Source organism: Bos mutus, chromosome 18 (genome assembly GCF_027580195.1).
Source record: "Bos mutus isolate GX-2022 chromosome 18, NWIPB_WYAK_1.1, whole genome shotgun sequence".
NCBI classification, from domain to species: Eukaryota; Metazoa; Chordata; class Mammalia; order Artiodactyla; family Bovidae; genus Bos; species Bos mutus.
The window spans coordinates 17,664,440-17,773,470 of record NC_091634.1 but is presented as its reverse complement, the minus strand read 5'-3'; the positions used below and the strand labels follow the sequence as shown (position 1 = coordinate 17,773,470).

The 109,031-nt window shown below is 43.3% G+C and overlaps 2 protein-coding genes, 1 long non-coding RNA gene and 1 pseudogene across 5 annotated transcripts in view; 3 read left to right on the top strand and 1 right to left on the bottom strand.

The window, feature by feature from the left end:
• Positions 1-2,578: 2,578 nt before the first annotated feature.
• On the top strand, positions 2,579-36,154 carry UBA2 (ubiquitin like modifier activating enzyme 2). The gene is made up of 17 exons (XM_070387980.1): positions 2,579-3,585; positions 5,455-5,538; positions 6,541-6,611; positions 7,855-7,919; positions 9,180-9,280; positions 12,095-12,216; positions 16,151-16,218; positions 16,686-16,807; positions 19,455-19,554; positions 20,463-20,629; positions 22,557-22,650; positions 22,745-22,861; positions 25,194-25,348; positions 26,928-27,024; positions 29,731-29,836; positions 31,322-31,458; positions 33,142-36,154. The coding sequence occupies exons 1-17, from the start codon at positions 3,448-3,450 to the stop codon at positions 33,321-33,323; spliced, it is 1,926 nt and encodes a 641-aa protein (XP_070244081.1). The 5' UTR covers positions 2,579-3,447; the 3' UTR covers positions 33,324-36,154.
• A 4,230-nt stretch (positions 36,155-40,384) lies between these two features.
• LOC102279697 (large ribosomal subunit protein eL30 pseudogene) lies at positions 40,385-40,710 on the bottom strand (annotated as a pseudogene).
• Positions 40,711-42,778: 2,068 nt separating this feature from the next.
• On the top strand, positions 42,779-75,707 carry WTIP (WT1 interacting protein). Of its 2 annotated transcripts, XM_070387975.1 has the most exons (9): positions 43,789-44,868; positions 48,631-48,703; positions 49,423-49,524; positions 61,779-61,846; positions 62,004-62,066; positions 62,234-62,364; positions 63,146-63,197; positions 63,884-63,952; positions 67,376-75,707. In XM_070387975.1, exons 1-9 carry the CDS (start codon positions 44,521-44,523, stop codon positions 67,514-67,516), a joined length of 1,047 nt encoding a protein of 348 aa, XP_070244076.1. In that variant the 5' UTR covers positions 43,789-44,520; the 3' UTR covers positions 67,517-75,707. The 2 variants fall into 2 exon arrangements, with proteins under 2 accessions (XP_070244075.1, XP_070244076.1); XM_070387974.1 differs by lacking the exons at positions 43,789-44,868; positions 48,631-48,703 and adding an exon at positions 42,779-43,579.
• Positions 75,708-106,955: 31,248 nt separating this feature from the next.
• Positions 106,956-109,031, top strand: part of LOC102279413 (uncharacterized) — a 15,418-nt gene continuing 13,342 nt past the window's right edge. Inside the window, exon 1 of one of the 2 annotated variants that reach the window (XR_011467690.1) lies at positions 106,956-109,031. This exon is cut by the window's right edge and continues 376 nt beyond it. This is a non-coding gene — a long non-coding RNA (uncharacterized lncRNA). The other variant, XR_011467689.1, reaches the window with a different exon arrangement.

Genomic DNA, 109,031 nt, shown 5'->3' with positions numbered 1-109,031 from the left:
TGGCAGATGTTTTGAATGCCTTCATTAGGACAGTGAGTGGTCAGAAGGTCAGACTTCACTGCCATGCTGTGCTTAGTCACTCAGTGGTGTCTGATTGTCTGTGACCCCATGGACTACAGCCTGCCAGGCTCCTCTGTCCATGGGGATTCTCTAGGCAAGAACACTGGAGTGGGTTGCCATTTCCTTCTCCAGGGGATCTTCCCAACCCAGGGATTGAGCCCCGGTCTCCCACATTGCAGAAGGAGTCTTTACTGTCCGAGCCACTAGGGAAGCCCTTGGAGTCCAGAAGATATAGACACTACAGACAGATAAGGGGATCTTATGGAAGCCTTGCATAAGTTACACTTTATCAGTGGCCTTCCAGCTCCATTTTAGAGAGCTCTCTTAGCAATAATGACTGTATTTGGATTTTCCTTTTATACCATCTTTTCCTTTTTTCTTTTAATAATTTTTTCTGATTTTAAAGTTCACATTTTCTTTGAGGAGCATGAGCATCTGGGAAATACAGGAAAGTTTAGAGAAGAAATAAAAATTGTCCACAATTCCAGCATACATAAATACACAAAAATACTAACCATGGTTATTTTCTTGCCATTTGAGAAAATTTTTTAACAAAATTGAATCACTTACATGGCTTTATATCTCTTTCATTTAACATTATGTTGTGTTTCCCCCATCAGTATTCTCCCAGGACATACCTTGTAATTGAAACCGAGTCTCCCCGCCTCCTGAAACCAAGTTCCCTTACTGAGTTTATGATAAATCTCTCCACAACTTTACTCCCTTTCTTAACCTCCTCTGATCTCAGTCCTATGCTAACGGAACACTAATCAACCAGAGTCAGATGACTAAAATTGCTGTTGTTGATAACCTCATTAATGTAGTAAACTTGCTATTATAGGTGTCATTGTGAAAGGTTGTTGTTGAATCACGTGAAGACTCCGGGATTCTTGGCCCCTGGAGGAGAAGAATTCAATCTGGGGCCAGAGACGACGCTTGATTGCTCAGAGCTTTTGTGTAATAAAGTTTTATTAAAGTATAAAGGAGATAGAGAAAGCTTCTGACATAGGCATCAGAAGGGGGCAGAAAGAGTACCCCCTAGTGTTAGCAATGAAGTTATATACTCCAGTGAATCCAAAGAATGTCTGGAGGTTGTAAAGACCTCACCAGACCTACTGCCATAATTTACATTTTAAGATAACAGAATTAGCCAGAAGGTTTAATCCAGAGACTGTCCTCAGGCAGGATGCATTATTATTATATAATCCTAAGGAATGTAGAGAAGGAAAAAAAAGTTTGTCCTTCCTTCCTCCTTGAGAATTCCAGACCCCTCTCTCCTTGGGGACCCCTAGACTTCTTATCAACCTGCCTAGGAAATAACTCTCTCAATTGTTAAGGTACAAACTCAGGTTGTTTCTCCAGAGGAAGGTGAGCTAACAGATCCCTGAGGCATGGACCACGTGGCCAGAGAATTGTAAACCAGAGACATATCCTACAGAGAAGGCAATGGCACCCCACTCCAATACTCTTGCCTGGAAAATCCCATGGACAGAGGAGCCTGGTGGGCTGCAGTCCATGGGGTCGCTAAGAATCGGACACGACTGAGCGACTTCACGTTCAATTTTCACTTTCATACATTGGAGAAGGAAATGGCAACCCACTCCAGTGTTCTTGCCTGGAGAATCCCAGGGACGGGGGAGGCTGGTGGGCTGCCATCTATGGGGTCACACAGAGTCGGAAACGACTGAAGTGACTTAGCAGACATATCCTAACTCCCCAAACTACTATTTAAAAATGTCACAAGGTGATGATTAATCCCTCTTTGTTCTTCCCCTTAAAAAAATCCCCTAACTCAAAAACCAAGTTGAAGGGACCTGAGGCTTGCCTCCCACTTCCTTGCTTGACACCCTGCAATAAGTCTTTCAGTTCAGTTCAGTTCAGTCGCTCAGTCGTGTCCGATTCTGCGACCCCATGAATCACAGCACACCAGGCCTCCCTGTCCATCACCAACTCCTGGAGTTTACCCACTCATGTCCATCAAGTCAGTGATACCATCCAGCCATCTCATCCTCTGTCGTCCCCTCTTTTGGCTCCATCCCTTCATTCTTTCTGGAGTTATTTCTCCACTGATCTCCAGTAGCATATTGGGCACCTACCGACCTGGGGAATTCCTCTTTCAGTATCCTATCATTTTGCCTTTTCATACTGTGCATGGCTTAGTCTCATTGAGTTAGACAAGGCTGTGGTCAGTGTGATCAGATTGACTAGCTTTCTGTGATTATGGTTTCAGTGTATCTGCCCTCTGATGCCCTCTTGCAACACCTACCGTCTTACTTGGGTTTCTCTTACCTTAGACGTGGGGTATCTCTTCACAGCTGCTCCAGAAAAGCACAGCCGCTGCTCCTTACCTTGGACGAGGGGTATCTCCTCATGGCGGCCCCTCCTGACCTTGAACGTGGAGTAGCTCCTCTCGGCCCAGCCTCCGCTCCTCGGGCGTGGGGTGGCTAGTCTACAAATTTACACTGTTAGAGTTTGGCTTTTTTTGCTTGGGGCACAAGAGGCCTTTACTTCATTACACATATGCTGCAAAGTATTTTTCAAAAAAAGAAAAGTATGCATCCAGCTCTTTGTGTTATACAGCCGCTTTCCACTATTTCACACATGGTGGTGTGTATATGTCAATACTATGTTCTCAATTCATCCCACCCTCCCCTTCACCTGCTGAGTCCACAAGTCCATTCTTTTCATCTGCCTCTCTATTCCAATTTAATTATTTTTTTTAACCAGTGATAATTGCCATTGGATAAATTCCTCGAATTGGAAAGAATGAATCAAAAGCTATGCACAATTTTAGGGTTTTTTTGTATCAATTGCCACAATACTCTCTAGAAAGCTTTGCCTTAGTATACCTGCAGTGTGTGGGAGTGCCTAACAAAAGTGTTACACTGTTTTTGCCGTTCAATGGGTGAAAAGCGTTTGAAAACTATTTTGCCTGTCTTTGATGAAATTTCAATATTGATCATATTGCCCACTCACTTCGTGAGTGTCCTTCACATCTATTGCCTGTATTTTTTGTGTGACATTCATTTTCTTGTTAATTTGTAAGAGCTCTTTACATAGAGGGACATCAGTTTTCTAATCTGTTAGAAGTTTTGGTCGGGAGTTCCAAATCCCAGGCCAAACACCATCCTTAGGCTACTTAGGCCGAAGACCCGGCGGTGCGCGTCGCTGAGAAACACTACTAACGGAGGTGTGAAGCCCTTCGCTCACAGCCCAGCCCTGTCCGGGGCCGGCGGACTGGCCACACCCTCGGGCTCCGCCCACTCGGCGCCGATAGGCGGCCGAAGTGCGCAGGAACGGAAGCTGGGCCGCCCCTCCCCCACCTGCTTCCGGCCGCGGCTCACTTCTCCCGCCTCCGCCTCCGCCGCGGCTCGTGGTCGTCCCGCCATGGCACTGTCGAGGGGGCTGCCCCGGGAACTGGCTGAGGCCGTGGCCGGGGGCCGGGTCCTGGTGGTGGGGGCGGGAGGCATCGGCTGCGAGCTCCTCAAAAACCTCGTGCTCACCGGCTTCTCCCACATCGACCTGGTGAGGGCCAGGCGTGCGCGCGGGCTGAATGGCGGGCCGTGGAGCCGGGGTCGGGGGGCTTGGGGCCCGGAAGTCGGGACTGGAGCTGCGAGCACGGGGCCAGACCCAGAGGCCCCAGGGTCGTGGCTGTCCACGGGGAGGGAGGTCTTCCACAGCGACGGGGCGGGCCTTGCCGCACGCCGGGCCCGCTCCGCACGCTGAGGCCGAGGGCCCGGGTCTTCCGGGCGTCTTGCGGCGGGCCTCCCCCCATCCCACCCCCACACGCCCCGCCAATTTGTGGCGGCTCTGGGGAGTGGAGGAGCCCTCGTGCTTTCGCTTCAGAGCGGTATCCCAGTTTGAACGGGAGGCAAGAGATGGTTGTTTCCAGTCCCTTGAGGATGTTGCGAGTGTTCAATTCAAAGTCCCTCTTAACTCAATATCCAGAGCAGAGTACGGCGCGGTAATAACAATCAGGACCTACTGAGTGCTTGTCTCGATCCCGACTCTCTCCTGAGGTTTTTACTCGCCTTAACGTATTTAATCTTCAGTGCTACCATAGGCTTTGTAAACGCTGTTTTCATCCCATTTTATTTTTAACAAGAGGAAAAGTGAGATGCAGTTTGGTAACTTACTTTGGGTCGCCAGGCAACTGGTAGGACTCCTTTGGGGCTTACGCTCCTCTCTCCTGGGTACAGACAATTTGCGTGACAATCATTTTTATTACCATAGATTATTTCGTTAAAGGTATTGGTTAGGATTTTAACTTTTGCATTGGTGTGCAGTGGCGAGAATCTACTGCAATTTTGAGTCAGGTTATTTCTGTTATGTAAACTTATGAGGTTTGGAGTTGTAACCTACAATTTGGTTGTGAGTTTATAACTTTTTAAGGTGTAGTGGAAACATGGAATTAGAGATGACCGACTGAACTAATAAATAAGTGACGAGGGAAAAGCATTTATGCATTTTCCTTTGGTTTTTATAGGGTTTGTCTTTGCATTCAGTTCTGTATCACAAATCCCAAATATAAATGTGGCATAGCTGATACTCCTTTAAAAGGTTCATTTTGTTACAGACATTGAGTTGGGATACCTGAGAAATAAATGTTGATCTTTTTTTATTTGGTTTGATTTTTGTAGTAATTTAGAAAGCACGAATAAAAAAATGTTATGTGATTATATGTACTGGTAATTTTCACAAATTATAGCCAAAACCATGGATGTTATACAGAACATTTGAATACCTTTCATATAAATTTATTGAAATGGAATGAAAGTGGTTTTAGTTATAATTATTTATTCTTCCCTTGTATTTAACGTCTAAACAGCAATTAGGTAAGACTTAAAACATGAGACACTTAACCTTGTGTAGAAGGTTCCCTCCACAGGCCTAAGGTAATAATTGTAAATAAAATTGTGGATGGGTAAGGACTTCTGAATTAAAGAACGTGGTAAAAATTCAATAAATCTGTTTGTCAAATATCATTAAAAAAAAAGAATAAGGCACAGTTTATTATATTGGATTTGAAAGAGTAATTGATGAGATTTATAGAGAAGTGATGGAAATTGAAAGGAAAAAAAGAAAAAAATTTAATGCATTTTCAACATAATTCTGTGCCATCTGAGTAATTTCCTAACATATTTGCCAGGATGATTAAACAAGCAAATGAAGAATCAGTTTTTTGAGGGGAGGGAGGATGTTATCTTTGAAATTAAACCTTTTTTTTAATATGTATTAAATTATTTAATCAATTTAACACTTTGGTATTAAGAGCCTTTTCTCCACTAATGTAGCAAATACCAAAAGTTTTGGGTTATGGATGCAGAGAATAGTGATATTTATTGCTCAAACATACCAGGAAACTGGTGATTTTTCTGGTCTTTGTATTTGTAGATTGATCTGGATACTATTGATGTCAGCAACCTCAACAGGCAGTTTTTGTTTCAAAAGAAACATGTTGGAAGATCAAAGGCCCAGGTAATTGTTTTTCTCATATTGTTTCTATTTATCTGTTCATTATTATTTCTGCCCTTGGGGGATCTTCTATTTATGGCATTAGATTAACTTGGGGTTTCTAGTAGGAGGGAGAATATGGGGGAAGCCGTCTCTTTTTCAGCTGAGGGATTATGAAGAATAGAAAGATCTGTCTAGTAAAGGACTGAAGGCTGTGCTCTCCTTTTTTTGTCTGCAGAGAAGATAAGTGCTTTTCCTGACCCTGTAAATGGTATCCCCTTCTTGCTTAAATTTCGGAGTGTTTACTTAGAGTGAGCCTTGTGTCCTACGTTCCCCAGAGGTTGGCTTCTGTATTTTGGGCAGGTGAAGCTACAACTTAGGCCATTGTTCACTTTAAAAGAAGACAGCGTCCCCTGAGTTCTTGCCATTCTGACCTTTCTTTAGTTCCTTGAATGTTCCATCTTGATTCAAGGTTTTGAAATACCTTTTGCCTTTGCTTTTTTCTCAGCCTTTTGCGTGAACTTTCACTCTTTTCCTGTTTTCATTTTTCACATTTTCTCTAGTTCTTTCCTAAATCTCTAAATCAGATCTTCCTTTCATTACAATCTCTGCTTTTTCTGTGTATCATTATCATAGTTTGTAGTTACGTTTATCTAGATGGTTATTTGATATATGTCACTTTTATTCACCAAGTGCCATATACAAATTCTGATATATGGAGGATATTTAGTAAATAGTCGTTGAATGGGTGAATGATACTTGGTTAAAGCATTTAATACTTTTGCTGAAGCTGGCCATTCATGTACAAGTGTGTGTGAGAGGAGGCATCTGTCCTGTTAGTTTATAAGTAGGTGTATATAGCTTAATCTTGTTGAAGTTTTCCTGTTACATTTTTGTATTTTATTTTTAATATAAATATTATATAAGGTGAAGTAGCAGTTGTCTGCCATAAATAGATTTTGTATATAATTAGAATTGTTATAGTAATTTAGTACATTAGTAATTTAGTGTTTTTTGTTTTTCCAGGTTGCCAAAGAGAGTGTCCTGCAGTTTTACCCGAAAGCTAATATCGTAGCCTACCATGACAGCATTATGAAGTATGCTCTGATTATTATGTCACAAAATTGCATTTGCTGTGAATTTTTAATTAAACCTTCAAAGTATATTTTTATTAGCTAAATATATGAACTCAAAGTCATTCTCCTTTCTAAAAAAATGTTTTTCTGGAATAATGAAAATGCAGTAGGTTATGCCCACATAAGATAAGTGGCATTGTTTTAGCAGTATATTTGTATATACATATGTATATATTCATACACAGACACATATGGTTTGAATGATTTAGATAAGAAGTGAGATACTTTAATAAGAAGTGAGATACTTTAATACTTTCAATAAATCATAAATAACTTATGAAAACTTAAAAGGAACTTACACTCCTGTTTTAAAGATAATTCTATGAAAAATCATTATATATGATGATTCAGACCTTTCTAAATATATTACTCATTCCGGTCGACTTCAGCTACAGCCTTTCTAAGTTTAAAAGGTTCCCCCCACAAATAATTTGTTTATTAGGGCTGAGTTCTATAATATAACATTGGGGATTGTGATGGGGCAGTAAATCTGATGGTACAGAAGTATTCTCTGATCTCTACTTAGAATAAATACATAATTTTGGAGGTGTTGGGGCAAAGGAACTCTGTGTCTAAAATATCCTTTATCTGTAGTTGTTGTCTGGCTAACAAGTATAAATGGTATTAAAAACAATGAGTTCTTGTTTGAGGCCTGGAATTAAAGACAGCCTTACGCTTTCTCAGGGAATTTATGTCTCCAGGTTCCTTTTAATTCTCTGGATGTTTGCTCTACAAGCTTGCTGATAGCCCTGCAACCTTCTTACCCTGTGTTGCTTTCCCAGTGCTGCTAAAAGCAGGGACCCTAGGGGCCTGAACCCTGCTGATCTTGACCATGTGAGGTGAAGCCACAGGCTAGGCAGATCCTGGGAATGTATTCTTTGTATGTTCCCAGGCACTTGCTGCCCCAAGAAGGCCTGGTGGGACTTGTAAGTCGTGCCAGTTTGGGTTTTCTGCTCAGTGCCCAAGGTAACTGGCCAAAAAGGATGTGTAGTTATTCACAGGGATTAAGGGGAAATAATTTCTTTTAAATCTGTTGATGGTATTTGGGAATAGTCAGACTTATGTATATATGGTAGAGACCCCTAATACCAGTTATTTTTGCACTGTTATTAGTTTAATATGCTTTTTAGTACCCTGTTTTATTCTGTAAAGCTCATGTATAAGGCCAGTTGTTTTGGTGACTTTTTTTTGTTTTACTTTGTAGCCCTGACTATAATGTGGAATTTTTTCGACAATTTATATTGGTTATGAATGCTTTAGATAACAGAGGTGAGATTATTTTAATAATTTTAAGTATTTCCTCTCTTCCGTAACAAGGTTGTTTATTCAATTAGTGTTAATTAAAATATTTCCTTACAAGTTAGATCTTAAAAGAGCTAAAGGAAAGTAAGATCAGGTTTAAAGATTGCCATTTGATTGTAATTTTAACTGGAACTGCTGTGAAATAGGGGAAGCTGAAATCACGAAAGAGGATGGCTGCGAATGTTGTGTGCATGTTTGTTTGTTCCGCATTACCCCAGCACTTAAGCACAGTGACTCCCTTTCTTTATGTGGAGATCTAAGAAATATCAGGGTCCAGATTTCACCCAAGGCCAATTAAATCAGACTCTGTAAGTGCGACCTAATGATCATATTTTTTTCATAGTTCCCCAGATGATCTAAAGGTCAATTAGGGCTAAAAACCACTGATTTGAGAGTAAGGCAGCAGGATGCCAAAGTTATGGAAGTCATGGCTCTTGAATTAGTTTTGGTATATCTGGTGCTGTGAGATACCAGACTGGCTCCTGTTGCGTGTACACATTTTACACCATTTAAGCTTGTACAAGTTGGTGATATTTCATATATCAAATACTGTATAGCCAGTTATTGTTAACAGATCTGTGTGTCTGAAATGTGGAATGAAAATACTTAGTCCTTTTCTGTAATTACTTCCACATGTAAAAGTACATCTGTCAAGTGAGTTTGTAACAATTTCAGGTCAGAAATATCAAAAGAAAAGACATACAAAGTAGCATAAGAAAGAGGCAGGATAACTCTTTTAACCAGACTCATCTTTGTTCCCTTAATCTTGTTTCCCGCCCCCCCCCCCCAATCTTAAACTGCCTTAATAGTTCCAAGTTGATATTCCGTATTCTCTGTTCACTTCCATGTATTGTCTGATAATTTTAGTAGAATAAGAGCAAGTTAAGGGCTTGTAAAAAAAAACATTAAAACAATGTTTTAGCCAAGTTTAATAGAAGGTAGCCACAGCAGTAGAAGAGGAAGATGGCACTTTGGTATTAAAAAGTAGTATATAGGGGTGCTTCTCATATAGTAAATTTATAATACGAATTTCTTATGTTAGAAATTTTACTGTTGCCTGTCTCTTAAATGTCTATAATAGTTGTATTATTCTGGTTATAGTTGTAAGAGGATTGTACATGAAATAAAAACAATAGAAAATGGTTTGGGTAAATTTGATTCTGATTACAGGTAACTATGTAATCTTTTTTTTTTATGAACTCCTGTTAACTAGTATTTTTCTTCCAGCTGCCCGCAACCATGTTAATAGAATGTGTCTAGCAGCTGATGTCCCTCTTATTGAGAGTGGAACTGCTGGTTATCTTGGGCAAGTAACCACTATCAAAAAGGTAAAGAACATCTTTTTGTTTATTTTTGCTCCCCAAATATTTATTTGGGACCTTAAGGAGGGAATGCTTATTTATATTTATTTGGGACCTTAAGGAGCCAAAGAATGCTCAAACTACCGCACAATTGCACTCATCTCACACGCTAGTAAAGTAATGCTCAAAATTCTCCAAGCCAGGCTTCAGCAATATGTGAATCGTGAACTTCCTGATGTTCAAGCTGGTTTTAGAAAAGGCAGAGGAACCAGAGATCAAATTGCCAATATCCGCTGGATCATGGAAAAAGCAAGAGTTCCAGAAAAGCATCTATTTCTGCTTTATTGACTATGCCAAAGCCTTTGACTGTGTGGATCACAATAAACTGTGGAAAATTCTGAAAGAGATGGAAATACCCAGACCACCTGATCTGCCTCTTGAGAAATCTGTATGCAGGTCAGGAAGCAACAGTTAGAACTGGACATGGAACAACAGACTGATTGCAAATAGGAAAAGGAGTTCGTCAAGGCTGTATACTGTCATCCTGTTTATTTAACTTCTATGCAGAGTACATCATGAGAAACGCTGGACTGGAAGAAACACAAGCTGGAATCAAGATTGCCGGGAGAAATATCAATAACCTCAGATATGCAGATGACACCACCCTTATGGCAGAAAGTGAAGAGGAACTAAAAAGCCTCTTGATGAAAGTGAAAGTGGAGAGTGAAAAAGTTGGCTTAAAGCTCAGCATTCAGAAAACGAAGATCATGGCATCCGGTCCCATCCCTTCATGGGAAGTAGATGGGGAAGCAATGGAAACAGTGTCAGACTTTATTTTTCTGGGCTCCAAAATCACTGCAGATGGTGGCTGCAGCTATGAAATTAAAAGACACTTACTCCTTGGAAGGAAAGTTATGACCAACCTAGATAGCATATTGAAAAGCAGAGACATTACTTTGCCAACAAAGGTCCGTCTAGTCAAGGCTATGGTTTTTCTTGTGGTCATGTATGGTTGTGAGAGTTGGACTGTGAAGAAAGCTGAGCGCCGAAGAATTGATGCTTTTGAAGTGTGGTGTTGGAGAAGACTCGAGAGTCCCTTGGACTGCAAGGAGATCCAACCAGTCCATTCTGAAGGAGATCAGCCCTGGGATTTCTTTGGAAGGAATGATGCTAAAGCTGAAACTCCAGTACTTTGGCCACCTCATGGGAAGAGTTGACTCACTGGTAAAGACTGATGCTGGGAGGGATTGGGGGCGAGAGACGGGGACGACAGAGGATGAGATGGCTGGATGGCATCACTGACTCGATGGACGTGAGTCTGAGTGAACTCCGGGAGTTGGTGATGGACAGGGAGGCCTGGTGTGCTGTGATTCATGGGGTCGCAAAGAGTCGGACACAACTGAGCGACTGATCTGATCTAAGGAGGGAAGAAGTAAACTTTGGCTATGTATTACATGGGTTTGTCAGCCTCCAGAATGTAAGGATTTTTTTTTGTGCTCCTCTAAAACTTAGGATGCTATAAAGGTACGAAAGAGTACAGGCAAAGATCTTATGTAGTAAAATCCTTGCATGTATTAAAATGTAGCTTGTGTCTTAAAATCCTTAGGTTGGCAAGCATAAGAGACTACATGACATGTTGATGTATGCTAAACCAGCTTCTAAAAAGTTAGTTTTGGCTAGAGTCCAGATTTATAGTCTAGAGTACTTTGAAAAAATTTTTTGGTCTATTTGTGAAGTATTTCAGGTATTTAGATAAAACTAAAGAGTAAGAACAAGTACCTGTATGTTCATAACTCAGTTTTCTATAATCTTAGTATTGTTATTCATTTTCTGCTCAAATTTTTTTTCTCTTAACTTTTAAGAAATTAAACAGATACATTGGAAGAATCATTTGCAGGTTTTAAAACTAAAAGAAATTATATACTCTACTTGAAATTTGATACTTTTGTCTGTTCGGCAATTTATCCAAACCGAAAATTGTGGCTCTGCTTCAGTTGTTTTTAGTGTTTAGTATTACTCTTTGGGAGTTTAATTCATATCATTCTACAAAGACTTGTAAATATTAATTTATGAGGGATGCACTGCTTGCTATATGGCTGGCCTCAAGAAAGCATGTTGGAAGAACACCAGAAATGGCATTATGGAGAAAACCCTGGATCTGCTGCAATTTTTATTAAAACAGTATTTGCAGGTTTGGGGTCTTTAACAATTATTAGGAAGACATTGCTTATTACCGTGATCCATTACTGAGACACTAGTATGTATTAAGACTGAGATAGAGAACTGCCAGAATGAAGAATATTCATTTGAAGTTTTGAAAAATTATCACAGGTGTTGTAGACTTCATTCCGACAGTATAGATTTAAACATAACCCTTTAGCAATGAAATGAAGAGTATTTGGTTTAGCAATACCTAAGATTTTTTCCATGCATCTGGTTAGCTCTAGAAATTAAATGCTTTAAATTCACTTAATCTTTAGGACCTTATAAGGTAAAGCTATAAATAATATTTAAATAATAGAGTTTTACAACTTTGGAAGATAATTGGTTGGAAAGCTGTTATTTGTCTTTCCAGTAGTTTCTCTATTCACTATGATCAAGGTAAACTTGTGTTTTCTCCTCACTGGGCCAGGAATCAAGAGTCCTGGCTTAGTCTTAGCTGTGACTGGTAGATTCAATTAGGTTTTATGTTAGAGTTTCTTATCTGTAAAGTAAGGATTTTGGGAGTCACTAATATTTTAAAATTTTCTTGATAGTTGGAATGTAAATGAAAGAATGAATTACAGTATTGAGAAGCCACTGTCATTGGTTAAATGTTTTTCTCACATCTTTACTTTGCAGGGTGTGACCGAGTGTTACGAATGCCATCCCAAACCAACCCAGAGAACTTTTCCTGGCTGTACAATTCGTAACACACCTTCAGAACCTATTCATTGCATTGTCTGGGCGAAATATTTGTTCAAGTAAGAGTATATATATTTCTGGGCATATTTTTAGTACTGGTGATGGACAGTGGAATTATTTATTTAAATACCATGGAGAAATTGTACTTAACAATGATGGAGCTTACTCTGACTGGAATAGGCATGTAATTAAATGAGTACAAATCTTTGTATTTGAAAACACTAAAACATACGTAGAAGTAACTCATTGGTTAAACAAGAAATAATGGAGGTTGAAAATAGTTTGTAATAATACTGAAAATACTACACGTGGAACTTGTAGGATATGTTGAATGTGGTAGTTGAAAGAAGTTACAGGCTTACATAGATGAAGAGTGGTGAACATTAATCAGCAAAGGATCCAACTTATGTTGGAAAAAGAACAACATAAAGTCAAAAAAATTAGAAGAAGGATGTAATTGAGGTAAGAGTGAAAAATAAATTGGCAAGTTTGATCATAAAAAGGAAAGAGGGGGACTTCTCTGGTGGTCCAGTGATTGAGAGTCCACCTACCGATGCAGGGGACATGCGTTCGATCCCTGGTCCAGGAATACTCCACATGCCGTGGAGCGGCTAAGCCTGGGCACCACAAGTGCTGAGGCCCGAGCAGCCTAGTGCCTGTGCCCCACAGCAAGAGAAGCCACCGCATCGCAACTGGAGGACCCAGCGCAGCCAAAAATAAATTTTAAAAAATCTAAATTATATAAAACAAAAAGGATGCCCAGTTGTATTTATTCCAGGAATGCAAGCATGATGTAACACTGGAAAGATTTATAAATGCCGTTTACTTCATTGAGAAAGAGAAACTATATAATCTTTATAGATACAGGAAAAATGTTTGGTAAAATTTAGCGAACACCTTTTCATCTTCTTAGTAAACTAAGAAGAGAATTTTATCAAGTTGATATCTTCTAGAAATCTGCAGCAAACAGTTTTATGTTTTGATTAAGGTATTACATACTCACTCAGAAAAGTACACATATAATGACAAAATTTCATGAGAAATACACTTGCTGGTTTTATTTATTTGGGAAACTTTTTTTTTTCTTTTTAATAGACTTTAGTTTTTAGAACAGTTTCAAATTTAGAAAAGGATTGAGAAGGTAGCAAGTTCCCACACTAGGTTTCCTCTGTTGTCAACATCTTATGGTACTAATGTATGATGTGTAGGTAACAGTGGATCAGTATTGATGCATTGTTTATTAACCGAAGTCCAAAGATTATTTAAATCTCCTTAGTTTTTACCCAGTGTTTCTTATCTATTCCAGGATACCACATAATTACTTATCATATCTTTAGATCCCCCTTAAGGAGGCTGTGACAGTTTTTCAGACTTTCCTTGTTTTTGAGGACCTTGTTAATTTTGAAGAGTGAAGAGTACTAGTCAGGAGGAGCCTGGAAGGCTGCAGTCCATGGGGTCTCGAAGAGTCGGACACGACTGAGCGACTTCACTTTCACTTTTCACTTTCATGCATTGGAGAAGGAAATGGCAACCCACTCCAGTGTTCTTGCCTGGAGAATCCCAGGGACAGGGGAGGCTGGCGGGCTGCCATCTATGGGGTTGCACAGAGTTGGACACGGCTGAAGTGACTTAGCAGCAGCAGCAGTCAGGTATTTAGTAGGATGCCCCACTACTGGAATTTGTCTGATGTTTTTCTTAGTGTGGTTATAGGTTATTGGAATGAAGACCTCAGAGAGACAGTGTTGTTTTCCTCCTCATATGAGGGGTACATGTTATCAACATAATTTATGACTATTAATGTGGGCCTTGATCACTTAAGGTAGTGTTTGTTATCCATGTAGATGCATTGATACTGAATGTATTTTATAGTTATAATCTAATGGGTTTTTCCTCCCTGATAGCTCAATTGGTAAAGAATCCACCTGCAATGTAGGAGACTCCGAATCGATTTCCTGGGTTGGGAAGATCCACTGGAGAAGGGAAATGCTACCCACTCCAGTATTGTGGACTGGAGAATTCCATGGACAGTATAGTACGTGGCGTGGCAAAGAGTCAGATGTGACTGAGCGACTTTCACTATAATCTAATATACTGTTTAATTTTGTTGCTCAGATTGTTCCATCTTTGGCCATTGGGAGCTCTTCAATTGGCCTTGTGCTCTTTGATATGTAGCCATCAAAGTGTAGTGGGGTTTTTTTTTGGAGTAATTCCTTACTTTCTGGTACTATAAGATGCTCCAGGTTCATCTGGTGTATTTCCTGCTTCAGCCCTAGAATTAGACATTTCTTCAAGGAACCCTGGTTTCTTTTATTGAAGAATGATATTAGAAGCCCGGATACAACTGCTTAGGCATAGATGTGGATGCCATTTGTTTTAGGCCTTCTTAGCTGACAGAGCAAAATATACATTTATTCTAGTTTGTCTATATAAAGTATTAATGATTCAGTACAGTTCTGATTAAAATTTTATCAGGGATTTTATTGGAACTTGTTCATCTGATTATAAAATTTATATGGAAGACTAAAGCCTGCTGCTGCTGCTAAGTCGCTTCAGTCGTGTCTGACTCTGTGCGACCCCAGAGACAGCAGCCCACGAGGCTCCCCAGTCCCTGGGATTCTCCAGGCAAGAACACTGAGTGGGGTGCCGTTTCCCTCTCCAATGCATGAAAGTGAAAAGTGAAAGTGAAGTTGCCCAGTTGTGTCCGACTCTTAGTGACCCCATGGACTGCAGCCCACCAGGCTCCTCCATCCATGGGATTTTCCAGGCAGAAGTGCTGGAGTGGGGTGCCATTGCGTGGAAAAAATTATATTCTCTACTTAAAACAATATGTAAGTTAATAATGTATAGAAATTAAGTCGAAGTGGGTTAATTATTCAGATGTGAAAGGCAAAATTTTAAATTGTTCTGATACAGGAGAAAATCTTTATCTTTTGGATTAAAGAACAATTTCTCAAGATATAAAAGTAATTATAAAAAAGGATTGATACATTCAAATTCATTTAGTATTTCATCATCAAGAGAGGTTCAATGATGTATACACAATTAAGCTATTATATGGGATGAACTAACTGCAACATAAGGAACTAAAATTGTGGTCTGGAATATATTCCTGTAATAAGAGAGGGACAACCTGACAATACTAGTAGACACTTTTTTTACTTAAAGGGAAATCTAGGCAATAAGCAAATAAAGATAATGTTCAACTGTATGATTAACTTGCAAAATCAAGAATAAAGCCACAGTAACATACTATTGATATTTTATACTTGCTAGTTTGGCAGAATGTTTTCTGGAGAGGAAATTAATCCGTAGGAACTCATGTATGCTATTTTGGGAGTGTATTTTGGGGGTACAACCAGTGTTGGAAACAGATTGCCATTTTCTTGTAAAATGTATCAGGATCTTTGGGATTTTAATGTAAGTCCTATACTTAATGAAAGGTTGAAAAGTTATTAAACAGTTTTTAGGATAGCTTGATTAATAAGAGGGAGTTTCAGCTTAATACTTTCCCGTTATTTCATACGACTCTTAAGTGGTAAAGATAGGTAAATATGCATACTACTATGATAGAATGTCTTCCTGCTGAGTTTCCTGCAGCTTCAGCAGTGCCTCACACACAATAGGTGTGTCACTGTTTGTTTAATATAGTTGCAGGTATACTTCACAGCTGTTATTCTAGAAGTGAAATACTGTCTGTGTTGGAATGTAAAGCCACTCACCTGTCTATTGATCAACAATTTTAACAGGAATTTGCAGAAGCTAGCTGACAGAAATGAATCTGGGTCTACTAAAATTTTGCCTTCTCTGTGTTGTGGTTCAAATGAGAATGCAAGCTGTTTTAAACAGATGGCTTAAATACTTTGAGGTTTCTGGAATATAATTTATCAATTACTTAATTTTCATCGCTTCTGAAGATTTGAGGAAGCTTGGAAAAGGTATCATTTGTTCAGAATATTTTGGTGTACATAAATATTTACTATTCTTAAATTATAGCCAGTTGTTTGGAGAAGAAGATGCTGATCAAGAAGTATCTCCTGACAGAGCTGACCCTGAAGCTTCCTGTGAGTAAACTAGTTGGGATATATTTTTTTTTATTGACGACTACTGTCTTTATTTTGCTAATTTAATATTGGTAGCTTAAGGCAGGGGGAGGGGGAAATAATTGCTGTTATATGCTAGATAATGTGTTATGTTCTTGTTTCATCTTTAAATGATGTTTTAAAAAATGAGTCGTGCCATTTTACTTGTGAAGAAACATGCTGCAGAGAAATCTCACAAATCTAGTAAATAGAGCTGGGCAGGAGTTGTTCCCAGGTCTGTACTTGAACTACTCTGCATGTGGCCTTCAGAAACTGAAGTAGAAAAAAATGGTGATGAGCATGTTCTAATTCTTTCTCCTTGAATTCAGAATGTTTCACATGCTAGTGGCTTCCATGAGTGACCCCATGCCACCACACCCCTCAAAGGTGGATGAGAGATTCATTCTACACGAACTACAGTTGAAAATAAACTAGTGTTTGTTTTGTAGGGGAACCAATGGAAGCCGAAGCCAGAGCCAGAGCATCTAATGAAGATGGTGACATTAAACGTGTTTCCACCAAGGAATGGGCTAAATCAACTGGATATGATCCAGTTAAACTTTTTACCAAGGTTAGGATTACCGTTTTTATAACTGTGGATCCATTTTTATTACCCTGTTTTAAGCTAGTGTGTGATTTAATTGGGCTTCCCAGGTGGCACGGTGGTAAAGAATCTGCCTGCCAATGCAGTAGACATGAGTTTGATCCCCGGACTGGGAAGATCCCCGGGAGAAGGAAATGGTAACCCACTCCAGTATTATTGACTGAGAAATCCCATGGACAGAGGAGCCTGGTGGGCTACAGTCCATGGGGTTGCAAAGAGTCGAACACCACTGGGTACACACAGAGAACACAGCATTGTCTTAGTGAATTCATTGTGATGTAGTTGGGATAAACCGATTTGAAATTTTAACATGAATACTAAATCAGTATAGCATCTTTATAGAAGATAAAAACAGCGGCTTATTTATGCACTCTTATCTTTCCTTCCCTCACTTTCACTGGTTTTCTTTATATAACTCACCTTTGGTTTCTCCTGTTCTCTTCTTTACATTCCTTTGCTGATTTTGATTATGCTTAAAATCAAATGTGCTTAACTCTGTTATGGATAGTGACAGTATTTTCTAAACTAGTGTCTATATACCTATTTCCATCCCAATTTGAGCATTTGAACGCCAGAATAATCTGAAGTATGTCTCTAATCTGTTGTGCAACAGGTAACTTTAAGTATCTGCTGTGTGCCACACACTTAAAGTACAGAAGCTTTAACAGTGACGGAGACAGAAAATAGGGTCCCAGCTTTTTGTAGGGGAGAGAACTCAGAGTCTAGAAGGGAAGTCAAACATTGAACAAGCAGTTTTGAGTTCAGGGTGTAATGAGATTAAGTTCAAATGTATTGGAACCTGTAATAATAAGTAGACTTAACCCTCCTTGTTATTAAACATTATTACTGACTGGAATGAGGGTCCAGAAGAGGCTGTCCAGAGGAAATGACATTTCAACTCCAGATTTCAACGAGTAAGGGTGGGGATGAGAATGCAGCATGTAGAAAGTCAGTCTCAGGTTGAAGAACTGAAATAATTCCCATTAAAAGGGAGAGTGGAAGGAGGACTGTAAAGGTAAGCTGAGACTCTATCTGGCAGGATTTTCTAGGTCATGATAAGGATATTACACCAAGACAGTGGGAATCCATTGAAGGGTAGTCTGTAGGGTCAGTATAAGGTATAGGAAATATGCAGTGCACTCTTGTAGGACCTGGTGTTCCTCTTGTAACCAGTATGGGACAGTGCCTTCTGCAGTAATTGGAAGTAGAACCCATCTGCAATCCCATTGGAGTGTGGATTATCCATTTTATACAAACTGAACTTTGTATAACATGAGAAACCAAGAATACTTCCCGGTTTCCTGCTGGGCAGCAGGTGAATAGTGGTGCCATCTCTGAGGTAGGTGGGGAAACAGATGTGTGCATAGGGATCGGGGGAGTGTGGAAGGTGATAGACTTTGAGACTTCCTCTATGGAACGTGAGCGAGATGACACATGGTTCTGTGGGTAGTTAACCAGTTTAGAGATTTGGTTGAGTTAGGTTTATAGAAAGAGACAGAGTGTGAAGATCTTAGTATTTAATAATTGAACAGAAAAGGCTGTGGAGCTGGTGTTTGGAAATCCATGCTAATTCCCCATTGCCTGGCAGGCTTTACAGCCAAGCACTAAGGTTCCTCTATAAAATGTCTCTAGCCAAATTTGTTACCCGAATCATACAGGACCCCTCATTTCCTTCCCTTTGTACGCATTTCAGATGTTACCAACTCTGTCCCTGTTCCTCAGGTAGAACAGAATAACTTAACAGTACTCAGAGGTCTGTGATTTTCACACTAAATTGTACTATTATTTGTATATTTGGCTGGTTTTCCAAAGATTAAGGATGTTTGATAGATACTCAGTTGAGTATATTTTGATAGAAATAGTTCTAACTTTTAGCCATATCTAAATTCATATCTGGTTTATACAAAAAATGTGTGGAATAAATCAATAAGAAATACAGCTAAGGAAAATGTAAAACTATTAAAATCATCTGAAATTCTACCACATAGAAAGTGTGATTCGTGTGATAGTCTCAATCTATATGTGGTAATCTTTGGTTTTAGTTTTGAAATAGGAATTGTTTTGTGTGTTTGAGGTTCTTTGTGGGGGACTGGGGAGGCACATTTCAGAGGTGTTGCAGGTGGTTCTTAATTTCTGTTTGAGCACTTGTAAAATGTGTATGCTTTATTGGAAGTACCCACAAACTTGAAGATGTTGCTAACTGGTACCTGTAGGCTCACTTCTTGTGGAGTTGGTGTGTAGTTACTTAGTCCCTTGAATGGTATGATTGCGATTGCAGCTGATCTGAGGAGCCAGTATGGGGAAGTGATTTGGGAGGACGGGGTCAATCAGCACAGTTCAGAGCTCCCTTGCTCTGCTTTTCTCAGCATCTCTGATTTTAACCGTTTCAAGTGTAAGCGTTGTGTGTAAAATTTCTTTTTACACAAAGATTTTAGGTGTGCACCTCCCCCCTACCCCCCGCCTTGAGAATTGTTAATCTACTGTTATATAGCATGTCCTCAGATCTTTAAATCAGATTTTATAATGTGAAGTCAGCAGGGTAATTTTGTTATATTTTTATCAGGATAGGGACAGTAGGGTTCGTGGAATTTATCTTTCTTCCTTTCTGTCTTAGCTTTTTAAAGATGATATCAGATATCTGTTGACGATGGACAAACTATGGCGGAAAAGGAAACCTCCAGTTCCATTGGATTGGGCTGAAGTGCAAAGTCAAGGTGAAGGGTACATTTTTCTCTTTGGGATTCCTAAGTTGGAAATTCTCTCACCTGAAGTCTTTAAATAGCCTTGTTATTTCTTGGTATACAGTGGTGTACACCCATGCTAAGAAATTGAAATAGTTCAGAAAAGTATGAAGAAGGAAAATCACTGGATACCTCATCACCTGGAGAAATAATTACTACGAACGTTTTAAGGCTGTCTTGGTGATAACTACACAGAGACACAGGCAGTTGTGTGGTTACTTTACGTAAATGGAATCATACTATTTACATACTCTGACTTGCTGTTCTCAGTCTTTTTTAACCTAGTCCCTTATCAGTTAACATTTAATTATTTCATATTCTCCCGGATGTAAAGTGTTGTTCCTTAAACTTTGGGACATATTTGTAGCTTTGAGTGAGGAAAAACTAATGTAGTAGTGGTTGCTTCCTTACCCCTCTCTTCAACACATTGTGTCTCAACTTGCTTTGCACAGCAGTGTTTAGCATATTGAAATTTAAAAGGCCCCAGGAGATTTAGGGTGTCAGTTTGAAGCAGTTTCCTGTAGTTATCTACAGTAACAAATACTTCTTTTATGGCTCAGTTCTAGTATTGCTGTGGTAGCTTCCACTTATTGATACTGTATTCTGGGCATAATGCTTATTACCTTGTCTATATTGTATTCTTGAATCCTCCAGTAATCTGTGAAATTCTGAGAGTCTCACACCTTTCCCATGTCAATATTGACCATTTTCTTGCTTAATTTTGCATAATATTGACCAATTTCTTACAAATGTATGCATAATTGTATCATAGTGATAATTAATGAAATTTGTTTCATATAATTTTTTTATTGTCAGGCATTGAATGTTAAACTGAGTAAAGGAAAGATGTTAGGAGTAAATTTCTAATACTTCTTTTCCAGGAGAAGAAACCAGTGCATCAGATCAACAAAACGAACCCCAGTTAGGTCTGAAAGACCAGCAGGTTCTAGATGTCAAGAGCTATGCATGTCTTTTTTCAAAGAGCATTGAGACTTTGAGAGTTCATTTAGCAGAAAAGGGGGATGGAGCTGAGCTCATATGGGACAAGGTTTGTGTCGAAAATGTGTGGCAGTTACTTGTATATCAAATGTGTGTTTTAGTTCTTGAGCTATATCAGAACCTAGTAATGTTGGGATATTGTTTTTATTCTACCAGATTTTGAGGACATTGATTTTGTTTTGATGTTTTCACCTCTAATTACTACATTGAACTATGAATTTTCTGTATGTGAATTTAAGCAATATCATAAAACCTCATTTTAGATTCTAATATGTTCATAGTTTGTAACTGTTGACTAGAAAAATAATGTGACTTTACTGTGGTAAAATATTTCTCTGATTTAAGAAAATAGCTTTAAGAGAGCTTCTTACGTAATAGAGATTTATTAATAGAAGTCATAATACCCTTTTGGAGACAACAGCTCATGGGCCTTATTTGGCCTTGAAAGTAATAAAATTGCCTTACTATTGAAATAGTTAATAATGCTTTGAGTTCTGAGAGACTTATCAGTACAATAAGGATATGTACTTATTTTTACAAGTTAAAACAATATTTAATAGATCTTGCAGTTAAATGTTACATTTTGGGATTTAGTGAATTAATTTTACTTGTTTTTAATTGTACTCAATACTTTCTGTGACTATAAGTGATTAATCTGCTAAAGTTTGTATGTTCAGATTTTGGTAAAGATTTGCCATTAATTTCAAAGTAAGGAGAAAAGTTTGATCAGTTTTAGAGAACTAAGATAACTTTTAGAGAAGGAAATGGCAACCCACTCCAGTATTCTTGCCTGGAGAATCCCTTGGACAGAAGAGTCTGGTGGGCTGCAGTCCATGGTGTTGCAAAGAGTTGGACACAACTGAGCACAAGATAGCTTTATATGTGCAAATTTTGAAATGGGGGTTGAATCAGACATCTGAAATAAAGCTGGTAAATTTAGATTTTGGAGAGTTGCAAACATTAGTCTTTAAGTTTTGTGTGCTGTAAGGGATCAGTATTAAAACTTTTTTTCATTGTATTTTTATAACTGGTGTAGTAGGTTTTCATCTGTATACAGGGACTCAATAACAAAACTTGGAACTGCAAATTGTTACTCTCTGTGAGTAAGATCTGTAACTAATGGATGTGATAAGCCAGCTGCCTGGGGAAGTACCTGATGGACCCTGTTTTGGGTACTCTTAAGTAATCATTCTTATCCTCGCCACAGCCTTACAAGATGTTTATATAATTTTCCCCATTTAACACATTAAGCAATTTGGGGTCGGGGATTTATTTGCCTGTGGTTACTCAGCCAGCCAGATAAGTATGTGAAGAACCCACATCCTATCAGTGCTTTTTCTTTCATACTTGGGCGTTTCTGCATTATGGGCTAGGATAGTTTTTCTCAGTTCAAAGCACGAAACTTTGGTGAAATCGAATTAGAGTAGGATATATGCTTAGAAATAATGGCAATTGTAAAGGGAAAACTCTGTCCTGCCACATCTGAAAAGAATCAGCCAATATAGGAGTGCAGTGTTTGTGAAGGGAGTTTGGAGAAAGCAAGCAAAAAGAGGTATTCTAGGTATTTCTGAGGCTTTAATGAAGTAGCTTTCTTAAACCGGTCTGTATCTTCATCCCTGAGTTCTGTACTCATCAGACAAGCTTATTGACGATATGGACCCAGGGAAGGTTTGCCACCATCAGTAAATAGAATTGGTGTTCTGATCTGTGTACTCTTTGTCTCCAGTGCATTTGTGGACGCAGGAGTGAATTCTTAAAACCTGTTGGCTCTTGGCAGGCCACATTCCTGTATCCCTGGAGCTGATGATCCCAAGCAAGCCCTTGTTCACTTCTCATCCAGACCAGCCTTTCCCTGGAGGCCATCTCTTGTTCTAGATGACGTGTTAGAAACTTGTGAAAGTGCTGTTCTGAAAGCAGTACTAGCCAAATTAGTAAATTTGTGGGGAGATTTGTTAAATTGTTTAAATTATTGACAGGATGACCCATCTGCAATGGATTTTGTCACCTCTGCTGCAAATCTCAGGATGCATATTTTCAGTATGAATATGAAAAGCAGATTCGATATCAAATGTAAGTTGTTTGTACTTCAGTTGTGTCCTCTAAATTCTAAGTTTCTTTTTTTTTTTTTTTTTTTAACAGCTAAAATTTTTTTTTTTTCTTCCAGCAATGGCAGGGAACATTATTCCTGCTATCGCTACTACTAATGCAGTGATTGCTGGGTTGATAGTATTGGAAGGATTGAAGATTTTATCAGGAAAAATAGACCAGTGTAGAACAGTGAGTGTTTCTATTTGCAATTTTAAAATTAAAACAATAACATTTGGTTTAAAACAATGGAAAAGTAATTGTTCAAGTTACCTTGTGAGTTGCATGTTTAAGTAAGGTTCCTGGAAGTTACAAAAAGGAACACACATTTGCTTCTCTTATTTTTGTCTAAAATGGAAGCAGAAGCTAGTTTGCTCTAACATTTCTAGTTTTACTGAATTCTTACAACTCATTCTGTGGGTCCTTTGTATTAACTTTTCTTCACTTTCCAATTCTAAGAGTATTTTGGTTTTAAAATTCTGTTTGGTCACTTTATAGTACTCTGTTCTTCAGGCATTTTTGTCAGTCTCCCTTTTTATTTTAAAGTTTATGTTATTATAACTTTGTTATTTTTGGTTGTTTTAATGCCTGAAATCTTTATGGATGAGCTTATGTCATTTCTGTTAGATCTCTCTCATAGTGTTTGTTTGCTTATGTGATATGTGTATATATATATATATTTTTTTAAAACAATTATATTTGTTAACACTGTATCTGTGGTAATTCTTTAAGGACCCACTGAAGGTGTATTTCTTCAAAGAGGATTTGTGTTTGTTTATATCTGGGTGCCTGGGATTCTACCAACCTGAGACCACTTTCACATTCTCAGTTTTAGTTTCTTAGCCCACATATATATTCAGACAGCAAATCTGCATGAACCCTATCTTACTGTAATGAATTATAAAGGAAGATATTCTTCCCTCACGAAGCACCAAGGTTGAGATTTCTTGCTATTTCTGCAAGGAAGAAATTTTTCTCCTCTTTTTTTATCCTCCCCTTTATGTGAACATCTCCTATCATGAGTTTCCTGCATTAGTAGTGGTTGGACTGGGTTTATCTTTTAAGAATAAAGCCACTTGAATATTCCCTTTGGATTCCTGTTTTCTTTCTGAATTGAATTTGCATGTCTGAAGATACTTTGCCTTCATACCACTGAGGATTTAAAAAACTTCCTAAAAATATTGGAGCCAATATTTTGCTATTGTTTTAGGTTCTCCTTTTTGCAGTAATGTTAAAATAAAAGGACCAGTTTACTTCCAGAAATGTCTTTTAAAAACAAAAGCAAAAAACCTAGTCTAGTCTATGATGGTACTCTTAACTTTTCAGTGTCATTATTAATGCATTCTTAAAATACTTTTTATTGTTTCCATGAAATTTCAGGGTAAGGGAATGTGGAATCATAATGCCAGTCTGACATCTTGGTTCAGCTGTTTAAATTATTTTGGCTATCATGTTTTTAATTTCTGAGAACTATATTTTTTTATGTCTTATCTTTTTATAGCAGCCTGAACAAGTGTCTTACTTTGTCCTGTAACATTTTTCTTATTTCTTTACTTGCTCATCTCTGTTCCTGTCTTGAGCTAATGATACCCATATGTCTGGGCTTCCTTTGTTCCCATTTATAAATGAATCTCAGGATAGGTTAAAAGAAGTGTTAGCCTGAGTATTAGTAGTGTTAGCAGTTGTTTTTATTACTGTCGATTTCTCTTAGCGGAGTTACCCTCCCAGTGAAGATCAACCATTGTCCCCTATTCCAGCCCTGGCAGTACAAGTGTATATTCATTGTGGGGAGAGGCTATAGGAGGCCTCTGCCTAGCACTTAATGCCTGTCAAGGGATTTACTTCTTTAAGTTGGGGGGAATTGATAGGGTTCTTCTTCAGAGATTATTCATCTTAACAGATACCATACTACATGGTAGTTCCACAGTAAGAATTTGTGTATTAGCGTCCGGTGTTCTCTTGACAGTTGTAACTTCAGTGCAGTTTGTTTTTTATTTCCCTTGGTTCATGTAATTTTTTTTTTTTGGTTTGGGTATTAGGAAAATGGTAATAGTGCCAGACATACATTATTTTTCCTTTAGTTATGTGAATGTTAATATCACAGTCATCAGAAAATTAGAAAAGAAATGCAGCTCAATTTGGTCCTTGTATCTGTGCAAACATTAGAGAAATTAGTGCACTGGTCTTGTTAGAAATTGACTTAAAGTTGATAAGAATAACCACTAGGAAGGCACTCCAAACTGATTCAATGATGATACCACAGACAAGTATGGTTTGGCCCTTATTCATGCTAAGTTAGTTTGCAGAATAGTCTAGTTTTCAGTACAACAAGATTTCAGTAAGCTCAGCCTTATTTACAAGGTGGCTAATTTGAAAAGGTTGGGGAAAAAGTCAGCCTTTTAAGGTCTTGATTTTCCTTATCCTTTGCCATCTGGAAGGGAATATTTAAGTGAATGTTCTATGGTATATAAAATTATAACTCAGATTCCTGATTTCTACTTGTGGTTTTTTTTTTTTTTTTGCCAAAGATTTTTTGAATAAACAACCAAACCCAAGAAAGAAGCTTCTTGTGCCTTGTGCACTGGATGCTCCCAATCCTAACTGTTACGTATGTGCCAGCAAGCCAGAGGTGACTGTGCGGCTGAATGTTCATAAAGTGACGGTTCTCACCTTACAAGATAAGGTAAGTACAGAGCCTGGTTCTCTTCCACAGGGTTACTCTTTGTAAGAAAAAAACAAGTCCCCTTTTGCCTTTTACAGTGTACTGTGATAAACTAAAAGCCAGATAATTACCCTGAATACTGAGGTGTGTTCCTTTGCCATCTGTGTCCTGTTGACTTTTCTCTCTGTGGTTCCAGAATGTGTGTTTCACATCCCAGAGAGGAATAGGTACATTTGGCTAGAATGTGGACCACAGGTGGCACACAGATAGGTAGCATAGTATCTTCACAAGCAAATTCTGTGTTCCTTAGGTTTCTAGTAATGGTGTATTAAGCTAGTCCCTGAGGCGATGCATTGTTAGCACACCTGGATTCACCTGTAGAGCTTTGGTGTGAGAGATGGACGGTTAAGGTATGGTTTGGTCCTATAGCCTGGTCCTTCAGTTCCTCCTAGTATTTTTTTTTTTTAAATTAGGAAAGAGCAAGTGACCTGAATGGGTGTCACTTCTCACTTTGGAAATCACTTCACATAGTTCCTCTGATTGTGTACATTGTGATGTTTCATGTTTATATGCCTCCCGACATGAAGGACTACACTTTGTGGCCCTCAAGGCTGCTTGAGAATGAATGGCCTTTCTCCCAGAACTGGTTACATTGGACAGGTTGATTTGAACTTATGTTTTGGATGGAGAAGGAGCTGAACTTGATATGTTGGCCAGCAGAGGGTGGTTGCCCCTTGTTCTTTCTTAGGAAAGAAATGATTATAATTGGTATCTACTCATTCTTGAGCTAAAGGTAATTCCACATATTTGGAGTGTAATTGGACCTTTAGAGAGTTATCTGTTGTTTGGTTTTTTGGCTGGTTTGTTTGTTTAGGATCAGGTAAGATTTAATAGTATTAATCACTCCTGATCCATCTTGGAATTTGCGAAGGGGATATGGAACTTGGGAAGAGATGGAGCTTGGGAAGGGGAAAACTATTTATCAGAGAATCAGATTGATGAGAAGTTTTTCATCTATAAAACATCTTCCAGTATGGAGTTGTAATAGAGACTAAGATAAAATATGTCAAGTGTCTAACTTAGTACCTAATCTGCTGGGAAGGACAAAATACCAAGAGCCAGCCAAGAGTTCTTAGTCCCCATCTGGAGGAAGTGTTACCTGATCTTCATCAGTGGTCAAACATGGGATAGAACGTGCTGCTGCAGTTAAGTTGCTTCGATCGTGACCAACTCTATGTGACCCCATAGATGACAGCCCACCCGGCTCCCCCGTCCCTGGGATTCTCCAGGCAAGAACACTGGAGTGGGTTGCCATTTCCTTCTCCAATGCATGAAAGTAAAAAGTAAAAGTGAAGTCGCTCAGTTGTGTCCGACTCTTAGCGACCCCATGGACTGCAGCCTACCAGGCTCCTCCATCCATGGGATTTTCCAGGCAAGAGTACTGGAGTTGGGTGCCATTGCCTTCTCCAGATAGAACGTGGGCATGAGGTAATTGGGTGAATTCCAGTGGAAGGAGAGAGTTAAGAGCCTTTATAAGAAGTCTAGGCTATTTGTGGTCTTTAATTCCATATGTTAACATTTTGAATTTTTTTCCTTATAGATTGTGAAAGAAAAATTTGCTATGGTAGCACCAGATGTCCAAATTGAAGATGGAAAAGGAACAATCCTAATATCTTCAGAAGAGGGAGAGACAGAAGGTATTATACATTGCCTTGTTCCCTCACCCTCACCCTGAGTGAAGGGGTGCACATTAGTTTTTCCATTTACTGTTTACAGTACTGAGGATCACAGTGGTCAATCTGAATGGACTTTGAAGTTCCCATACCTCATCTGTCTTGTTGGAGAGTGTCAGGATTCTTTTTGGCTATAGTTTCTTGCCCAGAAATTTGGGGATATTGGGTCGTAAGTAATTGGAGGTCGTGCTTTGGCTGGCTAGTAGTCTGTTTTTTTATTAAAATTCTAGTTAAATATGGTTTCACCAAAAAGAAAAAATGACTAAATGTCCTCCCATTAGTTCTAGCCAGCTCTTTTAAAGGCTAGGACCTTAAAAATGGAAACTGGTCTAGAATCTAAGTGGCTTAAATGTGACCCTTTACCACAGAATACATGCGCTGTTGAGGGTGAGAGAGCATTTATTCCGAGCCTTTGAAATGCTGTATTATAGGAATAGTCATAGATACTTGTAATTCAAGGATAAATAAGATAATAGTCCCTGGCTATTTCACAGCCTAGAAGGAGATGAGAGATTAGCAACAAGTAGATTTAGTGTCATCTAAGAAATACTGTAGAGGGAAGGTGTACAAAGTTTGAATGAAGTTTTGTAAAGGGAAGGTTAACAGGGCAAGGGGGCATATCACAGGAGAGAGGACTCCTGGGCCAATTCTTGATGAAGAACTGAGAGGGGAGAGTCTGCAATTGGGCAGAATGAACAGCATCTGCAAAGGCGTGCACTTATAAAGCACTATAAAGGGCTTTAGGAATGACCAGCTGTTGTGTTTCCTGGAAGGTAGGGTGCTGTGGGGTTGGCAGCAGTGGTGCAGCTTGAGGATTTTGTGTGTCATGTGTGTAGTATATGGGTGTGTGTATCTTTCCCCCCGCCGATTCCCTGCTCCCTCTAGGGTTTAAGCAGGGTCGTAATGTGTAATCTGCAGAAGAGTAAGGCAAGGATGTGACAGTGGAGGTGGGGAGCCAGTTAGAAAAAAACTGAGGGAAGTGAGGGATTTTTACTAATGCAAAAGCAAATGACATTTGAGATTTGCAGAGTCTGAATGTAGAGCACTGGTGAGGAAGAGTAGCATTGTTAGGCTTGGACAGAACTATTGCCAAGACTCAGGCTTCAGAAGTGATGCTAATTCACCTGGATAGAATTGCTCAGAGACTGTTTCCCTTTTGAACATGTTGGGCTGTGGAATTTGAGTGAGTGTGAAAGAGCTTGGAAATGGAAGTCTGGGTAGGAATTAACTGGTCTGCAGAGACATTCCAGGTAGACCGAAAAGGTATAAAAGAAGAAGAAGAAGAAAAAGATAGTTGTGCTGTGCTTAGTTGCTCAGTCATGTCCGACTCTTTGTGACCCCATGGACTGTAGCCCACCATGCTCCTCTGTCCATGGATTCTTTAGGCAAGAATACTAGAATGGGGAGCCCTGCCCTCCTCCAGGGGATCTTTCCAACCCAGGAATCAAACTGGGATCTCCTGCATTGCAGGTAGATTCTTTACCAGCTGAGCTGCCAGGGAATCCATTGGATTATGTAGAAAACAACATAAGTTTTAAAATTATAAGCAAAATTTAAGAATTTAAAATACATTTTACTTTGTTTGTGCCAGGCACTGTGGCTATACAGATTCTATACAGTCCGTAGGCAAGAGCAAATTCTCAGTAAAGCAGACTGACTGTTGTGAGGAGACAGTGTAAATTGGGAGCTAAATGAGGAGGCGGTTTTGTAAATGAAACTTGAGCATTTGAACATGCAGGAGAGAAAGGATGGTTAAAGGCAGGAAGGCCCTGGAATAGGTAGGAGGAGATGGTAACACCAAAAGTTTGATTGGAGAGTTTATTCTTCACTGGAATATTTATAATCCATGTAGCAAAGGCTTATTGAGTGCTAGTGGATGCTTGGCATCATGTGCTCCATCCTGGGGCTATTCAGATTTAGCAGAAATGACATGGAAGAGAGAATTGAGTTGGAGTGATTAGTTTTGGGGGACCTCTCTGGCTGTCCATTGAGAAATGCAGAAAATTTATGTTGAAAAAACTATTGAAATAAAAGTTTACAATTCAATAACTGAATTGTAAAATTGGCTGATGGTTGATATTGTGGATAGCCTTTTTAGAAATAGTATATTTTGAACAATTCTAAAAGTTGTCATTGACTGCTGTAGGATTCCATATTAATTTGGTTTCAAAGGGAGAAGTTTCTCAGAACTTCTCAGTTTAGTTTCCTTGAAGTTTTGGTAGTTGAGTTTTCAGGGCTGAGTTCCTAAGTGCCTGATGTTTTAGTGAACTAGATTACTAGGGCCATCACACCCAAACACACAGGGAAGTGACATAAATAATACATTTTATCCTAGTTCCAGAGGCTAGAAGTCTTAATGAAAGGGTCCAGCGACGATGTTGGAGGGGTGGTTGACGGGTTTGGTTTCTCCTAAGGCCCCTGTCCTTGGCTTCTTCTAAGGATACCAGTTAGATTGGATTAGGGTCCACCCCAACAGCCTCATTTTAACTTAACGCCTCTTTAAAAAAAAGTACTGTCTCCAAGTACAGTCACATTCTGAGACATTTCAGCATGTGAATTTTGGGGAGATACAATTCAGCTTATAGCAGGGGGTTTATCTTGTAAAAACTAAGGTTGACTGCTTCATGGAGATATAACTAAAGCATCTAAATTTCTTTAAAAATTTTTTAGCTAATAATCACAAGAAATTGTCAGAATTTGGAATTAGAAATGGGAGCCGACTTCAAGCAGATGACTTCCTTCAGGACTACACTTTATTGATCAACATCCTTCATAGGTAGGAACTATTAATATTTTAAGTGTAAGAAGTTATTTGAATATATAAACTTAAAATTGGAGAGAAAATGTTTTCTTACCCTTAAATCCTACTTTTCATTTGAAACTGCACCATATATATGCTCAAGTTGGCCATTAAGTTCCCTGAGGTTTGACCTACAGAAAAATCTGAGAATCCAGAAAGAAATGTTTGAGGGTAACTCATCAATAGTAGCTGATCAGAAAGACCTAGAGAGGGTAGAAATGCAGGTGTGTGAATAGTTATAATCAGGGGTACATTCCTTTTCATAGTTGAACTGAATAGAAAATTTGGAAGGAAGAAATATCTCTCCCCTAAAACAAATGTTTCATTGTGATCTGGAACAGTAACAAGAGAGCATTAAAAATTACCATATATAGATTCCTGAGTCACATTTTTTTTCTTTTTACTTTATTTTATATCCTGCCCACTTTATTTTAAAAAGTATCCATACTGCTTGTATTACAGGATATTTGTACATATGTAGCATAGCGTAAATACAGATGGTTCTCCATTTGGTGTGCTTATCTGTTGAACAAGGTTGGTTCATGCTCATTGGTACCTCTAAGCTGTACCCTGGCTCATTTCTTCAGGTTATATCTAACAGATGTGTTTTGCCAGTGTTGCCATCTATACCCAAATGTACGGAACTTGTATAATTGTTCAAGAGTATTACATTATATATACTTAGTTTATAAAAAGCAGGAAAGGGCAGGAAAAACTGAATGTGAGTTATTAATAATAGTATAAAATGAGACAGGTGAGTCAGAGATAGGTCTTGCTGGGGGGTGATCTCTGGCCCCAATTACACACCAGTTGGATGTCAGTGGTGTGCTTGTGTTCAGTTGTGGAAGGACATGTACAATGAAATGGAAATATATCAGTTGATGTCTAAAAGAGGAGGCATAATTAGGGTCTTTTTTATCATATCTTTTAGCTCTCTGTGAACAGAACCCCCCTTATAATATGTAAGTCTTTTGTTTGACTTTCATGCGTTAAATTTTTGTACATGTTTTTGGGAACTCATTACAAAAGCAGAGTGCTGCCTGTGAAGATGGAGGAAAATCGAGAAGCTGTGTAACTCTGCCCCCAAACACTAAATTACTCTGGTTATGATCAGAAGAGCATGTATAGAATCTTTTCATATAGCTGAAGAAAAAATGCCTAAGAATTACACCAGGCCTCACAATTTTTGAGTCAAGTTTTCTGCATTAGGTATAAAAGTTAAAATTTTTTTCCCTGAATTGAAAGGACAGTGTTATTGACCATTTGAATTGAGCTTCCAATACATAAAAATCTATGATGTAGTCTTTTTTTTTAACTCTTTGAAAATCAGAAGCCAAATAAAAGGTGTGTATGTAGTATACACATTTTGAGGTTTGAGGACAATTTCTCTTTGGTGCGCCTTTGCTTTTGTAAATAGTCATAGCAGTGATTCAGTGTTATAGTACGTGATTCTTCTTACAGTGAAGACCTAGGAAAGGATGTTGAATTTGAAGTTGTTGGTGATGCCCCAGAAAAAGTGGGGCCCAAGCAAGCTGAAGATGCTGCCAAAAGCATAACCAATGGCAGCGACGATGGAGCTCAGCCTTCCACATCCACAGGTGAGTCACAGCCCCAGCCAGCAGTCACCCACCAAGCAGGACTATTTACAACAAACTGATTGTCTTATGAACATTGACCATAAAATAGAACTACTCACAGGACTACTAAAGGTGTGTGTTGGTTCGGCATTGTTTTAATGGAACTTTGAACGTATAACCCATGAAGATATTTAAGACTGGGTAAAATTTTTATAGAAAATAGATACATTTTATTTTTACAACTGGAAATGTCAGTGTACTAGTGCATAAAGATGGTTCATTCTGAGTAGTACTACTTTGGGATTTTATATGCATGTTTTTGCGGACAGTGAATCAGTGCATCTGACTATTTTGAGTGAACAGATGCTTGGTAAGTACAGCATTTCAGTTTTCTCAGAACCAGTGACTTTGGTAGAGTGTATCAGAAGCTCTGTTTCCTGGGTTTTCAGTGTTGGTGCTTTACTGTACTCCAGTGTGAATGTTCACTACCTGCACCACCCCCCACCCCCCCAAACACACACACACACCTCTTGGTTCTTTAGTGTCAGGAAACCAAAAGTTACTCATTTTTTCCTTCTCTGTTTTCATTTCTTTGACCCTGTGTCTTTGGTATTCTTTGGAATATCAGTGCTTCTTTGGTTCTGATGTTCTCCGAGCATTGTGAAAATGAATTTAGAGATCGTCTAGAGCAGGGTTGCCCAACCTCTGGGCCATCAACCAGTATCCTGTTAGATCAGCAGTGGCACTAGATTTGAAATAAAGTGCACAATAAATGTAATGCACTTGAGTCATCTCCAAACCATCTCCCCACCCTCAATCCGTGGAAAAATTGTTTTCCATGAAGTTGGTTCCTGGTGGCAAAAAGGTTGAAGTCCAGACTGCTGGTCTAGAGTGTGTGGGCCATGGGTTCATGACCCTTCGCCCCTGCCCTCCACCCCCACCTCCCCCCCGAAAAATAGAAAGGTTCATCATCCTATTTTGAGGAAAGGACTGGTAGTTTACAAAAATCATAATTTGCAGCGTGCATTTATTTTCCACTATGTGGCTAGGTTTTGGAGACTAGCAGTAAGGTAGGTACTGTGCCTTTGACTTAGTGGAATGTCGGGGGCGGGTGACACAATTCCAACCATAGTGTAAGTTAAGAGCATGCACTGTAGAGCCCCACTTCATGGGTTTTAATCGATCCCATCCTCTGCTACTACTGTGTGACCTTGGGCAAGTCTCTGTACCTCCGTTTCCTCTTCTGGAAAATGGATAATAATGTTATCTTCTTTATAGGGTGGTTGTGATGATTAAATGAGTTGTATATGCAAAGTGCTCAGAACAGTTCCTGGCACATTGTAAGTGCTATGTATATGTTGTTATTGTTGTTGTTTATTACTATTATCACTGCTACGAATATTAGGATACGCACCCTCCCCTTTTCTGTTGGAGAAATAGAAACAAGGAGCTGTAACAGTTCCTCTGAATTATATAATGCTTGTTAAAATTTTTTGTTTTGATTAGGAAAGAAATAGGTGCTTGTAACAAAACAGTGAAACAGTACAGAAATACGTAATGTATAAAGCAAGGGTTCCCTGAGGGTAGTCATTCTGAAGTTTGATGTATGTTAGAAGAGTAGTTTTTCATGTACATAAAATTGTAGTGAGCTTCTAGTCGCCCCCCACTTTTAACCATTTTTTTCCCCTTTTTTTCTGAAATAAGCACAAGAGCAAGATGATGTGCTCATAGTTGATTCGGATGAAGAAGGTCCCTCAAATAATGCTGATATCAGTGAAGAAGAAAGAAGTCGCAAGAGGAAGCTAGATGAGAAAGAGAGTGTCAGTGCGAAAAGGTCACGCATAGAGCAGGCAGAGGAGCTTGATGAGGTTATAGCATTAGATTGAACAGAAATGCCTCTGAACGGAACCTCTTACTCCATTAAGGCCTTCTGGGCAGAACCAGGTTATTTGTTACGTCCTTTGTTCCAAAGGGAAAATATTGACACCAGTGACTTGAAGATGATTCTGCTCCCTTTGAAAGCATTCATTTTGCTAGAACTATTAGAAACATTGCAGTATGCTGTATTGAAAGTAGGAATATAGTTTTAAAACCCTTTGAACAAAGTATGTGCATAACCAGTCCATGAGATGAAACAACACCGTGCATGTTGCCTTTTTAATGTAAATACCCTTCGGTATCATTTAACAGTTTTAAAATATTGTGGTTTAGTAAAGTTGATACCTGGTTATAAATATTATGCCTTTATTTTTGGTTAGAAGAAGAATTATTTTTAGCCTAGATCTAACCATTTTCATACTCTTAACTGACTGAAACAGATTCAAAGAAGTATCGAGTGCTATGCATTGAAACTTGTTTTTAAATGTTAACTGGCACTATGTATATTAATGTAAAACAGTTGTTAATTTACTCAAGTTTTCAGCTTGTACTGCCTGGTATGTCTGTGTAAGAAGCCAATTTTTGTGTATTGTTACAGTTTCAGGTTATTTATATTTGATGTTTTGTAAAACTCAAATACAACTATACTGTACTTATGGACCAAATAAATGACATCTGCATACTTGTTATACATGCCTGCACAGTTCATGTTTCTGCTGCCTTACTGGGTTTATACATTGTATTTGCTGCAGGCATACTATATTCTTTCCTTTTAGAAAATTAACTCAGAAATGGATTACCATAGATGAGTACTGTTTACCACAGATGAGTACTTTTTAAAAGACAGCTTTTAAAGGCATGTTGCTTTTTAAATGATTGTAAACTTTGGGCCTTCTGTTGAGAACATTCAAGTGATCTTTGCTCAGCCCCAGTACCTTGGAGTCGTGGATTTGAGATTCCACATGGCAAGTCTCCTCCACTCTGGGTGTCCCCAGGTCATCCAAGGCCCTTCTTGCATGTACCCTTCTGGGCCCAACTCTGACCAGCACGTGTGGCCAGGCCAGTCTGACGGATCAACACTCATATCTCCTGAACCTCCGAACGCCTGGCCCCTAGGCTGTTCTCCTGCAGATGAGCCTGGAGTTTTCAAATAACAGAAACCCATGAAGCTGATTTCCCCGTTCTGTACCTCTGCCTTGGTGTTTTTGGCCACAGTCAATGAAATTTCAACTTAGTAATTCATTATGTTGTTTGCCGTTGTGTAATTCTTACTCTGCCATCCAGCTTACGAAGGTTTCATTTTCCTCCAGAAAAAAAATTTTTTTGAAATTACAGAACTGTGTTACAGATAAAGATGGAATATCCTGAAATACCCTTTCAGAAGCAAATTTTGGTTAACTGGTTGGTCACTGATGGTCATCTCCTGTTTTGAAATTTTGAAATCTGAAGAGTTCTCGAGAAAATCTGAATTTTGGAATGCTCTCCATCCCTTTAAACCTCATCCACCCTGCCTTTTTCAGCACAGTTATCAACAGTGTATTTCTAGCATTTTGTTTATGTTTTATTTTCTTATGTGAATGTATAGTGGTATTAAATGCCAGTGTGATTTGTAGAGATGTGTTTCTCTCTTGGCAGACCAGCGGTTTTCAGTTTTGCAACAACTCTATTATTACTTTTCCAGCAGTTTCTGTTTTTATAAAATCTGGGTTTATCAGCAAAGCAGGCCTGACCGCAGTGGTCTTGTTTAATTAGACTAAGATCCAAATTGCAACTCAGTCCCTGGAGTGTGGAGGTACTTTAGATCTGGCCTTTGTATTCATGGTTTTCCCACGTGAGTCTTCTCAGTTTATGGAGCTGGAAGTGGGCTTGACAAGCATGTTTCCCCAGAAGCTTCAGCCTGAAACAGTCTGACAAACCATATTCCAGCCTCATTGGGAGCAGTCTGGTGACTCAAGTCTACCTAGAGAGTCCATTGTCCCAAAGGTCATGCTGCATACTTGGCAGGTACCATGAAAGGATTTGGTATTTTAATGAGAGCCTGAACCATTAACAGAATAACTGATCAGGCAAAGATCATCTGTGGATGCAAAACTCAAAAGGCTCCTAAGGAACAGAATCTTAGTGGAGTGCTCAAATGTTGCTATATAAACTTGCAAAAATGAAAAGCTCTCTGTCTTGACAATAGACTGATTTATCATCATTGTAATCAAGTGATCAAACCTGGCATCACTAATGGGACAACCTGGTATGTGCTTCCTGATAGGAGATGATGATTTGAAGGATCCAACACGTAGGCCCCTCCCCACCCCAAAGAGGTAACTTGAATTTAGCATCTAGACTTCCAACTAACAGAAAGCAGAGGGAGTAGAGAAATGAGTTAAAGTTAAACATTAAGGGGAAATAATTGGATGAATATAGAATGTGTGACATTCTAGAACTCAAGTGTAAAATAAATGATTCTTGTGACAATTGGAAATTTGAAAATGGAACAAATTGGGTGATAATGGATTTACTTTATTAGCTATGGTATTGTTCTTATAGTTATGTAGGCCATTGTCCTTATTCTTGAGAGAGATTAGAGATGAAGCTCACAATAACTACAACTTCTAAATGGCTCAGCAAAATACAAAATACAGGAAGAAAAACAACATTGGATCTCAATGGAGCCTATATATATTGTTTATTGTGTCATCTAACTTTTCTCTGAGAACTTTAATAATAAAAGTGGAGATATATTTTGTATTTTCCTTTAGTGCCTCTGTGACTTTTTCAAGTTTTGTACTGAGTATATATCCTGTGATTGGAATCAGAAAAGTAATAAAGATTATTAAAAATGCCAGTTGGAATGAGAAAGTGTTACAGCAATTCCTGGGTTGGCATTGATGAACTCAGCTTTACTCATCCTTATTGCTAGGCTGTGACTTAGGAAGAAGTCTCTTTTATTTGATCCTCTAGTGAAGTCAAGAGAACCAGTTGCTTCCAGTAGATTAGTGGTCCACTTGGAAGCTGCCATAACACACTTGGTTCGTGATCGATGTTTCTGAAACTCGCCTGTTGGTGGCACATATGTCTGAAGTGGACTTGCTCTATGACCCAGTTCAGTCAGCCATCCAGCCGTCTCATCCTCTCTTGTGCCCTTCTGCCTTTAGTCTTTCCCAGAATCAAGATCTTTTCCAGTGAGTCAGTTCTTCTCCATCAGGTGGCCAAAGTATTGGAGTTTCAGCTTCAGCATCAGACCTTCCAGTGAATATTCAGGGTTGATTTCCTTTAGGATTGACTGGTTTGACTTTGCAGTCCAAGGGACTCTCAAGAGTCTTCTCCAACACCAGAGTTCAAAAGTACCAATTCTTTGGTGCTCAACTGTCTTTATAGTCCAACTCTCACATCCATACATGATTATTGGAAAAACCATAGCTTTGACTAGGTGGGCCTTTGTTGGCAAAGTAATGTCTGCTTTTTAATATGCTGTCTACGTGGGTCATAGCTTTTCTTCCAAGGAACAAGCGTCTTTTAATTTCATGGCTGCAGTCAACCATCTGCAGTGATTTTGGAGTCCAAAATAGTCTATCACTGTTTGCATTGTTTTCCCCCATCATTGTTCCCATTGTTTCCTATGACCCAGGATCATGGGCAAATTTACACCTCTTGTAATAAACAAAAAGCAAATCTTAAAAACCCAGAGAAATCAGGGAAGAAGAAACGTTGGCACGTGTTTCTAGTCATTGTGGCTTGCAGATGTGAATATCTCCCATTTCCTTTGTAAAGTAGTGTAGCTAAGGACCAGAATCCATTTGACTGGCTTGCAAGATATATTTAGTGAAGTATTTTTATAGACCCTTTCATGCTGGGAATACATTATTTGTATTCTGCATACAGAAGGGACTTTTTTTTTTCGTTTGTTTTTCCTGCATGTAATTTAAGTTCTAGCCAAAAATTTGAGAAATGTTTGAACTGCTTCACTAAATAAGCAACTGAGTTGAACTACAGGTTTCTGAGGCTACTGTGCACTTGCTTATATTACTGAAGACAGTTATTTCCTGGTAACATTTTTTGGAAGTTTTGCTAAATGTATCTCATAAAAGCTTTTTTTGTTTTTGTTTTGGCAACACCATGCAGCTTATGGCATCTTATTAGTTCCCCAACCATAGCCTGAACCCAGACCTTCAGCAGTTAAAGCACAGAGTCCTCACCATTGGACTGCCAGGGGATTCCCTATAACAGTTTTAAAAACTTTAAATCTTGCAACAAATGATAACTTACTACATAGGGAAAGACTGAGGAAAGATTATATCAATATTAGAATATATAATGCTCCAAGAAGTTCCTCAGGATTTACTTTAGAAATCTTCGAGAGTTCCTTCTCAGAAGATCAGTCTCAGAAGACGTAGGCATTGTGCACACCATCGTTCACTCATTTTATAAACATATTGTTCAGTCACTCAGTTGTGTCCAACTCTTTGCGACCCCATGGACTGCATCACGCCAGGCTTCCCTGTCCCTCACCAGCTCAAACTCATGTCCACTGAGTCGGTTATGCCATCCAACCATCTTGTCCTCTGCTGTCCTTTTCTGCCTTCAATCTTTCCCAGCATCAGGGTCTTTTACAATGAGTCTGCTCTTCACATCAGGTGGCCAAAGTATCAGAGCTTCAGATAGTAAACATATCGCATCCCTACTTTGCACTATGCTTCATTTGGAAAACCTTGCCAAATTTGCCGGTCTGATAGAAGTCTTTGAAAGTTGTAAGACACTAAGGGCTGGTGTACACAAAAACGTAACTTCTTACTGTAGCAGTAGGTAGTGGGAGGAGGATCTGAGAACCCACATCTTTGGTTGGCAAGCTTTCCAGTTGGTCCCAGTGGCGGCAGCTAGGAGTACTGCAAGTCATCAACACTAACCTCATGCTCAATGTGATTCCAAAAGCTGTAGCACCCCCAAATAGCTCCTCCCCATGGAGCTGCAGACTGACTGGGGGTTTTGCCCTGTAAAGTTAATGCATAAATTGCCATTCCTGAATGCAGGATAAGGACCCAACCCTAATTCTTAGATTGGGAAACCAGCTGTCCATGGCTCTAGTTATCAAAGCTTTGAAACTTCTGTGCCCCTGCTGCTGCTGCTGCTGCTGCTAAGTCGTGTCCGACTCTGTTGGACTCCATAGATGGCAGCCCACCAGCCTCGCCCATCTCTGGGGTTCTCCAGGCAAGAACACTGGAGTGGGTTGCCATTTCCTTCTCCAATGCATGAAAGTGAAGTCGCTCAGTCATGTCCGACTCTTTGCGACCCCATGGACTGTAGCCTACCAGGCTCCTCCGCCCGTGGGATTTTGCAGGCAAGAGTACTGGAGTGGGGTGCAATTGCCTTCTCCGTCTGTGCCCCTAGAGAGGCCTAAAGGGTGTCTAGGACCAAGGGAAGTTGGTAGACTCAATCTGGTAGGAAGAGTTGAACCTCAGAAAAGAGGGATGGAAAAATCCCTTTGGGCACAACTCCCAGTGGACAACCTCACAGTGGCTTAAGCAGAACATGCATGTTGGGTCTAGTGCAGTGTTTTAATAGGATTGGCACACAGGTGCTGAGCTGGGAAGGGTCCATATGTGCTTTAGGTGAAAGATTCTGCTCTCCCCAGGAAAACTTATTTTATAAAGGTAGACTGCTGCAAGCTCGGGGGAGGGAGAGGAATGTGGATCTCAGCGATTCTTAGACGTGGTGTTTGCATGCCATCCCCTTCCCTCGTAACCCAAGTTACTTAGTCCACATTTGATTGACATCTGAGTGTATCCCAAGACTGAGAAAACCCCTGAATTGTGATCATAATTGTGCCATTCTTAGTCCCTCAGTCGTGTCCGACTCTTTGTGACCCCATGGACTGTAGCCTGCCAGGCTCCTCTGTCCATGGGGATTCTCTAGGCAAAAATACTGGAGTGGGTTGCCATTTCCTTCTCCAGGGGATCTTCCCAACCTAGGGACTGAACCAAGTCTCTCGCGTTGCAGGAGGATTCTTTACCATCTGAGTCACCAGGGGAGCCCTTGGGGTCCAGAAAATACAGACACTACAGACAGATAAGGGGGTCTTATGGAAGCTAGACTACAAGGAGAGACAATGGGATCTGTTAACAAAAAAAAAATCACTGTTAGTGTAGACAGTCTGGATAGGATCAGGCTTAGAAACAAAGATGGTGGCTCAGGATTTGGTGTGAGACTAGATTGAACATGTCCTGTTCTAGCCTTCTGAGTGTTGGTTTGTCTTGACAGAAGATTCTAGTTAACTTGAAAGAATGATAGAACCAGAGACCCAGCAGTTCTGTTGTGAAACTTTCCCAGCAGTGGGATGCAGGCAGTAGTCATTGGAGCCATCTCTATTCTAGCTTTCAAGAACTGATTATACCTATTTCTTTCCAACTCTGTTTAACAACACCATATTGGCAGTTTAAAGTTGATCATGCGGGAACTTCCCTCATGGTCCAGTGGTTAAGAATCTGCCTTAGAAGGCAGGAGACACAGGTTTGATCCCTGGTCAGGAAACTAAGATCCCTACATGCCATAGGGCAGCCAACAGCCAATGCAGCCACAAATAAATATTTAAAAAAATAAATAAAATTGACCCTAGTGAAAGACTTCCCTAGTGGTCTAATGGACTCCTCACTTATACAGCAGAGGATGAGGGTTAGAACCCTGGTTGGCAAATTAGAGCCCACATTCTGTGCAGTGCAGTGGAAAAAAATTTTTAAATAAAAACATAAAATTGACCATGGTGTTATTGGCAAATGCTATAAATCAGGGGCCCTTCACTTCTCAGGCAGAAAGAGCCAGCTAACAGATCAGACACACCTTTAGTGAGGAAACGAAGATGGGGTCTGGGACACTTGTTAATGTATAAAGGAGAGCGTACAGTTTCAAGTTCTACTTTGTATCCACTTTGTGCTATGATGGTAGGCTTCCCCACAGTATTAAATATTTTAAAGGTATTTAAAATAATGAGTTTCCCACTTCATGGAAGTACTTTAATGTTGAACAGTGAATATTTATTTAAACAGGTTCTGGCCGACTTTATTAAAGAATAATTTTGTGTGATTTACTTTTCACCAGTCTGTTTTGGTATGTTTCTAAACATGATCACTTAGAATAATGATAGCCAGTGTTGGAACTCCGTAATATTTTCTACCCGTTCTGCTCAATTCAATATTATTGCCACTGCAGTAGTGATGGGCACAAATTTTGGCCAACAGGTGTAGATCTCTATTTCAGATTTCCTCAAGGCTGGGCAGACATTGTGGAGGATATCTGCTTTTGTTCTGCCTTGTCTGATCATTTTCAGAGTTGGCTTGTACCCCAGCAGTACTTTCCACTTTTCATAATGATTAGGAGCCTAGAGTGGACTGACTCCAGCAACTTTTTCATCTTTGCTGCCACCAGCTTCCTGTCTTAGATGTGGGATGTCCCCCAGCCAAGAACAGCTGCCAAGCCACGACTGCCAGAAAGCAAACATATTTTAGGTTGTTTCTGTTCCAGTGTGTCCGTGGTTATTGTCATCTGTCTATCTATTTAAGAAAGCCCTTTAGCTGACCCTGGACGCCAATATATTATTTAAATATTGAAAGCTCTTAAGTGGGCAGATAAGGGTGGAACTTAAGTTACATTGGAGGGCAGAGAGCTCCCTCTGAGCTCCAAAGGCTGGAGATTCTAGGACTGTATGGATTACATAAATAACATGATAAACAGTTGTGCCTACACTGTCATCTGCGTTGGGATTACTTGCCCGGAATAGATTCTTGGAGCATTACTGCTTTCAAGAATGTTTTTGTTTGTGAGGATGTTAACACCAAATTGCTCTTTCTGACAGGAGGTACCAGCTTACACTCATTACCAGTAAAATGCACACGTTTCCCCATAGTCTTGCCAATATTTCCATTTTTAGGTGGTAGATAATGTGATCTAGATGGAATAGATACCTTATTGTTGACAATTTATTTTCCTTTCGTGGAGTGGAAGATCATTTTTCACCAGAAGGAGCCTCTGGATTTTTTGCTCCCCACAAAGGGCTTGCCCCTACCTGTGCCTCCCTGCCACCCAGCCTGGGGAGTAGGGGTTGGAATTCTCCCAGCTCTGAAAGGTGGAAGGAGGGAGGAGTAGCTGGGTCAGACACTGCTCCCCTGCCAGCTGAGAATGGGCCACAGCCAGCTCCTCCTCAACGTTGAGGCCAGATGCCCTGGTCAGCCTGCACCGGGACCTTTCCCTACCCAGGCTCCCTGTTCCCCGAGGCACTGTAGTTGCCTTCCTTGAATTCTTTGAGGATTGAAGCTCCTGGAAGTAAGAGAACTCTTTCACTCAAGGTTGTTTTCTGGGATCCATCAGGTCCTGATAGAAAATGGTTTGCTTTTCTTCCCTACAAGCTGTTTCAAATGTGTGACAACTACTTTGTAGCTTGTGTTTTGGGGGACAAAGCCCTAGTCATCTTTCCTTCCCCTCCCCCACCATCTCCCCCTACTCCCCCACAAAGGCCCCATCCGGTCCCAGGATGTGCTTTCAGAAGTAGCATCTCCTTGGTGTCTCACCTAAGCCCCTGTAGGCAGGTGTTGGAGAAAGGACTCTTCACATCCCTTGGTGACTGAACCTTGGGTCACAACTGAGGCTTCCCCGCCCACTGGCTTAGCCTGAGGCCTGTTTCCGGCCTCGTCTGGCCTTGGGCGCTTGTGCCCAGTGACCAGGTTTGGGGACCAGTCTCCATCCAGCCGCAACTCCTAGTACAAGGCGCCTTCCCTACCACGCAGGTGGGGACACCCGCGGAACCAGTGCGCAGCAGCATGGACCTGGGAGGGGCTGGGGTCTCGGGGTCAAGTCAGGCGAGAAGCTGCGGCGCAAATGTCAGAGACGCGCAGTGGTCTCCAGTGTCCTGGGGTGGGGGGGGTGCTGTGCTTCTGCCCAAGGCCAAACTTGTCCGGCCCAGCGCTTGAAACCGTGGCGGCGCAGGAAAGTAAGATGGGGGAGGATGTGGGAAACGTCTGTCAGCTGCTCATATTTCTCTGGCCTGGACTGGGGGAGCCGCCTCTTGCTCAGCCTGCTGGAATACGGGACCTTTCCAGCGGCCCGACGGTCGGGGCGCACGACGGAGGCCGGGCCCTCACCGGGCGCCACACACAGTTGGCCGCTCCTGCACTCGAGGGCCAGCTCCAAGCCGCACGGCCCGGCGGCCCAGCCCAGCCCCCGCGCCCCTCCGAGCTCCGGGCGAAGCGCGGACAACTCGGCTCCGCCGCCGCCACTCCCCCCACATTCCAGAGGCCGCAGCGCCGTCTCCTTCCTCGCATTCCTGCCCCCACAAAGGAGTCCCTCCGCCCCCCTCACGGCCGCGGGGAGGAGGGGAGGCGGCCCGGCGCCGCCGAGCGCACATTCCTCCGCCGCGCGCGCCACCGAGCGTAGCGCCGCGGCCCCCGGACCGCGCGTGGCCGGCGGAGCGACCCCGGGCCCGGCGCCGGCCCCGCCCCGCCCCGCGCCCAGGGGTCCCGGGGCGGGCTCCGGGCTTCGGGCGGACGATGCGGCGGCGCGGCCGGAGCGGCGGCGGGAAGCGGAGGCGGAGGTGACGCGCCGGGGCCGGCGGGCCGGGCCATGCAGCGCTCCCGGGCGGCCGCGGACGAGGCGGCTCTGCTCCTGGCCGGGCTGGCCCTGCGGGAGCTGGAGCCGGGCGGCGACTCTCCGGGCCGGGGTCGGCGGGGGCCGCGGCCCGGGCCGGCAGACGAGACGGCCCAGGCGTTGGGCCGCAGGGGGCAGGGCGGCGGCGGCCCCGAGGCCGGGGTGGACGGACTGAGCCGCGGGGAGCGAGGCCCGCGGCGCGCGGCGGCCCCAGAGCTCAGCGCGCAGCCGGCGGGCAGCCCACGGGCCAGCCTGGCTGGCTCCGACGGCGGCGGCGGCAGCGGCAGCGCCCGCTCCAGCGGCATCAGTCTCGGCTACGACCAGCGCCACGGCAGCCCGCGCTCGGGCCGCTCGGACCCGCGCGCGGGCCCCGGGCCGCCGTCGGTGGGCAGCGCCCGCTCCAGCGTGTCCAGCCTCGGCTCCCGCGGCTCGGCTGGCGCCTACCCGGACCTGCTCCTGCCCGGTGCCTGCCCCGCGCCGGCTCGCTCCCCGGAGCCCGCCGGGCCGGCCCCTTTCGCTCTGCCTTCGCTCCAGCTGCCCCCGGGCCGGGAGGGCGGCCCGAGCGCGGCGGAGCGGCGGCTGGAGGCGCTGACCCGAGAGCTGGAGCGGGCGCTGGAGGCGCGCACGGCGCGGGACTACTTCGGTGAGCGAGCTCGGCCGCGCCTCCCGCGCGCCTGGGCACCGGGCCTCCGCTCTCCTCGTCGGGGGTCGAGGACGGCCTCCGGGTAGGCGGCCGGCTCGGTAGAGGAGAGCGCGGGGTGGGCCGGGATGCGAAAAGCGCGTCTCCCTCCCGAGGGCCTGGGAGCCGGCGACGTTTGTTCCCGCAGACTGTGTGTGTGTGTGTGCGTGTGTGTATGTATGTGTGAACCACCAGTTCTGGGGCTTGTGTAGGACAGTGGCTTAGCGTGTACAGTGTGTGTGTGAACCACCAGGTCTGGGGCTTGTGCAGGACAGTGGCTTAGCCTCTGGGTCTCCGGGCCCGGAGTTCTGGCACTTTTAGGGGATGCGTTGCTCCTGAGAGAAAATGTCATGTTAATAGGCAGAATAAGCTATTTTCGAATAATTGCTTCTTAACCCTCGGTACTTGGCTTCAGCTCATCGTACTTGGTGCTTTGTGATCAGCCGAAGCTATTTTAGGGCCCCGCGGTCTCTGAACGGGGCAGAGAGGCACAGGGCAGGGAGGGAGGCGGCCGGCCAGATACCACCAGAGCCCACCTGACCTGAGGCTTTGATAATGGTAGCGGCTGGAGGTAGAGGCCGAGGGACGGGAAGTCCTCCCTGAGTGGGAGGGAACTGATCTGGTCACACTGGGCTAGGCTGTGTATATGGGATGTTTCCCAAGGGAATCCTACTTCACATCATTTGCAAAGATCATCAATCTCTGACAGCCTCCCTTGCCCAGACTGACCTTGGCCCTTTGATCCCATCCTTTGGACAACTCTTGGGACTCTTAGGCTTGAGGTTCTGAGAAGAGGCTTGGGGAGGGGCTTCCGTCCCTCCTTCACTGATAAGCAGGCACCTGGCTTTGGAGGGGGTGGTGGTTATCATGTCTGGGAATGAGGCCCCTCCTGGGGTTTGTCTTTAATGTATTCATTCCAGCTGGCAGCTCCGGACTGCCCTGAACTGGATCTTGAGAGAGAAGGAGGTTGTAGACGACTAGTCAGTAGGAGCATTCCAGCCAGAAGGAAGAATGTGGGCAGAAGGAAGCAAGTAAGGAAGTGGACGGTTCAATTAAGCTCCCAGGGTTTCAGCCCAAGAGGGGTCAGGTGGTCAAGGGAGTGTGTAGCCCACAGGGATGTTCTGCCTTTGGGAGGGGACCTGTTGATCTTTGAGCATCATGGTGCGAATTTGTGGTTGGGTAGGTCCCGTAGCTGCTGTCAGACGGCCTGGGAGCAGGGTGGTGACTTAGGAAGCTGTTGTCTGTCATACCAGGTAGGTGCTAGGAGCAGAAGCGGAGTGCGTTTTGAAGAGAACAAGTTTCCAGCACTCTCTACCGGAGAAGCTACCCCTTTTCCTGTCCTCATTCACTGCAGGGCCTGGGCAGGGGTGTGTTATCTGGGCTTCTGAAGGTACTACTGAGCTTTTTAATTTCTTAATTATATCTTTTTTATTTTTAATTGGAGGATAATTGCTTTACAGTGTTGTGTTGGTTTTTGCCTTACAACAGTGTGAGTCAGCCATAGGTATACACGCCCCCTTCCTCCTGAACCTCCTTCCCACCCCCACACCTTTGCGTCCCTCTAGGTTGTCACAGAGCACCAGATTGAGCTCCCTGTGTTATGCGGCAGCTTCCCATTATCTATTTGTTCTACGTGTAGTAATGTACATGTTTTGGTGCTACTCTCTCAATTTGTTCTACCCTCTCCTTCCCCGGCTGGGTCCATAGGTCTGTGCTCTGTGTCTGTGTCTCTATTCCTGCCCTTCTAATAGGTTCATCAGTGCCGTTTTTCTAGATTCCATATATATGCGTTAATATATGATACTTGTTTTTCTCTTTTGACTTACTTCACTCTGTGTAACAGCCTCTAGGTCCATCTGCCTCACTGGAACTAGCTCAAATCCATTCCTTTTTATGACTGAGTAATATTCCATTGTATATATGTACCACAGTTCTCTATCCATTCATCTGTCGATGGACGTCTAGGTAGCTTCCAGGTCCTAGGTAGCTTCCAGGTCCAGTGCTGCAGTGAACATCACTCCTGAGTTTTTGTGTGAAACTGAGGTGGCCAGGCCTGGGCAGGTAGTGGGAGAAGTGAAGGGGCTAATGGATCGTCCTCTCTGAGGGGAACTGCTGTCACATGGGAGTGGGAGGTGACTGATGATATAGATATAGGGTTTTTTTTGCACCACATGGCATGGAAGAATCTTAATTCCCTGACCAAAGATTGAACACACACCCTCTGCATTGGAAGCACTGAGTCTTAACTACCAGACTGCTGGGGAAGTCCTGCTCTTCTGTGTTTTTTTTTTGAGAGAAGTCAGATCTAGGTTACATTTTACTGATTTTTAAAAATATGAGCAGCTATTTACTTGAACTGCTAGTATCTTACTGCCTTTATTCCACCTTTTAGAGCTATAAATGTGGTAGTTTCATACATGTCAACTTGTATGAAAATAATGTAACATTTTACAAGAGGAAGTCTGCAGGTGGCATAGCTCAAGTGACCTCTGATAAACGTCACCCTCAATGTGTTTATTCCTCTCTGTCCATCCCTTTTTCTTGGCCCTAGAACCCACTCACCTCTTGGCCCTTCTCTGTATTTCATGAGCATCTCTTCTGACCAGGTTCTGCTGTCATGAGCCAGCTAGCAGCTTCAGGATTTGCCTGAGGGTAAATCCTGGGTTTACTCCACACCCTGGATCTGCCTCAGCTCAGCTGTCTTCAGTTCTGACTGCAGCCTGCATCTCACCAGGACCTCTGATTCCTCTAATCTCTGCTCTGTAGAACCCTGGCTCTGATCAGTGCTGCAGCCCCCTTTTCAGTTGCTGTACCAGGCAACAGAGTCGTGGTCTTCAACCTCTTCAGGGTACCGCCTATCACCCTAAGCCTTGGTCAGCTCCCTCTTTTAGTCCCTGAACAGCCTGCCTCTGTCCTCAGTGTATTTTTATTAAAGTGGTGCAAGCTCATATTAATAAAAAAAATCAAAACAGAACCAAAAAGCAAATAATAATAAGATTATAATTTCTCCTCTTGCCCATCCTTCTGTTCTGCTTTCCAGGGGCAGCTGACTTCTGTCCCTTTCATTGTATATTTTGGTAACTTAGACAAAAACAAGGTCAGGTTTTCAGAGTTGATTGACAAGAATGAAGGTGTGAGGGTGGGTCATTTTCACTTTAGAAAGATAAGTCTGGCTGCAGTTTTGGAGGTGGATTATTGGGGGCCAGGATGGGATGCTATAAGGAGACTGTTGAAACAGCAAGTGGAATGAGAATTGATGATGCTGAATCAGACCAGTGGGAGCAAGGGGAGGGAATGAAGTCTATAGTAGGGAACACAGAAACTGGATTCAGAGTTGGAGGTGAGAAAGACAGGGTAGATCTGGATACTTCCCTAAACCTGGCTACACAAAAGTGCCGTTTCCTGACCAGGAACCCAGAACTCTGTTCTGGGCCTGCGGTGGTCTGGGAGGTGGATCGGTGGCTCGGGAAAGGAATCTGGGCTGGGCAGAGTGCCAGGAGCCTCGGCAGGAGTGAGCAGTTGGGAGCAGATGGGACTTCCCCGGGAAGACGGGGTAAAGCCACGTGTGGAGACCTGCAGACGTGGTGTGTTTGGCTTCCAAATTCTCAAAACATGAAAGTTGATGATTTATTTCTGCATGGAAAGTTTTCATATATAAATCCAGATTTCTAGCTTTTCTGGAAAAATCAGACTCTCTAGCAGGGCTGGCCCTGCCTTCCCACCTGGTAGCCGTCAGTGGAGCCAATGGCTGTGACCTCCCCCGGCCATGGCTCTCTCCTCCATTCACCTGGGGCCTCATAGCTACTTTTACATTCCTGCCTGGTTTGAGAGCATCTGCACTGACTGGCCCTTTCCTGGGGAGACTTAGGCATGGGAGGTCCAGGATGGAGCAAGGGAATGCCCAGTAGAGTTGGGAAGAGAGAAGAACCAGAAAGCCAGGCAGGTGTAGGTCATATCCTGGGGACCTGAGAGGAGGGGAGGCCCCTGCTGGCAAGATCAGAAGAGGAAGTCCATAGAGCTCACCGTTAGGAAATGAGGGGGTGTGGACTGAGCTTGCTTTCTTGACTGAAGGGAGAGGGAGAACTTTCTAGTCGTAAATGCTGATGGAGGTTTCTTCATCTGAAAGAGGTGGGAGAGGCTCAACCATGCTAAATGTTAAGCAGAGAGATGTGATGAAAAGCAGGGGGGGAGGGGTGAGGGCAGTGTGTCCTGAAACTGCCAGAGGACTTAGGATCCAGGGGGCCCATCTTAGGCCCTTTATGGCCTGGGAGACCTTGGGTGAGTCTGAGAGAGAAGCTCTGGTGTCTGGGTTGGCCACCTTCCTTCCGGGTCTCCAGGTGGGCTGGCCAGAGAGTCCCTGAAGCTCATGCTGGCCTTCGCCCTGGCACTGCTGGTCACCCTTCTCTTTACCATCCCTCCCTTGCCTGCTTAGCAACCCACACTGGAGTGGTCCCCAAGTCCACCTAGTTTTCCCTGCAGAGCAGCTTTCCTCCAGTTTTTCCTTTAAACCTTTGCTCAGATATCACCTTATCACTAGGGCCTTGTCTGACACCCTCTTTAAACTTTAAAAATCACACACTCAGACATATTCCTGTTTGTTTTGGCCACACTGTGAGACATGTAGGATCTTAGTTCATCGACTGAGGATCAAACCTGTGCCCCCTGCATAAGAAGTGCAGTCTTAACCACTGGACAGTCAGGGAAGTCCCTAGATATATATATATATATTTTTTCTTTTAATGTGGACCATTTTCAAAGTCTTTATTAAATTTTTACAGTGTTGCTTCTGTTTTATTTTTTGTTTATGTTTACTTTTTTGGCGCAAAGCATGTGGGATCTTAGCTCCCCCACTAGGAATCGAATCCACACCCCCCCGCACTGGAAGGTGAAGTCCCAACCACTGGACCGCCAGGGAGGTGCCCCCAGACATACTCTTAATCAGCCTTCTTTTCCTCCAAGGCACTTTTTTCCACCTGAGATGTGACTTACCTGTTGTTGTCTGTCTCCCTCCACAGGCTCCTTGGGGGCGGGAATTTGGTGCCTCGCAGGATCTCTGGCACCTAAACTATGTGGGGCATCAGTATCCAGGTGTGGACTGAACAAGAGATTAAACTGACATTATCGTTCAGTGAGGGAGGTGTGGCTGGGAGGGTCAGGGCTCTGCCCTTTTTGTGTCTGTGTGCTCTTCATTCTTTTTGGTTCATAGACAGCAGAAAGGAATTTCCCCCAGTCTGATAGCAGGTCAAGATGAAGGGGCTTAGAACAACTTTCTAGTCGTAAATGTGTCCTTGTAATTTTGATGGCACAGACAGTGTCACTTAGCTGTGACTTGCCAGGTGCGCTGCTAAACTGTATGAATCTCGGACAACAGCAGCAAAGCCTAAGTAGTGGTACCCTTGTGTGTGTGTGTGTGTGTGTGTGTGTGTGTGTGTTGCTCAGCCATGTCTGACCCTATGTGACCCCATGGACTGTAGCCTGCTAGGTTCCTCTGTCCATGGAATTTTCCAGGCAAGAATGCTGGAGTGGGTAGCCATTCCCTTCTCCAGGGGATCTTCCAGACCCAGGGATTGATTGGGTCTCCTGGATTGCAGGCAGATTCTTTACCATCTGAGCCACCAGGGAAGCCCTGATGGTACCCTTACTATCCCCATGTTAGCCACTAGTAATGGAGCCACGGAGGACTCTGGAATTTCCCTTGCCCAAGATCATATGACTGGGCAGCACTGGGACTGGGAGTCAGATGCATAGCTGTTCAAGTCCACAGTCATGGTGCTAACCGCTGCTCTTTCCTGCCTCTTCTTCCATAGGCATTTGCATCAAGTGTGGGCTTGGCATCTATGGAGCAAGGCAGGCATGCCAGGCGATGGGGAGCCTGTATCATACTGATTGCTTCACCTGTAACTCCTGTGGTAGGTAACATCTCTGTTTCCATCCGTCTTGCACTGTGAACCCCCTTGTGCCTAAGCTCCAGGCAGATGGATCACCCAGCTCTGGCCCAGGCTGGAGTGTGGAGGAGGCTGAGTCATGATGCCTTTCCTTCTGGCTTGGTCTGTTTGAGGGCCCTAGGCTCCTGGGAGGGGGATATGTGGGGCCAGGGAAGAGCCTTTTGCTGGTCATAGGGAAAAGCTGCCCCTCTAACCCTTGTTTTTGTCTTTTTTTTTTAACTGTTTATTTTTTGCTGCTTCAGTTCTCAGTTGTAGCGTGTGGGGTCTTCGTTGTGGTGGGTGGGCTCTTTGCTGAGGTGCATGTGGTGCGTGCGCTTCTCTTTGTTGCGCCTTGTGGGCTCCAGAGCAGCAGGCTCAGAAGTTGCAGCACATGGGCTTAGTTGCCCCAAGGCATGTGGGATCTTAGTTCCCAGAGCAGGGATCGAACTTGAGTCCTCTGCATTGGAAGGCAGATTCTTAACCATTGGACCACCAGCAACGTCCTAAGATTTTTTTTTTTTTGATGTGGACAGTTTTTAAAGTCTTTATTGAATTTGTTACAATATTGCTTCTGTTTTATGTTTTGTTTTTTTTGGCCGCAATGCATGTGAGATCTTGGCTCCCAACCAGGGATCGAACCCACATCTCCTGTGGTGGAAGGGGAAGTCTTAACCACTGGACCACCGGGGAAGTCCCTGAGCCTTGGCTTTGGAACCTCAGTCCTGAGCAGTGTACTGATGTCTCCTAGCTGCCTGGGTGGGGCTTGTGGAGCCAGTGATGTGCCTTCTGCCTGCCTATATACGGGGCTAGTATTTTTTTCCCTAAAGTTTAATTTTTGTCCTGATTTTACACATGGTATAAAATATAAACATCATTTAACTTAAAGTTATAAAAAGTAACTATAATCCAACCAACCTAATAAATCTACATTCTTGATGTTCTTATTGTTCTTTCATACTTTGCCCCTGAGCAGACACCTTTTATTTATTTACACAAAACATTTTAGTATTTTATATTATGAAAGTGTAATATGTGCCTAGTCTTAAGTCAAATAGTCCTGAGAAGCAATGTTTGCAATAGCAAAAAACCACTTATCTTCCTACCCCTGGTATCTTTCACTTGGTATTTTTTAGCAACTTCTTCTAGTAGAAACCTCCATGTTCTAACAGTGTACACTGCTGTTTCTTGATGTATCAGTTTTAGAAATGATTTACTTGGGTTTTTTAACCATGTTTTACTTGAGTTTGCTGTCGTCAATGAGGAATAGATTCTTTTTTTATAATTTTATATGTTTCTTTAGTTTTGGCTGTGCTGGGTCTTTGTTGCTGCATGGGCTTATCTCCAGTTGAGCAAGCAGGGGCTGCTGTCTAGTTGCAGTGTGCAGACTTCTCATGGCGATGACTTCTCTTGTTGTGGAGCTTGAGCTCTAGGGCGTGTGGGCTTCAGTAGTAGCAACTCCCAGGCTCTAGGGCACAGGCTTAGTTGCTCTGTGGCATGTGGGATCTTTCTGGATCAGAGATCGAACCTGTGTCTCCTGCATTGGCAGGTGGATTCTTTACCACTGAGCCACCAGGGAAGCCCTCAGAATAGGGGGTGTTCTTATACTGACTGTTCCCCCTTCTCTCTTCCCATCTTCTCAGTATAGTCATCATACTGCTACTGCTACTGCTAAGTCACTTCAGTTGTGTCCGACTCTGTGCGACCCCATAGACGGCAGCCCACCAGGCTATCAATAAACCAGGTTTATATTACTATATTATGTGACTTTATAAATGTTATTTACTGCAGAGCTAAGAATTACACTGTGATTATATCTCCTTTGTTCTGTAGTCATTTACTTTTCCTGGAGTTTTTTCTTCTTTAAACTTTTTTTTCTCCTTTAAACTTTTTTTTCTCCTTGCATTGTCTTGGCTTTTATCTTCAGTTCTTTCCCCACCCACCCCAGATGTTCCATTGTAGCAGGCATTCTTTTGAGTTCCCCTCTTGGGAGTCCCTGGCCTCTCTGTAGTCTGAGCCAGCAGTCCTCTGAACCCCTGTGGAGTGTTCATTCTGTTCCTTCATGTTCCCATGTATACACTTTGGATTGAATCCACAGTCTCCATAAAGCTTTCAGCTGCAGGTAACAGGGAAACTGCTGAGGAGGCTTGAACTCTTAAGAGTATTTCTTTTTTTAAAAAAAAAAAAAAACAAACAGGTTTTTTTTTTTATTTTTTATTAAGCAAAAATTTTAATTAACCAAGAGTTCATGTCTTATCATTTTTATCCATCATTGTGTTACTTTATAAATGGCTTGAGAATTATCCATTCTTTGGTATATTCTATGTGTCTCCTTCATTTGAGTAATCAAGATGTGTCTGCATCTGAAAATAAGCTTGTATGATTTTCTTTTTTTTACTTTACAGTATCTTAACTCAGTGAACTGGGAGCCCAGAGATAGGACTGGCTTTAGGCTGGGAAGGATCTAGAGGCTCAGGTCCTAAGAAAAGCTTGTCTGGGTTTCCCTCGTGCTTGGCTTTATCCTTAGGGCAACTTCTCTTATGAAATGTCTGAGGCAGCTTGAGACTTCCATTGCCACACCACTGGTCTGAAGAAAGAGTGGGCATTTCTTCTGGTCATGTTTTTGGGGTAGAGACACTTCTTTTCCAGAGAACACCTAGCAACAATCTTCTTGCATGTCCCTGGCCAGATCATCTCACACGTGGATTCCTGAACCAATCCCTGTGGCTGGGGGGAGTGCTGTGATTTGACTTTACGTGCCTGAGTATGGGAACCAATATAAGGGAAGAAGAATTAGCTTTATACTAATCAGGCCCACCCGTGGATAAGGGGGGTGAGTTCAAGTTTCCCTTAAACACAGCAAGCTGCCTGAGGTAAGGCTGGATACTGAAGACAACTTGGATAAGTAGGGAAGACTCGAAGCTCTGAAACCACCCAAAGAGTGTCCAGCGTTTTGCTTTAGTTCTCTAAAAAAGGGCATGTGGGAGGTACATTTTCCAAATTCTGGTGTGTCTAAAATGCCTTTATTCTACCCTCACAATTAATAGTTGACCAAGAATAGGCTTCCAAACTGGAAATAATTTTCACTAAGCATTTTGTTCAGCGTGTTTTTTTGTTTTTGTTTTTCCTTTGGGCTGCACCACATGACATGTGGGATCTTAATTCCTCCACCAGGAGTGGAGTCCATGGCCCCCTGCGGTGGAAGTGTGGGGTCTTCACCGCTGGACCACCATGGAAGTCCCTCCCTAAGCATTTTGAAGTTGTAGATTTATCTTCCAGAAGCCATGGCTCCTAAATTTTGATGCCATTCTGAGTCTTATTTTTGTGTGTGTGATCTGTTTTTTCCTTTTGAGAGTCTCAGGAAGATGGCTGTCACTGCTCTGGCTCTAATAGCTTCTGGAAAGGGCCATGAACTGCACAGTTCCAGGGAGTGCCATTTACGTAGATGCAACAGGAATGGTGCCCTTGGAATTGTGCAGTGCAGCAACTGAGCTTTGGATACTTTATTTATGTTTGGTGTAGGCTTTGTGCCATTGGTTGTGCTGGGCGCACACACAGAGTCCCATTAGACTGGAGACTTGCCCTTCAGTTCTGGGAATTTTTTCTTGTACTATTTATTTTATTTACTCCTTTTTATCCCCTCTTGAATTAAATTCAGCAGTGTATGAATCAAGATAATATATTATGACCAAGTTGAGCTTATCTGAAGAATACTTGAGTATTGTTATACAGTATACAGTAGAACTCATTAATGTAACTCACCTCATTAACAAATTAAAGAAAAACTTTATGATCGTCTCAATAGGAGTAGAGCAAGAGGTCAGTAAAATCTGACATTCACATTTTAAAAAATAATTTTTGTTTATTTATTTTTGGTTGTGCTGGGTTTCACTGCTGCGTGGTTGCTCTCCTTGCGGCAGGTGGGGGCTACTCTAGTTGCAGCGTGGGCTTCTCGTTGCGGAGGCTTCTCTTACTGTGGAGCACAGGCTCTAGGGCACATGGGCTTCAGTAGTTGTGGCTCGTGGGCTCTAGAGCACAGGCTTAATAGTTGTGGTACACGGGCTTAATTGCTTCTTGGCGTGTGGGATCTTCCTGGATCAGGGACAGAACCCATGTCTCCTGCATTGGCAGGTGGATTCTTTACCACTGAGCCACCTGGGAATCCCTGACATTCAGTTTTTTTTAAAAGTTTGTATATTTGTTTTATTTTGACTGTCTCAGGTTTCAGTTGCAGCAGCAGGATCTTTCGTTGGCAGTGCGTGGACTATGTAGTTGTGGTTCGAGGGCTTAGTTGCTCTGTGGCATGTGAGATCTTAGTTCCCCTATCAGGGATTGAACCCACGTCCCCTGCGTTGCAAGGCAGATTCTTAACCACTGGATCACCAGGGAAAATTCCTGACATTCATATTTTAGCAAGTTAGAAATAAAAAGGAACTTTCTCAACCTGGTGAGAGTTGGTTACTAAAAATCTATGCAAATATCATACTCAGTGGTGAAATATAAGAAAAATGGACCGTTAAAAGAGGAAAGGACAAAGCCTACAATCATATCTTCTGTTCAGCATTGTACTGAAAGTCCTAGTCATTGCACTAAGATGAGAAAAATAAATATACCATATTCATGTAAATATTTATGAATATATCCATATTCATGTACTATTGAACATGGGTATATTCAATGCCAGTTTTTAAAAATTGATCTACAATGCATTGTAATTCCACTTAAGCAGGTTTTCATGAATTTGCCAGGCTAATTCTATAATTTAAATACAAGAGCAAAAGGCTAAGAATAGTCAAGATGATCTTGACAGAGAGTAAGTTGGGCAAGCTTCTACTACCAGGTGTCAATGTATACTGAATAGTTGTGTTAGTAATTTCATGTGGTACTGGGGCAAGGATGGACAAATAGGTCACTGGAACAGAGTGGAGGCTTTAGAAACAGACCCACGTCTGTGTGAAAACCTAATTGATGATAGAGATGGCATTGCAGATGGTTCTGGGCAAAGTGGTTATCCATATAAAATAATGAAATTAAACCCAAGTGGATCAAATACCAAAATGTGTAAAGAAAAACATGATAATTTTAGAAATAAATATAGAAAATTACCTCTATCAATATTTTGGTTAAGAAAGTTTTTTTTTTTTTCCCCACTTACAAAAATCACCAAACTTAAGAAGAAGGGATTGACAAATTTGGCTACATTAGAGTTAAAAAACTGGATTTGTTAAAAAAAGACTGACTGTGAAGCATGTGGGAAAACAAACCATATACTGCCACAATCATGACTTCCAAGGATCATTTTCCAGAGTATTTAAAATATTTGACATATCAATTAGGAAAAAAGTACAGATAATTTAAAGTGTTCTTTTTATAGTTTGATGGGTATAGGTATGAGTTTTATTTGTCTGGGATTCATTTTGACTCCTGAATCTGAAAACTGTCAATATGAGAACAGTCTTAGCTGTTTTCAAAAATTTCCTTCTTTCCCATTGTTTCTATTATTTACTTATAAAATTCAAATTAGAAATATTAGTCTTTGTCATTCTGTTCTACTTTTCTCTTAGCCACTCCTTCATATTATCCATGTCTCCTCTCCCTTTGCTGCGTTGTTTCATTTCTTCAGATCTGTCTTCCAGAATCCGGAGTCTAGATCAGTGAACTTTCTTGTCAGCTGTGTGTAGCTTTAGTATGTGTGGGTGGTTACCACAGGATACAAACCCATTTATAATCCCACGGGCAGTATATGAGAATTCCAGTTTTTCCTTATTCCTGCAAACACTTGGCATTGTCTTTTTAGCCATTCTGGTAGAGGTAGAGTGATATCTTTCTCTTTTTTAATTAATTTTTTACTTGGAGGATGATTGCTTTTCAAAGTTGTGTTGGTTTCTGCCATCCTGGAGTGATACGTTGATGTGATTTTACTTTGAATTTCTCTGATGAATACTGATGACTCATATACTCTTTCATGTATTTGTCGGTCATTTGAATGCCTTTCTGTGTAAAGTACCTGTTGAGTCTTTGACCCATTTTATAAACAATTGATTAATTAATTTCTGGCCGTACTGGGTTTTCACTGCTGCGTGGGCTTTCTCTAGTTGCGGCAAGTGCAGGCTACTTGTCACTGTGCTGCGTGGCTTCTCATTGCAGTGGCTTCTCTTGTTGCGGAGCACAGGCTCTAGGACACGTGGGTTCAGCAGCTGCGGCTCTGGGGCTATAGAGCACAGGCTCAGTAGCTGCGGTGCCCAGGCTTAATTGCTCCATGCTGTGTTGGATTTTCCTGGACCAGGGGTCAAACCCCTGTCTCCTGCATTGGGAAGTGGATTCTTTACCACTCAGCAACCAAGGAAGCCCCTTTTTGCCCATTTTTAAATTGGGTTGTTTGACTTTTTCTTAATGATTTCTAGGAGTTCTTTATGCATCTTGGGTAAAAGTTTTTTGTTGGTTATATGTGTTGTAAATTCTTTTCCTCACCTATTCTTGCTTCATTATTTTTTTCCTTTTTGGCTGCACCTCTCTGCTTTTGGGATCTTAGTACCCCACCAGGGATTGAACTTGGGCCCTAGGTAGTGAAAGTGCAATTTTAAACACTGGACCACCAGAGTTTTCTAGTTTGTGATTGTGGAAGTCTGTCTGTAGGAATTCATTGAGGTGTGTGTTGAAGGTGCATTCTCCTAGGGAATTTTTTTTCCCCACTTAACCAACAGGACAAATTTTATGAGGGAATAATTCCCCAATAAAGTTGATACAGTTCTAAATTATAAGATGTTTTCCAGAAAACTTAAGGAATGTTTGAAAATGTATGAGCAGGGGCAAATATGTATTTTCTGAGAATTTTTATTACTTATGGATTTGTATTCATATAACGTATTGCAGTACCATCATTATTCTTTGGATGCACAAATCGTCTCAAATTTGGCCAGAGAAGTCCCTTCCCACTGGCTCCTATGTCCTTTTGACATGTACCCACTTTGTTCTTTGAACACTTCTTTACTTTGGCACAAGATATACTCGGTTTATCTTTGTTTTCATTTTTAATTGAGTACAATTTACATATTGCTTAGCAAACAGATCTTAAGTATATAGTTCAAAGATTTTGCATAAGTATGTACATTTATACAACTTACACCCCTAACAAAGATACAGGAAAAAAAACCGCAAGAAACTTCTGTCTTCCCTTTTCTCCAGTTGATCTCCATATGATTCCCCCATCACATCCTTTCAACCAGTGTTCTAATTTCTACCACCATACATTAGTTTTGTCTGTTCTAGAACTTCATTTAAATGCAGTTAATAGGTACTATTTTCTTTCTTTTTTTACAGTGGTCCCTCCCTATTTTTGCTGAGCATTTTTGTTTTAAATCCATGATGTTATATGTATGAGGAGTTCCCTCCTTTGTGTCACTAAGATTCTGTTGTATGAATATATACCACACTTTGTTTTTCCATTTAACTGTTGGTAGATACTAGGTTGTGCTATGAACATTCTAGTACAGGTCATTTGTGGACAAATGTTTTCATTTCTCTTGGGTAAATTCCAGGGAATGGAATTTCTGGGTCGTAGGCTAAGTGTATGTTTCATTTCATAAGAGACTGCCAAACTATTTTCCAAAGGGGCTGTATCATTTTAAACTCCTACTCGAAATGTAAGAGAGTTGGGTCATTCTACATATTAGCCAACAGCTGGTACTTTAGTCTGTTTAATTTTAGCCGTTCTAATGGGTGTGAAGTGGTAGCTCACTGTGGTTTTAATATATATTTCCCTGAGAACTAATGAGGTTTAAGCATCTTTTTTTCCTGTTTCTTGGCCATTTTTTTCTTCTTTTGTGAAGTCTATTCAAGTCTTTTGCCCTGTTTTTTTTTTTTTTTATTTTAATTTTTAATTTTGTTTTTACTCCCTTTTTGTTTTTAAAATTTTGGCCTTGCCGTGTACCATATAGGATCTTAGTTCCCCACCCAGGGATTGAATCTGCAACCCCTTCACTAGAAGCTTGGCGTTTCAACCACTGGGCTGCCAGGGAAGTCCCTCTTTGGCTCAGTTTTTAAATTGGGAGTTGTCTTTTATTGTTTAGTTTAGTTCTAGGAATATGTATGGTAAAATTTCTTTTTAGATGTTTTGTGAATATTTTCTTCAGGGTTTTTTTGTTTGTTTGTTTTATGGTTATTATTTTTGTGACTTAAATTTTTCTGTCTCCCTTTAAGTCATGAAGATAGTCTCCTTTGTTTTTTTCTAGAAGTTTTAGGTCTCTCATTTTTATGTTTAGGTTGATGACTGTTACATCTTCTGTGTGGTATGAGGTAAGGAATTGAGTCTTTTTTTTTTTTTTTTCCATATGACTGTCTGGTTGTTTCAGCACCATGTGCTGGAAAGACTTTTGCTTTCCCACTTGCATGTTTCTTGAAATATTTATGGGTCTGTTTTTGGACTCCATTCTGTTCCACTGATCTTTTTGTCTCTCCTTACCAGAATATTACACTGTCTTGACTTCTGTAAATCTTAAAATAGATAATGTTAGTCGTCTTGTTTTGTTGATCTTTTTCAAGATTATTTTGGCTATTCTAGGTTCTCTGTATTTCTATATAAATTAAGACATTGGAAATCAGTTTACACAAAAGAAAGAGTGCTGGGAACTTGATTGGGTGGCACTGAATGTGCAGATCAATTGGGACAGAATCAGAATGAGAACATTTGAAGCATGAAGATGGTTGTCAGGAACTGTGCAGGGTCTGAGATTTTTCCCCATGTGCAAGCTGACAAGTTAGCCTGCCAGTGTTTCATGGGTGCTGGCTGGACACGACCCTCCTGGGGCAGACACTCACGGTACTGCAGGCAGTGTGAGCGTCACGTTTGCATTGGTTCTGTGTGCTCTCCTTAGTCCCACAGTGGTGATGTGGATACCAGGTGTGCGCTGCATGTGCAGTGGGTCTGTATGTCATGGCTGAGGAACCCTGAGCTTAGGGATCCCCAGGATTTTATAATGGGCTGCCAGCAAACCTGTCAGATTCTTCTCCCAGAGAAGCCCATTATCTTTAATAGATTGCACAGCAAACAGACTTGCCCTCTGCTTCAGAGGGAGATGCTGTCTCTGTCTTCTAAGCAGTTTGCTCCACAGATATCCTTGGAAAGATAATCCAGAATGAAAGCTGCCAGCCCTGTGTTTGAAAGATGTGTTAAGAATGGAATTGGTCCAATGGAGAACTGTCTTCCAACAGTGGTATATCTATTTATTAGCTCTTTTACAGTTTTTTCCAGCAAGCTTTGGTTTTTCTGAGTCAAATCAGACACATCTTTCATTAAACTTATTCCTTAGTATTTTATGGTTTTTCTTCAGATGCTATTATAAATGTATTTTTAAAATTGTACGTTTATTTTCCAATTACTTGCTGCTAGATTATAAAAATATTTTTGGTTTCCATATACTGACCACCTTTACCACAACTTTGCTAAAAATACTGATTAGTTTTAGTACCTTTTTTTTGTATATTTCTTATGATTTTCTATATAACAAAATTGTCATCTGTGTTTAAAGACTTTTTTTTTTAAGCAATAATTTTCAGTTCACTAGATGAAACAGACTTGCAACATCATCAGCAGGAATGCAAAATAAGCCATCTATAGCAAATGATAAGGATAATGGGCAAAAAGGAAAAAGCCTCCGTTGGAAAAGAAGCTTCTCTTGAAATAAAAAATCAAACCATTATTATAAAGGAATTTACCTAGAACTGCTATGTTTCCCCCATCCCATTTGCTGGAAGTCAACAAGAGCATCTAGCACTTTATGTCCCTGTCAGAAAAGGCAGACCAGAGCATCCTAATGCAAAAACAGACAAAAAAGAAAATCCCTAACCCCTCCCCTACACCACAGAACTGTAACTCCAGAGTTCAGATTCAAAAAGGAGAGTTCACTATCTAGCACTTTTAGTATACTGTTGAATCCTAAGGGTAAAAGTGGAAAAAAAATTAACTGTTAACGTCTGATGTTAGCTGTGGGGCTTTCCTGGATGTGCTTCATCAGGGGGAGGAAGTTCCCTCTTATTCCTGGTTAGGGGTTGTCATCTCCTGACTAATGGGAATGCCTCTCATAGCTGCTGGCAGGTCTGCTGGGGCTGTAGTTTGGATTTGACAAGTGTGCCTTTTTCTTTTAAAGTTTTTTTTTCAATTTATTTAAACTAAAAAAATACCACATCACTCATTTTTCTCATCCCTAACCCCCTGCATCTTGGAACAGCCAAACTTTTCTCTGTATCTATGTTCTTGTGTGTGTGTGTGTGTGTGTGTGTGTGTGTGTTTTAAAGATTCCCTGTATAAGAGAGGTCATAGTGTATTTGTGTTTCTTTGTCTGACTTAATCTCACTTAGTATATAATACCTTCCAGGTGCACCCGTGTTGTTGCAAATGACAAGATTTCATTTTCATTCTTTGTCATGGCTGAATAATGATATTCCATTGTGTGTGTGTGTGACAATTTCTTTATCCGTTGCATCCATCAGTGGATACTTAGATTGTGTTCATATCTTACTTATTATAAATAATGCTGTAGTGAACATAGAGATGCAGATAGCTTTTTGAATTAGTTTTCATTTTCTTTAGATAAATTCCCAGAAGGGGAATTGCTGGATCATATGTTAGTTCTATTTTTAATTTTTTGAGGAACCTCCATATTGTTTTCCACAGTGGTTGTACCAATTTACATTATATTCCCACCAACAGTGTATAAGAGTTCCCTTTTTTCTACATATTAACCAACACTTATTATTTCTTGTCTTATTGATAATAGCCATTCTAACGGACGTGAGGTCCTTTGTTGTAAATTGATCGACTATATATATGTGTGTTTATTTCTGGGCTTGCTATTCTGATTCATTGATCACTGTCTGTTTTTATGCCAATAGCATACTTTTTAATTACTACAGCTTTGTAATACACTTTGAAATCAGGGAGCATGATACTTCTAGCTCTGTTCTTTTTTCTCAAGGTTGCTTTGGCTATTTGGGATCTTTCGTGTTTCCATATAAGTTTTAGGATTATTTGTTCTATTTCTGTGGAAAATACCATTGGAATTTTGACAGGGATTGTATTGAATTGATAGATTGCTTTGGATAGTATGGACATTTTAATAATACTGATCTTGCAATCCATGAGCATAGAATATCTTTCCATTTGTTTGTGTCTTCTTCAGTTTCTTTTATTAATATCTTATAGTTTTCAGTATACAGGTCTTTTACCTCCTTGGTTAAATTTATTCCTAGATATTTTGTTCTTTTTGATACAATTATAAGTGGACTGTTTTCTTATTTTCTCTTCCTGATAGTTCATTATTAGTTAAAGCAACACAAACAACACATTGTTATGTATTGATTTTGTATTCTGCAACTTTACTGAATTCATTTATTCTAACAGTTTTTGATGGAGTCTTTAGGATTTTCTGTATGTTTCATCTGCAAATAGTGATAGTCTTACTTTGTCCTTTCCAATTTGGATGCCTTTTCTTTCTTTTTCTTGCCTAATTGCCCGGGCTAGGACTTCCAATAATGTGTTGAATTAAAGTGGTAGAAGTGGACATCCTTGTCTTGTTTTTGATCCTAGAGAAAAACTTTTTACTTTTCACCATTGTATATGACATTAGCATGGGCTTCTTATATATGTCCTTTATTATGTTGAGGTATGTTCCCTCTGTACCCATTTTATTGGGAGTTCTTGTTATGAAAGGATATTAAATTCCATCAGATGCTTTTTCTGTATCTATTGAGATGATCACAGGATTTTTATCCTTTATTTTGTTAATATGATATATCACACTGATTTGTGAATGTTGAACTATCCTGGCATCCTTGCAATAAAGGATACCTTTTTTTTTTAATATATATTAGGCTCCTTTACCTGGTGAGAGTTGTAGTTCTAATGTTTTTAGATTAAGAAATTCATTCTGCGGTCTGCTCTGAATTCAACTGAACTTAAAGCAGATGTTTTTTAAAATTATCAGAACTTCAATTTACATTTGATAAACAGGTCTTCATATATTTGTATGACAACTTCTTGTGACAGTTTTGTCAACAACATATTCTTAATTTTTAAAAACTATTAATTAGTGTAATGGTAATAACATAACATTAGAGGGAAATTTAAAAATTTGTCTGAAGTCCATTTCTCATCTATTGGAGGAGGGTGCTGAGAAATGGCAGCAGAGGCATCATCCCTGGTTCCAGTGGTCCAGGGACCCCCTTCTCTACCCTCATCCTTGCAGGGAGACGACTTCGTGGGAAGGCATTCTACAATGTGGGTGAGAAAGTGTACTGCCAGGAGGACTTCCTGGTGAGTGAAAGCTGTGCCCTGGCTGGTGCTGTGGGTGGGAGCAGGGGCGGGGACCCTCCTGAGTCTCATGGAGACCCGAGGCCAGGAAGCAGATGCTGGCTGGGCAGTGAGTGCCCCTTTGTCATATAACATCCTGGATCCTGTGTCCCCCTCCCAGTACTCCGGGTTCCAGCAAACGGCTGACAAGTGTAGCGTGTGTGGACACCTCATCATGGAGATGGTGAGAACCTCCCCCAGGCTCCTGGAGCCCCTCTGACATGCGTGGAGTCTGAGGACCCCACCCTTTCACCTGTTGGAGACCTGCCAGGGGCTCAGAGCCAGCGTGTCTTCTGGGGGCTGTGCTGAGCCTTCCACCTGCACTGACCCTTCAGTGCCTCCTGCCCCCAGATTCTGCAGGCCCTTGGGAAGTCCTACCACCCAGGCTGCTTCCGATGCTCGGTATGCAACGAGTGCCTGGATGGGGTGCCCTTCACTGTGGATGTGGAGAACAACATCTACTGTGTCAGAGATTATCACACGTGAGTAGCTGGCACTGTGGAGCAGTGTGACTCCCGTGGTTCCTCTGCCCACCCTGGGAGCATTTTTCCAGCCTGCCTGTCTGTGTTCTCCATTCTTGGCCTGTTCACTTCCTGCCTCCACTGTGTGCTCAGTGGTTGAGGTGAGGCACGGATCTCTGCCTGGAGCCATCTGTCTCGGTTCTCTCCTCCCCTTGCCTTTGCCTACAGCCCCTTCCTCCTAGGGGTGGGAACTCTCAGATGCCCCACCTTGTGTCTGTCTGCTCCAATGACCAGACCAGGACTTTTCTGCCTGGAATGGGAACCTGGGGTCTCTGCAGAGTCTTTTTCCTGCTTGTCTGGTACCCATGTGACTAGGCCATCCATTCTTCCTTGCTGTGGCTCCAGGCTCCGCTCTCAGACCTCTGGTCCCGTGCTGTTGCCTTGTATGGGGGTGGTGCTAGGCATTGGTTCCTGGTACTTGGTGTGGAGCCAGGCTTTGCAGGGTCTCAGCTAGGAGAGACCCAAACGTGGACATTAGGGGGCAAATACTTAGGAAGCATGAGGAAGAGGCCAGGGGAGAAGCCATCTGGAGGAGGTGATGGGGTGGAGGTGAATTGGGGAGCCACAGAAAAGGCCAGTGCTGAGAAAGCATGGCAGAGAATGCTCCTACCTCACTCTGTCCACACAAGGAGAGGGGGCCTGTTGTTTGGCCACATCATGGGCTACTATGGGTGGACCTGTCCTCGTTCCCTTGACCTCCAGTCATTCAGCTGGTCACTTCTGGTTTCCTTTATTTCTCCAGGGTTTTTGCACCAAAATGTGCCTCCTGTGCCCGTCCTATCCTCCCTGCACAGGTAGGAACCACTCACCTGGAGATGATCAGGTGCCTGGCCCTGCTGGTCCTGCCTGGATGGGCCCCAGGTCTTGGGCTGCGGTGGGAGGGACAAGCAGGTGCTCCTGCCCCATTGCCCTCTGGGCAGAAGATGTGTACAGGACGGGGACCACCCAGGGCACACAGGGTACACGTGTTCCTGCATGAGTTAGAGGGACATGGTGGCCCCTGCTTCTCAGCTGCCCCCCCTGCCCCCTCAACTCCATTGCCCATCCATGTCAGGACTGTCCCCCAAGTTCGTGAGCTCACAGCTGAGATGGTGGGTGGAGCAGATGAAGAGAAGGGTGCAGTCTGTGCAGGAAACAGCCTTCGGGGGTGCAGCTCTCGGCACTGGGTTTTCCTCACACGCTGGCTCTGTCCCAGCCTACTGTGTCTGGGGAAGCGGGACTGGTCTTTGCTGACTCCAAAGAACTGATGCCCATGTGGTGGCTCTCATCAGCAAGCGTGCATGCTGTCAGCTGCAGGTGTGGGAGGAGGCCTCCAGCACACGCACATCCATCTGTGTGCACCAACCGATGCCTGTTCCGGCCCCATGGAAGCACCTGTGTCAGTGCTCACACGGGTGTGAATGCACAGCCCCCATGACAGGAGCACGTGTAGGTATGTGCCCACCACACAGTTCGCTTCATACCCTGTTTCTTCTTCCAGGGCTGTGAGACAACCATCCGTGTGGTGTCCATGGACAGAGATTACCACGTGGAGTGCTACCACTGTGAGGTGAGCCTGGGCCCCCCAGAGGGCTGGTGGCTGGGGCAGCCCCCCTCCTACATAGACCTCATCCTCCCTAGGTGTTCTGCGGGCCTACCTCTTTTTAATATTTCTTTGGCTGCACTGGGTCTTAGTTGCAGCAATGTCTAGTTCCCTGAACAGGGATCAGGTCCCCTGCATTGGGATCACAGAGTCTTAGCCACTGGACCGCCAGGGAAATCCCCTACTTCCTCTTTTATGGTTCTACCCCATGATGCCTGCTGCTGCTAAGTCGCTTCAGTTGTGTCCGACTCTGTGCGACCCCATAGACGGCAGCCCACCAAGCTCCCCCGTCCCTGGGATTGTCCAGGCAAGAATGCTGGAGTGGGTTGCCATTTCCTCCTCCAATGCATGAAAGTGAAAAGTGAAAGTGAAGTCGCTCAGTCATGTCCAGCGACCCCATATGCCTGTCCTCCCCTTAGTGAGCTCTCTCCCTCCGCACCGCTCTCCCCCCGACCCCTACCCCGTCCCCCCGTCCAGGATATAGTCTCTCTCAGCCCATTTCTCAGTCAATCAATCAAATTATTTCCTCAGGATGTACAGTGTCAGGGTGTTGTGGATGTAGAGAATAAAGACAGTCTGGAATGGCACCCCACTCCAGTACTCTTGCCTGGAGACTCCCATGGACAGCGGAGCCTGGTAGGCTGCAGTCCATGGCTTCGCTCAGAGTCGGACACAGACTTAGCAGCAGCAGCAGCAGCAGTACCCTCCAGAGAGACAAGTACTCAGGCAGTATTTAACAGGGTCATCACTGCTATCAAGGGGAGTTTTCAGAGCACCTAGGATGCCTTGGAAAATCAAGGAAGACTTTCTTGGGGAGGTGACACTCAAGCTGAGATTTGAAAGACAAATCAGAGCTAGCCAAGGAGGCAAGGAGAAGGGCATTTCCAGGGAATGGAAGCAGAATTGCTAAGGTGTGAAGGTGTGTTGTTTTGTGTCACTGGAGAAGTTGGCAGGATGATGAAAGGTCACTTGACCTGAGGAGCCTGCAGTTATCCTGAGGACAGTAGAGAAGGATCGAAAAGGGATGACATGATGGCATTGGGATTTAGAAAGGGCACTTACCTTGCCATGCAGAGAATGAATGGAGAAGGAGGGGGAAGGGGCTGGGGTTCCCTGAGGACACTGGTGGAGTGAAGGTTGTGACCCTGGGTTCTGGGAAGTAGATGGAGTGTTGGTTAGATAGTACAAGAGACTGGATTTGGTCAGTGACTGGATGTGGGAATTTGGGGGTTGGAAGGTGAGAGTGAGGACCCCAGGAGAATGAGTGAAGGTGAGAAGAGGAAGGCATAAGATGTTCTCGCTTTTGGTAGCTAGAGACATCTGCATGGAGATATCCAGGAAGCAGGTGGATGTGCTGGAGTGTGAAGACTCTGGTACAGGGGTAGGAGTTGGGAGTCATTGGCATATATAGCTCTTTCCTCTCTGATACTCTGTCCTGTGGTTTCTAGTTGCATTTACCTCCCCAAATTCTCAATTAAAGGAGGCCAATAGGCTCTCTTTGAGTACGCTGGAAAATCTTTCCAAGTAGTGTAGTAACTTGGGGCAGTTGTGGGGCTACTTTATTAGTTTCCCTTCCATCACTGGCCTGCCTTGTTTGGTGTTCTGAGTCTGAGAATCATTGTTTCATATTTTTTTGCCCAGCCTTTTTCATTGTTAAAGGCAGAATGGGAATTCCGGTCCTTGCTACTGTCAGGGCCGGAAGCAAGAGTCCCATCAGTCCCATCATGGTCAGGTACATGGCTACTGAAGCCAGGGGAATAAGTGGTCTTCCAGGGAGAACTGTACAGGAAGGAGTTGGGGCTCAGGATAGCCCCAGGAGCTCCTAACATTCCAGGGATGCATACAGCCACACAGGAGGCCTAGAGTGAGTGACCTGATCTGACCAGAGAGGTAGGAGGAAAACCAAGAGTTGGGTTTCAGAGTCCCAGGGAAGAGCAGGTGTGTCCGTGAGAAATCTTCTGTAGGAATCTAGGGTCCATTTGGAACCAGGTTGTGTTGGTGGGGCCAAGTGGCCCAAAGGAAATAGGAATCCTGATGGGAGGATCAAGGAAGGTGGACTGGGGGCAGGCACGGCCTGCAGAGGGCCCCCGATCCTCTAGCAACAGTAGGATGGCATCCTGCTCTTCTGTCTGGGGACTTGCCAGGTCCCCTTGGGATCGCTAAGGACAGTCCTTAGGGGAAGCTTGATACTGAGAGTCCAGGAGCAGGTTAAGCTGTGGGCAGATCACAGCCAATGCCTCACGGCTGGGAGATGTGGTGCTGCTGTCCCTCTGGGGAGACCCCTGGATGGGAACTGGGGTCTCCAGGCCCCCCTCTCGTCCCGTCTCTCTGGTGTGTGGTGGTTAGTAGCAGGCCCCGTCAGGGGGCTGTGGCCAGGCAGGCCATGGAGGACATCTGGGATCTGAGCTGTTTGGGACATGAGGCTCCATGGCAGCAGTCCAGCTTTGTAATCTGTTAGGGGTGGGCCAGGTATTAGTCTCAGGGCCTTTGGGTAACAAGTGTCAAACCTGCCAGGCTGGAGTTCAGCCCTGAGTGCAGTGAGTGTGACCAAAGGGGCCTCCTTGGGGTAGGGGACAAAAGGAAGGAAAAAGTTGTTCACCTGGTGCCTCACTGTAGCTCACAGCACAGTATCTTCCGTGTCTGACCTTTACATTTCCTGTCTGTTATTTATTTAAACACGAATCACGTAGCTTGTTAAACAGAGAAAATTAGCCCATAATATATCCTGCAGTGGTAAAATGGTAAGATAAGGGACATAAAACAAAACTCCTTGTTTACTTGATGTTTTCAGTTCTGTTCCATTATCTCTTAAGGCCACTCAAGTCAGGGAAACTTCCCTGTTTCCCAAGGTCACCAATGACCCCCATGTGGGGATCCAGGAGATGATTCTCAGCTGTCACTGCCCTAAGCTTGGAGTAACTGTCCTAGACTCTCCTCTCCTAGTCGCCCTCTTCACTGTGCCCTTAGAACAGGGCTGTTTTTGGTTTGCCTCTTCTATTTTCCCCTGAAATCTGGGCTCTGGTTCTCTTCTTTCCTGTCTTAAAGTTGGAGCTTCCACAGCTCAGCTGTTCTCTTTCCTAGTTATCTGCACTCCCTGTGAGAAACTCCCGTGGCTTTGTAAGAACTGTCACATTTTTATGCTGATGCCCGCATTTACTGTCCAGCCCTGACTCCCAGACTCTAGGCTACTGTCCAACTACCTCCCTCCTGACTCGCTCCTTTGGATGTGTAGAAGTTCTCCAAGTCGGGGTGTCCTAACACTGGGCTCCTGACCGCCTCTCTCCCAAAAGAGTAAAGGCCAAAGTCCTCTGGAGGGTGGGCAGGGTCCTACAGATCGCAGATGCACCTCTCGTTTGCTTACCCTGGAGCCGGGGCTGTGTTCTTCCCTAGGACTGCGGGCTGCAGCTCAGCGGGGAGGATGGACGCCGCTGCTACCCCCTGGAAGGCCACCTGCTGTGTCGCCGATGCCACCTGCGGCGCCTCCGGCCTGGGCCACTTCCCTCACCTGCTGTGCATGTCACGGAGCTCTGAGCCGGGGCTGAGAGCCCGACCCTGGGGTCGTGTTTGTGCTTGCACGAGCCTGCGGTTTTGCGTGCGTGCCCGTGCGTGCGTAGTTTTGCGTTGAAGCGCGCATGTTTTTCTGCGCAGGCGCGTGTTTTCTGCGTTCGCGCGTGTTTTTTTGCGTAGGCGCATTTTTGCGTGTGCGCTGGCGACACGTGACCCAGGTCAGTGCCAGAGCTTTGTGTCAGGGTGGGCGCGGCGGCGGGCTCCCACCCTACCCCGATCCCCACCAGCCACCGAGCTGCTGTCCGAGGGGCCGGCCCCGCGGCGAAGCTATTAATATTTATTCACCGTCTGTGCCTCCTCAAGCCGCTTTTTTTCTTCCGGGCCCTGCCTGCTTCCCGCCCTTCCCCCCACCAGCGGCTTTCCCTTTCGGGACCCCCTGTGCCCGGTAGCCTCGTGGCGGGGGAGGCTCCCAGACCGGCTCTGGGTCGCGTAGCTGAAGATTGCCATTACCACGTGCAGGGGTGCCGGATACACGGCCGCCGTCCTCCGACTGGCCTTGGGGCAGGAGTCAGGTTCCCTGAAGCGAAGGGGTCTGGGATCCCCTTCTAGAGCACCCCGGGGCTGGGTGTGGCTTGGCAGGCGGGGGTTTGGGGAAGGGCACGTGTATTTGTCTCTTAAGCGCCTTGCCTGCTGGTTGGGTGGGAAGGGTTCGTTGTTTGGGTGGGGTCACTGGAGGGGGTGAGGAATGACCCCCCTCAGGGAATGGGGCCTGCGAAGGACCCCTGCCTTTGGCCACTGCGGGTTTTGGTCACCCGGATTCCGATGGGTGTTTTCAGCCGTCATCTCGCCCTGGGCTCCTTCCCAAACCCTCCCCATCCTCAGCCTCGCGAAAAGAGCGCCTTCTCACTCAGAATTCCAGTCAAAGGTCTCGGTCAAGAGAGACCGCGAGGGGGCGCCCTGCCCACTTGTTGCAGGAAAGCACTGTGTATTAGGCTCCACGACAAAAAGCATATGAGTTGACTTAAATTAAGTTTTTCTTTTGAGAATATTTTCATTTTCTTTAAAAGAATATAGTTTTCTTTTAAAACCTTGGTCCACGGTTGTTATTTCTTAGGAGAATCACAAGCTCAAAAATGTCAATTTGTGTAGCATACAGCTAGTGTTCAAGTGGTAAAAGCATTGTAGTTTGACTATGTTTTTGTATAAATTCCTCTGAAATCTCAGGCTTTTGACTAGCGTGGGGTTTTGTTTGTGTCAGTGTCTTGAAAGCGGTGACCTAATGAAATGTGGTATGTGGAAATGTAGATTTTTCTTTTTCCCTCTGAAAGACACATCAGCATTGGGAAGCCTGGACTTCTTATTCATTCCTAGTGTTGGATTTGCACTGGTAGGTGGCCCGGGCAGGCCCCTGCGGCTGAGAGACCCCCCCTAATCAGGATAACCATCACAGTGATTTTCATGGAATACTTTAAGTCCACTTGTTCCTATGAGAACTGAACCACCTCCTCTTGACTACTGTTCTTATCCATGTGTGAGATGTGGGATCTCTTGTAGGATGATTCATCTGGGGGAGCCCGGCTGTAGGAAGTGAAGGTTGTCAGGAGTGCCCATGGGGATAGGTAGGAGGGGAAGTGGTAGCCATCAGCGTCCAGCTAGTGTGAAAACTGGAGCCGGGAGGCCCCCTAGTGGGCGGAGGGCGCAAGTACATGGTGAGTTACACAGAGGTTGTCCTGAGATGGGGAAAGCGTGTGTCTTCCTGAGGAAGGGGCTTCAGAAGGATCAAAGTGGCTTCTTGGAGGAGCTGATCCCAGTGGGGCAGGTGAGAGTAAATTCCTGGGACGGGTGGCTGTTTCTGGCTTTTTCTTCCTTCTGAGCTGGGCTGCTTTGCTTTGTAGCCCATTATTGCAAAGCTTTTTTGTGACTGCTTCCAGTGTCAAAGCTGCTTTGCCCTGGGTTTCTCCTTATTGCAAATGCAGCTTGTATCTTCTCTCTTCCTTTGTGTCTGCTGTGGAGGTGACCCCCACCATTGCTTTCCTCATCTGCTCTATCCTGGTTACTATGCTCCCCCACACAGATGAACCAAGTCATCACAGCATGGAGCCCTCTTCGAGTTCATGTGCCAGACTTTATCAAAAGTCAGAGCCAAGGGAATGCATCTCTGGCTGCTTTTTCTCTTTGGGCTCCAAATACAGAAGCCCTGTATTGGCTTTTCCCATCGCTGGTGACTGCCACCATCCCTCTAGCCCCAGAGCCTTTGCACATGCAGGTCACTCTGCCTGGACCCACTCCCTGCCCATAACTTTAATTCCTGATCAGAACCTTCCAATCTCAGCTACACAAATAAGCCAGCCTCCCAGGTATTAACATTTCACCAAACACCCAGAATTTAGGGCCCTGGTCTGTAAGCTGTTTTTAGGGAGAAACGTCTTCTAGTTCATTGTGAGGAGTTATGCTGACGTGATGGCTGTGGAACTGAGGAAGCAGTGTGAGAGTCAGACTCTGAGGCAGGTAGATCACCCATGATCGTATAAGGCAGGGTGCCAAACCAGGCTGCCTTAGAATGTCGCTTTTGTTAACTGCTGAACTTTCATGTACTGAGAGAATAAGAATTCTCTTGATGGTACATCTCCTTGCTAGAGGGTGGAGACACTCTCCAGGCCAGGGTCTGTCTGAGTTGTTTATTCTTGTCTTCACAGTTCCTGGCCTGTGGTTACTGCAGCTTGAGCCAGACCCTGTCCTGACCTTTAGAGTCTCAATTTAGGACCTTTCTCCCTCACTGATTTGCACCAAGTACAACCTGAGTTGCCAGATGAAGGAGTCACAGGTGGAATAAAAGCACAAAAACAGGTTTCCACAAATACTATACATGCTGCACATCAAGTGTGTGTCCTAGGAAGTACACACACAGGTGTGCCTTTGTGGCTGGAGACTCTTGGGTGCTAGGTCCACTGCTGTGTGTGTGTGTGTGAGAGAGAGAGGTAGGGAGGTTGGTTGAGGTGAGTGAGAAGGGGAGGAAGGGAGAGGAGAGAAAGACATGGAGACTGGGAGGGAGATAAGAGAGGGGGCGTGAGATTGTGAGAGACACTCAGAGAACTAGATACTGTGAGGGATAGAGATGTTGAGAATACATTGTGAAAGAGATTGAATGTTTGGGAGTGACAGCGAGATGGTGAGAGAGGAACATTGTGAGAGTTCGAGAGGGAGGTTCACTGTTTTGAGAGGATGAGAGAATGGTGGAGAGAAAGATTAAGAAAGACATTGAGAAATGGAGTGAGCCAGAGGGGGAGAGAGATTGATTTAACCGAGGTGAACAGAACCTAGGTTCTTTTTCCCACAAGGCAGGGCCCCCCCCCAGGGCCTGGTGATTTGGAAATATTTGGCTGACTTGGCCCACAAATAGATTCACCTTCTCTAAGTGACAAAGGCTGTGGTGTGTGTGTACATGATGTTGGGCTAGGCTGGTCTCTTGGAGGTGGGTCTTGACTATGGGGTGCCTACATGGCAGAATAGGAGGAAATGATGCTCACTCCTCCTGGTCAGTGCTCCCTGCCTCTCTTTGGCCAGGAAACAAACATGAGATCTTGCTGAACTGTAGATAAACTTTTGAGTGCCTCCTGTAGGCTTGTTCTGGAGGGGCCTAGAAGGGAATAATAGGCAGTTGGGGTAATTATTTGTGGGACCTGGGAGGGTCTGGCATAGGAATCCACAGTGGCAGAGGTCTGGAGTGCAAGGTGGGAGGAGGAGTGACTTGGAGTCAGTGGGCAGATCCTGGCGGTGATGCACAGTTGAGTGGGGTGATGAGTGGGGCTGTGCTCAACCACCTTCTACTGCCTCAACTCCATCCCTAAGGCTGGTCTTCTATAGCTGATGCCCCCTGGGAGGAGGGCAAAAAGGTGAGAGTAGACTCAGCCTTGGGGGGCTTCAGGAGGGCCTTGGGTTGGGATTGAGGACAGGTCTCGGGGTAGGGGCAGCAACCACATTGTTGACCTTCCAGCCAGCAGCTCTGGAGGACCTGCCCCTGTGTGGTGTGTGGACTTCAGGCCTGCATGTGCCTGAAGTGGGTGTGTGGGTACCTGGCTGGGAGAGGGGTGTGCATGCTCTCGGGACTGAGTGACTTCTGGGAGCAGGCCTGGGTTGGGGGTTCTGAAATGGAAGTGTGCACATGACCTGGGGTGCACAGGAGGAGGCTCTTCCTCAGGTATCCCAGGAGTAATTCTGTGTGGCACCGTGTCCTGGAGTAGCAGACTGGTCTGAGGCTACAAGTGTGTATGAGGCCCCTAGTTCCTGGAGACCGAGCCCATGAAGTGTCTGGGAGCTTGGAGAACTGGGGGAACATAGCTGGAGTGGCAGATGCTTCCCCCTACCGTCTTCCTGCTCTGGCCCTGAGGACGCAGCTGGGCTTCCTTCTCTAACCCTGGGGGAGTGTGTCACAGGTGGGCCCTTTGCTGTCCTGCAATGAGGGTCACCACGGAGGGCAGAGCAGGCCTGGGTGTCTCCCCAGGGACACCAGGGCCCTCAGGTCTCCCTGGGCCACAGAGACTATGGCCCTGAAACATCTTGCACTTAGATAGGAAGCACTCAGCACTGGTGTTGGTGTGCCTGTCACATACACATTTGTCCGTCACTATTTGCTCACCTGTTGTTCCCAACATTCCACGCTAGTGCACACCCTCCTTCACCTGTGCTGTGCAGGTGTACCTGCTCATGTCTCACACACACCTGTGCTGCCCACTGGTTACATGACGGTCCCACAAACTCTACCTTATCTTCCTGAAGTTACCTGCCACACACTTGTCACTGGCACCTGTGTGACCCAGCTGACTCACTCCTCTGTGACAGTGTCTGGGCCATCAGTGCTCCATCCACGGTTGGCCTTGTGGACACCAATGGTGGGGCTCAAACCCAGGAAGAGGCATTTCACTGGCCCGATGTTTACCCACCCTCCTTCAACCCGATTGATTTGGGAACTTCCTCTTCCGTCTGAGCAATAGTACTAGAGGATTTCCAGGCCTCTTCAGCTGGGCTCTGCCTGGCCTGTGGTCTGGTATGGCCACGTTCCTGAGCTGTGTGGGTCTCAGCCAGAGGCTACTATCCTTGCAGACATGTGGGGCCTTTTGAGGCTTAACCTGTTCCAAGCCACCCCTCCTTGTCTCCCTGCCCAGCTGGGCTCAGCTCTCTCCTTTCACATATGCGCATTCTGGTCCCCTGCCACACCTGAGTCACCTCTGACCCTGGAAATGGGGAAATCACTGACCCTGGTGAGAAGGGCTCCCTCCAGCGTGGGAACAAGCTTTCATGGAGATGAAGGGAGTCTTGTTGACAAACTGGGGGCAGTCTTCAAAGAGGCAGAGGGTTGTGTCCATGATGGAGGAGATCAAACTCACGAGGCTTGTACCATGCAGACTGGGACCCTGTCTCTGGCGGGGTTAGGAGCCTCTTATGTGGATGAGGAAAGTCCTAAGGGAAGAACATGGAGCCCTGGGTGGGGGTCGGGGTATCTCACTGCAACATGTCAGCGGGAAGATTGCATTTAGCTCATGTGAACTGATCCACCCTCCCTTCGTCTCCTTTCTTCTTCCCTTTTTAAAAAAATATTTAAAGACTTTATTATACTTCATCTGATTGGAGAAAAAATACCTTGTTGGCTTTGGGACTGAGCAGCTGGGTATATGTTTTCCATTTTCCTAAAGCTTAGGACAGGCTTGTGTGGGAGTGTAAAGAGAAAATTCTGTTTTACTCTTTAGAGATATCTGCTGTGTGGAGCAAGCTGGTGGAGTTTGGAGCTCAGGGAAGATGAAGTCAGGGCAGGAGATACACATTTTGTAACTATGTGTTTATAGAGATGTTTAAAGTTGTGGATGAGATCATGTAGAAGGAGGCTGAGATCAGAAAGGAGAGGAGGCCCAAATCTGAGGTCTGGGCTCATTTTTCCCTCAGCAAAGGGGATAGAGCAGGGGGTGCTAGTGATGTGGTGGGCATGGAGAAGGGGTGGTTGAAGGTGGCATCAGAGAAGCCGTGGGGGAAAAGGGCAGAGAGAGGAGGTCAGGAGGCTGCTGAAGGTGTTCAGACCTTGAACAACGCTGTTTCAGAGCTGCAGTGGGGGAGACATAGATCTGAGCTCCTAGAGATGAAGAAAGGGAAGGAAAAGGAGGCAGTGAGCTCCCCTAGGTATATGGGGCAGAGGTGCAGCAGCGGGAGGAGTTGGGTCAGGGTGGGTTCTTGTAGGATGCTGAGGCCTGTTTGAGGCTCCCTGCCCACATCTCTTAAGAGCACGTACACTCCATGTGGGCATTCCCAGGGTTGTCTTCCCCACCGGACCCTGGTCCACATGGGAGTGGGGTCTGTGACTGCAGTGGTCACAGCTGTGTCCACTAGGAGCCCAGCATCCAGCTCCTAACGTGCTGGTGAATGTTGGTTAAGGGCCAATACTTGTGAAGCACTCAGGATGCTAACAGGTGAGTAATAAATACTCAGTAAAAGTGCATAGCATATTAAAAAGCAGAGACATTTGCCAATAAAGGTCCATCTAGTCAAGGCTATGGTTTTTCCATTGGTCATGTATGGATGTGAGAGTTGGACTGTGAAGAAAGCTGAGTGCCGAAGAATTGATGCTTTTGAACTGTAGTGTTGGAGGAGACTCTTGAGAGTCCCTTGGACTGCAAGGAGATCCAACCAGTCTGTCCTAAAGGAGATCAGTCCTGGGTGTTTATTGGAAGGACTGATGCTGAAGCTGAAACTCCAATACTTTGGCCACCTCATGCGAAGAGTTGACTCATTGGAAAAGACCCTGATGGTGGGAGGGATTGAGGGCAGGAGGAGAAGGGGACAACAGAGGATGAGATGGCTGGATGGCATCACCAACTCGATGGACTTGAGTTTGGGTGGACTCTGGGAGTTGGTGATGGACAGGGAGGCCTGGCATACTGCAATTCATCACAAAGAGTCGGACACAACTGAGCAACCGAACTGAACTGAACTGAAAAGTGCGTAACTGTTGTCTGGAGACCAGGAAGTAGCTGAAGACTGAGTGGTTCTGGAGGTCTTGCTCCAGATCCTGAGGGATAGAACAGTTAGAGATGCCCAGTGGCACCATGCAGGCCAGCTTTGTGTGCCAGCACTGTAGCCAGCCCCTGAAACTGGGCTGTTTCGTCATCCAGGAATCTATTGCTCCATCACTACCCCCAGCCAGGTCAAACCAAGAGAGAAGTAGGAAGGGACTAACTCAGAGTGGAGCCATTTATCAACCCCCATCAGGATGTGTTTCACACATTCATCTCCCAGCCTGGTTGATGTCTGTGGAAAGTGCCAACAGCATCACTCTGATTGGGAAGTGTCTGACACAGCCCCAGGGAGAACATTAGCTAAAAAGTAAAATCACTGGAGGCTTTCTGACTTCCTGTGGGGGCAAACAGTTGTGGATCATCAGTGGGTGAGCGAGGCACAGACTCTGTTTTAGGCCAGCTGGACACTCAGCTCAATCTCCCTGAAGACAAGTGATAGAGCTGCAAACGCTGTTTGGAGATCTCAGAGCGAATGAATGAAGATGCTGGTGAACAACTTCACATGGAGCTAAAGGAACTGGCCTTGGGGGAGGAAAGGCTGATTAGAAGCTGAAAGAAAAGAACTTCAAGATCGTGGCAGGATATCTTGAGTGTGTTCAGGATGAAGCTGAGACTAGACCAGGGGAAGCCCAGTATCAGAGGGAACACACTGAACTTAAACAATGACAGCTGGAAGGCGATGATGAGCTGAAGGGTGTAGAAAACCAGATGCCTTATATTCCTGGGGAATGAAACAAGCTGAATGCTGCTGGGAGCTGGATGGTGTTGCTACCAGTGCCCTGGCCAATAGGATGGGTTTGAAGTTTTAGAGGTTTTGGCATGTTCCCTGTGGAGTCTGAAGTCTCAGACAAATGTAAGGAGCTGCTGGTACACTGGTCTGGGGTCTGTGTTTTATCTGGAACAGCAGGTTTCCTGGGCTGTGTGCAGCAGTTCGCAGAAGAGGCTGAGAAAGAGGACTTCCTTACAGGCTGGATGTGAGAGGGCAAGATGGAAGACAGAGGAGGCGGTGGTGGCTCCAATTCTGTCAAACCCAGTTCAGCTCTGAGGAACAGTGGGCGGAAACTCTCAAGTTCATACTGTTGAATGTTAAGTAGGGCCTTGCTTGGGTATCCTCACAGTTTCATAATAAATGAACTCATTTTTTTCCTCATGAAGATACTTGCCTTAAAGATGTAAGTTTTTTGTTTTGTTTGCAAAAAATGTTCTAAATTCAGGTCATATCAAACAGCACATGTTTACAGTACAAAAAAAAAATACAGGAAAAGCCACTCTTGTTTTAAAATATCCTTTGATAGTTTGTATAATTACAACAGGCCATTTATTGTGACCAGCCCATGTCATAATTTTGACTCGTAACCCCATGCCTTCCTTTTCAAACTGTTATCTTCAAAGTGTCCAGTTTAAGTTTGCTTATTTTTTTTTTAAGCCTCAGTTGAATTGAGATTGGTGTGTTTTCACTGAATTTTATCTCTCTCAACTTCCTGTACTCAAAATACGAAATAGAAATTTTTATCTCCACTGAGATAATGAAATGTGTAAGCTACACAGTTGGGTAATGTGAGAAAATGACAACATATAAGCTTTGTCTGGTCACCATATGATGTGATTGAAAGTTTGTACTGTAACATGTCTCTCTTGGTACTAGGTTCTAGTACCGAATGGCCGCTGTGCTCTGTCTTAGAGATATGAAATGGTGTTGGATACTATTTCCCACCCTGAGTCACGTGGCCATTTTGAGTCTTTTCCCCCTCCTTTTTTCTGCTGCTGGGCCTCCTCTCACCCCACAGTGCTGCTCTGAACCTGCTTGCCTTTTCCAGTTGTCTCCCAACTCTGCTCAGGGCTGGGTATGACCCTCCCCCACCCTTCATCAAGAGGAAGTGTGGGCTCAGTTCCTCCTCCTCCAACGGAAACTCATTGGCTTGCAGCACCCCTGGCCACCTCCTTGCCAGGGTCATAGGGAGCATGGCTTGAAAGCTTGTTCATGCTGTCCCCACCCTAAAGATGCTCCCTAGACCTAGAGCCCTTTCCTTTTCTTCTTCTCCTTTTAAATATTTTATATCAAGACATATATGTACAGTGAAGCTAGAAAACATGTTCAATTTGAAGGAAAGAAGAACACGCGCCAGTGGATCTGTTTCCTAGTGAAAGGTTGCTGCTGTGAGCCATGAGTTTCGTCAGGGTTCGTGACCTCTGGAGGAGAGGATTTCGTCTCAGAGTCTGAGACAAGGCTTGACTGCTGCTGCTGCTAAGTCACTTCAGTCGTGTCTGACTCTGTGCGACCCCATAGACGGCAGCCCACCAGGCTCCCCCGTCCCTGGGATTCCCCAGGCAAGAACACTGGAGTGGGTTGCCATTTCCTTCTCCAATGCATGAAAGTGAAAAGTGAAAGTGAAGTCGCTCAGTTGTGTCTGACCCTCAGCGACCCCATGGACTGTAGCCTTCCAGGCTCCTCCGTCCATGGGATTTTCCAGGCAAGAGTAGTGGAGTGGGGTGCCATTGCTGGCTTGACTACTTGGAGTTTTTTGTGTAGCAAATTTCTGTTAAAGTATAATAGAGATAGGGAAAGCTTCTGACATAGACATCAGAAGGGGACAGAAAGAGTGCCCCCTTGCTAGTTTTTAGCAAAAGCGTCTGCCTGCAATGCAGGAGACCCGGGTTCGATCCCTGGGTTGGGAAGATCCCCTGGAGAAGGAAATGGCAACCCACTCCAGTATTCTTGCCTGGAGAATCCCATGGACAGAGGAGCCGGGCGGGCTACAGTCCACAGAGTCGCAAAGAGTCAGACACGACTGAGCGACTTTACTTTCACTTTATGTCTGTTAGAAAGCTGTTAATCAAATAAGGGAGACACCTCAAAGCTGAGGGAGTTTTACCAGGCCCCCGTCCCACAATATGCATTTTTGAGGCGGGATGGCATAAGGTGTGTCATCCCCTGGCCATCAAACAATTGACAGGATACTGGTTTGTTGAGCCATTATCAGCCCAAGGTTTGAAGAAAGAAAAAGTCTCAGGTGGAACCATTTTGAAGAAAGGCAGATTCCAAGGTAAATAGTTTCATCAGCACAGCTTAGGAAAAACGTTTCCATAAGAAAAACACATTGGTTAGCTCAAGGAAGAACCAGGCGGAAGCCTCTTTTAATTTGGTATAGAGAAGGAAAAAAAACATTTGCCACTTGCGGTTTATTTCCTCCTGCTGCTTGGGGACCTCTGGCCTTCCTGCCTATTACCCTCTCATTCCCCCCTTTTGTTTTAGAAGAATTATATTGCTTAGGGAAAGGGGCAACATTCTCATTCCATAACTGCTTCTGAGCTGACAAGGGGCGGCGTCCCTAAATTGGTGAGGCACCATATTGTCCTCACCTTCCTAATGAGGGTCTCTGATCCAGAGTTCCCGAGTAGTAGTTGGAGGAAGCTGTGGCACTCATAGGAGTTTGGACAACCATTTGTAACTTAAAAGCCTTCATACGGCTAGAAAAAAATCCAGCTATGCAGTTGCAGATGCAGGGGGCAAACAGCAAAAATAGAACAATCAGAATTACTACAATTAAGATAGTTGTCCACCGTGGGCAACTAGTTAACATCTCCCAAAGTGAAGCAACTGAAGCTTCAGAGTACGCATAGCCTGAATCATCTTGTTCATGTATTTAATAAAGTGAGTGACATTAGTGCTTATTGTAAATATTGGCACAAGTTTCTCCTTGTGTGACTTAGAATATCTGAGGCCAATCTGTTGTTCAGCATTAAGGGCTGAAATAGCTTTTTGAGGATCTTGTAAGGCTTGTTGAGTAAAGTTAGAGCATCAACTCATAGCATAATGTCTGTAGTTCCCAGAGAGGGAATGAATATTGCAGCCAAATAATCATAGCAATGAAATACAGACCTTGTCCAACAATTCTAAGGTGTGGCAAATTAGCAGGCTTCTCTGGAAGCTCTGAAAATATGAAGCCATGAATAAAAGCTAGACCTAGGTTGCTTCTCCCTATGCAGCCAGGGGGAAGCTACGCCCATAGCTAAGAGCCACGTATCCATTAGGTCTCATTTGGAGCAAACCAGTGTGACAGGGAGCCAGTCTCAATCAGCGCCTGGCCAGGCAAAAGGAGGACCTGTACAGGGGTTGGAAAACGCAGGAATGATTACATGCATATTTCTTGAGGCAAAAACCCCAGTTGTTTCCAATCATTATAGTTCTAACTTTTGGGGATGTCTCTATTTGTTCCCAGCATATGAGAGCACTAGACATTAGGCGTCCCTTTTCAGGAGTTAGCCATATGACCTCATCCCGTATTTTATAAATATCAGGTAAAAATCCATCAGATCTAGACCCATTTGTCTTATGTGCACCAAAATCGTCATTAAACCAAGTTAAAACAATCGATATTAAAAGTCACATTATGTCTGTAGTTAAGGTGCAAAGTGTTAACGCCGGTCCATTTTAGGATTGTTAGATGTTATCAGATTAATAAGAGGCATCACATATGATTGTTGTTGTCGAAGGTAGTCGCAGACTAGGAGAAAGTCCTTTCCTTGAAGTGGAGACACCCACCACAGGAAGTCTTCCACTGATGAGGAGGGGCAAGCTCTGCAGATCCATCAATTAGACTGATTGTGGAATATGGCTTAGGAATGAGCCCAGGACAGGAAGGCATTATCTTGAGAGTTAAACAGCAGAATCAGGATTTTGGAGTCAGCAGAAGCAGACCCGTATATAGATTATCAGGCCCATTTGAAAAGTGAAAAAGTAAAAGCATAGAGAATAAAGATAAAATGATTGGCTTAGCCTGAGGGGTCAGGATGCCACTTTTAACTCTTGTGGTACACCCATGAATCAGTTCCTGGCACCTTGACAGTTGTGGGGGAAGAAAGAATAACCTGGTTAGGGCCTTCCCAGAGGGCCTCAAGAGATGGCCCCCAGGTCCCAATGTCTTTATCAGGACCTTGGTTCCTGGCTTAAACCACGGCTTGTTTGACTCAAAGCCTGGGTCATGTGTCACCTCCTGGAGTTCTTGTGATGCCTGTTGAAAAGCTGAAATCTGCCACAAACTTTAAACTTAGTTATTGGTTCTTCCAACAACAATGACTGACAAACAAATTAAACTCTGATCCTGTGGGCAAGCTCAAAGCAGGAACTTGCAGGAGAGCAGTTTGTAGAGCCTTCAAAGCCTTTTGAGTATCTAGAGACCAAACCAGTTTGTTGGTTTGGGCTTGTTGAGTTTCAGTTATGTTTATATAAAGGCCGGGCAAGTTCCCCATAACCCAGAATCCAAATGCGGCAGTAGCCTGTGATGCCCCCAAATCTTCTTAGATGTCTTAAAGTCATAGGTAGGGGATGATTTAGTATAGGCTTAATTGTCTCAGGGCCTATGGCCCTCGTCCCTTTGGATATGATTAGGCCCAGATATTTAACAGATTGTTGACAAAGCTGAGCCTTTCCCCTTGAGGCCTTATAACCACAGCCAGCCAAAAGGTTTAAGAAGCCTTCTGAGGCTTGCAAGCAAGCTTCCTCTGTCTCAGAGCAGAATATCATCTACGTATTGTAACACCAGTAGCCCCACTGCCTCGGGGCTATTAAAGTTTTGTAGGTCCCGTGAAAAACTCTGTCTGAATCAGTGAGGGCTGTTATGGAACCCCTGGGGCAAGAAGCTGGCTGGGTAGGGTCTTCAAAGGCAAATAAAAATTGACTTTCCTCTGCTAATGGTATAGAATTGAAGGCATCTTTTAAATGAATTACTGAAAAATATTTAGCTCTTCAGGAATTTCAGACAATAGAGTATAAGGATTAGGCACCATGGGGTGTAAAGGAACCACAGACTCATTTATTATTCATAAATCTTGAACTAGTCACCATTTATCATTTGACTTTTTCACACCCAAAGTAGGGGTGTTGCGTGGACTGTTACAGGGAATTAATAGCCCCTGCTCCTTTAAATTTTCAATGATATCTTTTAACCCTTACTTAACCTCGGATTTTAGGGGATACTGCTTTTGATGTGGAAAAATGTGTGGGTCTTTGAGCTTGACAGTGACAGGAACAGCATTTTGTGCTCGACCCACAGTTTTTCCATCAGCCCACACTCTAGGATTTATATTTTGTTCAATTAATGGGGAGAAAGAGAGGGCTCCATATTCATGAAAACAGAGGCATGGATCTTGCTCAGTATATCCATCCCCAAAAAGGGTGAGGAGACTCTGGCACAATCAGAAACTCATGTAAAAACAGCACAGAGTCCTAGTTGCAGCTTAGAGGACAACTGAAATAATAACGTTTGGCTTGTCCAGACATTGCAGTTACAGTAGTGGATTGGGGAGAAAGTGGGCCAGGGGCTTCAGTAAGCACAGAGTAAGTTGCCCTGGTGTCCAAAAGAAAATCAACTGATTGCCCCCCCCCCCCCACCACAGTTATTAATACCTGAGGTTTCTCAGGTGTAATTAGAATGGGAGCTTGTGTGGGGACCCCTGGGCACCTTTAGTCCTGATTGTCTTGAGAGTTCAACCCCTGGGTCCTACGCCTCTGGGGGCAGTCTCTCCTCCAGTGTGGTCCTTTGCAGGTCGGACATGGACCTGGGGCAGCTTAGAAGCCTGAGGGCAATCCTACTTGAGGTGCCCCTTCTTTTCACAGTAATCACAAATCTCCCTTTCCACCTGGATCCCTCTGGGTACTTTTCTCAGGCTGTCTCAGAACGGTTCTGACCACCATTATTAGGGCTTCAGTCTGTTCCTTGGTCTTTCTCTGCCTTTCCTTCCTCTCATATTCCTTGCCACAATAAACTGTCTAAGCCAGTTGTAACAGATTATCTAAAGACTGATTTGGTTCATATGCCTGTTTTAGTAGCTTATAGTGGATATTAGGAGCCAACTGAGTGAGAAATCTATCCTTTAAGATCATTCTTCACTCTTCACTTTTGGGATCAATCTCTGTGAATCTGTGAAGGGCTTCTCACAGTTTGTCTAGAAATTTACTGGGTGCTTCCTTCTTTTCCTGTTCTATATTTTCCAGTTTGGCATAGTTTAAAGTCTTAGCATGTACTCGCCTGAGTCCTTCAAGAATACATCTGACAAAATGACTCTGATTCCATTTTCCTTTAGCCATGATATAGTCCCAGTCTGGTTCTTTAGTTGAGACTGCCGGATTCCCAATAGGGAGGATGGCTATCTCGTCCTCCCTCTTTCCTGCTGGTTCATTACCAAGCCATTCATCTCTATAGGTGATAGCTTTCTTCAAAACTGGACTTTTTGAGTCAGGAGTTAGCGTTTGCCCCAGGATATGACTGCGTGGATCACAATAAACTGTGGAAAATTCTGAAAGAGATAGGAATAGAAGACCTCCTGACCTGCTTCTTGAGAAATCTGTATGCAGGTCAGGAAGCAACAGTTAGAACTGGACATGGAACAACAGACTGGTTCCAAATAGGAAAAGGAGTATGTCAAGGCTGTATATTGTCACTCTGTTTATTTATGCAGAGTTCAGTTCAATTCAGTCACTCAGTCGTGTCTGACTCTTTGCTACTATGCAACATTTGGACAGAAAGGCACAAAAAAATAAAATTTAAATATTTCGTGTGCCAATCTGAGAAAAAATAATTTAAATCAACAGAACAGACAAAAAGTACATCTACACAAATGAGGAAAGCAGAAAAGATACCTTACATTCATTTATCTCAGGTTTCACAAAGTGGCTTCAATGCTAAAGTAAATGTGTTAACATTTGGAAAATTACAAGACTTTTTTTTTTTTCTTCAATTTTTTCAGTTCTAATGATTACAACATAAGACAAAAAAAAAAAAAAAAAAAAAAAAGGGGGGCGGTGGATATTTCAGGACTTGTTTTATGAGTGTCCAAAGAGCCAAGATCTGGTTCCCATAACAGAGAAATAAGTATCGAAAGTTAAGGCAGTAAAACCTCCAACACAAAGCCATAAGACTGCAGATGACAATTTGATAGCAGGTGATCCTCAGAGAAGTGTATATAGCAATCAATGAGAGACTGCTACAGCATCTGCAGGTCAAAGTGTGAGAGTTCAAAAAAACACTTCAAGGTCGTTAGTGGATGACTGTAACTTTCACCTTATCTTATGTGTGACAGCTCACTCTATTTTTAAGAGTGGCTGCATCTATGCCACTAAATGATTGCATATTCACTTTAGTAAGGAGGCACTGCTTTTACCGATTTAGAGTCAGCCGAATGGAATTTTTGATGACACAGATGTTATTTGCTGGAACTGGAGATGATGAATCTGGTTCTCATGAACCACAGCACGCCAGGCCTCCCTGTCCATCACCAACTCCCGGAATCCACCCAAATGTCCATGTGTCGGTGATGCCACCCAACCATCTCAGCCTGTGTTGTTCTCTTCTCCTCCTGCCCTCAATCTTTCCCAGCATCAGGGTCTTCTCAAATGAGTCAGCTCTTCGCATCAGGTGGCTAAAGTATTGGAGTTTCAGCTTCAACATCAGTCCCACCAATGAACACCCAGGACTGATCTTTAGTTAGGATGGACTGATTAGATCTCCTTGCAGTCCAAGGGACTCTCATGAGTCTTCTCCAACACCACAGTTCAAAAGCATTAATTCTTCGGTGCTCAGCTTTATATTTCAACTCTCACATCCATACATGACTACTGGAAAAACCATAGCCTTGACTAAACGGACCTTTGTTGGCAAAGTGATGTCTCTGCTTTTTAATACGCTATCTAGGTTGGTCATAACTTCCCTTCCAAGGAGCAAGCATCTTTTAACTTCTTGGCTGCAATCACCATCCACAGTGATTTTCGAGCCCAGAAAAATAAAGTCAGCCACTCTTTCCCCATCTATTTGCCATGAAGTGATGGGACCGGATGCCATGATCTTAGTTTTCTGAATGTTGAGCTTTAAGCCAACTTTTTCACTGTCCTCTTTCACTTTCATCAAGAGGCTCTTCTTCACTTTCTGCCATAAGGCTGGTGTTATCTGCATATCTGAGGTTATTGATATTTCTCCCAGCAATCTTGATTCCAGCTTGTGCTTCTTCCAGCCCAGCGTTTCTCCTGATGTACTCTGCATATAAGTTAAATAAGCAGGGTGACAATATACAGCCTTGATGTACTCCTTTTCCTATTTGGAACCAGTCTGTTGTTCCATGTCCAGTTCTAACTATTGCTTCTTGACATCATGAGAAATGCTGGGCTGGATGAAGCACAAGCTGGAATCAAGATTGCCAGGAAAAATATCAATAACCTCAGATATGCCCATGACACCATCCTTATGGCAGAAAGTGAAGAACTAAAGAGCCTCTTTGATGAAAGTGAAAGAGGAGTGTGAAAAAGTTGACTTAAAACTCAACATTCAGAAAACTAAGATCATGGCATCCAGTCCCATCACTTCATGGCAAATAGATGGAGAAACCATGGAAACAGTGACAAACTTTATTTTCTTGGGCTCCAAAATCACTGCAGATGGTGAGTGCAGCCATGGAATTAAAAGACGCTTACTCCTTGGAAGGAAAGTTATGACCAACCTAGACAGCATATTAAAAAGCAGAGACATTACTTGGCCAACAAAGGTCTGTCTAGTTAAGGCTGTGATTTTTCCAGTAGTCATGTATGGATGTGAGATTTGGACTATAAAGAAAGCTGAACTCTGAAGAATTGATGCTTTTGAACTGTGTTGTTGGAGAAGACTCATGAGAGTCCCTTGGACTGCAAGGAGATCCAACCAGTCCATCCTAAAGGAGATCAGTCCTGAGTATTCATTGGAAGGACTGATGTTGAAGCTGAAACTCCAATACTTTGGCTACCTGACTCGAAGAACTGACTCATTTGAAAAGACCCTGATGCTGGGAAAGATTGAGGGCAGGAGGAGAAGGGGACAACAGAGGATGAGATGGTTGAATAACATCACCAACTCAGGGGACATGAGTTTGGGTGGACTCTGTGATTTGGTAATGGACAGGGAGGCCTGGTGTGCTGTGGTCCATGGGGTTGCAGAGAGTCAGACACGACTGAGTGACTGAACTGAACTGATACATCACATCCTTCCAAGTAAGATCATAAAGCAGAGTAACACCCTTAAGGCTCTAACATATTTTTCTGGGTCCTCCAAATAGTCTCCCAGTTCTTCCTTGATTCTTTGTATTTCTTGATAAGAAAAGGGATTATTAACCGTCATAGATGGGTTATTTTTCCTGGTGGGTGCTTCATGGAGAGGCAACAGCTTGTGTGGCTGTTTCTCAGCCTTTCTGACTGCCCTTTGCATATGATCCCAGAGGATGAACATAAAATCAAAGGTGTCCCTTCTGAGTGTCACTACACCAGTATGTGTGATAACAGAAGAGGTGGTCAAGGGCTAGCTAGCGAGGATAAAGTGATTTTTGTCCTCGAGCTATTAAGCCAATCCTTCCAAAGCCACTAGCGAGCCTTCTCTGGCCCGCTAAGAGCTAGCTTTACCAAAGGAAGAAGCCCATTGCACTTCCAATCTGACCAGATCCTGGGATTCCCGATCTATGTCCTCAAAAACCTCATGGTCACCAGCGGTGCTACTATCCATATAGATCAGAGACACAGCTGTCATAAAGACTCACTTTCAGGTTGCTACCCTCTGAGGCAGGCAGCTAAGAGAGCAACTTCTAGCCTGAGAGACATTCTGGGAGATAGAGCTCCATCCAGCTACTGAACATGCTCTTGTCTGTAGTGCGCGATACAACAACCAACATTGTGGATTGCAAGTCCCTTGAAAGTCTGTGATCCAACAGGTTTGGCTAGCAGTTCTAATTAGGACTTCCCTGGTGGCTCAGGCGGTAAAGTGTCTGTCTACAATGAAGGAGACCTGGGTTCGATCCCTGGGTCAGGAAGATTCCCCTGGAGAAGGAAATGGCAATCCACTCCAGTACTATTGCCTGGAAAATCCATGGACAGAGGAGCCTGGCAGGCTACAGTCCATGGGGTCGCAAGGAGTCGGACACGACTGAGCGACTTCACTTTCACTTTCTAATTCCTCAGGCAGTTACAAAATGGTCAAAAAGACCAGGAAAAGGTAACCGAGAAAGGAATGTTCGGTCCACATGCTTCACCCTTTTCTGGCCGCTTCCCTCGCAGGAACGTTGGGTGCCTCTTGGCATTGGCAAGTCAATATAAACCCCCGACAACGCTCCCCTTTTTGGGGCTGCCTTCAGTCATTATAAGGCACCATGAAACCACAGAGCAGGGCTCAATGCTTGCTTCGTGGCTAAATCCACGTCTCTTTCATGCTGCTTTCACACACATAGGCACACCGTAGAGTTAGTAAAGTACAGCAGAAAATGTGTTTACTAGGAGGGCAAAGAACTAGAGCTCCAAGCGTCCTTACCTTGTCTTGGAGATCTCAGATGAGCCCTCAGGATGGAAGTTTGCTGCTGTGAGCCGTGTGTTACGTGACTGTGTGTTATGTGTGTGGGATTTGTGACCTCCAGAGGAGAGGATTTTGATCTGGGATCAGAGACAAGACTTGGCTACTTGGAACTTTTTGTGTAGCAAAGTTCTATTAAAGTATAATAGAGATAGTGAAAGCTTCTGACATAGACATCAGAAGGGGACAGGAAGAGGGCCTGCTTGCTGGTTTTTAGCAAAGTGTTTTATGTCTGTTAGAAAGCTATTAATTGGATAAGAGAGACACCTCAAAGCTGAGGGAGTTTTACCAGGCCCCTGTCCCACATTATGCATTTTTGAGGTGGGATGGCACAAGGTGTGTCATCCCCTGGCCATCAAACAATTGACAGAATACTGGTTTGTTGAGCCATTATCAGCCCAAGCTTTGAGAAAAGAAAAAGTTAGGAACCATTGTGAAGAAAGGCAGATTCCAAGGTAAATACATAGTTTCATCATCATAGCTTAAAAAAAACATTTCCATAAGAAACATGTGTTGGTTAGCTCAAGGCAGAACCAGATGCCGTCAACACAGAATCAAAAGAAGCCTCTCTTAATTTTGTGCAGAGAAAGAAAAAAAAAACGTTTGCCGCTTGCAGTTTATTTCCTCCTGCTGCTTACCCTCTCACTAGCTGGAGAGATGAAACATAACCAGCACCACCCTCCATGTGCCCTGCTCTGAATACACCCCCTTTAGTTACCCTCTCATGCTAAATCATGTGTTGCTCCCTCCTTTACTTCTCTGTGTGGTTCTTCCACCTATTTATGTATCCTTAAACAATTTACTGTTAAGTATTGAATGCTTTGGGGTTTTATATTAATTGACTTATCTAAATGTTATCTTCTGTGTTTACTTCCTCTGCTCAACCTTGCATTTTAGGGATTCATCCAGGATTACATGTTGGTGTAGTCATTGGTTTTGATTGCTGGGTAATATTCCATTGATGAAGACAACATAAGTGATTTAACCATCATATTGTTAAATGTGGGTATTTTGGGTAGTTTCTGTTTTGTAGAGAACATATATATGCATGTTATTATACATTATTATCTTGTTTCACATATCCAAGAGTTTCTGTAGGATATATACCAATGAATCCTAGGGTATATGTAATATTTCACTTTTCTAGATATTGTGAAATCATTTTTCAAAACGGTGGTTGTAATAATTTCCATCCTATCCAAATTTAAGATTACAGCATTTTTACTTCTATTTCTCCCATATTACATCTAATCCATATTATATATACAGTCACATGATTGCATGTGTCAATCATGCTGATACTTCCAATTCAAATTCAGGACTACAGCATTTTTACTTAACCTCTTTTCTCTCTTCTATGCCACAGATCAAGTGTTCTGTAATATCTTATGTTTTCTTCTGGAAGTTTTACAGTTTTAGGCCTTACCTTTAAGTCTTTAACCCCTTTTGAGTTAATTTTTGTGACTGGTATACGATAGGTGTCTGATTTCATTCTTTTGCATATAAATATCCAGTTTTTCTAAGAGCGTCTATAATAATAGAAGTATCTATCTTTTCCCCATTGAGTATTCATGACTTCTTTGCCAAATGTTAGTTGATCTTATGTGCATAGGTTTGTTTCTGGGCTCTTGATTCTATTCCATGAGTCTGTGTGTCTGTTTCTATGTCAGTACCATAGTGTTTTTGGTGGCTATAGCTTGGTAGTATAGTTTGAAATCAGGAAGTGAGATGCTTCCAACTCTTTTCCTCTTTCTCAAGATTGCATTGGCTCTTCATGATCTTTTGTGGCTCCATATGAATTTTAGGGTTACTTTTTCTGTTTTTGTGAGAAATGCCGTTGGAATTTTGATAGGGATTGGGATTAAATTTATAGTTAGCTTTGGGTGATATTTTTATTTGGGTGATAATTTTAACAATATTAATTCTTCTGACCCATGAACACAAAATATCTGTTTATTTGTGTCTTCAATTTATTTCATCAATGGCTTATAGTATTTCATTTCATTGGTTAGATTTTATTCCTAATTATTGTGTTTTCAGTGCTATTATAAATGGGATTGTGTGCTTTTGTTTTCAGATAGGTCATTGTTAGTATGTAGAAATGCAACTGATTTTGTATGTTGTTTACTTTGCAACTGTACTGAATTGATTAGTTCTAACAGCTTTTTGGTGGAGTCTTAAGGATTTTCTAGAGATAAGATCATATCAAAACTGCCAAGAGAGACAGTTTTACTTCTTCCTTTCTAAATTGGATGTTTTTTTCTGACCTCATTGCTCTAGTTAGTATTTCCAGTACTGTGTTGAATAGGAGTGGTATGTCTAAGCAACTTGTTGTGTTCCTCATCTTAGTGGAAAAGCTTTCATTTTTTTCCACCATTGAGTTGATGTTAACTGTGGGCTTGTCATGTATGACCTTTATTATGATAAGGTACCCTTTCTGTATACTTAATTTGTTGAGAGTTTTTAATCATGAAAGGATGTTGAAGTTCATCAAATCCTTTTTCTGCATCTCTTGAGATGATCATATGATTTTTATCTTTTATTAATTGGGGAAATTATTTGCATTATATTGAATCATCCTTGTATTCTAGAGATAAATGCCACAGTTTATGGCATATAATTCACTTAATGTACTGTTGAATTTGGCTTGTTAATATTTTATTGAAAATTTTGCATCTATGTCAGGGATATTGGCCTGTAGTTTTCTTGTGTCTTTATAAGGGTAATGTTGGCCTATAGAATGTTTTTGGAAGCATTCCCTCCACTTCAATTTTTGAGAAGAATCTGAGAAGGACTAGTGTTAATTCTTTAAATGTTTGGTAGAATTCACCAATGAATCTAGCTGATCCTTGGATTTTCTGTGTTGAAAGATTTTTGATTACTTATTCAATCTCCTTAGCTATTTATATTTTCTCTTTCTTCATAATTCAGTTTTGGTAGGTTGTATGTTACTAGGAATTTGTCCATTTTGTTGGTTATTTTTCTTTCCATCAATTTAAATACATCATTCCCGTCTCTCCTGGCCTGCTGATACCTTATGTGGGTTCCCTTGTATGTGATGATTCTAAATTCTTATCATTTGCTTAGTAGAACTCTTCCTGGTTGTCACCTTAACAAATTTGACTTTGGTGGTTAAGTCAAACTGTCCCCTTCACTTTTAATATCTCCACAACCCAAGTGATAACTTTCATCCATCTGTTTAGTATAGTTAATTCTGAGGCATAACAGGGTTCATTGTGTTACAATACTTTAAAATTTCATATTTCCCTGATGCCTCAGCATCGTCACAAGCAGACTATAGAATGATAAAGCTGGTCTACTCCATAAGTTTCCCTTCCTGCCCTTCCATGACTGTAACCTAGAAACATTCAAATGCATCACTGAAATCTGCTCACACCTTTCGCTTGTGTACTCTGTCCTGACCCCCCAGTTATGGCACTTATCCATTGGTCCTCGGTCATGCTTGGTGGAACCTGTTCTCCTGGTGCTCCTCCCATGTGGCCCCCTAGGAGGTATGCTGTTCTCACTCTGAGACCTATGAGTATAATATTAATAAATCCTTTGATTTCATATGCCTCTTTGAGTATAATTTTTGCAGCCTTGTTGAAATGGTCCTTAAAGACCCCACATTTACAACACACTCATCCCCTGTGGCAGTCTGTGGGAGTAGATCAGCTATGTCCCTATCCTTCCCCATGTTTGGAGCACTTTATCTTTTTTGAGTCATGCTAAGCTCTCCCAGGCCTTCCCTGGTGGCTCAGTGGTAAAGAATCTGCCTGCCAATGCAGGAGATGTGGGTTCAGTCACTGGGTCAGGAAGATCCCCTGGAGAAGGAAATGGCAACCCACTCCAGTATTCTTGCCTGGGAGATCCCATGGACAGAGGAGCCTCTTGGGTTACAATCTATGGAGTCGCAGAGTCAGACACCAGTTAGTGACTAAACAATAATAAGCTTTCCCTTCAACATCCTCCTCCCACTCTTCTTCGTCATTTTGTTGAAATTTCAAGTCCTGTAATGAACACCTTCGCATTGTCTTTGCTTTGTGAGGTTGTCAGTTTTAGTATTCCTTTATCTGGTTTGGTCACTGGTGAGAGAGAACATGAATGAAGGTGTTCAGCCCATCCTCTGTAACTGGAAGTCTATATGATTTTGCTTTTAGTGGTATGTTGACATGCTGCCATGGGTGCCCTTGCATGTACATGCTTCCATTTTGGGCTGCCTTCCTATTGGCCTGGCGTGGCCAGGACCCTGGAGATGAATCCAGGATGATTGACTCTGAGAGTTGTTGCCTGGCACTGTGGAGACAAGAAGCTCAGCCTGGGAAACAGTAAGTGAAACCCACCCCTCCCCCCATCACTGTGCCTTCCAGGACTAACAATTCCTGAGGGTCCTGAAGATTTGGACTGAATAGGAGTATGTACTGCCCCAGTACATACCCTTGTACTTCCAGTCTACAGTGGCATATTATCTAGAGAAATGCTTCTATAAAATCGACACTCTGGCAGTGGTTCCCAAACTTTTTCCAAGCAAGGACCTTGGCATACTTTTTAAAACAATTAAATAGGATTCTCACTTTATGATTGTCTTCCTATCGGATTAGTCAGAAAGTTCCTTGGGGTTTTTCCATAACAGCTTATGAAAAAAACCTGAATGAACTTTTTGGCCCACCCAGTACAAAGTAACATGTAATTTATGCAGCCCATTAGGAAAATTTAAATAATTTACTTCTTATAAAAACACTGTCTGCTTTTCTACTGGGCATTTAAAACATTGTTTTGTAAATCAGTAGTGATAAATGATATGGAACCTAAGGTTTGTTTCTAGTCTTAATTATTTCTCTGGGATAAAGTCCTAAAGGTGGAAATGGTAGTTTGAAGAGTTTTCAGATTTGTGATGATTTTGAGACACACTGCCATCTTACCCACCAGATCATTTGTGCCTGTTGTCATTTCCATTAGCAGTATGATAATAACCGTAGTTTTCCTGGCACCCTCACTTATCCCTGGGTAGTGGTGGTGGTGGTGGTTAGTCACTAAGTCATGTCTGACTCTTTGTGACCTCATGGATTGTAGCCTGCTAGGCTCCTCTGTCCATGGGATTTCCCAGACAGGAATACTGGAATGGGTTGTCATTTCCTTCTCCAGGGGATCTTTCTGACCCAGGGATTGAACACACATTTCCTTCATCTCCCACATTGACAGGGGGAGGATTCTGTATGTAACACTGAGCCACCTGGAAAGTCCTCTTAAGCATTTACTCTTGAAGAACTTTCAAAATCAGTTTATCACATTCAGTTCAGTTCAGTTTAGTCACTCAGTCATGTCTGACTCTTTGCGACTCCATGAACCGCAGCATGCCAGGCCTCTCTGTCCATCACCAACTCCCGGAGTCCATCCAAACCCATGTCCATTGAGTCGGTGAGGCCATCCAACCATCTCATCCTCTATTGTCCCCTTCTCCTCCTGCCCTCAATCTTTCCCAACATCAGGGTCTTTTCAAATGAGTCAGCTCTTTGCATCAGGTGGCCAAAGTATTGAAGTTTCAGCTTCAACATTAGTCCTTCCAATGAACACCCAGGACTGATCTCCTTTAGGATGGACTGGTTGGATCTCCTTGCAGTCCAAGGTACTCTCAAGAGTCTTCTCAAACACCATAATTCAAAAGCATCAATTCTTTGGCACTCAGCTCTCTTTATAGTCCAACTCTCACATCCATACATGACCACTAGGAAAACTATAGCCTTGGCTAGACAGACCTTTGTTGGCAAAGTGATGTCTCTGCTTTTTAATATGCTGTCTCAAAAGAGAAAAAAAAAGTATAAGAATTTTGGTTTGAAATACTTTCCAATTTTAAATTACTCTTGGAATAATTTTAATCCTTTTAATCCCTAGTAATTCCTTCTAGAATGCAGTTAATATTTGTCATTTATGAAAACTATTTGATATCACTAATCCTTTATGGTTTGGATCTTACTTCACTTCTTTTTCTGACCCTGTTTTATTGGTTAGAACTCCAGAACGATAAAAAATAATGGGGTGATGGTTTGTTTGCTTTTCTCCTGGTTTGCATGGGAAGGCTGTGGAGGCAGGTCAAGTTTTGCCTTCACTGTCAATCTGGTTTTGGCTGTTGATTTCATGATGAACCCATGAGCTGCACTTTAATAAGGTAAATAAGATAAGAAGAAACCTACTCCAAATTCAAGAATGTTTTATGCATTGTGTTTATCATCTACCTACATTTGACAAGAAATGCATAGATGTGTGAAGTTCTGGGATGCATATGATTTCAGGACAACTTGTTTAATATAAAAATTACAGGAAAACATTACATTTAATTTAAATGCTTTTTTTCTGAGATGTTAATTGTTCCAAAAATAACGACTTTAAAGAGAGGCAGGGGCATCCTTGGTCTTGCGTGGCTCAGGAACCTGAATCATGACCGTTGCTCTTACAGAATAGGACTCAAGGGTTAGTGCCTTGCTGGTTCTCCCTAGCTTCCTGTAGTTGCACCATTGTGGCCTTTTATCCATTCCAGATGTCAGGGCCAATGCTGAAGATGGAGATAGAAGATCAAGTTACAGAAGGAGGGAGGTGGGGGTGGGGGCAGCAGATTAGGCTGCCAGATGCCTGTCTTGACAGTAGGCTAGCCACTCCCACCTTTCCTTCTGAGGTTAGTACCCACCACTTCCCACTTTAACTAAAACACACAAGCCAAAGTTTGATGAATGGCATGCAAAGTGTGTCAGCCAGCCTTGCCCTGCAGAGGTATAGGTCTTGGTGGGAGGGGGCGGTCAGTGACTCACTGGGCCTGGCCCTGAATTGGCACAGCCTGCAGGAAGGAAGGAGCAGCAGCAGAGCAGCAGCCAGAGAAGGACTGGGGCTGCCCCGGGGCCAATGCGGACACTTGCCAGTCTGGATAGGCAGCCTGGGCAGCAACCAGGGTTCTAGTTGGAGCCCATGTCATTGACGTGTACCTGAGGGAAGGGTTGGGAAGCTGATGGGAGGGATCTCACAGGAAGGAAAGCAAGGAATATAGGGGTATCAGAGAGGAAAGACTAAGCAAGACTAAGAGACTTAACACCCCATGGTCACCATCCTGGGCAGCTATGCATCTACTCTGACACTTCTTGATGAGAGATGGATGATTGTTTGAGTTAAACAGGGGCTGTGCTGGCCACACAGTCCTGGAGTTGTGAGGCTGTGCTGACTCCCAGCTTCATGGGCTGTTTTCACCAGTGGGCTGCATGTAGTTGTCCGTGCCCTTGATGAGAAATTTGTTCTTGACATCCATGGGTTGGTGAGAGTTTTAGATGGCCTCTGAGGGGAGGGAGGAGCACGGCAGCTGGGTATGCCCCCTCCAATGAGGGCTGCAGGTCGCAGGGTCCAGCTGGGGACCTGCAAACTCCTCTTGCCTGTGGGTGGTGTGTTCCTTAAATTCCTGGTCCTGGGGCTTAGCTGGGAACATGACCTGAGCTACCTGCAGTGGGTGTTGGGCCTGAATTGTGGGTTTGGGGGTCCTGTTGCCCAGGCTTGGGGATTCCTCTCCCCATGCCTCCAGTGTCTCAGGGGCCACTAAGGAATTCAGGCCACTAAGAATGGGAGAGGGAAGGGCATTGCAGACTGATGCCCCAAGTGTCTAGGGGAGTATAGTGAATGAAAGGGACATTTTGTTGGGGTGTGTGTATCTACAGGTGTTAGTGTGTGGGGGGCTTCTGACTGGTAGAGTGCATGGGTCTCATGTGACAGACATAAGACTTGAGATGTGAGAATTTAATTGTGTGTGTGTGTGTGTGTGTGTGTGTTGAATCCTCTGTTGGGAGTATGGGAGTGTGTGTTTGTGGGGACATATGAGACTTGGAGTGTGTGTGACTATGTGAGTGAAAGAGCCCATCTGTCTCAGAATTTGTGTGTGTGTCTACAAGTGTGTTTGAGATCATGTGTGTGTGACAGGGTACATGTGATTATATGCACATGACTATGGGGTTGTGATAGGGTGTGTCCAGCTGACTCTGCTCCATGTGTCTGAGAGAGACATGGTGTGGGGGCTGTGGGATGGGCTGGAGGCTCAAGGGAAATGCACTATGAACAGACTGCTGGGGTAACAGAGCAAGGTCTGAGGACTTGCTGTATGCTGTGCTTAGTCACTCAGTCGTGTCAGACTCTCTGTGCCCCCGTGGACTGTATCCTGCCAGGCTCTTCTGTCCATGGGGATTCTCCAGGCAGGAATACTGGACCTAAGGCCAGAGTGCTCTTTTAGGAGAGTTTCTTCCTAGAGACAGAGACACAAGGATGATGGCAGCTGATAGATGTGGGCCTAGGGAACTGGACCTCTGCTTTTCCCCTTCCATCTTCCTTCCTTCTCTGGTCCTGAGAACTCTGCTGCACTGTCCTCCCTCAGCTGAGGGGGTGGTGACATCTGGAGGGTCCTTTCGAAGCAGGAGGGTCACTCTGCAGGGCAGAGAGGGCTGGTGCACTCCCTGAGGATGTGAGGCCACTCTGGACTGTCCAACTGGGTGATTGTTGCCCTGACACACTCTGGCAGCTCAGAAGGAAGTGCTCAGGGGTGGTGTTTTGTACCTGCCACCCTCACCTGTTTGTCCAACCCCTCACCCATCACCCCATCAGCCCATACCCAGTATGCATGCTTGTCCATGACTGCTGTGCAGGGGGTGTACCTCCAGTGTCTCAGGCATCTGTCACATGCCTGCCCTACCACAGGCTTCGTGATGGCCTCATGAACCTCACCACACATGCCTGAAGTTAACAGCCACACACATAACTTCACTTTGATGACGCAGACAGGTAAAACACTTTTCTATGACAGTGCCTGGCCCAGGGGAAGGATTATACCCCAGCGCTGGGGACACTGCAGGAGTGGCAGTGGCTGGAGGCCAGGGACATCACCCTGCTTGAGACATTTGCCTTACCTGCCTTTTATCCCACAGAACCTGATGACCTCTGAGTTGAGCCAAGAGAGTGAATAAGGTGTTCCAAATTCCCAGCCAGGCTTCTTCCCTCTTTTTACCCAGTCCTGTTCTCAGTCTGAGCCTGGATGTGGGGCCTGAGTGTTGGCCTTATTCCTGAGCTGTGTGGGTCTCCGCCAGGAACCATTATCCTTGAGGCTAGACCAGGGCATGGAAATTTACTCATTCAGAAACGATACCCTCATCCCTCCATTCACAACTTCCTCTCTGTGCCCTGCTATGTCAGGCTCCCCTTTCACACCTCCATTTCTTTGCCTGTTCTCTAGTCCTAGTGTGGAAGAGTCATGCTGACCCTGGGGGGAAAATCTGCCTTGACCTGGGGGAGATGGTGTGATTGAGGGTGTTGGGGTATTTTGTGTAGAGATGATAAGGCTGAGGGCTAACTTTGGGAACAGTCTCAGTGATCCTGAGAGCAGAGTGGGACGCTGATGCCTCCCCGCCCCTGGGGTGGGGGTGGCAATTGTACTGACCTTATTTCCCTTCACAGCAAAACTCCTTAGAAGACTTGACTACTCTCTCTGGCTCCACTTTCACATCTTCCCCCTTGGTCCTCAGGCTTCACCACTTGACTTTTGTTCCCACATCTGCACTGAAGTGGTTATTGGGGAGGTCATGCAGATGGGCATTGCCTTGTCCTCCTCTGGGGAGAGATTTCTCCACCAAGGTCATGGTGGAGTATCCTGAGAGAAGATGATAGAGATAAGGTAGGCTTTAGATACAGATTTTATAGGAAATCTGGTGGATTTGATGTGAATGGTAAGGGAAAGGGGGAAATCTAGGTTCTGGGATACTATTTATTGAGATGAAGAAGACTTTCTCATGGTTAGGAGGATACAGGTTATTTTGGGGGAAATTAGGAGTTACATTTTGGACTTTGGACAAACTATTAATAGATCAGAAGTATTGAAAACATCCAGTGGGAGATTTCAAGTAGGCAGTTAGTTAGGAGTTTGGAACTCATAGACTGAAGGTACAAACTTGAGAGTTCATACCATAAAGACAGTGTTTCAGCTTAATAATATCCATGAGATGATCTGGGGAGGAGAAAGAGGAAAGAGAAAAAGGTGGGTACCAAACATCTCTCATATGCCACTTTATTTTTTAATTTTAATTGGAGGATAATTGCTTTACTATACTATGTTGATTTCTGCCATACATCAGCAAGAATCAGTGGTAGGTATGCATATGTCTCCTCTCTCTTGAACCTCCCTCCCACCTCCCACCCTATCCCACCCCTCTAGTTTGTCACGGAGCCCTGGATTTGAGCTCCCTGAGTCATACAGCTAATTCTCACTGGCTATCTGTTTTACATATGGTAATATATATGTTTCAGTGTTACTCTCTCAATTGGTCTCACCTGCTCCTTCCTCACTGTGTCCACTTTGTGTGCCACTTTGAATCATGTCAGCCTCACCTGTTGCTCTGGCCACTGCTGGGACTACCGGTTGCATGAAGGTTTAGACCATCTTAGGTTAGGAAGTGCTTTACTTGACGTCAGTGGTATCCTAGCCGCATCCCCTCTGACCAAGGACTCACTTTACAGCAGATGTAGTGTGCTAGTTGTTGCATGCTCATTGACATTACTGGGATTTCCATGTTTCCCCTCAACCAGAAGCAGTTGAGAGTATTTTGCATAGCCTTTTGAAGACTCAGACATACATGGTGCTGGCTGGGTAAGAGCACCTTGTAGGGCTGGCGCAGTGGCCTCCAGGATGCGGTGTGTGCTCTAAGTCAGCAATCAATGTCTGAATAACCCATCCCCTGGCTGGAGGAGGCATATCACCACTTCTTGGGTCTTCTTGCAGGTTTTTTCCCATACAACCTGGATTCATGAGTCTTGACAATTGAGGATTGTCTTCTCTATTACCCCCAGTGATCCAATAGCAACACTTTTTTTTTTGCTTTCTGTCCCTGAAACTTTGGGATTTGGAAGTTTTAGTTCTCAATGGAGGAATACTTTCACTGGGGGACACAACTAATTTGAGACTGCTTCTTGGCCAATGTGGTCTCCGATCCCACTGACCAGGCCAAGAAGAGGTTATTGTGGTGACTGGGGTGATTGGTTTTAATTATAGAGGGAAAAGTCTGTTCCTATTATGTAACGAGAGTGAGGAGAAGTATGTCTGGAACACAGGAGATCTCCTGTGGCATCTCTTAGTGCTCCCTTATATTGTATATTATTGTATTAGGTGTACCTTACATATGTGGTAAAATTAATGGAAAACTACACCTCCCTACTATAGACAGAACTACTAATGTCCCAGACCCTTCAGAAATGAAAGTCTGTGTCACTCTGCAGGGAAAGAAGAATGACAAGCCAAGGTGTTTTCTGAGAGCAAAAGGCATATGGAGTAGGGTAGTGGAAATGTAGTTAAAAACAGAATTATAAATACTAGCTATGATCACATGGTTTGCCTTGGAAACAAACAGAGATCACTCTGTTGTCTTTGAGATTGCATCCAAGTACTGCATTTCAGACTCTCTTGTTTATGATGGCTACTCCTTTTCTTCTAAGGGATTCCTGTCCACAGTAGTAGATACAATGGTCATCTGAGTTAAATTCACCCATTCCAGCCCATTTTAGTTCACTGATTCCTAAAATGTCAATGTTCACTCTTACCATCTCTTGTTTGATCACTTACATTTTGCTTTGATTCATGAACCTAACATTCCAGGTTCCTATGCAGTATTGCTCTTTACAGCATCAGACTTTACTTCCATCACCAGTCACATTTACAACTGACTGTTGTTTTTGATTTGGTTCTGTCTCTTCATTGTTTCTGGAGTTATTTCTCCACTGATCTCCCGTAGTATACTGGGCACGTACCAACCTCGGGAGTTCATGTTTCAGTGTCCTATCTTTTTGCCTTTTCATGCTGTCATGGGGTTTTCAAGGCAAGAATATTGAAGTGGTTTGTCCTTCCCTTCTCCAGTGGGCCATGTTTTGTCAGAACTCTCTACCATGACCCATCCATCTTGGGTGGCCTTACAAGGCATGGCTCATAGTTACATTGAGTTAGACAAAGCTGTGGTCCACGTGATCAGTTTGGTTAGTTTTCTGTGATTATGGTTTTCAGTCTGTCTACCCTCTGATGGATCAAGATAAGAGGCTTATGGAAGCTTCCTGATGGGAGAGACTGACTGAGGGGGAAACTGGGTCTTGTTCTGGTGTGTAGGGCCATGCTCAGTAAATCTTTAATCCAATTTTCTGTTGATGGGCGGGGCTGTGTTCCCTCCCTGTTGTTTGACCTGAGGCCAAACTATGGTGGAGGTAATGAAGATAATGGTGACCTCCTTCAAAAGGTCCTGTGCGTGCACTGCCTCACTCATTGCCCCTGACCCTGCAACAGGGCACTGCCGACCCACGCCTCCGCTGGAGAGTCTGGGTCAGTCTCTTGTGGGGTCGCTGCTCCTTTCTCCTGGGTCCTGGTGCACACAAGGTTCTGTTTGTGCCCTCCAACAGTCTGTTTCCCCAGTCCTGTGGAAGTTCTGGCGGCTCTATGGTGGGGTTAATGGCGACCTCCTCTAAAAGGGCTTATGCCATACCCAGGTCTGCTGCACCCAGAGCCCTTACCCCTGTGGCAGGCCACTGATGCTGAAGCTGAAACTCCAATACTTTGGTCACCTGATGTGAGGAACTGACTCATTGGAAAGGACCCTGATGCTGGGCAAGATTGAAGGTGGAGGAGAAGGGGACTACAGAGGATGAGATGGTTGGATAGCATCAGCAACTCGATGGACATGACTTTGAGCAAGTTCCGGGAGTTGGTGATGGACAGGGAAGTTGTGTGCTGCAGTCCATGTGGTCGCAAAGAGTCAGACATGACTGAGCGATTAAACTGAACTGATGATCACATGAGCAGTTGCAGAAATAATGACTGTAATAGTTACAGGTATTTCTTCCTTATTTTGATTATGCACATCTTTGTGTAAACATACCTGCCTTAATATGGCAAGTTTACTTATCAAAAGAGAGTGAAGGGAACATTCTGAGAAGAAGCTAGAGGGTAGTTTGCTGATAGCAACCTGAGTTATAGAGAAAGAAGAAATGGGCTTTGAGGGGTTTGGAAAGTGTAGTTCAGACTGGCAGTGAGAACTCAGGTAAAGTTTGGGGTCGAGAGACTGAACCACAGCGGGTTGGCCCTGAAAGTCTCTAGGCCGAGGGAGGACACCTGGGAATACGGTGATGAGGATGGGCTAGGAAAGGCATACCAGCACTGCTTGGGGTGCAGCTCTCTGTAGATGGGTAACAGGGTAGGTTTTCTTTTATAAATTCCCTCCAGCTTTCTCCAGGTAAAAGTGTATGGTGGGGAATGAGGATGCCAAGAAAAGAAACAAAGCTTGGTCTCCCCTGTACCACCATAGCTGGTGTCAGAGCTGAGATTGTAGGGGAAGGGTGATGAGTTTTTATTCCTGCCTGTGCCCAGCAGCAAAGAGAGGTCCAGAACAAACACAGGACCAGAGGGGCAGCATGTGATATAGCAAAGAGGCCACCAGGTGAGGATACTCAAGAGCAAGTGTAAACCATTGTCTATGCCAAGTATCTGGGCAGAAGGTGGCCCTGAGGCCTGGGGGTGGATTGAGTCAGGAGTTAATCTGACACCTGGTTGCTGTTAGAGATGTCTGTGCTGGAGGATGGAGGGGAGGGAACACTTGGGGAGATCTCCATGGTGAGCTAGCTTCAGATAGGGGGATGATCAATGGTAGGTGAGCAGCAGAGGGGTCGGCGTGAGGACCAAGCAGAATGAGCCAGGGAACAGAGGCATAGGGGAAACAGGCCTTTCCTGAGGGCCAAGTAGGGCCTGGGGGCTTCTCATAGTTGAGACCTTAGAGGTACCTGGACAGGGAGTTTTCACACCACAGTGAAACACAACAGGACATGACACAATGAAACACATCAGAGTAGTGCGTAGTTCTACTCAACTGTAGCAGAGCAGAGAAGGAGGGCTGCAGGGGCCAGAGGAAATATGGGGTAGACTGACTGCAGTAGGGTCCATTGTGATTACTGCAGAACCTGAATCTTGATGCTGAGCATGGGAGTTAGCAGTGGAGTATAGTGTGAGTTCTGGCATTGATCTCCTTGCCTCTTAGCCAGGTCATTTTGGGAACTGGATGGTCTTCCAGCTGAGCCAACAGTGCTAATGGTATTTCTGGGTTTCCTCAGCCAGGCTTCCTGCCTCTCCAGCCAGACTGGCTCCCACATGAGCCTGGTCGTGGGACTGAGCACACTCTGTTTACGGAGCTGTGTGATTTTTCAGCCAGGGACTGTTGGTCCTGTGGCCAGGCTGGGCTATGCAAAAGAGCCTTGTCCCCAAACAATGCATTCCTCACACAGCTCACTTCCTTTGCCTTTCTGTGGCCCCCAGGGTGGGGAGTCATGTGGACTTTGAGGGTTGCTGGGGCAGGAGTTGGATAGAGACGGTCAGGCAGAGACCTCAGTCTGAGACTGGCACCTGCTGACCAAGGAATGAGCACAATAGTACAGGAATCCAATCCCCCAACCCTGCGACCCTCCCCCCCACCCTTGCCAAGGGGGCGGGGTGGATGGGGACCCTGGTGAAACCCTGAAGAGGCTGACCCTGGGAGCAGTTTGTTTTGAAGTTTGGGCCTCAGCCGTCTTGCCAGTCTTTGACTCTATCTGCAGCATTTGCAAGAAGCAGCAGAATAGGGACTTTGTTGTTCCAGCTTCTTGCTTCAGTCTCCTGAGGGGATCCAAGAGTGTAATCTCATACACATACAAGTTCAACACACAAAGCATACCTTCTTTAAGAGATGTCGTGTCAAAGGCTTTTACACACCCAGCTCAAACCCTGCCTGGATGAGAACACCAGGCAGAGTGTGGTCATGAAGAATTCTATGGCAGTGACTGAGAGGAGCACAAGACAACCAGGAACCTGTTGAAGAGTGAACTTCAGCTTTTCCCTTCCAGAAAAGCTGGAGCCAGCACCTCTGTCGTCCCTGCTGAACTCCACAAGTGATCATAAAGTTGGCTGATCCAGGCTGCTGGTCTGTTGGCTGGGTACTATCTTGATCTCTGTGGTTTGCTCCAGCTGCTAGTTTCCGTAAGCAGCTCTTTATCCCTTCTCAGCCCAGATTTTGATGTAGGCGAGTTAACATTCTTCCTTCCCTTCCCAACTTTTGTGTGATCTTCTAGAAAAACATTTTAAACTTTAAAATAGAAAAGTTATTGCATCAGTGTACATCCCTAGTAGCAGTGTGTTAATTCCTGCTTGCTCTATAGCACCAAGAAATAGCTGGTATTATAACTCTTTCTGATATTAGTCAGAATATCAGAAAGGGAGGGAGAATATCACTGGTAGGGAGATGTGCAATGATATCTCATTGTGCTTTCAATTTGCTTTTACTGATGTATTGAGCACTTCATACATTTATTGATAATTTTGTGCAATACCAGTGGAAGCATTTTCTCCATTTATGTATTGCATTTTCTTACTTTCTCCCCTCTAATTGACTAATTAGAACCAGTTTTCTTTTTATATTCTGGATAAGAGATTATTTGTTGAAAATATCTTTCCCAACACAGTGAATTATTTGGTTGATTATTTGTTGAAAATATCTTTCTCAACACAATGAATTACCTTTTTTTACTTTCTTAATGGTATTTTAATAAACCCAAGTTTAAAATTTAATATAATTAAATTTATCATGGCTATCCTTTAAGGTCCGTGTTGTGTGTATGTGTGTTTGTTAAAGACTTTAATTGTTTTGCCTTTCCCATTGAGGTCTATAATACGTATAGTATTAAATTTTGTGTGTGGTTGTGAGGTAGAAGTCCAATTACTTTTTCATGTAGAAATCTTATTTTCCTGGTACCAATAGGAAAATTTCATCACTTTCCCACTGCTTTTCAAGTGCTGTCTTTGTCAAAACTGAGAGTTCTAGGACTTCTCTTGTGGTACAGTGGTTAAGAATCTGCCTTTCCATTTTTCACAGAACTAGAAAAAAAAATTCAATTTGTGTAGAAACAAAAAAGCTAAAGCAATCTTGAGAAAGAAGAACAGAGCTGGAGGAATCAATCTTCCTGACTTCAGACTGCTGCTGCTGCTGCTGCTGCTGCTAAGTCACTTCAGTCGTGTCCAACTCTGTGCGACCCCATAGATGGCAGCCCACCAGACTCCACCGCCCCTGGGATTCTCCAGGCAAGAACACTGGAGTGGGTTGCCATTTCCTTCTCCAGTGCATGAAAGCGAAGTCGCTCAATCATGTCTGACTCTTAGCGACCCCATGGACTGCAGCCCACCAGGCTCCTCCGTCCATGGGGTTTTCCAGGCAAGAGTACTGGAGTGGGTTGCCATTGCCTTCTTTGACTTCAGACTATATTACTACAAAGCTACAGTCATCAAGACAGTATGGTATTGTTACAAAACAGAAATATAGACCAATGGAACAAGATAGACAGCCCAGAGATAAACCCATGCACCTATGGGCGCCTTATCTTTGACAAAGGAGGCAAGAATATACACTGGAGAAAAGATAGTCTCTTCAATAAGTGGTGCTGGGAAAACTGGACTGCTACGTGTAAAAGAAGGAAATTAGAACACTTCCTAACACCATTAACAAAGATAAACTCAAAATGGATTAAAGACCTAAATGTAAGACCAGAAATTATAAAACTCTTAGAGGAAAACCTAGGCAGAACACTCTTTGACATATATCATAGGAAGGTCCTCTGTGACCCACCTTCTAGAGTAATGGAAACAAAAACAAAAATCAGTGCAGTTCAGTCACTCAGTCATGTCCAACTCTTTGCCATCCCATGGACTGCAGCACGCCAGGCTTCCCTGTCCATCACCAACTCCCAAAGCTTGCTCAAACTCATGTCCATTGAGTCGCTGATGCCATCCAACCATGTCATCCTCTGTCATCCCATTCTTCTCCTGCTTTCAATCTTGCCCAGCATAGGGTCTTTTCCAGTGAGTCAGTTCTTCACATCAGGTGGCCAAAGTATTGGAGTTTCAGCTTCAGCATCAGTCCTTCCAATGAATATTCAGGACTGATTTCCTTTAGGATTAACTGATTTGATCTCTTTGCAGTCCAAGGGACTCTCAATAGTCTTCTCCAACACCACAGTTCAAAAGCATCCATTCTTCAGTGTTCAGCTTTCTTTATAGTCCAACTCTCACATCCATACATGACTACTGGGAAAAACCATAGCTTTGACTAGATGGACCTCTGTCAGCAAAGTAATGTCTCTACTTCTTAATATGCTATCTAGGTTGGTCATAGCTTTTCTTCCATGGAGCAAGCGTCTTTTAATCACATGGCTGCAGTCACCATATGCAGTGATTTTGGAGCCCCCCCAAATAAAGTCTGTCACTGTTTCCACTCTTTCCCCATCTATTTGCCATGGAGTGATAGGACCGGGTGCCAAGAACTTTGTTTTTTGAATGTCGAGTTTTAACTAAAATGGACTGGATGGGCGAATTTAATTCAAATGACCATTATATCTACTACTGTGGGCAAGAATCCTTTAGAAGAAATGGAGTACCCCTCATAGTCATCAGAGGAGTCCGAAATGCAGTGCACTTGGGTGCAGTCTCAAAAAGGACAGAATGATCTTGGTTTGTTTCCAAGGCAAATCATTCAACATCACAGTAATGCAAGTCTATGCCCCAGCAAGTGATGCTGAAGAAGCTGAAGTTGAATGGTTCTATGAAGACCTACGAGACCTTCTAGAACTAACGCCCAGAAAAGTTGTCCTTTTCATCATAGGGGACTGGAATGGAAAAGCAGGAAGTCAAGAGATACCTTGAGTAACAGGCAAATTTGGCCTTGGAGGACAAAATGAAGCAGGGTAAAAGTTACCAGTTTTGCCAAGAGAATGCACTCGTCATAGCAAATACCCTTTTCCAACAGCACAAGAGAAGACTCTACACATGGACATCACCAGATGGTCAACACTGATCAGATTGATTATATTCTTTGTAGCCAAAGATGGAGAAGTTCTATACAGTCAGCAAAAACAAGACCGGGAACTGACTGTGGCTCAGATCATGAACTCCTTATTGCCAAATTCAGATTTAAATTGAAGAAAGTAGGAAAAACCACTAGACTATTCAGGTATGACCTAAATCAAATCCCTTACGATTATACAGTGGAAGTGACAAATAGATTCAAGGGATTAGATCTAATAGAGTGCCTGAAGAACTATGGATGGAGGTTCATGACATTATACAGGAGACAGTGATCAAAAAACAAAAATAAGTGGGACTTAAACTCCAAAGCTTTTGCATAGCAAAGGAAACTATAAACAAGGTGAAAAGACAACCTTCAGAATGGGGGAAAATAATAGCAAATGAAACAACTGACAGAGGATTAATCTCCAGAATACACAAGCAGCTCATGCAGCTCAATATCAGAAAAACAAACAACCCAGTCAAAAAGTGGGCAGAAAACACTGCCACTCTCCTCACTGATCCTCTCTGCCCCCATCAGCTTTTCTCTGTCCTCATAAGACACAGGGAAAACATTGGATGTAAATTTTGAAAAGCAGCTTTTACTAAAGTCCCATAAGGATGACTGAATTGTTTCTGTCACACAACTGAATGACCTTTTTCTTGCTCAAATTGATATTCTTATTTTAGGCTAGTTTTGATTTTCAGCTCGTTTTTATTATTTCTAATTCAGATATTTATAATAACTTTTCAGAAATCTTTTCAACAATAAAATTTGTACCCCAGGTTAAAAAAAAAAAAAAGTGAGCAGGCAGAATACCTAAACAGACATTTCTCCAATGAAGACATCCCGATGGCTAATAAACACATGAAAATATGCTCAACATTGCTCATTAGAGAAATGCGAATCAAAACTACAATGAGCTATCACCTCATTCTGGTCAGAATGTCTATCATCAAAAAAAATCTGTAAACAATAAATGCTGGAGAGGGTGTGGAGAGAAGGGAACTCTCTTGCAGTGTTGGTGGGAATGTAAATTGATTCAGCCACTATGGAGAACAGTGTAGAGATCCGTTAAAAAACCAAGAATAAATCTACCAAATGACCCAGCAACCCCACTACTAGGCATGTATTCTGAGGAAAACATAACTGAAAAATACACAAGTACTCCAGTGTTCATTGCAGCACTATTTACCATAGCCAGGACATGGAAGCAACCTAGATGTCCATTGACAGATGAATGGATAAAGAAGTTGTGGTACATATATACAATGGAATACTGCTGCTGCTGCTGCTAAGTCGCTTCAGTCATGTCCAACTCTGTGGGACCCCATAGATGGCAGCCCATCAGGCTCCCCCGTCCCTGGGATTCTCCAGGCAAGAACACTGGAGTGGGTTGCCATTTCCTTCTCCAATGCATGAAAGTGAAAAGTGAAAGTGAAGTCGCTCAGCAACCATAAAAAGGAATATATTTGAGTGAGTTCTAATGAGTTGGATGAACCTAGAGCCTGTTACACATAGTAAAGTGTCAAAAAGAGAAAAACAAATATCATACATTAACACATATGTATGGAATATAGAAAGACAGTACCGATGAACCTATTTGCAGGGCAGCAGTGGAGACGCAGACATAGAAAACAGACTTGTGGACACGGTAGGGGAAGGAGAGGGTAAGACAAATGGAAAGAGTAGCGTGGAAACATACATTACCATATGTAATAGCCAGTGGGAATTTGCTGAATGACTCTTAGCTCAAACTGGTAATTTCTCTGACAACCTAGAGGAGTGGGATGGGGTGGGAGGTGGGAGAAAGGTTTAGGAGGGAGGGGACATATGTATAACTATGGCTGATTCATGTATGGCAGAAATTAACACAATATTGTAAAGCAATTATCCTCCAATTAAAAATAAATAAAAGAAAAAAAAGAATCTGCCTTCCAATGCAGGGGACATGGGTTCTATCCCTCGTCAGGGAATTAAGGTCCCACATGTCGCAGGGCAGCTAAGCCCACATGCTGCAATTACTGACTGCATGAGCTCCAGAGCCCATGCTCTGCAACTATAGAAAGCCCACGTATCACAATGAAGACCCAGCACAGCCAAAATTTTTAACTTTTATATTAAAATATTTTATCTGTAGATTCTTTTGGACTTATATAAATACATCTAATACCTGTTTGTTTTTTCCTTTCCAGTCTGCGTAGATTATTTCTTCTCTTGCTTTACTGCCTTTGTAGGATCTCTGTGTATGTGTGTTAGTTGCTTAGTCGTGTCTGATTCTTTGTGACGCCATGGACTGTAGCCCGCCAGGCTCCTCTGTCCATGGGGTTTTTCAGGCAAGGATAACTGGAGTGGGTTGCCATTTCTTCCTCCAGGGGATCTTAACCAACCCAGGAATCGAAACTGCATCTCCTGTGTCTCCTGCATTGGCAGGCAGATTCTTGACCACTGTGCCACCTGGGAACCCCCTGAGAATACTGGAGTGGGTTGCCATTTCCTTCTCCAGAGGATAAGGATCGAACCCAGGTTTCCTACATTGCAGGCAGATTCTTTACTGACTGAACTACCAACCTAATTTGTACACCTTTTATTTATTTTTCTTGTCTGTTTGCTGTGGCTAAGACTTCCAATACTATGCTGAATTAAAGTGGTGAGACTGGACATTCTTGTCTTGTTCCTGAATTTAGTGGGAATGCTTTCAGCTTTTCAACATTGATTATTATGTTGGGTGTTGATTTGTTATAAATGGTTTTTATTATTGTTGGGCTATGTTACCTTTATTGGAGAAGGCAATGGCACCCCACTCCAGTACTCTTGCCTGGAAAATCCCATGGACGGAGGAGCCTGGTAGGCTGCAGTACAGGGGGTCGCTAAGAGTGGGACATGACTGAGCGACTTCACTTTCATGCACTGGAGAAGGAAATGGCAACCCACTCCAGTGTTCTTGCCTGGAGAATCCCGGGGACGGGGGAGCCTGGTGGGCTGCCGTCTGTGGGGTCGCACAGAGTCGGACACGACTGAAGTGACTTAGCATGTTACCTTTATACCCACTTTTTGTTGTTTAGTTGCTAAGTCATGTCTGACTGTTTACCCACTTTGGTGAGTTTTTTTTTTTTTTTTTTAAATTGTGAGTGGATGTTGAATTTTGTCATATACTTTCTGTCTACGAAGATTATAATATTTTTGTCTTTCCTTTTGTTACTATGATATATTGATTGATTTGCATGTGTTGACTTTTAAAAAAATTATTTGTTTATTTTTGGCTGTTCTGCATCTTCATTACTGCATGCAGGTTTTCTTAGTTGTAGCAAGTGGGGGCTACTCTTTGTTGCAGTGTGCAGGCTTCTCATTGTGGTGGCTTCTGTAGTTGCAGAGCACAGACTCTAGGTGTGCGAGTTTCAGTAGTTGCAGCACATGGGCTCAGTAGTTGTGGCTCACAGGCTCTGGAGCTTGCAGGCGTGAATTGTTGTGGGATACAGGCTCAGTAGTCGTGGCTTTTGGGCTCTAGGGCACAAGTTCAGTAGTTAGAGTGCATAGGCTCTAAACTAAAGAGTTGCTCCGTGGCATGTGGGGAATCTTCCCAGACCAGGAATTGAACCTGGGTCCCCTGTATTGGCAGACAGATTCTTATCTGCTATCTTCTTATCCACCAAGGAAGTCCTGATTTGCATATGCTGACTTTCTTTGTGATCCTAGAATGAATCAAACTTGATTGTGGTATATGATTTTTTTTTAATGTATCATTGGATTCAGTTTGCTAATATTTTGTTGAGGATTTTTACATCTATATTCATCAAAGATACTGGCCTGTAATTTTCTTTTTCTGTAGTGTCTTTGTCTGGTTTTGGTATTAGAGTGATGGTGACTTCAAAGGATAAATTTGGAATTTGGATAAATTTCCCTCCTCTTCAGTTTTTTGGAATAGTTGGAGAAGGATGAGTCTAAGTTATTTTTGTAATGTTTGGTAGATTTCCCCAGCAAACCCATCCAGTCCTGGCCTTTTGTATGCAAGGACTTCTTTTTTTAAAAAAATTACAGATTCTATTTTACTTCTGCTGATTGAGCTGTTCAAATTATCAGTTTCTTCTTGACTCACTCTTGGCAAGCTGTATGCTCCTAGAAACTTGTCCGTTTCTTCTAGATTGTCCAATTTGTTGGTGTATAGTAGTCTCATGATTTTTTGTATTTCTGTGGTATCAGGTATTTTTTTTCTCTTTCATTCCTTATTTTGTGTATTTGGATCCATTCTCGTTTCTTCTTGGTGATCCTGGCTAGAGATTTGTTGATTTTGTTTATCTTTTCAAAAAAACAACTCTTGGTTTTATTGACCTTTTTTATTTTTTAAAAAATTTCTATTTTATTTGTTTCCTCTCTGATCTTTATTATTTTCATCTTTATGTTGACTTTAGGTTTTGTTTGTTCTTATTTGTCTAATTCTTTTAGGTGGTAGGTTGTTTACTTCAGACTTTTCTTGTTTGTTTAGGACAACTTGATTACTGTGAACTTCTGTCTTAGAACTGTTACAGCTGCCACAGTTTTCAAACTGTTGTGGTCAGAAAAGATGCCTGACATAATTCCTATCCTTTAAAATTTGTTGAGGCTAGTTTTGTGAACTAGTATGTCGTCTGACCTAGAGAATGTTCCATACTTGAGGAGAATGTATACTTTGGCGTCTTTGGCATATTTGGATATAGTGTCTTGTAGATATCAATTAAGTCCAACTGGTCTGTTGTGTCATTTAGGATTTCTGTTGCTTTTATCTATGTTAGTGTTTGTTTTGTATATTTAGGTACTCATATACTGGGTGCATATACAGCAACAAGTACAATATCCTGTTCTTGTATTGATCCCTTTATCATTCTACAATGTCCTTTGTCTTTTTTTTATAGCCATTGCGTTAAAATTTATTTTGTCTACTATGAGTATCACTACCTTTGTTTTCTCGTCAGTTTCATGTGTATGAAGTATCTTTTTCATTCCTTTAGTTTAAGTCCTTGTGTGTCTTTCCCCTGCATTGAGTCTCTTGTAGACAGCATATTATAGGTTCTTGTTTTTTAATTCAGTCTGACATTCTATGTGTTTTGATTGGAACATTTAGACCATTGATGTTTAAAGCAGTTATTGATGAACGTGTACTTATTTCCATTTTAAATCTGTTTCCAGTTGTTTTTGTAGTTCTTCTTTGTTCATTTCTCCTTTTTTCTTTTTCCTTTTGTGATTTGAT

Bases quoted from the DNA above. Each gene is read 5' to 3' on its own strand.
- UBA2 (XM_070387980.1), top strand. From the start codon at position 3,448: ATGGCACTGTCGAGGGGGCTGCCCCGGGAACTGGCTGAGGCCGTGGCC. The intron at 3,586-5,454 runs GTGAGGGCCAGG...TTGTATTTGTAG, and splicing joins GCTTCTCCCACATCGACCTG to ATTGATCTGGATACTATTGA. The intron at 31,459-33,141 runs GTGAGTCACAGC...TTCTGAAATAAG, and splicing joins TCAGCCTTCCACATCCACAG to CACAAGAGCAAGATGATGTG.
- WTIP (XM_070387974.1), top strand. From the start codon at position 42,913: ATGCAGCGCTCCCGGGCGGCCGCGGACGAGGCGGCTCTGCTCCTGGCC. The intron at 43,580-49,422 runs GTGAGCGAGCTC...CTTCTTCCATAG, and splicing joins CACGGCGCGGGACTACTTCG to GCATTTGCATCAAGTGTGGG. The intron at 49,525-61,778 runs GTAGGTAACATC...TCATCCTTGCAG, and splicing joins CTTCACCTGTAACTCCTGTG to GGAGACGACTTCGTGGGAAG.